The following is a 121,896-nucleotide window of genomic DNA, read 5'->3' as shown; positions in this document are numbered from 1 at the left end:
CTTGTGATATTTGTCATCAGATGTTTGGCTGCGTGTGCGTTCTCCTTGTGTGCTGTCCCAGCTCTGCGCAGATAGCTGGCACAGCAGATCTTGAGTGAGCTGCCCAATGATCACAAAATCCGTTAAGGTGCGAAGGCGTTTGGTCAGGTATATTGTCAGCAAAGCACGGTCCTAGCTCCCCGGATCTGTGTCTACAGTTACACAAGCACATGTATGCCCGTGACAGTCAGGGGCGGGACTTTCCACTGCCCTCTCGGCTGGACAAGGACGCTTCCTCTGAGATACATCTTTACACACCAATACAAACAAGTTACGTATCGCCCTCTGACGTATCAGGGTGCCACCCACTGCCTTGTACCTGAAGGTTCAATCAAAACATCTCTATTCATCATGCTGTCATCCCGACCTTATCCTTAAGATGGGTCAGCGTGTTCTTGTTATCATGGGGGAATGTGTTTAGCGGGGTGTTCTGGTACCACCCTTCTGCACTATGCTTGTGCCTCGCACCTCTTAGGGGTATGTGTTTTTGCAATATCAGCCCTGTGCTCTGTGCCAAATTCTGTGAGCAGGGCCTGCCTCTTGCTCACAACCTGACTTTGCTTTATATCAGCAAAGTTTCGACCACTTTAGTTCAGGCCTCTGCTACAAGGGCTTATGTGTCAGGCGCTCTTCCTACTACAACAGTTATGCCAGGCTCAGGCGTTGGACGGGGGTGGTGGTGTCTGGCGGGATTTCCGAGCGCTTGGGACGACTATAGTGGAGCGTGGTGATGGATTCACGGGAGGGCCAGCGGTGGGATCCCAGCAGACGTCCCTGTGGATGCAAGGGGAGGGTCCCGTTGCCCCTGCTGACCCCTGTGGTTTAAACTGGCTGGGCCTCTGTGACAGGGAGGTATCCTCCTTCTCCCACAATCGCCGGCCCCACCCTGGTCGGGCCCCGCCACAGCCCTGCCAGGGGAGCAGAGCGCAGCCGCAGCACGAACTACATCTCCCAGCAACCTCCGGGGCGGGGGGCCGGAAGTCTGCTGGCGCGCGCGCGCGGGCGCGCCGGTTGCTGTGCCGGGAGCCGAGCGCGGGTGATTTGGGGCCGGCTGCGGGCGGCTCGGGAGCGGGCCCTGCCTGTGGCGGGTACCATGGCGCTGGCCGAGCCGCGCTGGCCGGAGAACCTCTCCCTGCTGAAAGTAAGTGGGAGGGAGGCTCCCCGGGGCTTCAGTCCCGGCGCTGCGCTGGGGGAGCTCGCTGGAGCCGCGGATCCCAGCTGTGTGGGCTGGGACCGAGCCCCTGCACTCCCCCCTCCTCTTCCCCCCCCCCCCGACATGGGGGTAGAGGGACAGTGAGAGCTGGGGGGCGGGGCCTGCCCAGTGAGAGCTGGGGGGCGGGGCCTGGGGGAAAGGCACTCAGGGGGGCGCCCGTTGATGCTTATTGGGGGTGGTAATAGACTTATGGTCCAAAGAGCCTTATAAGTCAGAGTGGAGTCCTTAAAATCCTGAGGGAAGAGAGTGGTTCTCCAGAGCTGGCCAAGCGTCAGGGCTGGCATTTTGATTCATGGGGGGCTCCCAAGAGTGACGTTGGGGATCTCTGAAGTATAGAGGATTGTAGCTGGCCTTAGAGTGGAATTTACCGTTCCCACCCCCCAAAAACTTTTAGGTGGCAGAGCAGGCCCTTTGCTTTCAACAAGACCCATGTCCCTATTTTTCCGAGGGAGGGAGCTGGATGGGAAGAGTTTGTCAGGAGGAATATCCGATAATATTGAATTACTAGTAAAGCTCCCATTTGGGAAGGGTCTTCTGCAAGAACTGCCTTTCCCTTCCCCCTTTTCACTCTTGAGCTCTAGCAGGAGTGCCAAAGATTAAATATACACACTGGAACTGATTTTGGAAGCTGTTCTATGTTCAGTTTGTTTATTGAATTTGTGTTCAGCAAGCCGAATAGCTATGTGACCGTTTGCATTTGTGTTTACATTTAGTGTAACAGCTCTTGATGTAAAGCAACTGTTAAACGCATCCCCAAGAGACGTGAGGGATTTTTGGTTTTCATCTATGGGGTTTAGGAAACTGCTGGACAAGAATTTCTGAGATTGAAAGCGTGTAGATATTTCTTATATCATACATATAGTCAGACGAAGAGCTCTTGAAGGGTGTCTTCAAATGACATTAACTTTATTTTTCCCATTTCAGGCAGTGGATGATTTGTTGCGTTGTGGGATATGCTTTGATTACTTCGATATTGCAATGATCATACCACAGTGTTCACATACCTGTAAGTACAGGAGTATTTTTATGGGTCTGTGTATATATCCCTTACTAGTGTCTGACTCTCATTCCATCCAGTCATCTCTTCTATTAGATCTTAGGGTAAGCCCAGGCTCGAGCCTAACCCCCTCTTGCATCCACACACGAATTATGTTAACCTAGGGCTTGAACCTACAGTCTCAGGACCCTGCAGGGCTGGAGGGTCCAGGCCCGTGTTAAGCTGACACCTACATAATGGCATAGAGAGTACACTTATAAAGTTTTTGGCTGATAGCAAGCTTTGAAGGGGTTGCAAGAGCTTTGGAGGGTAGGATTAAAATTCAAAATGATCTGGACAAGCTGGAGAAATGGTCTGAAGAAAATAGGATGAAATTCAATAAGGACAAATGCAAAGTTCTCCACTTAGGAAGGAACTATCAATTGGACACATACAAAATGGGAAATGACTGCCTAGGAAGGAGTATTGTGGAAAGGGATTTGGGGGTCATAGTGGATCGCAAGCTAAATATGAGTCAACAGAGTAATACTGTTGCAAAAAAAAGCAAACATCGTTTTGGGATGTATTAGCAGGAGGGTTGTAAGCAAGACACAAGTAGTAATTCTTCCGCTCTACTTCGTGCTGATTAGGCCTCAACTGTGTATTGTGTCCAGTTCTGGGCACCACATTTTAGGAAAGATGTGTACAAATTGGAGAAAGTCCAGAGATGAGCAACAAAAATGATAAACAGTCTGGAAAAAAAGAATTGCATTAGTTTAGTCTGGAGAGGAGAAATGGTGGGGTGATATAACAGTTTTCAAGTACTTAATAGGTTGTTAAAAGGAGGAGGGAGGTAAATTGTTGTCTTTAACCTTTGATGGTAGGACAAGAAACAATGGGCTTAAATTGCAGCAAGGGCAGTTTAGGTTGGACATTAGGAAAAACTTCCTAACTGTCAGGGTGGTTAAGCACGGGAATAAATTGCCTATAGAGGTTGTAGAATCTCTGTCATTGGAGATTTTTAAGGGTCAGTTAGACAAACACCTGTCAGGAATGATCTAGAAGATAATACGTAGTCCTGCTTTGAGTGTAGGGGGCTGGACTAGAAGACCTCTTGAAGTCCCTTCCAGTCCTATGATTCTAGGATCTGAGCCTTGTCACTTTCCTGTTTGCATGTGGCCCCGGTTTGACTTGGGTCCCAGAAGTCCTCTGGATGTATCCCAGAGTTCATTGGGGCAACTTCCTTAGTTTTCTCTATGCGGACAGTCTGTGATGCAGTCTATTGGACTGTATTGCAAATGGAAGCCACGCTTCCCTTTGCAAAGGGCAGCAAGCTTTAACTTGTTGTTTCTTGAACACTGGTCTGCAAGCACACTATATCAGAGAGCCTGCAGGGTTTTTAGGGGAGACTGATCAGAAGAAGCTTTTCACAGAGGGAGCTGGTCAGCCAGATTTTAGTGCACGCTGCCCAGGTGCCCCTGCACACGCAGCCTCAGGGAGGGCAGGAGAGGCCAGAGAGCAGAGTGTGGACCAAGTGGCTGCCCTGCAGGAAGAGGGAGCATCAGAGCTCCTGGCTCAGCTAGGCTGGGGGAAGGGATGACCCCACAACACCGTGGCCACACCTCCTTCTTGCAGGGCAGCTGCTTGGTCCCCGCTCTACTCTCTGATCCACTCCTGCCCTCCCTGGGGCTGTGTGGGCAGGGGCATCTGGGCAGCGCACACTGTCAGGGCGGCAAGTGGTAGAACGCTGTAAATCTGCTTTATATTCATCGTTGCAGATATCCGTGGACCATGTTTGTGGATCTGATGCGGATAAAGATTTTCTATCTGCGCAGGGCTCTAGCGAGGGGAGCCAGCCCCAAAACCACCTCGTAGCCTCCTGTGGCAGTGACTCTGGCTACTCCTCAGAGCTTGCCCAGAGCAGAGAGCAAAGCTGACAGGTGGGAGGTGGCTCCCAGCTGCCAGGATGTTGGGGGTTATCTCTCCCCTGGCTGTACTGATCCAGGACCTCTGCAACTCTGCCTCCATTCAGGGCAGCCTCTTTGTCCCACTCTGCCCTTTGTCCCTTGCTTCTGGGGCTCCCCTGCCCTTCCTGGGACTGCGTGTGCAGAGATGCCTGGGCAGCATGCACTGTGAGGGCAGTGAATGGGAGCCAGTCCCAAAACTTCACCACATGCTCCCGGGGACCCCTTATCCCTGCCTCCAGCAGTATAGCAGGGATAACGGATTCCCAGGGTGTGTGAATTGGAGTACGTTGCACCCCAAGACCTGGGGATGCACTTCACAGCTTGCAGCAGCCACGCTGTGTGTGGTGTGTGGTTTTTCTTCTGAAACCTACACTTTGTCAACCTTCAAAACAAACAGACAACAATAAATAAATAACCAACCAAACAAAAACACCTTCATTGAACATCCTATTTTAAAAATTAAGAATCACAAAGTTTCATTTTAATAGTTTCTCAGCCCTGGACAGGGATGTCCTAATTATCCTCAGAACAGGTGCACATGGGGATTTTTCTGCCAGTGTGACTCAGCTTAGAGGTGGAGAGCCCCATTCTCAAACTAGATGGTAGTTCAGTATAAAGCTTTCTCAAACTACCTACCAAAGGAGCTCATTGTGCAGTTTGTGTTACTGAAGGGACTCACGTGCCCATAAGGAGCACCATCAGAGTTAGGAAACTGGGTGGGCAGTAGAGCTTTCTCACTTTGCAACACGTTCGTAGGGCTAGAGCATCAATGCTGGTTTGCGGGGGAGAAGAGGCACTAGGCACTCTGGGACAGGGTTACTTTGACTCAGGTCTGTGCACTGCAGTGTGGACGCCAGAGTTATAGGTTTGAGCACGGGTCAGAAAATCCTTAACCTAGGGTTAAAATGCAGTATAAACATGCAAGCCCAGCATTCTCTGACACAGTTTAGCTGACTTGAGTCCCACTAACCCTGGGCTTACATTGCTGGTTAGACATGCCCTTAGTGTTTGTGTGCATATAGGTGAACCTTTTTACTTCTTTTGCTTTTTACGACAAGCTTATGCCTACTGTCCTGTGACTAACATTCTAGGTTAGTAAAGGTCATATAAAAGACTTAGACTCAGCGATTACAATGAGCAGTTACAGAACTTGATTCTGTAGCCATGCTCTGTACAGGAGTTCTATTCACTTGAATTAACAGGAGTTCTACATGTGGAGTGACTGCAGAATCAGGCCCTATGTGAGTGAACCCCTGTGTGGTACGTCAACAGATGGAGGCTAAAGTTATGCAGATTCCTTTCCTGCCACCCCTCTTTGGCCTTATAGGATTTATTGCCTAGAGCTGTATTAAATTTTCCATGCATCTCTCCACTCTGTCCCAGGGCATACAGGAACAACAGCAGCATAACTTAGGTTGACTTACAGCTTTAGTGTAGACTAGCCCTTAGGAAGGTATATTGCAGAAGCAGTTTGACGTAGGTGTGCTTGTGACTGCTGGAGACAGAGGTACAGGAAATTTAATTGGAATGATAAGAAAATGCATGCTAAAATTATCTTTAATAATTGTTTGTTATTGCTTGATGTGTTCTTCCAGCTGTTATTAGACAGCTGAATGCCCAAAGCAATCTGTGAATAACTTGGGATGCAGAGCGTGATGCTTCTGACAGACTTTTCCTTAAAAATAAAGTTGTTCCAAGAGGAAGTGCAATTATAATATTATTGGAAAGTTTAATCAACTCTACTTAGGTGTAATGAAAGCCATATCCATGAGTTAAAACTAGGACAGAACATTTACTTGAAGTAGACTAGTAGGGAATAAAAACCTATCAGCAGAGAACTTAATCAAATCTATTAATTTACAGAACAGTAACACTCATATGCTTATGGAGCTTTACATTCTCAAAGCACTTAAAAACACCCCTGTGAGGGAGGTCTTATCTCCATTTTACTGAATGGAGAAATTGAGGCAGAGAAGTGAAGTGCCTTGCCCATATCCACTCACTGAGTCATTGTCAGAACTGGGATTGGAATTTAGGAATTCCTAGGCCCTTCTTACTCCGTTAGTCTGGAGAAGCCCTTCTGGAAGGCTCAATTGTGCAAGATGCTGAGCATCCTCAACTCCCACTGAAGTAAGCTTTCAACTTTGGTTGAGGGCACTAAGCACATTGCAGGATCAAGCCCTTACCCCCTTTAATCATTTCTTAGCAGGAGGATAAAAATAATGGTTAATTGAAGGCTCTCTTAAGTTAATGGGAGTTACTGAATTGACTTCAGCTAGCTTTGGACAAGGTCCTAAAAGATAGGAGCATGCAACCTGTGTTAAATCTTCCCCGTGATTTTACTCCATATACTGGATTGGAGTTGAATTTTGTGGTTCTAGGAAGTGTAGTTATTTCAAACTTGAAGGTTAGCGCAGTAAACCTTGCTATTTTAACAATAGTAGTTGATATTGCTTTGGGGTATATTTGCTAAATATTTTTTTTTTAAATGGACACACAGACTGAGATCAAATGCTGAAATATGTTGGTAAACGTTCCATTAAAATAGAATAGTATTCTTTATTGAATGTTTCTCTTTTTATGTATGACTATACTTACTTTAGTTCACATTTTGCTAGGTTTTTTTAAAAAAAATAATATAGTTACTCAACAATGTGTGTTCATCTTAGCTTAGTACACTCTGATTATATGGTATGTAACTTGTTTTTTTCAGATTGTTCCCTTTGTATACGAAAATTTCTGTCTTACAAAACTCAGTGTCCAACATGTTGTGTGGTAAGTGTTTTTGTTTTGTTCTTTTTTTTTATATATTGTTTTGGGCAAATCTTCAGTATTAAGACCTTTTCATCTTTGGGTCTAATCAAATATGTCATTTTAAGATATACAGAACTGCTTCTTATAGTGTTCACCTCTGCTGGTATTTTCAAACGTGAGGTCCTCAAGTTGAGCACATAAAATCCATATCTAGGCAGCTACCATAAATAAGTGTCATGATTTTTTTCAGAGGTGCTGAATATTAATTGAAGTCATTTAAATCTTTGGCACCTAAATAAGTGGTCTAATACAGATTTAGGCACTCGTAGGCACCTTAATTTTCATCAACCTTTGATCATTCCATGGTGCACGTTACTGGTCTTTTAAAGAGACGCTGTCAGGTTGAATTTGATCCAGAATTTAGGATTAGTAAAAATAAGCTTTTATAGAAACTATAGCCAATAGAAATGGCTTTTGATTGATTCTTCCCTCTCCCCCTCCCATATTTTAAATTGAGGAGTACATGTTATTTGGGGGTGGCTGGTGATGGAATGTTTAGATACAAAAATCACTTCTGAGTATACTCAATGAGAGCATTTTCTAACATTTACAGTTCTGATTAAGTAAGTCCTGTCGATGCTGCTGCTCCACTTTGCATAGTGGAGATTAAGTGTACTCCTATGTGTCTATTGTGTAGAATACGTAGTTTAATATATTTGCTACTCATATTGTAAAATGTGTTCCATACAACACATCAGATATGTAGTGCAGCTCTTCTGGGGTGGGAGATGGCAGTAGACTATACAGAAGAGGGGTGATTGATGTTGGCCATGGATAATGGAGTAAATCCCTTCTCTTCTGAAAAACGCTGTGAGGACCAGCAATACCCCTGCAGTACAGGCAAGACTGACTTATTAAGATCTTATCTGAAAGACTTTCACTTAATAAAGTGCATGGAAGACCATTCATCTTTGGCTTTCAGCCAGTTGGGTTTTACTGGATGTTTTTAAATGGTAGGCTGCTTAAACACAACAAACAATGTTTCAAAAGTACTGGCAAAATATAGGTGATTTTCCTTGCATATTCCTAAAGCATAAGTCTGTTCAAGGCCAGAATTCAGAAAGGTCTGTTTGTAATATATTATCAGTTTTTTGATGCTTAAAAAAGTGCAGACTTCTCGGTATATATTTCTGGACTGCACATTTTATATCCATCCTTCTACCTTCTTAAAAATTGATATGAGTAAGAGCAAAGGAAGCTCTGGAATGGTAACACAGGAGAAAAATTAAAATAGAGAGGAAGGTTCTTTTAAAAGAATATGTATGCAGAAAACTACCCAATAATCTGTATCTTTTATTCCACCATTATTCAGACTATGACATTGTCCTTTGTTTACTCCTTCTTGCTTAATGTTTGCATCTCATTCTTAGGAGCCTACTTTTGTCTTCCAAAATAATTGGAGCTAGGGTACAATAAAGCATTGTTGGAAACTAGTGTTAATGGGTTGGTCTTAAAACAAAGTATTGTTTTTTTAATCTATACTTCTGGATATTACCTAACATTTTCAAGACTCACTTATTTCACGGTCTTAGATGGTTTTCAGTAGAAGATATTTGTACTTAATTTTTATGGAACTTTTTTGACATAACAATTTTGAGGGGTAATGGTTTTATGGGTGGTGTCTGAAACACACATCTGAGAAGTAAATTATGTGTGCTTGAACACTGTTTACTTCTGTTCTTTTGTAGGCAGTCACGGAACCTGACCTGAAAAATAACCGGATATTAGATGAGCTGGTAAAAAACTTTAATTCTGCAAGGTACAACAGATTTTTACAAATATTATGCATGTTTCCATGGTTAGAAATATAGATATCACTTGACTCCTTTAGTTCAGATTGCACGCCATAGTGTGTGTGGTTTGAGTTAGAAACCCAGGCCCATGTGTCATAATGCAACCAAAAAGAATAAACTAGTGAAAATTTTCACATCCGTGTCTCATATAGTAGAGGAATTGATTAATGGGTGTATGTGGGCAGATTCATGTTTAATTTGTAACCTAAATGCCACAAGGATGGACTAATTTTAGGAAAAAAGGGCCTGATTGTAAAGTGCATTTTGCATACTTAATTATAGATGAAGTCAATGGAATCTTATATGGGCAGAAGATGTCTCTAATGGTTTATTACAGGTTTTTATAAGGAACCCATCATTGTGATAGCTGTGCACATAATCTGGTTTTAAAAAAAATAAAAGTCGGGAGGAAGGGGTGTTTAGCTCTTCCATTTTTACAAATTATGTAGCTTCATTCTGTTCAGCCAAATAGACCAGCTTTGTCATTCTTACTTGAGGCAGGTGACCATTTTGAGAACTTGTTCGCCGTTTATGAAGAAATACTGGAAAAAATCACACTCCTGGGCTGTGTGATAATCTTTGTGAAAGATACTAGGTGCTGGAATGTGTTTACATTGTAGTGCACCAATACAAATAAATTAATATAAATAGAGATACATTTACTTCTACCTTTTTGTACCTGTATTCTTTGCACTTCTATTGCCTGATCCATTGTCTACTGAAGTCTATGGGAGCCTTTGCATGGATTTCAGTAGGCTTTGGACCTGGCCCTTCGTACTTCGTAGTGGTGCCCTCTATACAAGTAAGTAAGATAGTTGGTAGCAGTGTTACAGCTGCATTATGGTGCTTCAAAGATGTTTGTAATTAATTTTATACTCAAGTTTACTCTGACCTGTGACCTCCCTCCTAGTCAGGTTTGCTTGAAGCCGATAGCAGTACTGTAATTACTGGAAGTCAGAACTGATAATTGTATTCTCCACATATTGCATTGGACAATAACAAATTGAGTGTTGGGTATGCCTGGAATTTCTGTTAAATAGTGAGACCTGCAAACAGACATACTCTGTAGCATGTACTATACTAGAAAAGCGCCTCTGTTTATGTAAATGAATGGTCTTTAGCTGAAAATGACTGGAAGAAAGTCATAACTGCAGTAGAAATACTAAACTAGATATGTTGTGTGCTAGAGTTATAGTATAAAGTTTGTTAGTGTGATTCTAAAATGATAATTATCTGTAAAATTGTAAACATGACACAAGCCTATGAAAATCTGAGAGTGAAGTCCGTTTTCCTATTGGATGCTGTACTAGTCTTTATCTACTAAGGTAAGTTCAGTGGAATAAACAGAATATTATTTCAGATTCGTTTGGAAACGTTAATAAATGAGTTAATCCTTTTCAATTGCATTATAAATCATGAACCTCGGGCTTTTCCTAACAGCTAGTGATCTGCTAAATGAAAGAGGAGAAAGCCAAAGCCATAAATAACCGTGCAATACTGAGATTCCTTACAACCAGCCATTAACAAAGAAAATGTAATAGAGAACCTGGCAGTGAGGCAGAGCAGGTTCTGGAAAATTTCCTATAACTCACTAGTCCTGCTGCTGTTGCCAGCCAGCGTAGTCTGCCACCTTGGAAGGCCTTTAAGCTCCTGTTGCTACTGATTTCCCATAAGACCCTTCAGAGTCATAAACTCATGTTGGGAGCCAGCGTACAGGGACAAAGGGAAAAGCAGTGTCAGAGTGCACAAGGTACTTCCTCTGTGAAAGAGATGTTGCCAAATCCATTTTAGGGTTAGAGTGACTATTGTTTTATTAAAAGGTGCTGATGAAAGTTGGACAACTTCTTTGCTAGTTGTGAGAATGAACTGTGTTAGCATTGATCTGCTTGTCTTCCAATTCCTAAATGTAATTTCTTTAGTGGGTGTTTCATGCTTATTTGCCTGAATGGTTCCACTGAACTTCTGACCTCCCTGTACAGCGTAAACTGTTCTTTTAAATACATTACTAACTCATATATAGGAGGCGTTAAGCCTCTTGTTACTTTTTTTACCTCAACAAAACAGGTTAACTTTATTAATAGGCTAATATACATATGCCCATTTCCTTCTAAGATCAGGGCAATTGCCCTGGGGAAAGGGATTGAATACTGAGATTTGTACAGGGCAGTACTCTGGGTTTTCTCTGTAATAGTAATGCTTTTCTTAAATGTAAGGAGTTAATTTTGGACATGGAGATTTATATCATTGCTATGTTTCTTAAAGAAATGAGGACACAAAGGTGAACCACAGAATGGAGAAATGTTACAGTGATACAGATTCAAAAGGACATGTATTCCAATCTAGAAAATCCTAAAACCTGGAACTAGCTCAGAAAAGTCACTTTCATAGGTGAAAGGCAACTGTAAAAAAAAAAATAAAATAAAAATATTTTGGAGAAGACTTGAGTGATGTTGCTGATATTCTATGGAAGCAGTTGCGTTTCTGAACAGAAAAAGAATCCTTCTGTAGCAGAGATGATATAATGGAAACTACGAGAGGGGTATTTATTAGATGCCTGAGACGATAATGGAAGGAAAGAAAGGTCTAACATGCCAAGAGAAGATGATGTACTGGGAAGACCTAGATTGCCACATCCTATGGGAGCAGCTGCTTTACTTACTTACTGGTCTTAATGAAGTTCCAGCTTGCATTAGTGATGCCTATGAAGGGCACACACAGACCTCACTGAATTTAAATTTTATTTCTTTCACTCATTCTTGTGGGAGAATTTGTGATCCAGAGATGAATTGGAAAGTCCACTCGTAGAGTTAGTGACATTATTCTGGTACGGTGAGGGTAGGAAAAGAGAAAATACACCTTTGCGACAGTATTGTATTACAAATACGCATAATTGAAAGAAGAGTATTTGAACAATACTTTTTAGCCATGGATTTAAAACAAAAACAAACAAAAAAAAACCCCAAAAACTTGTCTGGGTGAAAATTTTTATTTATTTTTAACTGAGCTCACGCTATAATTTTGTAAAAGAAAAAGGGAGTTAAATCATGTAATTTCAATCCGGCTTCAGATTTTTGATTTAAAAGGGCTCATAGAAAAGTACTAGTTTTGTGTGAGAAATTAAAAAAAAAAAAAATCCCCAAATTTCCCATGAAAATTTTTCTTTTTTATGACCCACTGAAAACCTTCCCCCCCCCCCAATCAGAAAATATTTTTGGTTTCAAGGTTTTCATAGGAAACAAAATAGAAAATTTCAACAATAATGAACATTTTCAGCAAAGTTTTCTTTTTGGTTGAAAAAATGTTTTGACAAAAATATTTTGACAGTTCTGATGATTATTTACTCAGAAGATAATTCTCACTTAAACTTAAGGGGCAGAAGAAATGTAAAGTTGTCCAAGGAGCCTAAAATCTGAATTTTTCTAGTTAGTTAATAGGTTTGCAGGAATATTGTGCCTTCACTTGGATGTTGTTGTCTTCCTTATTTCCTGCTTTGCTCTTGGTTCGCCTTAGGGATTTATTTTGTAGCCCTGAATAGTGGGAACAGTGAAAGAAGCACAAGTTGGTATAGAATTTACCACAGTGTCGGTGCATTTGGCTGTGTGAGATTTCTTGTGCTCACAAAAGGGAAATGGAGAGACTGGTAAAAGGAGTAAGATAGTGAGTGATTGTTTTTGTTCTTTGCTCCTCTTTTTAATTATGCTTCATTATGGGAAGCAAACGTGGCTATAGGCCATTGGTTTTTTTTTTTTAAAGCTGACCCTCTGCTTGAAAGTCAATGAGGAGTTTGACTTCATAAATGATGGCAGGATATATTGTTCATTTTGTGTGTCTGTCTTGCGAAAGGTCCATGGATGCAGTTAGGTTTAATTGAATTTTTTAAAAAAGACTTTAAATTAAACAATTCCAATATTTTAGCTTGCACTTTCTCTCTAGTGACAAATGGATTTTTTTAAATTAGGATTTAACTTTTCAGGGAACAAGCAGTGCTGACTTGGATCCATTATTATATTGAATCTTAAACCTTAATTTCTTTTGACTGCTTTGATGAATCAATATAAATCTGACAGTTCACAGTGGTTTAATAGTCTTCCCCCTTGTGACTTGAAATTTCTCAACATAGAGCTGGATCAATAGACCTAAAACAATAGTGTCCTCCACTAACCTGGGAAGCATGTAAAACAGCCTTGAAAAAAATGTTTCACAGAGGGGAAAGGAGTACTTGTAGTGCATCAATACTATTCCTTACTGACCTTTGTGGTTACTGTGAATTCCCAAAATCACTTTCTAATATGAATATTTTTCTGTGATGACTGTCAGGTTGCAGGAAGTGTTTGAGGCATAGAATAGAATATGCGTCATAAAATATTTTAAATTGGAAATTGGTGAAATTGGAAAGGTGACCTCAAATGCATTGCATTAGTGCAATTACTGAATTTTGAGCCAATGTTATATTTGGAAGATTATGTAAGGGCTTGTCTACGTGATGCATTAGTCCATGCCAGAGAGATTCTAGTGTGAAACAGGATTATATCCGTGTGCACTAGAGAACTTTAAGGTGTGCCCGCAGGGTCTATGTAGGCCAATTAGTGTCATATTGGTGCACAGTAGAATTTCCACCCCTCTAGTGCAGATTAATGCACTGTGTAGACAAGTCCTCGGTAATACCTCTGTTTGCAAGTCTCTGCAGTGTAATTGCATCAGATTCATTAAAGGGAAAAGTGTATTGTTTTCCATTTTCCCAATTTTAATGAATAGTTAGTGCTCTGTCTTCTTTCTATTGTGTGTGCACAGAAGGACAGCTATAGTTGACTATTCCTAAGCTCTTTTCTAAAACCCGTTTTGAGACTCTTGTAATTTTCCAATTCACCTTTTTAAGCTAAAGTTTTCCAGCGTTATTTATTTATTTTTATTTTTGAAAGTATGTGCAGAAATATTTAGCTGTTTACTGAGTACAAGAAGTGTGAGGGTGGGGAAATATGCCAGGCCCATTTTGTACTCACTCGTGTGGTGCTAAGGCTTCCTGGGATATATCCCATGATTTGTAGAGCCTCAAGAAGCTGAACTGCTCTATGAACTCTTCCTAGTGAATTATGGGAGAACTTGTCTGTCTTTTCTGGGCACACAGAGTAGAAGGGGGTATCGTAGAAAGGTATTGGAGGACTAGCAGCACTGAGGTGATTGCGTTTATACTACAGAGTGGCCATGTTAGCAGCTGACAAGTTGTGCTCGCTCGAGTTCTAGCCTATGCCCCTGTGTGGGCCAGCCAATTCAAGCGAAAAGCACCACAGTCATGAGTTAAGGGGTTTTGTGTGTGGATGGGGCTGAATTAAAGGTAACACTGGACTTATAACTCAAGTTAACGTGGCAATGAAGACAAGCCCTTACTGTGCTTTGGCTAGACAGTGGCTAAAAGGAGAGTAGCCTTCCTTCATGGAAATACAATTGCTAGAAAGCAGAGGAACATCTGGTCTGAGATACACTGCAATAACTACTGGTAATTGATTTTGGACACCTAATGAGTGTTTGGAGGCAATAGGGAAACAAAGAGGGGTGAGGGTGTTTCCCCAAACACCTCCATGTGTGGGTAGACTGCTGAAGGAGCCTAAGTGCTATGATCAGGCCATAGAAAAGCCTAGCTGGAGAGAGCTTTTTGTGTGAGATGATGATGATGGGCTGTAATGGCTTGGTGAAAGATGCAGTGTTCTTACTGTGCAGAACTGTGATTGTTTCTCTCACCCTCATGTGTAGTAAGCAGAAAGGATGGTTATTCACCCTTGATGTGTGGAAGGGATGTGCATATAGCTGTAAGGGGCTGGGGACTGATTGGCTCTGTCCTGATGTATAAAGAGCAGTGTCATTAAGCTGTGCACATGTTTAGTGCTAACTGTGGACAGGGCAGTTCATCAGAAAGGACAGAAAATGGGAGCCTTGGAGGCCTTCTGAATGAGATATGAGAACCATATGGCAAATTTCAGAGTAGCAACCGTGTTAGTCTGTATCCGCAAAAAGAACAGGAGTACTTATACATATGGCAAAGCAATTGTGGCTCCTCAGGGCAGTGGTGTTCTTAAGCCAAAAATCTGTTTTTTAGCAGGGAGTCTTGCTTAATTATAATGTGGTGTTCTTGTGTATGATACTTGCCAAAAAAAAGCTCTCAGCTGATGTTTGCAAGAACAGAAACCACCTCATTTGCTTCAAGATTACCAGTCTCCTCTATGTTACTCTCAGGCATGCAAGAGAATGAACACATCACTGGGATACAAAGTTTACATTTACATATACATATTTTTGAGACTGGGCTACAATTCTGTAAGTAATCTCTTAATCAGCTGTATGTGATCCTGAAATCACATGCAGGAGCTGGGAGACTGCTTGTGAGGTTACTGCAGTTGCAAAAACAAAAGTATCTGCAGTAGTTAGTCATTTATAGCCTGACATGGCAGTTCCTTTGCAGCCAAAGGTGACTCCAGTAGGAATATTGCCTGCATGTGGACTGTGCGCATCCAGGTCTTACGGCCCCATTTTGTAATACACAGAGCTGGTTTCTGTCCTGCAGTGACTTGTGCAAGATACTCATTCCCTTTTCTACTCCTCCCTCCTGTCCTCTCAGAAAACCTCTCTCAAGTGCCTGACTTTCAAAAGTGCCAAGCACCTGCAGCTTATTGATTTCAGTTAGAGCCCAGGTGCTCAGCATTTTTAGGCCTTAAATAAATAAATATTTTGTGTGCCACAAAATGGCAATATTTCTCTTAAACAAGCCTTTATGAAAGAAAAATGCTAACGTTGCAAGCACATTTTGATCAATGCTGAGTAAAAGCATATGCTCCAAGGTCAAAGTGTGCATGGGCCTGGAAAGGAATAATCAAAATAATTTTAAACAGTCTTAGGCCCTGATCCTGCAAATTATGTTTGTGATTATCTTCAAGCCCATGTGTGTTTGCAGGATGGGGAACCTAATAAGGATGATGTGGTCCTCTGAATGTTTGTGAACTGCCCACTGTGTGTAGTGACTCCTGCCCCACCAGGTGGATGTAGTGGGCTCTGAATTGGTATAGTTCCACAGCACAGGTGTATGGGAAGGATTCTGAGGGCTTGTCTTCATTAGCACACTACATCTGGTGAAGACGCGCTATGTCGATGGGAGAGTGCGCTCCTGTCAACATAATTACTCCATCTCAGCGAGAGGCGGAAGCTATGTCAGCAGGAGAGCGTCTCTGCTGACATAGAGTGGTGTAGACACCACTTTAAGTCAGTGTAACTTACGTCACACAGGGGGGTGGTTTTTCACGCTTCTGAGAGGCATAAGTTACACTGACTTAAGCAGTAGTGTAGACAAGCCCTAAGAAGATGCTTTGGGTGGGGGGTCTTTTTGGGGACTGCATCCCATAGAACTGTGTTCCACATGATCTCCCTGCAACTGACTGGAGGAGAGGGAGTTTTGGGGGGAGGGGCAGGCTACATGCCAATTCACTGGACATTTTTTGGAGCAAGGGAGTGCCCCCCTTTGGGGGCAGTTGCAGCCCTGAGGCTATTGTTGTAGCTGAAAAACAGCCTTTCCCCAGCCGCCTTGGATTTCACCAGCTCACAGCATGGTTATTTGGGTCAGGCTCTAAGGACAACATTTACCACTCTTTGAATGGGGCATGAAAGTGAATTGTGGATCTTGGAGGGTAGAATGGACTGCTGTTGATGCTGCCCATATGTGTTAACAGTGCTGAGCTGCATCACTGGCAGTAAGAACAATGGTTTCCAAACTAATCAGAAATATAAACTTGGGCTGATGTGGTTAAAAAAAGCTCATCTGCCAGAGTTTGTCTTCACTACAACATTTAGCTCAAGTTAGTACTGTAAAGTTACTTCACTTGAGCTCATCTAGGTGTATATGCCAATTTACAGACAAAAGAGAAATTCACTGCCCTAAAGAATTTACAATCTAAATTAGACATAACACAGGAAGATGGCAATAAACAAAGAGTAGGAGGGGTGCAGTTGTGAGGGTTAAAACAATGAAAGGTTGTGAGATGTTGATTATTTACAGATCTTGTTGGCTCCTCTTTATACCTTTAAAACTAAAGAGCATACACATTCTCAAACTAAGGTTTCCCAGTTATGAGGCTGTAACCTTTCAGATAGGATAATATGCTGCTGTGTTAAAATTATAAAATATCTCATAGGTAATTTAGCTGAAGGTATAAGTCATTCTTAATCTATAGTTATATACACTTTGCATTATGTTTGCAGTTCCAAATGTGCAATCTTACTGCATCAAACCAGTACTTACCACTTGAATACATTTCTAGGTGAAATTTACAAATCTGGGTGTGACAGAAAGTGAGTTATATGGTAGCCTTGTCTCTGGCCTTTCTGCCTTCTGGATATGGAGGGACAAACGGAACTGCAGTATAATCCTAGTTGTCAAAACCACTTAGAGCAACAATTTTCAGAACCACTAGGGATAATTTGAAGTTGGGATAACTGGGATTCAATAGATGGGAAGAGAAGGTGGTGGCAGTTAATAATACAGCTTCAAGTAGTGTTGGTTCAGGTAAATGGGGCTATATTGTATTTACAACCAAACATACTAGTGACTTTTCATTAGATTTTGGCATTGTGTTGGGGATGTTTGGTTTATCACACACACAGTATAGCCACTAGATGTCACCACACAGCTAAATGTAGCTGTGGTATGTTGTCAAAAACCATTCGACTCAGAAAATCCCATTGTGTGACTTTTGTCTCCTTTCTCGAATTTAGTAATAGTATTTTGATTCTCCCACAAAATAAAAAGCAGACTGACCTGATCTGTTTGTGTTTTGGTAGACGAGTTAAAATACAGTAGTTACAGTATGGATGTCTGAATTGTGAAGGTGTTAAAGTTCTTTCTATTGTGTGTAGTCCAAAGTTTGGTTACTGATGTCTTCAGAAAGTCTGTTTTCAGTCTTGATTATCTAACTCAACATGAATGAGAATATACTTGATTGTTGTTCACAGTTCAGTTTGGGTAATTGATTTTGAGAGAGAGAATCTTGCAAGTTAATTTTGAAGGATACATTTTTTTTTTTATCCCATATGATTTGTGGAGTGATGTTAGTCAGTAGAGCAAAAGAGTTTGTACAAGCTTCTTTTTCTATCTTCCTTAAGAAAATATGTGGTTCTCTTAGGCAGGTTTTATAGTTAACATAGAACGATTAACCCATTTTATTTATAGAGAAACTAGGTTTTTGTATTTACTTTTTAGAAGCCCCGCCTCAATCGTTGTCCCTGGCATTGATGCCTACTTTATACCAGAACATATTTTTAGTATGAGAATTGGAGTTACAAAAACTGCATACAGGATAGTTGTCTGTACATTAGTATCTCTTTTATTTGTATTTATGTAGGATCATGGAGCTATTGTTCTAGCCACTGTACACTGAGATACAAGATGATTCCTTCCCAGAAGAGTTTATAATGTTACTAAGATGACTACAAGCTGTAGGCAGGTATAATGATCTTTCCCTGGAAAGATATTTTACTCTTTTCCTAATATTTATCAGTCTAAAGTTTGGTGAGTAGGTAAGCTGATCAGAAGAATGAATTTAATTCAGACATCTGTCAACCATGGACTGGTACCTCTCCAAGCTTAAAGAAATATAATTCTGTCCCAATTATTTTTTTAAATAGTAAACCACGTTGTTTTATTGAGGGAATGTGACATCTATAACATGAGCTGAATACATGAGACGATAAGCTGAAAAGATAAGAGAGAGAGATTCAGCTCTGTCATGTAAGAAAACCGAGTTATGGGCCACTAGGTAATCTTTTAGCTATTTCACCAATAAGAACGTATTAGAAGTTTTTTATCATCAGCAATAACATGTGAGAGCTGATGTGTATCAAAGCCAAATGATTATCTTTTCTGATCTGTTTTATGTTATCTGAACTGTGCGTAGTTCAGTTTGCTGCAGGGGAGGGAATGGTACCTGCTTGATTTCTGTATAAAAGAACAATTTGAAAAGACTGTTTGCTGACTGTGAATACCTGATTCTGAAGATATGTGCATTTTATGTGACAGTAAGACAAACACCTTGCCCTGACCACATTCTCTCTCTCTCCCTGTTCTGCTCATCCCCTCCCCCAAAATTATGCCATTGGCAAGACACACTGATGCAACCCTTGTTAGAAGTGAGTTGTGCCTAAATATTTATGAATAATAGGTGTTTAATTTTTTTGTATCTTTGATGTAGGATGCAGCAGTCCACCATGTGACAAATCTTCTAAAATTTCATCATATTAATCTTAATTTGAAGATTACTGTACAGTGATCTGTACTTGTGTCATAAATATAAAGGGAAGGCTAACCACCTTTAAATCCCTCCTGGCCAGAGGCAAAACCCTTTCACCTGTAAAGGGTTAAGAAGCTAAGATAACCTCGCTGGCACCTGACCAAAATGACCAATGAGGAGACAAGATACTTTCAAAGCTGGAGGGTAGGGTGCGGGGGACAAAAGGTCCTCTCTGTCTGTGTGATGCTTTTGCCGGGACCAGAGCAGGAATGCAGGTCAGAACTCCTGTAAAGAGTTAGTAAGCAATCTAGTTAGATATGCGTTAGATTCTGTTTTGTTTAAATGGCTGATAAAATAAGTTGTGCTGAATGGAATGTATATTCCTGTTTTTGTATCTTTTTGTAAGTTAAGGTTTTGCCTAGAGGGATTCTCTCTGTTTTGAATCTGATTACCCTGTAAGGTATTTACCATCCTGATTTTACAGAGATGATTCTTTTACTTTTTCTTCAATTAAAATTCTTCTTTTAAGAACCGGATTGCTTTTTCATTGTTCTTAAGATCCAAGGGTTTGGGTCTGTGTTCACCTATGCAAACTGGTGAGGATTTTTATCAAGCCTTCCCCAGGAAAGGGGGGTAGGGCTTGGGGGGATTTTTGGTGGAAAGACGTTTCCAAGTGGGCTCTTTTCCTGTTCTTTGTTGGTAGCAGCTTTTAACCTAAGCTGGTAAGAATAAGCTTAGGGGGTCTTTCATGCAGGTCCCCACATCTGTACCCTAGAGTTCAGAGTGGGGGAGGAACCGTGACAACTTGTCTTGTCCTGTTCTCCCATATATGAATTATAATGTTCTTTTGTTGATGGTTAAGGCTTTAAACGGATATGCTGTCTCATAGTTTTCTGATCTTTTAGGATGAAATTAACCCCCCCATGTAAGCTTCTAACAGGGAGCATAAGTGAGTCATAAAGACACTCTGCATAAGATGAATTTCACTCTTTATGTTCTGAACCAGCTAGCTCTTATTTTTCCTGAATTTAGTTCTGTGACAGCTAGAGTTTTCTGTAATTGCAGGTCTGTCGTGGAATAACAACCCTATCACCAATAGAAACTTACAGTCCACATCTGTTTGAGAGCAGACATCAAAGCATTTGTTGTTGCTGCCACACTTAATTGCTCTTGACTCTCTCTTGTTTGTGCTGTAGAAGTTCCCTTTGCCATGCTACTATTATAAATGTAAATTTGCAAGTGTAAGGTTGATTTTTGTAATGTAGAAAAATCAGGATAAGAGCTCTGGGTTCTCTGTGTGTGTCTTAAATAGCTGTTGCAATTATGCCAATGGTACATGGGCTAACAGGTTCAGTGTGAGTGGTAATTGTGATCCTTCCATTAATTTAAGAGCCATTAACTAGTAGTATTGCAGATTCACCTAGTGGCAGAAGTCTGGATTAAAAAAAAACCAACCAACCAACCAAAAGATCTTGTGCAGTTGCTGTGTCTGAATGCAACAAATCTGCACCTTAAACCACTAATAAAAATAGTCTCACTAGTTGGCCTAGTATAAGAATGTCTTGAATTGGACATTGTTACTTGTTCTTTTTAATGGGATCTTTCTGTTGAGTAGACAGTAATAATCTTTACCAAGGAGGAGTAATCCTCAGGTAATGCAGAGGATGAATACAGAGAAAAGACTACACTAGTACAAATGGTGTAATGACATTGTTTTTGAGAAGGTCCCTGACAGTTTCTTGAATTACTGATTTGGAATGCCAGTAGTCATAGGCTTATATCTGTAGCTTGAAAATACTAATCCTGACACAGGGAAGAAAGGTAAGCAGCAGGATATGGACCCTGGACTTCAGGAAAGCAGGCTTCGACTCCCTCAGGGAACAGATGGGTAGGATCCCCTGGGGGACTAACATGAAGGGGAAAGGAGTCCAGGAGAGCTGGCTGTATTTCAAGGAATCCCTGTTGAGGTTACAGGGACAAACCATCCCGATGTGTCGAAAGAATAGTAAATATAGCAGGCGACCAGCTTGGCTTAACGGTGAAATCGTAGCGGATCTTAAACATAAAAAAGAAGCTTACAAGAAGTGGAAGTTTGGACATATGACCAGGGAAGAGTATAAAAATATTGCTCGGGCATGTACGAATGAAATCAGGAGGGCCAAATCGCACCTGGAGCTGCAGCTAGCGAGAGATGTCAAGAGTAACAAGAAGGGTTTCTTCAGGTATGTTGGCAACAAGAAGAAAGCCAAGGAAAGTGTAGGCCCCTTAATGAATGAGGGAGGCAACCTAGTGACAGAGGATGTGGAAAAAGCTAATGTACTCAATGCTTTTTTTGCCTCTGTCTTCACGAACAAGGTCAGCTCCCAGACTGCTGCGCTGGGCATCACAGCATGGGGAGGAGGTAACCAGCCCTCTGTGGAGAAAGAGGTGGTTAGGGACTATTTAGAAAAGCTGGACATGCGCAAGTCCATGGGGCCGGACGAGTTGCATCCGAGAGTGCTAAAGGAATTGGCGGCTGTGATTGCAGAGCCATTGGCCATTATCTTTGAAAACTCGTGGCGAACGGGGGAAGTCCCGGATGACTGGAAAAAGGCTAATGTAGTGCCAATCTTTAAAAAAGGGAAGAAGGAGGATCCTGGGAACTACAGGCCAGTCAGCCTCACCTCAGTCTCCGGAAAAATCATGGAGCAGGTCCTCAAAGAATCAATCCTGAAGCACTTAGATGAGAGGAAAGTGATCAGGAACAGTCAGCATGGATTCACCAAGGGAAGGTCATGACTAATCTAATCGCCTTCTATGATGAGATTACTGGTTCTGTGGATGAAGGGAAAGCAGTGGATGTATTGTTTCTTGACTTTAGCAAAGCTTTTGACACGGTCTCCCACAGTATTCTTGTCAGCAAGTTAAAGAAGTATGGGCTAGATGAATGCACTATAAGGTGGGTAGAAAGTTGGCTAAATTGTCGGGCTCAACGGGTAGTGATCAATGGCTCCATGTCTAGTTGGCAGCCAGTGTCAAGTGGAGTGCCCCAGGGGTCGGTCCTGGGGCCGGTTTTGTTCAATATCTTCATAAATGATCTGGAGGATGGTGTGGATTGCACTCTCAGCAAATTTGCGGATGATACTAAACTGGGAGGAGTGGTAGATACGCTGGAGGGGAGGGATAGGATACAGAAGGACCTAGACAAATTGGAGGATTGGGCCAAAAGAAATCTGATGAGGTTCAATAAGGATAAGTGCAGGGTCCTGCACTTAGGACGGAAGAACCCAATGCACAGCTACAGACTAGGGACCGAATGGCTAGGCAGCAGTTCTGCGGAAAAGGACCTAGGGGTGACAGTGGACGAGAAGCTGGATATGAGTCAGCAGTGTGCCCTTGTTGCCAAGAAGGCCAGTGGCATTTTGGGATGTATAAGTAGGGGCATAGCGAGCAGATCGAGAGACGTGATCGTCCCCCTCTATTAGACATTGGTGAGGCCTCATCTGGAGTACTGTGTCCAGTTTTGGGCCCCACACTACAAGAAGGATGTGGATAAATTGGAGAGAGTCCAGCGAAGGGCAACAAAAATGATGAGGGGTCTGGAACACATGACTTATGAGGAGAGGCTGAGGGAACTGGGATTGTTTAGTCTGCAGAAGAGAAGAATGAGGGGGGATTTGATAGCTGCTTTCAACTACCTGAGAGATGGTTCCAGAGAGGATGGTTCTAGACTATTCTCAGTGGTAGACGAGGACTGGACAAGGAGTAATGGTCTCAAGTTGCAGTGGGGGAGGTTTAGGTTGGATATTAGGAAAAACTTTTTCACTAAGAGGGTGGTGAAACACTGGAATGCGTTACCTAGGGAGGTGGTAGAATCTCCTTCCTTAGAAGTTTTTAAGATCAGGCTTGACAAAGCCCTGGCTGGGATGATTTAATTGGGGATTGGTCCTGCTTTGAGCAGGGGGTTGGACTAGATGACCTCCTGAGGTCCCTTCTGACCCTGATTTTCTATGATTCTAATCCTGCAATTTCAAGTAAGGATTAAAAAAATACCTTATACTTCCGTTCCCTTCTGTTTAAAGGATTGGAACAATTGTATGCTGTTTACTTTGATATAACGTAACATATTGCCAGTCAGTTTGATACATTTAAAAATGTAACTTACTTGCTTTCCTCTTGTTGTTGCAAAAAACCCAAACCAAACAATCTTTTTCCTTCCAGACTTACCATTTTCTCTCTTTATTTTTATTAATAGATTATGGTGCATCTGTGTTATCTCTAGTGACATTCTTCTTCTTTTATCCTATTCTTTCTTTCCTACCTTGTATTCTCTACCTATTCCATTATATTTTATTTCTCCTTTTCTATGCCACCCAGAAAATCTGTTGCATTCACACTTTTTTCTAACTTAGCCAGTCACCACATGCCTTGAGCTTGGGAATGTTGCCATTGCCTAAATCTTCTAGCCGTCTACAGTAGATGAAGGATGGAAACCCATTTTTCAGAGACAACATTCCATTGGGAAGCCAACAGTTCCTCTCCCCCACGCAGGTGTTGGAGAAGAGGAGGATTTTGGGATTCTTACCAGGATGTTGCTCCTGGACTCTGCAGTGGGTGGTAGGAGAGGGGTTGTTCCCTCTTATTTTTTCCATCTATGTGCAGAAGGAATTTTGTTATGAACACCAATATGGAGGTGATCTGTGGTGGGGGTCGGGCTGAAGGGTTCGAAGTGTGTGTTTGGGGGGGGGACCTCAGGGCTGGGGCAGAGTGTTAGGGGCTGGGGGATGAGGGCTCTAGCTTGGGGTGCAGGCTGCCCTGGGGCTGCGGTGGGGAGAGAGGACTCCCCCCAGCTCTTTTTCCCCACAGCCCCGGGGCTGGGGCCGGGGAAGAGGTGCTTCGCCCTGCCGCAGCAGCCCTGCATGCCCCAATCTCCCTCATCACCACCCCCCACCTCACCCCACTGTCCCCAAGTACCACCTCATCCCACTGTCCTCTTCCAGGCCCACCTGTGGCCACTTCCCTGAGTGCAGTGTGCACACCTGCGTGGCTCTGCTAATTAAGTGTGCTGCCCTTTGTGGCCTCCTGCGTGGCCACACAGGCACACACCTTACAGGGAACGTAGGTGCGGAGCTTAATGTTTTGCATCGTTCTTCAGCTATGAGGCAGCTGATAAATTAGAAGCACTCCCAAGCCATTCTCCTTCTGGAAAAGAATGATCATTCCATCTCTCTTCACATCCATATTCCCACCTCCTAACTTCTTGGCAACCAAGAAGGTAAGAGGGTGTGGGTGTAGGTGTAGGGCAGAGGTGATCAAACTACGGCCCGCTGGACCGTCCTGCCCGGCCCCTGAGCTCCTGGCCCGGGAGGCTTGCCCCTGGCCCCTCTCCCGTTGTTTCCCCTCCCCCGTAGTTAAGCCGCTGCGAACTCCTGCCGCTCTGAGCGGCATGGTAAAGGGGGGGGCGGTGGCAGCACGCGTGCGGCAGTGGGGAGGTTGGGTAGGAGGTCCAGGGAGCAGTTAGGGGCAGTGGGTCTGGGGAGGCAGTTGGGGCAGGGGGTGGTTGGATGGGGTGGAGGTTCTGGGGCAGTCAGGGGTCGGGGAACAGGGTGGGTTGGACAGGGCATGGGAGTCCTGGGGGGCCTGTCAGGGGCGGGGGTGTGGATAGGTCGGGGCAGTTAGGGGAGTGGGGGGGGTTGGATGGGGGTGGGATCTGGGGGGGTGGTGGTTTTGGGGGGGGTCCCAGGAGGGGCAGTCAGGGGACAAGGAGCAGGTGGGGGGTTCTGAGGGGGGGCATTCAAGGGGCGGGAAGTGGGAGGGGGCAAATAGGGGGGCAGGGGCCAGGCTGTTTTGGGGGCACAGCCTTCCCTACCCGGCCCTCCATACAGTTTCTCATCCCGATGTGGCCCTTGGGCCAAAAAGTTTGCCCACCCCTGGTGTAGGGGGGTAGGTATGTGTCTGCACTGCACCTTGTCTTCCTTCAATTGCAAAATATATACTTGTGTCCACTACTCTGAATTTCTTTAGCCTCAATTGATGAGTCATTGTGTACAAGTAGCACCAGTGCCTGCCTCTGCTACTATTCAAAGCTTTCCCAATCTTGAACAGAATGAAATTGACCTGATTCCTGTTAGTTTCACTGTTGCCTTTAGGGGGTAATTTTTATATTGCCCCTCTCTAAGAAGTGCAGCACAAAAACAAGCAGCTCTGAGATGGCGGTAGGGGCCAGTGAGACCCTTGATATAACGTAAAACAGCCCTGTGGATTACCGCAGCCTGTTCGCAACTTCCTATGCTCAGAGTGCCACCCAGAATTCCAGCAGTGCTGTGTGTTGTAGACACACTCCTAACATGTCCCTCAACCCCCTGTGTTGGGGCTTGAAGTGCGGTGGCCTCATTGGGCAATACAAGCTGCCTTGTGCAGACCTGTGCCAGGAAGAAGTTTCCCAAGGCCAGCTCTGGAGCTGTAATGGACGTTTTAGGTTTCTTCAGCAGCATGAAAGCCCTATACTAGCAAGGAGAGTCTTTCCCAGGGTTCTTTAACAGTTTTCACTTAAGCCTTTTCATTGTGCTTTAGCTGCCACAGGGAGTTCTGAGCTGCCACAGAGGCACTAGCTCTGTCTGTAGATTTAGGAAGGTAGCACTGTGGTTACACTTGATTAATGTTTAGTAAGTTCTCTTTGCTGGAAGAGATAGACACTTCTTATTTGTAATGAATTCTTTGATTCTTCAGAAACCTTGAATGCTTCCTATTTTACGTGAGGAGGTGCATTTCTCAAGCTGTGCCTTGTTAACAGGCAGGTGAATGACAAAGAATTGGAACTAGAGCTTAGGAAGCTTGCCCTGTTCTCTTCACTCCCTGTTTTTTTCCCAAAGAAGGGTAGAGTGAAGCCTATCAGCGGGACACAATATTATGTTTATCTAATTATATGTTTCCCTTTTGGATATTTCTAGGCAGCAACTGTTCGAGTTGGTCTTGGATTCACCACCAGTTTCTCCTTCAACAAACTATACCAAATATTCTGCTGGCAAAGGTCATGCTGCGGGTTCCGTGGTGGGTTCAGTATTAAAACAAGACAAACAACTTATAGACCATTTCTTGATAAAGGAAAACACTCAGACCCCTAAAAGGAGATCTGTAGCTGCTGAGGTGGAATATAAAGGTTGCAACAACGAACAAGAAAGAGATAATAGACGTTGTAGTTCTGCAGAGACTCATGATGTGGTCAGTGAAGGGATGGCAGCCACAAGTCCCGAAGGCATGAGAAATCTTGAGAAACCCTCTACATCTGTAATGAAAGTAATTACAAAAGGTGAGTTGCCTGTGTTGTCTTTCTCATTCCATGCTTCAGTTTGGTGTATTCACCAAAATCTTCTACCCTGTTTGTTGCCAATATCAGATATATGCTGCATGCCTTAATTAATTTTTATTAATTAATTAAAATGCTTAATTAATCTTTCTGTATTACTTTGAGATGAAAGGTACATTTACATTCTGCTATATTTAACTGGATGTGCTTCATCCAGAGGGCTGCATTATGGGGACATCTTTGGGTTTGTTTACATTGCAAGTAAAAACCCATGGCTGGCCCATGCCAGCTGACTCAGGCTTGTAGGACTTGGGCTAAGGGGCTGCTTAATTGCACTGTACACATTCAGGCTTAGACAGGAGTCTGGGCTCTGCAGCCAGAACCCAAACATCTATGCCACAATTAAACATGCTGTTAGTCTGAACCCCATGAGTCCAAGTCAGCTGGCACAGGACAGCTCCGGGTGTATAACTGCAGTGTGAACATACCCTTTGAGGGTACTGAATGGTATTGGCGGCTGCTGCTTAATCAGGATGATGTTGCATTAAAAACATACTTCATGGGGGGACTTGGCCCAGCACCAAATGATTACAATGTAATTCAACTCTGAGAAAGTTATTAGTAAAAACAAAGGCTTTTTTCTCTCGCCAGCATCTACTGAGCCTAAAGTTGTTACAAAGGAGACTATTATTTCTGATGCCGTGTTGGGAGTTGAACCATAAATCTCAGATACAATAATATGCTGTGTAGAATTAGTTTATTGTACTTCTGTCTTGGCTAAGGTATTTTTGATTTGAAATACCGATTCAGGAGCCAGTGGGTACTACCAAAAGTGTGATCACACAACTATCTTTTAGAGTGAGCTTTGTTAGTCTGTATCAGCAAAAAGGAGGAATACTTGTGGCACCTTAGAGACTAACAAATTTATTTGGGCATAAGCTTTTGTGGGTTTTAGCCCACGAAAGCTTATGCCCAAATAAATTTGTTAGTCTCTAAGGTGCCACAACAAATTTATTTGGGCATAAGCTTTCGTGGGCTAAAACCCACAAAAGCTTATGCCCAAATAAATTTGTTAGTCTCTAAGGTGCCACAAGTACTCCTCGTTCTTTTTACAATTATCTTTGAGTTTCACAAGGTTTTTGCAAATGTGTTAGTTGAAGTCTCATACAGCATCAAATTTCTTTACAAGAAACAGTATTACAGGGACATCAAGAATTAATTTTTCTTGTTTAAAACTGACCCTTTTCGTATTAGCACAGTGATGATGATTGAAGAATCTCACTCTCAAATTATGCCTTAAAAATTACTGAGTAGTGGGGTTTTATACAAAGTGATTGACCACATAAGGGCAAGCATATTAAAAGAATAAAAGGATTTAGCAATATCTTTGTGGATCTCACGGTAACTTTTTACAAATATATGCTTGGGGGAACATAAACACATGAGTTCATTTAAGATGACCTCTGCTGTAGGTGGAGGGGGGAGCATGTCTTACTGGCAGAGCAGGAGATTTTGGATCAGTTCTGGGTTATGCTATGGCTAAGTCACATAACCTCTCTCTGCCTCAGTTACCCCTATGAAAAATGAGGTTAATACTTGTCTTCGTCGCAGGGCTCCTGTAAGGCACAGTTAATGAATGAATATGTGAAAGTAGTCCTTTTGAAATCCTTGGATTAAGGAAGTGCTACATGAGTATGAAGTATTAGCATAATTTATTATTAATCAGAATTTAAGAACAATTTCCTTACTGGGAGTTGAAATAATTCAAACTAAGTAAACTCACAGTTATGCACAATTCCAGTGGCATAGAAGCCCAAATATTGTTACTCCTATATTTGCAGCGTTCATTAGCTAGTACCTTATAGCAAACAAACGAAACATATAAGCTCTGCCAGGGTAGAAGATTCTGCTCAAAATATTGAAAAAGGTAGGAATAAATGTTTTAGAAATGGAAGTGATTACTTTTTTAGTATTTGTCTGGGTGGATGTGCCAAATTTCTAAGAAGAAAAACTAGAATTCTGTGTTTGATTCTCACGAAAGCTTATGCTCAAATAAATTGGTTAGTCTCTAAGGTGCTACAAGTCCTCCTTTTCTTTTTTCGTAAATAACAATTGTATTTTTCATATGAAAATATTTGGCTTTGCTGTAAGTAATGAACAAGCTTTTAAAAACACATCAAGTTGCCCTTTATTTTATTTTCAGTAGATTGTCCTGTGTGTGAGGTTGCTATTCCAGAGCAGTATATAAACAGACACTTAGATAGTTGTTTGACAAGAGATGAGAAGAAGGACGGCCTCAGAAGGTAAGAAACTTAAATCTAAGAACTGGTATGTGAATTTGACCAGTTGCTGCTACTTTTGGAGTGAGAAGCTTGCAGTGATATATTATAATAGTGAACTGTCTTCTTGCTTCTCTGTTACGTGCTATGGACATCGAAGTTGCTATGTAAATAACGATGGTGGTGGTTTTCTTCTCTCAACATGATACATTCAGCACCAGTCTTATTTCTTTTCTTGTAATTGAGTCAAACTTTTATACTGGTAGGAAATTTGGTTAAATTTTATAGGTTTTATGTTGAGTTTAGTCTTGTACGTTAGTGTCTCTGTAGTTCTGGTCATTGAAATTCTATCTAGATGGGTTTTCTTTTCATTTTTCAATGGATGAGAAGGGGCCCTTACTTCAAATTTTCCTCTTTAAAGCTCTGTTATTGAGCCAAAAAGCAGGTGTTCCACAAGCTCTCAAGTTAAAAGGTAAAATGTACAATCTCCTGCTTTCAGGGGAGGGGTCTCAACTGGATTGGGCGCAGCTTGCTCTTTAAAGTCCTGATACTGCAAAGACTTGTGTACATGCTTGATTTTATGCATGCATCCCAGGGCCAGTGTTCTGTTACAAGTACCCTCCTAACGATGTCCCACTTTTGCCCTCTTCACATCAGTGATGTGGAGTCTTCTCCCTCATTGTTGTCAATTATCTAAACTGAGCAGGAATATTATCTTCCACTGTTACAGATCATTGAGCCATGCAGAAATTTCTCTGCATGCACCTCTGACATTCCAATTGTATTTCCAGAGTCCTCTGACCCTTCTCCACTTCCTCTTGCTGAGTCCTGTGCTGTGACAGTTTTCCAACCATAGAATGCTATGTATGGTGTTAGGATATAGATATTCAGGCCTGTCTGCAAAGGCCTGTACTTTAAGAATTTAGGTGTATTCTTATCACTTGGCTAGTTAGAGGTATAAAAGAAAGAATCAAAATCACTGTCTGCCAGTGTAAGGTCCTTCTCTTACTGTGATAGTCTGAGGCCCTGTTCTTAGGCTAAGGCCTTTGGCTAAGCAACAGAGGCAGCCATAAGCTGGGAAGCAACCGGTCACATCCTCACATTCCAAACTAGTCACATTGAAAGAAGGTGCTTTTGGGCTGTTAGGAATACACTCTTGTCCTGATAATGCCTGTCACCTCCAGAGAAAGGGAAGAAGGAAACTTAGTTTGATAGCATCCTGACTGGCAAGAACTCACTTATCAAAAGCTGGGATGTGAAATCCTCACTTCTGTATTGTTTTGTCATTATAGTTCCCACTTTGCTATTGTTTGTCTGTATAATCTCTGTCTGGTTCTGTGATTGTTTCTGTCTGCTGTATAATTAATTTTGCTGGTGTAAACTAATTAAGGTGGTGGGATATAATTGGTTACATAATCATGTTACAATATGTTAGGATTGGTTAGTTAAATTTCAGGAAAATGATTGGTTAAGGTATAGCTAAGCAGAACTCAAGTTTTACTATATAGTCTGCAGTCAATCAGGGAGTGGGTGGGTGGGTGAGGAGTGGGGAAATGAACAGGGGTGGGGAAATTGGAATCATGTTTGGCTAAGGGCAGGAATGGGAACAGGGACACAGGTGTAAGGCTCTGTGGTGTCAGAGCTGGGAAGGGGGACACTAAGGAAGGAAACTGGAATCATGCTTGCTGGAAGTTCATCCCAATAAACATCAAATTGCTTGCACCTTTGGACTTCGGGTATTGTTGCTCTCTGTTCATGCGAGAAGGACCAGGGAAGTAAGCGGGTGAAGGAATAAGCTCCTAACATAGCTTATTAGGACATGAGACATGAGCTTATTAGGACATGTCTCCCTCCAGAGACATCTTCAAACAGTGCCTTGTTTTTGCCAGAAGCAAGTTGCTAGAGGACAAGACAAGTGCTTTCTCCCATCCAATTTCTGAGCACTGTTTCTAGACCTTGCTGGCCCAGGATCGAACACTGGATCTCTGACACATGCTGTTGTGCCAGTACTGAAAGTGATTTTATGTCTGCTTTATTCAGTGCAGGTTTAAACTTGTTTTCTGCATTCTCATGCTTTCTATAGCAAAATCTGCAAGCTGAAGTGTTTGCAAGTGAATAATGGCATTAAAACGTTGGAATTGAGTTGAAAGACTTTGTGCTCTATTCTGCTGCTCAGTGAGATTATCGCTGTTTTCTCGTGCCTTCTTTGACAAATGAGAAAATGGGCTAAATTTTCATTTTGTTTGCTAGATCCAAGATTTTAAATACAGAACTCTTGTGGTTTTCAAGAGAACAGCTAATTGTGTGCGTTAGTGTGGCCATTGCTGTCAAGAAGACAATGACAAACAATCGTAACCAGTCCTATTGCCACAGGAGTGTACTGTGCAGCTCCAAACAGGTGCTAACATCTTATTGTTTTGACAGGTTGTTGACCTTTAGCTAATTCTTTATTAGTTGCAGTTGTTAAGTGCTCATGGCAAGTACATGGTTGAAACACACTTTCCCTTTAGAATATAAAGAATTTACACTTTTTTGTATAATTTGGTTTATTTTCATCTAGACTTCTCAGAGTTTAAAAAGGTGTCCAAGAAGGTATTTGTCATGATGGATTAGTTCCTGTGGAATTAAGCATGAATTTTGAAATATTTTTATTTTTTGCCATAACACTTTTTTAGATTTCTGTAGCACTTCGTATGTTTTTAGTTCCTCTCTGAGAAATTTGCTCAGTTTCTGCTTGTCCTTAATTTAAGGGCATATTGAATGCTGTATTAAGAAGTGTCTCATATTTCAGTGAGGCTAGTTATTTAGTTCCAAATTGCACACAGGAGATGAATAATTATAGATAAGTACGACTTTAGAAATTTAGAATTTTTTTTAAACAAAACATCTGTAGAGATCCAACATTCCAGTGGAATAGCTGACATTATCAGGCAGCTGTCTTTGGCCCCATGCAGCCTGTACGTTACAATAGGTGTTAAACTTTTGCAGAGCTTTGAAAAGTTTTAATTCAATAAAAAGTTTGTTCCCCAATAGAAACTTAAACAGCTCTCTTTTCTTGAAAGTAATTGGGAGGAAATGCATCTTTTTGCCAGATGTGCTACAGTGATTACAAGAGATTAAAATAAAGTAGAAAGCTGTTATATTATGTCTAATGTAGAGAGCCATACTTAAATTTCTGCAAGGGGGTTGTATTCTGCTTCAGAAAAGAAAAGTATCTGCAACTGTTGTTTTTTTTTCAGAGTGGTAGCTGTGTTAGTCTGTATCTGCAAAAAAAAACCCGAGGCGTACTTGTGGCACCTTAGAGACTAACAAATTTATTTGGGCATAAGCTTTCGTGGGCTAAAACCCACTTACAGACAGCCCCCCAACCTGAAGCAAATACTCATCAGCAACGACGCAACAAAAACACTAACGCAGGAACCTATCCTTGCAACAAAGCCCGTTGCCAACTCTGTCCACATATCTATTCAAGGGACACCATACAGGACCTAATCACATCAGCCACACTATCAGAGGCTCGTTCACCTGCACATCTACCAATGTGTGATGTGCCAGCAATGCCCCTCTGCCATGTACATTGGCCAAACCGGACAATCTCTCTGAAAAAGAATAAATGGACACAAATCAGACCTCAAGAATTATAACATTGAAAAACCAGTCGGAGAACACTTCAACCTCCCTGGTCACTCAATTTCAGACTGAAAAGTCGCAATTCTCCAACAAAAGAACTTCAAAACAGACTCCGAGAAACTGCAGAATTGGAATTAATTTGCAAACTGGACACCATTAACTTAGGCTTGAATAAAGACTGGAAGTGAAAGGGTCATTACACAAAGTAAAAACTATTTCCCCATGAAGAAAAGGAGTACTTGTGGCACCTTAGACTAACCAATTTATTTGAGCATAAGCTTTCGTGAGCTACAGCTCACTTCATCGGATGCATACTGTGGAAAGTGTAGAAGATCTTATTATATACACACAAAGCATGAAAAAATACCTCCTCCCACCCCACTCTCCTGCTGGTAATAGCTTATCTAAAGTGATCACTCTCCTTACAATGTGTATGATAATCAAGCTGGGCCATTTCCAACACAAATCCAGGTTTTCTCCCCTTCCCCCCCCCCACAAACTCACTCTCCTGCTGGTAATAGCTTATCCAAAGTGACCACTCTCCTTACATTGTGTATGATAATCAAGGTGGGCCATTTCCAGCACAAATCCAGGGTTTAACAAGAACGTCTGGGGGGAGGCGGGGGAAGGAAAAAACAAGGTGAAATAGGCTACCTTGCATAATGACTAAGCCACTCCTAGTCTCTCTTCAAGCCTAAGTTAATTGTATCCAATTTGTAAATGAATTCCAATTCAGCAGTTTCTCGCTGGAGTCTGGATTTGAAGTTTTTTTGTTGTAAAATAGCGACTTTCATGTCTGTAATCACGTGACCAGAGAGAGTGAAGTGTTCTCCAACTGGTTTATGAATGTTATAATTCTTGACATCTGATTTGTGTCCATTTATTCTTTTACGTAGAGACTGTCCAGTTTGACCAATGTACATGGCAGAGGGGCATTGCTGGCACATGATGGCATATATCACATTGGTGGATGTACAGGTGAACGGCCTCTGATAGTGTGGCTGATGTTATTAGGCCCTGTGATGGTGTCCCCTGAATAGATAGGTGGGCACAGTTGGCAACGGGCTTTGTTGCAAGGATAGGTTCCTGGGTTAGTGGTTCTGTTGTGTGGTATGTGGTTGCTGGTGAGTATTTGCTTCAGGTTGGGGGGTTGTCTGTAGGCAAGGACTGGCCTGTCTCCCAAGATTTGTGAGAGTGTTGGGTCATCCTTCAGGATAGGTGGTAGATCCTTAGTAATGCGTTGGAGGGGTTTTAGTTGGGGGCTGAAGGTGACGGCTAGTGGCGTTCTGTTATTTTCTTTGTTAGGCCTGTCCTGTAGTAGGTGACTTCTGGGAACTCTTCTGGCTCTATCAATCTGTTTCTTCACTTCCGCAGGTGGGTATTGTAGTTGTAAGAATGCTTGATAGAGATCTTGTAGGTGTTTGTCTCTGTCTGAGGGGTTGGAGCAAATGTGGTTGTATCGCAGAGCTTGGCTGTAGACGATGGATCGCGTGGTGTGGTCGGGGTGAAAGCTGGAGGCATGTAGGTAGGAATAGCGGTCAGTAGGTTTCCGGTATAGGGTGGTGTTTATGTGACCATTGTTTATTAGCACTGTAGTGTCCAGGAAGTGGATCTCTTTTGTGGACTGGACCAGGCTGAGGTTGATGGTGGGATGGAAATCGTTGAAATCATGGTGGAATTCCTCAAGGACTTCTTTTCCATGGATCCAGATGATGAAGATGTCATCAATATAGCGCAAGTAGAGTAGGGGCGTTAGGGGACGAGAGCTGAGGAAGCGTTGTTCTAAATCAGCCATAAAAATGTTGGCATACTGTGGGGCCATGCGGGTACCCCTAGCTGTGCCGCTGATCTGAAGGTATACATTGTCCCCAAGTGTAAAATAGTTATGGGTAAGGACAAAGTCACAAAATTCAGCCACCAGGTTAGCCGTGACATTATCGGGGATAGTGTTCTTGACGGCTTGTAGTCCATCTTTGTGTGGAATGTTGGTGTAGAGGGCTTCTACATCCATAGTGGCCAGGATGGTGTTATCAGGAAGATCACCGATGGATTGTAGTTTCCTCAGGAAGTCAGTGGTATCTCGAAGGTAGCTGGGAGTGCTGGTAGCATAGGGCCTGAGGAGGGAGTCTACATAGCCAGACAATTCTGCTGTCAGGGTGCCAATGCCTGAGATGATGGGGTGCCCAGGATTTCCAGGTTTATGGATCTTGGGTAGCAGATAGAATATCCCAGGTCGGGGTTCCAGGGGTGTGTCTGTGCGGATTTGATCTTGTGCTTAGGGAGTTTCTTGAGCAAATGCTGTAGTTGCTTTTGGTAACTCTCAGTGGGATCAGAGGGTAATGGCTTGTAGAAAGTGGTGTTGGAGAGCTGCCGAGCAGCCTCTTGTTCATATTCCGACCTATTCATGATGACAACAGCACCTTCTTTGTCAGCCTTTTTGATTATGATGTCAGAGTTGTTTCTGAGGCTGTGGATGGTATTGTGTTCCGCACGGCTGAGGTTATGGGGCAAGTGATGCTGCTTTTCCACAATTTCAGCCCGTGCACGTCGGTGGAAGCACTCTATGTAGAAGTCCAGTCTGCTGTTTCAACCTTCAGGAGGAGTCCACGTAGAATCCTTCTTTTTGTAGTGTTGGTAGGGAGGTCTCTGTGGATTAGTATGTTGTTCAGAGGTATGTTGGAAATATTCCTTGAGTCGGAGATGTCGAAACCTGGATTTGTGTTGGAAATGGCCCAGCTTGATTATCATACACATTGTAAGGAGAGTGATCACTTTAGATAAGCTATTACCAGCAGGAGAGTGGGGTGGGAGGAGGTATTTTTTCATGCTTTGTGTGTATATAATATCTTCTACACTTTCCACAGTATGCATCCGATGAAGTGAGCTGTAGCTCACGAAAGCTTATGCTCAAATAAATTGGTTAGTCTCTACGGTGCCACAAGTCCTCCTTTTCTTTTTGCGAATACAGACTAACACGGCTGTTACTCTGAAACCTATTTCCCCATGCTAATTTTTTCCCCCTGCTGTTACTCACACCTTTCTTGTCAACTGTTTGAAATGGGCCATCCTGATTATCACTACAAAAGTTTTTTTTTCCCCTGCTGATAATAGCCCACCTTAACTGATTGGTCTTGTTACAGTTGGTGTGGCAACACCCATTTTTTTTCATGTTCTCTGTGTATCTATATCTTCCTACTGTATTTTCCACTGCACTGATGAAGTGGGATTTAGCCCATGAAAGCTTTGCCCAAATAAATGTGTTAGTCTCTAAGGTGCCACAAGTCCTCCTCGTCTTTTTTGTTCTTTTCTTGTATCACTAGCACAAGATTATTTAAATTGAAGATTAGCTAGGAATTAGTATGGGTCACTAGCCAAATCTAGTCCGCTCAGATACAAATTTCACCATTAAGGTGACCTGAGCATACATTTGCAGTTTTATGCATTCTCTGTCTCCAAGATTACGAGTAGAGAGAATGTTACGCTCATTCAAAAATGTAAATGTTTCACTGAGCCTTCCAATTTCTACTATTTCCTGTAATTAAGCCATTTCCCCTGTGCTACAGCAGAATGGATGTCTTCACATTCTTATTTCACACTAAGCAATGTCAGGAAGTGGAGTTCTTTGTAGGAGGTAATTAATTGGGATAACACTATTAATTTTCTTAATATAATTTGGCACCTACAAATTTGCTTTCAGGATAGTTATTTGATGGTTTTTTCCTTGGAGTATTTCTTTCAGGAAACTGGAAAGTTTTCTAACACAAATCTATGTTGTGACCTTTTAAAATCTCAGTAACTATGCAATTAAGGCGCAGCTAGCATTTGGATGGAATACCTAGGAGCTGAATTCCCTCTAAGTCCATGCTGAACTTAGGCCTCAGGGTAGCAGCTGATATGAATTTGAAGTCTTCACCCATTATAGCTATTAAAGATTCTGTGGTGCTTGTTACAAGAGATGGAGGTGTTCACCCCAATTTCCTGAGTAAATTTAAACTAGAGTAAGTGCATTCTGTATATTTAAAATCCCCCCTCTGCCCCCCCCCCCAGCTTTAGATGGGTAAGGTGTTCTCACTTCGTAGGGATGTTACTGTCGGTACTGCATTGCACCCTAGAGGTAGCAATATTTCAATAGTGGGTCATATGATTCTTATACGTGTTACATGTAAAGTGCTTTGAGATCCTTCTGGATGAAAAGCACTATAGAACTGTAAGTCATTGCTTGGTTTCCTGCTATACAAGACAGAATTTCTTGGTTTTTCATTGGTTTACTTTTTCTCCTGCAGTTCTGGTCACAAAAGGAAGTGCCTGCCTAAAGTCGTTTACAACTTACTTTCTGACCGTGATCTGAAGAAGAAGCTAAAGGAATATGGGCTGTCTAGCCAAGGAACGAGGCAACAGCTTATTAAAAGACATCAAGAATTTGTGCATATGCATAATGCTCAATGTGATTCTTTAAATCCCAAATCAGGTAGGATGGCAAAGCTATGATGTTTTCACCTAGAGTTCCTAATACATTTTAAGAAATTCTCTCTCTTTCTCTATCCTGTGAGAAACTGAATTAGCTTTCAGAGTAGGAGCAAGACCGTTTGGGTCCTTGTGGAATAACATGGGGATTTGGAGAATTTGCATTAATCATATAAAAAGTGACCTATGAAGCTAACATTGCAAAATTATTTGACACACATACTGGGAGAGCATCCAGCACAAACAATTTGTAACTTAACTTTATTAAAAAAATGCCGCCTCTTTTCCACTGACACTTCCTAGTTTGCGCAATGAATTCCAAAATGTTTTGTGGCACTACTGGTACTGCACATGAATAATGATGTTGGGGTGTCTCCAGATTAACTCTTTGGGTCATCACTAGCAAGCTAGGAAATATCAGAGGGTTTTAAGAATGCCAGTGGGAAAGGATTAATAATTATTTCTGTGTTGAATTTCTCTCATCTTGTTCAGTGGGGCATTCTGTATATATTGTTGGGTTTAATTTCAATTTTAGACTTATAAAGAGGAGATGATGTGGAGTGTGTGAAATTACTGAGTAAGAAAGTGCATTGCTATGGAGAATTTTTCCATCAATATAGATATGTGGCTTTGCTGCAGTATAATTAACTGTAACCATAGATCTCTCTAAACAGTTTCCTTTGCTTTGTTCGGAAATGGAACTCGTTCTAACATCTAATGAAATTACAGGGTAAATTTATTCTTTAAGCAACAAACCACTGTTTGTCTGGTGTGGGTTGCATTCTCCTTAAATAGTGCCATGTGTGGGACATGAATGAAATGCAGCCAAGCCTTCCAATCTCTACAAGGGCGTGTTGGCTCTCTTGGATTTCTTCTCGCTTTATAGGCAGCATGACCCTTGTTGTTTCTGTGTAGTGCATGTGAGTTAGAGGGAAGCAACTGTATCTGTTACATATACAAAACAATTGGCACAATGGTATAGAAAGAATTTAGTGTAGTTCAAGCCCCAAAGGTAACTGTCAAAAATAATATCTTGATATAATTTATAAAAAGTTATGTCTTTTCCAAGACCGACTGTTTGCTGTCACACATTTAATTTCTGTTTTTATTATTATATTTGTGTTCCCTGGGGTTCTTTCAACCCAAAGCTCTTGGTAACTTACTCTGTGCCAGGTTGTGTCAGGAAACAAATCGGGGGAGACACGGCCGTCCGACCGATAGATGGCTAGCATAAACAGGACAACACGAGTGTTTTCACTTAAAGCTAAACTTTACTTAGTCCCAAGCACTTACATATGTCCGCAACAGGTTAGTAAAACACCCCCAATCCTCGATAATTACCAAAGCTGAGTGTGGCTCTCAAGTGGCACAGCGGCAGCCTGTCTGGATTGTCCCAAATCTGTAGTGAGGAAAGGACTGATGGTTAATTTATAATCTGATCTATTAGAAATGTCTGCCTTTTAATCAGCGAATACCTGTATCCCATACCACCTAAATACCTGGAAAAAATGTTGAACTCCAACCTAAGTTCTCGTGCAGAGATATAATGTGCACCAGAATAGAAACTGATGTAAAACTCTTTGCAGCAATATGTTTGTTACATTTGTGAATGAGTATCCAGATTGCATAGTTGGAATATTCTGATGGTGGGACCAGTCAGAAAACCAGAAATAATTCTTATATTTTTTAAAATAAAACAAGTAGGGGTAATACCATTATGCCTTCTTCTGTCTCATTGTGGAAACACAATTATGGGACAAACTATTGAGCATGGGGAAACAAAATATTATACCAAAGAATACAACTTCATTTGTCTGATATGACTGTTTACATATCTCCATAAATGTGCATAGCAATTTCCAGTAGCTAAGTAGCTATAACTAAATGCAAAGAATGATACGTAAGCCTTGAAGGGCTTGCTTGCAGTCTGAAGATAACAATAGATGCAACATAGGGCTTGTCTACACTGTGACGTTGACGAAATTTTGTCTTTCACGGTGTCATAAATATAGAGGGAAGGGTAACCACCTTTCTGCATACAGTGCTATAAAATCCCTCCTGGCCAGAGGCAAAACCCTTTCACCTGTAAAGCGTTAAGAAGCTAAGATAACCTCACTGGCACCTGACCAAAATGACCAATGAGGAGACAAGATACTTTCAAAGCTGCAGGGGGGGAATAAAGGGTTAGTCTGTCTGTGTGATGCTGTTGCCAGGAACAGATCAGGAATGCAGCCTCATAACTCCTTAAATTAGTAAGTAATCTAGCTAGAAATGCGTTGGATTTCATTTTCGTTTTGCTCTTTCCTTGTTCTTTGTTTAACATGCTTGGTGGTGGCAGCATACTGCTCAAAGACAAGACAAAGTTTGTACCTTGGGGAAGTTTTTAACCTAAGTTGGTAAGAATAAGCTTAGGGGGTCTTTCATGTAGGTCCCCACATCTGTACCCTAGAGTTCAGAGTGGGGAAGGGACCTTGACACATGGGTTCTTAAAAGAGCTGACCCCACCCCGCGAAAGACAAAAGTTTTGTGGATGCAAGTGGCAGTGTGAATGTGGCTTTGTCAGCAGGAGCACTCTCCTACTAAGCTAACACCACTTGTGGGCTGGAAGTATTTTGTCAACATAAGCGCTGACAAAATACCTACAGAGAGCGTTTACACATGCTGACTTTTAGCGACAAGGCTGTGTCGACACAGCCTTGTCGCTAAAAGCTGCTTAGTATAGACAAGCCCATAGCAATTTGAATCTATATAGTTGGGGCTACAGTGGTGGTACTGTATGATTCTGTTGGATTTTCAGATGCTTTTAGTAGGACAGGGAAAGTTCACGCACAATAGGGAGACTGTTCTAAGATGAATGGGCTGCTTGGAAGAAGGTGGGCATGGATGGGAACGGATAAATGAGATCGGGAAGTAACTTAGGTGGGTTAGGGAGTAGACAGAGATAAAGAAAAGGGGTTGGAATTAAAGTTTCTGAAAGTGAGGAGAAGCTTTAACATATTGTGGAATTAAAAAGGGAAGCCAGTACAATGATTGGAGACAGTTTGATATAGTTAGAGATGAATGATGTTGGCAGCTGTGTTAATCCCTGTAGTAGCTTAAATGGAAGAGAGGCTACTTTTTTATTGCTGCTTTTTAGAATTGATTTATAATGGTTATCAGTGTAGTTTAAACCAGCTTTAATTTAATGACCAAATTTATTATTGGTGGTAGTGGGTTACAACTCGCTCTGAAGTGGGAACAATACTGAATGTGGCCTAATATCTTGTCTTGCTGACAGTTCAGGGCAACACAACACATAGCAAAACTTCTATTTTCATGCATACTTTTAATTCAGACTGACCCTTACCCTGTATCTGCAAAAAGAACAGGAGTACTTGTGGCACCTTAGAGACAGTCAGCTTTCATTTGAAACAAACACACACAAAAATGGTAAGTGAAAACCCGAAGGAAAAGTCTTTTGCATGATGCTGTGGGGGAACAGATTCTCAGTGTACGGTAATGTGCTTAGGAGAGAGGAGCAGACAATGGCGGTAAAGAGGTAGTCATTCCTTAAAGAAAACACAATTATAAATTGGTTTGTTTACAAAACAACAAATGTGAAGGTGAAAATCCTTTATCTGTCTGCCATAAATCCACAACAGAATTATGGCTCTTTATTTAACTGTGGCATATATATTATTTTTTTGTGTAATGTAATTCCAGTATGCAAAGTTTTTAAAAACGCAGTTTTTTGAATTGCTTTTGAATAATTATTTTAAGGGACTATGAAATGACTTTCTAGGAATATGATATTGCTCGGAAGAAACTGTAATCCCTGTTACTCAAGAGGAAGTTTGTGTATTCCTGAGCTGCATATACCATATTTTACATATTGAGAGACAGCTTTGCCTTCAGTTTAAGGTTACTGTTATGTATACATAACAAAATGCAAACAGTTTTAAAGGGAAAGTAGGTAGAGATATATACACATGTAAAAATTCCTAGTCACTGATATGTACACCTACAAAGTAGCCTATTAAAAAGCATATGCTTTTCCCTCCTGAACAGCTATACTAGATTACTCAGCATGTTTATCAGGAAATCATGAGCCATAGCAGGTTTCTATCTTTTGTATGTAGTCACAAATTTTTTAATCTAGGTCACCTAGTGAAGGTAACTATATATATGTATATGTATATTTAGAAGCCATATGTCGCTGGTAGCAACAAATGAATGGTGTGCTTTAATTCTACAAAACGCTGGCTAGTGATCCTATAGAAGGAATACACACGTTAGATTTGGGAGCAGTAGTTGTTGTTATTATTTAATATTTTATGTTGCCATAATTGCTAGAAGCCCAAAGCAGAATTGGCACACCAGTGTAGTAAGGCATTATATGAACACATACCTGCCCTGAATAGTTTACAAAATGTGTTACTTAAGAACATTTGTACTTGGGTTATCATTCCCCTGTTATATTTTAAAGCACTCTCTTCCCTATGCTATTAATCACAGAGGAAAGTGTTTTGTATGTATAATCTTTTTAGATGTAATGCTTACAATAACTTTAGATTTGGGTAGTGGGTTAGCATTGTGCTTAGCACCCCCATGTAATAAATGTAATTTCAATCTGTAAAATGAAAACAAACAAAAAAAAAACCATCATACCCCAGTAGAACCTCACTGGTGACTGGAAATCCTTTGCAAACTACTGAATTTTTCATATTCAGTGTTTAGTCCTGCAAAGAGATCCACCAACATGGATTCATATGCCTACACAGAGATCTATGGAAGTAAGGGAAGATCCTGCCTATTAAAGTAGATGAGACTCTGTATGGGGACTGGATTAGCATTAGGGTTTTTAGAGAGTAGGTCATGAGCGAAATAGTTCTACAAGTTTCCTTGAAGGGTCGACGGTGAATAGAATGTTGGGAAGAGATATAAGTGCAGAAGGTTATGGCCTTCTCTTAAACTGTGAAGTAAGGCTTTTAAACTTCCCCCTTTATGGATCCTGTTTAGGTTCTGTTGTTTATCATCTTAGAGGGCAGATCTGTGTTGGTTACTAGGGGAGGAAGAACAGGAAAAGCAAAGTATAAGCTCCAGAGAGAGGGGGAGGTAAGCATTTTGGGGAAACCCATGTGCTGGAAATATTTATTTTCTCCTTAAATTTCACACATGTCCACCTGTATTTTCAAACAGGATCATCTTGTGTTTATGCACCACATGGTTTTGTGCATGCGTGTTTTAAAATATTGTATAAAACTTATCCAATATTTTATGGTTTGCAATAATTAATAATTAATTATTATTTGCAATTAAGTTATTTATGGTTTGCAATTATTTTCACACTTCATTTGAAAATTTGTTTAGTAAGTTTAGTCAATTGTAGATTCGTTCCATTAAAGAAATATAGATGCTGTCGTGTAGCTTATTTACTAAAGGAACAAAACTAAACTTAAATTTCTTGGACCTTGATTTTACGTAGTAACTTTTACATTGTAGAAGTTTCCTGGTGAAATGAAGTATGGTTTTTGTTTTCCTATTTGAAGAATGCATGTACTGGGGAATGGCTGAGTCTTTCTATAATCTTTTATCACCGTAGATTTGCTTTAAAACAAGAAAATATTAAAAAACAAAACAAAAAACCACTGCCCTTTGCGAATGCCATGAAATTTTTGTTTTGTAATAGTGTATTAAATAGTTGTGTGTTTTGCATTATTACTGGCCATTTCCTTGTCCCCCAAAATAAATCTACATAAACAGAATTCCAAGCTACGTAGTGTCTTCTGGATAATGTTAACCAGTAATGAATAACACAAGCACTTTCTATAAAAAAAAAAAGCGCCATTTACAGTTGGCTCTGCCAACTGCACTGTACAAATCCTTTTTATTACTTTAACTTTAATTGTCATACTGTACATCAAGAATAAATATTTGTAGGTAATAATTTTTATAAGAAATCTAAACAAATATATATTCAGTTACAATACATAAACTTTCTCTTTCAGAATTTCATGTTTTAGCCTAGACTGCTATATTGCTACAAAACAACTGAGATCTAATAACCAGATGAGTACTGTAAGGTTTGATTGTGTTTTTTGGATGCATCAAATTATTTTCCATTTGCTTTGCAAACCAGCATTGTGGCTTTTTCCCCCACTCTTAGTCTCTAGTTAGTGGTACAACTGATATGGTAAAGTTTGAAAATTACTTTCCATTATAACCTCCATTGTCACAAGCTCATAATTTTCAGAAACTTTCCCCGGGAAGCGGGTGGGTGAGAGAGAGAGAGGTGGTTTTTTTTTTTTTTTTTTTAAATGCTTTGGCCTTTTCTTGATGGTGACTTTTTTTAAAGTTTGAGCAAAATCCCACCAACTGGGGTTTATTTGAGTTATTGGAAACAGATCATTATTTCCTCATTTTAATAAACAAAAATGGTGACCCAGGTTTTCATGAAGGCAGCTACATAAAAATGGATGAAGTCTGAAACACTGTCCTTACTGAAGAGTAGTACTGCTTGGTTTAGTTTCCATGCACCTCATCCACATGAAGTTAAGATTACTCAGGAAGTGAATTTCCCTCTTGAAGATGGCAAAGAGTTAACGTTTTGCATTCAGCATATTAACTTTCAAGTGTCTTAGCATTTGAGTGCTTTCACTTGATCTCCACTCATCACTGTTGTACAGTATGCTTATGTGGTAAGCTGCTAGTGTTATCGTTTGTTTTAAATGTAGGCAAACTAAGGGCTAGTCTACACTGGCAATGTTTAATGTGGCTTGTGTAGTCGCGACAGAATGCTGGGAGAGAACTCTCCCAGCGCTTTAAAAAAACCCACCTCCACGAGGGACGTAGCTCCCAGCGCTGGTGCACTGTCTGCACAGGCGCTTTGCAGCGCTGAAACCTGCTGCGCTGAGAGGGGTGTTTTTCACACCCCTGAATGAGAAGTTTGCAGCGTTGTAGTGTGCCATTGTAGACAAGCCCTTAGGCTTGGTCTACACTACAAAGTTAAGTTGACATAAGCCATCATAAGTCGACCTAATTATGTCAGTCTCTACACTAGAATGCTGCTTCTACCGAAGTAAGTGGCCTGCTACAGTGATATCATAATTCCACCTCTATGAAAAGCCTAGCGCTTATGTTGGTGTAGCTATGGTGATGCAGTGTCCCTGTAGACACTGCCTTACTTACATCGGCTGTTTACTGTCACTTTGTCAGCAACAGGGCTCACAGCTGGAGCTGTGAAATAGACAAGAATGTCTATTTCCCTTAGGTTCCCTGTTGTGAAACTGAGCTTTGTGTGGGGCTCACAGCTGGCCCCACTCACCCCACCCCCATACTCCTGGGTTACAGCCTGAGGTGTGAGCTTGGCACAGGACTCAATTTCTACTCCTGGGAGAATTCTGCATCACTGCACGTGTACAGAATTCACAGATTTCTTTGCTTCCCCACAGAAAAATGACTTTCTGATGCGGATGCAAGGGGAAGCCAAAAAGTGGTCACGTGCCCCTCCCCAGCAGCACAGGCATGTGGTTTTGGGCACCCAGAGTGGCTGGTGGAGAGGTAAATCACTGTGGCGGGGTTGGGGATGCCTGGTCGGTATTGGGCCAGACCCCCCGTCCCCCTATCCACCCAACCCCCGTGCATCTGGACCCCTCAAACCCAGACACTCCCTTTCCCCTCCCGGCTGAGCCTCACACACCGCTACCAGTCCCGATGGGTGGGGGTGGAGGGGGAGTGCACTTCTTCTGCACAGAGCAGCCAGGGCCGGGTAAGACCACCCCAGAAACCTCCCCCAGGTCCTCACTCCCCACCCTGCTTCCTGCCCCTCAGCCATGGGGGAGAGGGGTCACTATATGGGGAGCTGCTCCCCCACCTACCCAAGCCCCATGCATCCGGATGCCCCCAGGGCTCCCCCCCAGAGCCGCACACACTTGAACCCCCACCCTGACAAGTCCTGCCCCCTGTGCACCTGGACCCCTCCCGGTAAGCCCCCCACACCCAGACCCCCTCTGCTGAACTCCATCTCTCCATACAGACCCCCCACCCAGCTGTAGGTCTACCTAAATTAAGTTGATCTAATTTTGTAGTGTAGACAAGTCCTTAGACGCAGACAGGTTAAGTCACTTGTTTAAGATCACACAAAGAGGCAGTGGCAGAAATGAAAATAGAACCCTGAAGCCCTGACTCTTCTTCTGTAACCACTTGACTATACTGTGTTTGAGAATATAATTACCAGTATTCTAATAAACATGGTAATTTTTATTCAGTGTATAGTGTAAAAAAATATACTTTTGTGTCTGAATAATGTCAAACACCAAAAAGTTCTAGGTAGGCTTGGCAGAATTCAATTTTTCTATAATTCTGATGGATAATATCAATATTTTATTAAGTATCTTAAAACATTTTTATCAATATTAAATTTTCACAATTGCACAAAATTATGGGGTTTAAGCATTTTTTTCTATTGATTTGAATGTTTACAGTTGCAGGAAACTATGAGGCGGGTCACAATTATTTAATGACAGAAGATCTTGAAGTTGAAAAGTTTAAGGTTTCATAACCATTTAAAGCACACATGGTCAACATCACATGTCAAAACATACAAAGTAAATATTTCATCAACAAACCAGTCCTATTTTTGCTATTCATTCGCTAGTCCATTTGTAACCAGCCTAATTCAAAATCTAAGTAAAAAATAACTGAATTTTGACTCTGATAAATTCTCAGGCAGAGTTTTTCTTTCTTTGCCTGTCTGTAAAGTTTAATTATCATCTATCGAAATATTTTTTCATTGGTTTGTGTGTATATGGTGAAATTGATATTTTCCGATATTTATCTATTAAAAATGTACTCCTTCCAAGCCTAGTTTTAGGCCAGCATTTTCATAAACAGGAGCCTAAAGTTAGTCATCCAGGTTGGAACTGTGCTTTTCAAAATTAGGTAACTTATTTAGGAGTCTAAGGAATTGGAAGTCTAACTTTAGATTCCTGATTTTGAAAATCTTGGCCTTACTTCCCAGTTCATAAAACACTCTCAGGATTATATAACCTAGTATTTGATGTATGCACCAAAATGTATGAGGTACCTCACAGAAACAAGTACATACAGGGCTCTTTACAGAACAGTAATTGAGAGAACTCAGTTTGACATATCCAGCACTCATGGGGGTTTTTCATTTTGTTCATTATTTTATGAAATTATTGACTAAGAGTAAAATATTTTAAAGCTTGTAAATGATTTAGGAGCCTAAGTCCCACTGACTTGCAGTTGAATATAAGCATATGAATTGCTAAATCCATTTTAAAAATGGGACTTGTAAACTTCATCCTAATTTTAAAACTGAGTTTGATTACAGCAAGCTTCCTTTAATTATGGAGGCTCAGTAGTGACTCCATCTTTAAGGTGTGTGAGATTTGCCCTTAAATTAGGATTAAAACTCCCAATTGACAATTTCATTATTGAATTTTAGTCTCCAGATTTAACAGAACTCCTCAGAGGACAATTGTATTTATTATAATAATTTTTACTAACTTTTTTTAAAGAAATATTAAAAATGATCCCCCTTGAACTGACAGAAAATGGTGGCAGGTGGAAGAAGGATGCAGTATCTAAGGTTAAGACAGAGAATTCAGAGAGGACAAGGAGGAGCACAGGAGTGGAGGGATGGGTTCATGGAAGTGGGGTTTTTACTGGTGTAGGGTTTGTTGTGGCAAAAACAACATAAAAAGAAACCAGTTCTGATCAGGCTTTGGTAGCATGTTTACATAAGACCCACTAAACGTAGGTGCTGCAGTACACACGGTTCTGTATTACAGTTCCAGGGTTCTGGGCAAAAGCTTATGCTCTAATAAATTTGTTAGTCTCTAAGGTGCCACAAGTACTCCTGTTCTTTCTGTTCTAGGGGTGATTTTCACATATAGATTCCCATAGTAGTAACGAATACTTCCACATGTACTTTAAGTAGCAGCCCATAAATGATACAGTGCTACCTTTACCAAGTTTTGACTTAGTGTGCTGCTTATAAAGCTGGAATATTAAATCCCAGGAAGCATTAAATCATCCTCAACTATAGCAATGCTGCTGGGGCATTGTGAAATAAGGAAAGCTGAACTACTGTATGCCAAATTCCTGGATTTTGGCTTAAGCCAGGTTCTTTCCAATTTTTATTCCTATGTAATTTAAGGTTTTTTATTCTCTGACCAAACCCTGAACGCTTAATTGTCTCATAAAAGTATCTGTTTTTATAAATGCACATAGTTTTCTGGTGGCTCTGCAGATATATTTGGGCATAGAGATAAATTAGTAATGCATATGGCACAATAAATTACACAAAGTACTATATAGCTCTAGTTATGTCTACAGTGTTAATGAGCCCAATTGTGCTTAATCATAATCTATAGATGTGCCTTATTTAATTCTTACAGTAATATGTGATCTTTCTTTGGACGATGGGTTTTGCACTGACACCCACAGGTAGTTTTCTTTTGCATTTGGATGTAATCCTTGGAGCTAAAAAGAATATAAACAGCATGTTTCATAATTTAAACTTTCAGTTAAATATGTGCTATAAAATGGAGACTTTCTACAAATATATGTCTAGATAGCATAGAAAATTGAATATGTTGGTACATATTGAGAGAGAGATTGAAAATGAATTTCATACCGGGAGAAAGTGAGAGATTAATGGCCTGGGACTGGCTAGGAGCCATCTGAAAGCAAGCACTGTGTAACCTTCAAGGCAGCTCTGCCAGGGCCCATAGCTCTTGACCTTGTGTGCAGACTACCAATACTACTGAACTATTGCAAATTTTGGTTTTGCAGTGTTAACAAATGTCCACTAGACTACTGGGATAGGCCTATTATATTTTGTTTTCACTTGTGACTCAAGTCTGGATTTCAGACCGAGTGTCCTGAGGTGAAAGATTAATGCATATAGGCCTGAATGTCATTTAGCTCTAGGACAGTTCTTTTCAGTGCTGTTTTATTCTTTATCTTAACAGCCATATTGTGGTTCTGCCATTTATAATGCTTATTGATATTAACAGTTGCAGAAATAGTGAAAGAGCTTGAAAACAATGAGAAAACTCGGACTCAACTTGAATTTAATAAAGCTGGTGAAAATGTAAGTTTATTATCTCTGTACCAAAAGAGTTATGAAGCATTTTTACATATTTCTTCATTAAAAGAATTGCTGGTTCCTTTCAGTGTGCTAAAATATTCAGCTGGAAAACCCTTTATATCTGGGGCTAAATCCGACCCAACTCAATCCTTCTGAGCAGGGAGAGGGAATCATGGTGATGGTGATACTTCTAACAGGAGAGTGCTGTTGTTGGTACATGGCAGGATGGCTTGGGGGAGGGAGAGGCTGAGCAGAATGCATGGTGCCAAGACGCTACGATGCCTTTAAATTTAAATCAACCATTAGTAGCATATTCAAGATATTTGTGTGGGTGTATTTTAAATAACTAGTGTAAAAGAACTTACAATTAAAATGTGATATCACTTATTGTTAAGGGGAATACTAGTTTGTATGGTACTGATGTTTCTGTGGTTGAACCACCTACATTTGAGCATTTTATGATTGCAGTAAAAATACCCAGGGGGTTTTATAAAGTGAGATAAAGATACTGACCTGGCCTTGAACCAATCAGAAGACTGGAGGGAGGTTTTAAGGAAGGTCTGTTTTTGTTCTGTTTAGTCTCCTTGGCAGCTTGGCGTTCTCCTGCTGCTCTTGTGAAAGTAGAGCAAAGGGGGCACTTTATAGACAGCCCAGGTATATGTTAAATGTTAACAGGTAGGGCTGAGCAGAGGTGGTGGGAAAGAGCTGAACAAATGATCTCCTCCCATATAGGGTTGACATAGTCCTTATTAAAGTGTAGTACTGATTGTTTTGGTGTCTAAAGAGTGGGGGTAAAAAGGAATGATATTTCCTCTGTTTCAAAGATAAGTTTCCTGCATGTTCTGACGTTAAAGCTCGTGTTTTTAAAATGTGACTATCTTCATTTTCTTCTTCAAATGAACATTTTGTATCACTTTGCAGAGCATGACATTTACGAAGGACCAGACAGAAAAGGAAATGGATGAGATTCACACTTATTATCGTAAGTAATACAACGTACGCATTTTGCATTTTCAAAACTCCTTTGCTGTAGGCGTACATGCAAATATAAAAATAGCCTCTCTGTGCCTCAGTTCCCCATCTGTTAAAAAACAATGAGGACAGTAATATTTCTCTGTATTTGTAGGGGTGTTGAGGCATTAATATACATTCGATATTGTGAGGCTCTCAGATAGTGTGGGTGGAGGCTATATATCTTAGATAGGCAGAGCATGATCTTCCTCCCTCACCTAAGAAGATAATTAACTAATGCATCCAGTACAGTTTCTGTACCATAGCCAGGCCTAAACCCAAACTGACAGGGCTCAAGAATTCTTGAAATTGAAGTATTCTGTTGCAGTTATCTTAGTACTACATTTCCAATAACCTACTTCAAAAAGGGAAGATTCAGTATGTAGTAATTAGACAGTTTGTCCCCAGCAGCAGTTGGTGTGTTGAGCAAGTTGGTGTGTTGAAAAATCTTTTCTTTGAGACCCTGGCACCTAAATAAAGGGTAAGTAACTATTGGAACAATTTACCAAGGGTCCTGGTGGATTCTCCTTCACTGGCCATTTTTAAATCAAGATTGAATGTTTTTTCTAAAAGAGATGTTCAAGGAATTTTGGGGGGGATGTTCTTATGGCCTTTGTTACACAGGAGGTCACACTAGATTATGACAATAGTCCCTTCTGCCCTGGGAATCTATGAACCTGTCCTTCCAGAAGGGAAATGTTCAATTCCATTAACAAGACCAATGATTGACTAGATTTTCCAAGCAAGAGGATGGGTTTCTTGCTATTTAAAAATGTATTATGTAGTGTGCATTTTATTCCTTGTATGATCTGATCCTGCAAGTTCCTAGCATCTCCTAAGAGGGAATTTGGAGCTCTTGGTACCATTTGGGATTCACCCTTATTGGTTGGGTTGCATCCTTGCATTCAGATAGCTGGACCTGCATCCTGTTTTCCAATAACTTGCTGCAGAAATTGCATTCACTATATTGATTTTCCTGTTACTCTTTGTGTATTTGCTGGGTTATATGTATATAAGTAGAACATTCACAGTCCTTAGCTCTTGAATTTTAACTTTGCTGTTCTTGGATTTTTTCCTCTATCTACCCCAGTCATTTCACTTCATCGGCAGTCTGCTTGGAAACTAAAGCAATCTCAACAGTGAGCCATATCCCACCAATACAATTTTCCACATTTTACAGGAGCATTACATTTTAATGTCTCCCATTTTAAGCATGGAGAAGCTATGCAATGAAGGGACAGTTTGTCCTGGTTAAGGATCCATTTAAAACTGTATATCCATTTAAAACTGGCTATATTTCCTGTTTCAACCTATCTTTCCTCCAATGCCTTAGGGCCAAACTAATCTCTAGTCTAGAATAATACAACTCTGCATTTACTAGATACAATTCTGACGACGTTTGTAAGGTTGCAACCACTTATGCCAACCCTGAATTTGGGCTTAAATCGTAGGCAAACCTTCTTCTCTTTTACTTTTAACAGTTTTATTTCAGGTATATTTATATCACTGCATACACTTTGTTGTTGGTTTTAGATCTTAAGCAGTTTCATTTAAGTCAAAGCAATTCATTAATAATACTTCTGCTTCCATGCAAAAATCTCTACTAATACAATTTAGGGGAACAGAAATGCAGAAATTCTGATTTTTAAGCTTAAAGGCCTTTAAAGGGTATGCTTTCCTAATTCTGACAAGTGTCTAGTAGCTCTTTAAGGGACTGATCCAAAATCCATTTAAGTAATGTATTTGAACAAAGAATCATAGGCTGCTGAGGACAAGTCTCAAAATGTACCCAGACTTAGACTCCAATCCTGCAAAGTTAGAGGACATTTCAGAATTTAAAAGACTTTCATTAGGTATGTTTTGTCTGTAATATGGAGGTGCTTCAGGGTTTTAATATATAGCATGGAACACTTTCGTCCTTTTAATTTAGTACATTTGCCTCCAAAGGTTCCAAATTCATAGCTGAATTCATGTTCATTCTTTGGCTTCCTGCTGGCATGAGTTCCATAACATTCTAAAATATTCCATATGCGGTATTATTTCTTTTGTTGTATTCTTCAGTGTGAAACTTGCGACAACCTTTTTAAAAGGCTCAAAGTAGCCAGAAGCAAGACCCATTTTCTTCTGTTGAGTACAGTTTGCCATACTTTCGGCAAATGGTGAAGTACGCAATTTCCTCTTCAGGTGTATGTGAAGTGTTTTTGAATGACAAATGAATATTTTTTGTCTCAGTAATCTGAATGCGGGTTTGTATGCGTGCTGCTGAAGGCCACTTGAGCTGCTACGAGAATCTGTACCTTTAAAAATAAAAAAAAAATAAAGGTGATTTTTTTGAGTGTGTGTCAGAGTGGATCCCACTGTAAGTGTACCTGCACCTCATGTACACAACCTTAGGGCTTAGCTACAATTGCAGATGTAGCGTGATTTGCACTAAACCAGCCTTCGTACAGCGCAGGAGGGAAAGCACTCCAGTCTGTCCACACTGACAGCTGAAAGCGCACTGGCGTTGCTGCACTTGCAGCTGCGTTGGGAGTGGTGCATTATGGGCAGCTCTCTCAGCATTCAAGTGGTTGCAGTGTGCTTCCCAAATGGGGAGAGGGTGGGGTGGAGTGTGTTGTGTGTATGTGGTGGGAGAGATTGGGCTTTTGGGGTACTGAGAATGTGTCAGCACGCTGTCTTGTAAGTACAGACCCCCCGCCCCTCTCTCACTCACTCAAAGCAAACATTAGCCATTTGTTTTTTTTCTCGGAGCTGGTAAGCAGCCGGCACTCCAAAATAGAGCTTTGAAAGGGCAACTTCCGCATTCCTGCCGGAGTTCACAAGAAAGACAAGAAGGGCCACTTCAGTTAATGGGATTATGGGACGTTTTGGGGAGGCAAGCAGAGCGCTGTAACGTAACTCCTCGTTCACACTGATGCTGTAGCGTCTCACCCAATATGCAGCAAACCTTATCCCTCTCGGGGAGGTGGAGTACCAGCAGAGCTCTAGCCAGGGAGTCAGAGCGCTCTGCGTGCCTTGCCAGTGTGGATGGGGAGTGAGTTAGAGCGCTCTGGGCGGCTTTATTGTGGTATAACGTGCAAGTGTAGCCAAGGCCTTAGAATCTTTTGAATAGCTGTGTCTATCAGGGCGGCAAATTCTCGGCAAACTCCATTTGCCACTCCTCCTTGCACCCCAGAAATTGAGGGACACGAGGCTCCAGCTGCACTTCTTGCCCTGGCATTAGTAGGGGCAAAGCAAGCCCAGAAGATGTTCCAGCTGCCGTCTCCATGCGAAGACTCATCTTTTTCTCTGAGCGAGGCAGTTGCACCAATCCTAACCTTCCTCTGGAATACTTTAGAGCCTTCCAGGAGCTTCACCAGGACAGCAGACACCTTGGAAATTGAGATGAGAGTAATCCAAGAGAACATACACAAGATGTTCAACATCTTGAGCTCCTCAGTGCCCACAAGGATTGCTCTACCAGTTAACGAGGGCAAATTGGAGACTGAAGGATCACTGGCACATGCTGGCCTTACTTCTGATTTTGAAGCAACTACAGAAACATTACCAAGTCCTGCCTGAGGGCTTTGAACAGTTCTCACATCCCACACCAGGATTTCTCGTCCTCTCAGTGATTCAGGGCAGAAAACAAAACCAAAGATCAACTAAAGCAGGGGTTCTCAAACTGGGGGTCGGGACTCCTCAGGGGGTCGTGAGGTTATTATATGGTGGGGGGGGGGGGTTGCGAGCTGTCAGCCTCCATCTGAAACCCTGCTTTGCATCCAGCATTTATAATGGTGTTAAATATATTTTTAAAATGTTCTAAATTTATAAGGGGGGTTGCGCTCAGAGGCTTGCTATGTGAAAGGGGTCACCAGTACAAAAGTTTCAGAACCACTGAACTAAAGGGACCCCAAAGAATAAGGATCTCAAGAGGCTGGATCTTTTTCGGGGGGGAGGGGAGGGAAGGTCGACTCAGCTTCCCTGCAAGTTAGAACCACTCATTACCAAGCTCTGTTTTGCAAAATAGAGCTTCCTGATATCGGAGTGGGTGACCCTCTCTTCCTGTTGAGGCTCCCACAAGACTGCTGGGAAGAACTTATATCCCCATCAAAGAAGGGCAAGTAGTAGCCAGAACATTGCACTTCAGCCTGATTCCCAGAGGCAGCAGGTTTGAAGAGACGGTTGTGAGCCACACTGAAACCAAGATTCTGTAGCCAATCTTCGGAAATTGCCTCATCCTCTTCCGTTGACCAGGGATCACAGCTGACATATGGGTGATAGACGTCGTCACTTATGGCTACCCCATCCAATTCTTCTCTTTACTTCCTACCTGCCCTCTTCATTGTCTCGGGTATCTTCGCACAAGAGCCAGTTGAAAAAAAAAAAAAAAAGTGGCTTCATTGCTCTGTTTAGGAGCCGTAGAAAAAGTTTTGTGAGATTACAGGTGCAGATATTTCTACTCCTGATCTTTCCACATTATGAAGAAGAAAAGGGGAGAGGTCTTTGTCCTGTCCTAGACCTGAGGAGACTGAATACATACATATGCTGCCTCAGCTTCAGAATGGTATCACTTGCCTCCATCATTCCAGCTCTTCAGACGCACGACTGGTTTGTGTCTGTAGACTTGCAGGTATGTACTTCCACATCACCATCCACCCAGCCCACAGGAAGTACCTCAGATTTACAGGGAGACAGAATCATTACCAGTACATTTGGATTCTCTACCTTATCAAGAGACTTCACAAAGTGCCTTGCTGTAGTGGCAGCACCCCAAAGGAGGATAGGCATCCAGGCCTATCTGTATTTAGTTGACTGATTGATCATAGGCAAATCCTGTCACAAAACACTGGCAAATTGACATTTATGAGACCTTGGAAGTGTAAGGTGTTTAAATTACTATATTTAAAGTACCAGATAGGCATGGACTTTTGGGACAATGTGTTAAGTGGGTTTTCTGGGGAATAGCTAATGCAAATTCTGCAACCCTGGTTATTAAAAACCCTCGCCTTTTGAACCTGCACTCTGAGGATACTGGTGATTATTTGTTCCCAGAGACTGGATAGTAAAAGCCCTTGCTGTATAAAGAATCAGCCGAACTTTCTAGTTGGGGTCTGGTACGTGACCTAAAAACTGACATGAGCTTGTAACCAAAGGGAGGAAAAACCCCATTTCTGGGGTCTGAAATACTGGGGTTGGGGTTAAGGGTGACCTCTGGTAAGCTTTTAGTATGCATGTAAATTTTTATTATTTTTGTTTTCTCTGTAATGCTTTTGCATTAAGAATTAAATGCCCATTTGCTTTATGAAGGTTGGTATACACTGCTGTAGCTCCTGGAGAAAGAGTTAATCACAGGTGCTGGACCCTGGTTAGAACTGGTGGAAAGAACAGTGAGGTGTAGCGAGACTGCAAACCTAAATCCAGTCTGAAGGGAGATAGACATGGGTCTCTGCCCCAAGAGAGATGGCAGCTGGGAAGCCTAAAACCTTAAGTGGGTGCCCTCAAGGAAGATGGGGTGTGTGTGTGTGTGTGTGTGTGTGTGTTGGGGGGGGGGAATTCCAAAGGTGCCGTTAACTCTGAAACTGTGGCAGTAGTCTTTCTCTGTTTACCCAACTGGGCCTCCTGGTGAACTATGAGAAATTGTCTTTCTTTCCATTCCCGATGACAGAATTCATAGGAGCCAGGGTAGAGTCCAAAACAGCGAGAGTGTACTTACCTCAGGACAGGTTTGTCTCACTAAGGTAATTAATAAACAGGGTGATAGCATGTCCTATTATGATGTTACGGACCTGCTTAAATTATTAGGCCACGTATCAGTGGGTGCATCTGTGACAGCACTTGATAGACTTCACTTGAGGCCTCTACAACTTTGGCTCAGGTCCATCTGCTCCCCCACCAGGCATAGGCTGAGGAAGAAAGTAATAATTCTGGCTTTTGTCTTCAAGGCACTGACTTGGGGGCTACATCTTAACAGTGTCCAGAAAGGGGAACCACTCAAAATCCCATCCCCTTCCAGAGCATTGGCTATGGATGTGTCTGGAACAGGCTTGGTGTGTGGGGGGGGTTTGGTCGGCCTGGGTATCCTACTGCAGGTAAAAGGGACATGGTCCCTAAGAGACAGGAGATTACATATAAATGTCTTGGAACTGATATCCATCATACTGGTGTGTATGGTGTTCCTCCCAGTCCTATGGCCCTGACAGATACTGTCAGATCAGAAGCCAGTGATGTGCTACATAAACAAGAATGGGGCCAGACCTCCTTCCCTGACCCAGTAAAGAGGTGATTGAACTATGGATTGCTACTGCCTACACAGTATAGCCCCGATAGCCCTTCATCCTCTGGGGTCGAGCAACAACTTGGCAGATTTCCTAAGTAGAGAAACTGCCACCAACCACAAGTGGTCAAGTCCGTCCAGTTGATATTCCACCAATGGGGGAAATCTGGTGATAACCTGTTCACTTCTGGGGGCAGCACCAAATGTCCCAACCTCTGCTCCAGAGGAGACATAAACCTTCCTTCTGCACTAGAATCAGGGAAGTTTTTATGCTTTTCTGCCAATCCTACTGATATCCAAGGTGATTGCCAAACCCAGAGACCAGGCCAAGTGCATCATTATATCTCCCTGTGGGCCAAGACATTCTGGCTGATGGACCTGCTCAGAATGTTCTTGAAACCCCCCGGATCAGGCTATCAAACTGTCAACACCTTCTGTTGAAAGATCATGGTCAAGCGTTCTATCCAGACCCAATGATGCTGTAGTTGCTAATCTGGATGCTGGCTGGCTGAGTACTATGGGAAGAGACTGCTTTTGCACCTTTGTAATATAAGGCAGGAAGCTATTCACAAGAAAAACTTCTTCATCCCATAGGCTTTCGTGGGCTAAAACCCACTTCATCAGAGAGATGCATCTGATGAAGTGGGTTTTAGCCCACGAAAGCCTATACCCAAATAAATTTGTTAGTCTCTAAAGTGCCACAAGGACTCCTCGTTGTTTTTCATGGTGTTAAAGATATTCTTAAGGTGCTTTCTCAGTTCCACGTAAACCAATCTATTGTCTTACCTTGGGGTCTTACCAAAACTGCATTCCATGCATGGGGAGAAGAAGCAACACACTTTGGATGTTTCCAGAGCTCTCCAAAATTACACTGATAGGACTAATTCTTTCAGGCCTGGTCTACACTATGGGGTTAGATCGAATTTAGCCATGTTAGGTCAGTTTAAAAATGACTGCGTCCACACAACCAACCCCGTTCTGTCGACCTAAAGGGCTCTTAAAATCAACTTTGCTACTCCTCCGTGACGAGGGGAGTAGTGCTAAAATCGACCTTGCTGGGTCGAATTTGGGGTAGTGTGGACACAAATCAACGGTATTGGCCTCTGGGAGCTATCCCAGAGTGCTCCATTGTGACCGCTCTGGACAGCACTTTGAACTCCGATGCACTAGCCAGGTACATAGGAAAAGCCTCGGGAAGTTTAGAATTTCATTTCTTGTTTGGTCAGCGTGGTGAACTCAGCAGCACAGGTGACCATGCAGTCCCCCCAGAGTCGTAGAGCATAGAATGTTTCCACACTCCCCCTATCATCTCCGTCCCTGAGGTTATCACAGATTAGAAGGCGATTAAAAAAAAAAAGGCCCTGTCCTTCTGTCATTGAATTCAATGGGAACAGCAGCACGTACCATGTTTCAATATTTCAGTTTCTTTGATTTTGGGATAGTCATAGAGTCATTTAACTCGTATATCTGTTCATGGTTTTTTTTTTTTTTTTAGGTGATTTGTCTGTCTAAAATCTCTGTGGACAGGCTCTTTAGGTATATTTATGTGGAGTCCTGGAGAATGTCGAGATTAATTTTTTGTGTCAGTAAAAACACATCTTCGTTGTTGTATGAAAATTTCAGAAATATATTGGGATTGGGGTTTATTTAATTCAAAACAAAACAATGGAAAACAAACAGCTGCTTCTTCCACCAGGTTAGATAGTCCAAATATTAATTATTCTGAAAGGCCAAAAAAAGAATCATCTATTTTTCAAGACAACTCTAAACTTTGGGACTTTTCAGTGGAAAGAAATTTGTAGCCTAACTCTGCCCTTAGATTGCAATACAATAATCTAAAACTAACTACAGGTACCAATACATTTGCATGGCTTTCCTTACTACTGGTAATTACAGTCAAATAACTAATCTTTGGTAAATGTCATTTTAAAAAAATAAACAGTATGTTCTCACCCTATAGGTAGTGTGTAATCTACATAATCTTCTGTCTGAGCAAACTTCTCATTTTGCCAGCCTTTTAGTAAGAGAATTTTGAGTGTCCAAATAATAAGCACTGCATTGACTGCCAGAAACTGGTCATAAACATACTAAATCATCGAAAATGCAATGAGTACATAACTAAAGGGCAGCATTGAACTGTGCTGAATCATTGAGGTATCATAAGTAAACACACAGATGTGTATTAAAATTTCCTTTATTGAAAAAATTGTCATAATCTTGGAACAGAGAGACTTTTTTCTTCAAACGTGAAATAACAGATGTAGTCGTAAAATTTCGCTCTCTGTAGTAATATTTATTAAAATGTGATGCTATTTGACAAAAAATCTGTTGCCTATAAAATTCATTTGGCAAAGTTGCTCAAAAACCAGAGTGCATGGATTTTGAATTACAATTGGAAGTTACATTAGTGCAGAATGAAGATTACCATTCTACGCATAGCATTTTTAAGATTGCTTTACAGAATGTATGTATAGCCTGTTGACCATGCTTTTCCCTAAAACAATAGGCAGATATGTTTCACTATCCCTTTCCAGAAACATTAAGTTATAGGGAAGGTAAGGAAAATTATGCGAAGTCTGAACTTTCCTTATTAAATCTTTTTGTTTCCATTGAGTCTAGAAGCTGAAATGGAATGCTGGGAGGTTGACAACAGTGGAACCCAGATAAGACAGTGATGGGTAGAGTGTTTTGGTATTGAAAAAATTGAGGATAGCTGGCCTAGAACAATGCTTCCCTAAGCACAATCAATGCTTCCTTTTATATAACACACAGGCTGCGTTTTCAGGGGAGCTGAATTAAGGCTGCATAGGCATTCTAGCATTTCATAACTTTTGAATACTTGACTTTGCAACCTTTTATAGTGTTGGTGTATTTTTTTTTTTAAAAAACTAGATGTCTGCTCTTCGTGACACTTGGCATTTTCTTTGCAAAGCCACTTATGCCTGTCTTTCTGAATTCACATTTTCATTCAGAAAAAGGTAGTAGGCTATTCAAAGCTAGTGCTTTATTTTCCAGAAATATTGATGTAATGTATAGTGGCAGTCCTTATCTGTGTTAGATTGGGGAAGGTGAGGCAAGAAGTGAAATTAGCAAATACAAAATTCTAAGATTAGTGGAGCTTCCTCATTATTTCAGCTACCTGGAAGCCATGATTGTGTGTGTGCAGAAAAGGCAGTTCTGCAAGTTCTGTGGACTTCTGCAGCGAAGAGAGAAAATCAGTGATTTAAGGCCTTAAGTTCTCCTTTAGGTGTTTTTAGCCTTTCCTAGTGGCACAAAATGCCTTAACATTTGTTTTTGATTTCTTTTCTTACAAGAAAAACAGAGTTCCAAATTGTGGTCTGGATCAGCAGTGGCTCACTGAGAGTTGTCTGGCATCTCTCTCTGTTAAGTTTTGAAAGGCCCCCTGTAATATATATGAGTGTTTGAGTTATATTGATTGTCCTGAGGACTGAATCCCTCTGTGCATGGAACAGGGCAGAGCAGCAGCCGTACACATTTTTCCTACACAATGATCTACCTCTTTCCTATGGAAGTAGAGGGCACCACTGCTAGGAGTAAGAGAGGCAGTCCAGTCTCCATGACCATTCTTTTTTCTGTCAGGTAGTGCCAGCCACGGTGGTTGTTTGGAATGGAGATAGCTTTCCACTGTGTAATGGACTGAAATCTCTAGCACCTTCTACATAGGCCTCTGAACAGATCCGTTGTGATGACTTTCATTAACTATTGTCCCACTGTGAATTAAGACAAGTGACAGAGGTGAAAAGCTTGCTGTCCCCTTACTGATCAATTCACTGAGCCATCTGGACCCTAATGAGCAACCGGTACTCCAGCAAATCCCAAGGGAACTAGAATTCTTCAACAACATTATCTAATATTATGGCAAGAGTAACTGAATTATTTAGCAGATTTTTTTTTAAATTGGCAGACAATGGTATCAGGGAAAAACAAACACTATTTAATTCCAATGTGCTTGCACACTTAACCTGGCTTTTGAATGAACAGATGTTTTTATTCTATAGCTCATCTTGCTTTAAAAAAAAGTTTAAAATGAATTTTAGGAAAATGCGAACGGACTAGTAATGTTTCTTTTTGCATGTTCTCTTGTCCTACCTTGCATGTGTGATGCTGTTTTATGGACAACATTTTTGTAAAAGTAAAAAACAAAACAAACAAACAAAAACCCTTCCATTTTCTTAAAGGGGGGGGGAAAATCCTGAGTCTCTTCTTTACATTTTTGACTTTTTAAAAAAAATCTTTTGCATAATTCTATACCTAGTAGTTGGTGATATAAAATAACTGCCTAAAGTAACCAGAATAAATGGTGGAAATCATTTTTTGAATACAAAAAGATATGTGGTTCCAGAGGTTTTAACCAAGTTAATTAAAAAAAAAAAATTAACTAGAGAGATACCAAAATCCTAGCTCCTTTGAAATTAATGGCAAAACTCCCTCTGACTTCAGTGAGCACTTTTCAAAATTGAGCCCTTAAATAGAACACTTAAAATGTTGCAACAGTGAGTCAGTTGGTGATTTTTTGAATTGAGAAATGTTTTCATTATTATGCATTTGTGTTTCTGTTCATGTCCTTTTCACTCTCCCCTTGCACACTCATGATGCTGCCAGTTCTCTGAGCAATTTGTTTTTCATAGAAGAATGTAATTTTGTGTTTCAGGGAATAAACATAAAGGTGAATTTCAGCTTTTAGTGGATCAGGTAAATAACCGATGGAAGAAAACTGGTAAAAGGAGAATCAAGAGCTTACAAGAGAGAGAAGCACCCACTGCTGAAGACCAGGCTATGGACACAGGTGAGTAATGTTTAATACATCTGAAAATAAAAATAATTTTTGCGTTTCCCTAAGAAATGATGCATGCACGCATACCCCAAAGCCACCAATTAAACTACGTCAACTACCCAGTGTTCATGTAGGTCATGATTTAACAAGGTAAATATTTACATGCTTAACCTTAAGTGTATGAGTAGTCCAGTCTCTAGGAACCACATCCAGCATAGATATTCTGTCTTTATTACCTGCAGAGACAAAAAAATACCCATGGGTACTGTTAGTTCTCACACTAGTTTTCAATCTTATTTGTTTTAAGAAATTGCTTGTTGTGGCAATGTGGGTATATCTTTGGTCATGTTTTGGGGATGATCTAGGAGGGTACTTCTAAGTCTAAGCCTTGTGGAATTTAAACATGTGGTTGCAATATCTGTCAGTGGGCAGGTTCTATTTAATGACCTCTGCAAATCGTCCAAATTCCTACCATGTTTTTGATGATGCTTGAATCACTGTTCTCTTACTGCATCTGAGAAAAGATGATCAGGACTATCTCACTTGCTCTTGACGGGCTTTGTGTCTTAAATTTCGAATCTTCATAATATTTTTGTATTCTTTAAATATTGTTTGAATTGGTTTTTGATTACAACCATGTTTAAAAAAAGCTTTAATTTTGGATACGTCTTCCTTTGGGGAATTGTATTCCGACCTAATAGATCTTTCCTATTTCTAATCCATTAATTTCAATGGAGCTATGCTGATTTATTGACAGTCTAGCTCACTGAATTCTGCAGTACATTCACAACTGATATGATGAATCCTCTTGATATTTCATTCTGAGTCGAGGGAAACGGTGCCTAAAACTAAATGCCTTGAAGCCTTTATCCACACTGTAGCTACAAAAGTATTTGGCATTTTGTCAAGATCAGTTCTGCAGTGATAGGCAAAGTCATGGTTGACAGTCGTTCTTGAAATTTTTTCTTCTAAGCAATCATGGTTTACATCTCCAGTATTTGCAGGACACTTGTTATTGCAAATTACCATAGTAGGGACTAATGCTTATCAGGTTTTGAGCATTGTATCTAAGCATGCTTTTAATATGGGAATAACTACATTGGAAAATGAGTGTAGACAAGGTATAAAAACAATTTAGTTTCTTTATAATATTGTCTAGGGAATAACCGATATCTCTGTCCCTCTGGAATGGCAAAGGGAATCACTTGGGGGTAACAACTGATAAAAACATTTGTCAAATATAAAATAATAGAATTGTTTTAGAATAGTATTTCCTAGACATGCTTCCTTAACTTAAAAAAACCCAAAAAGTCAATATATTGACATTTCTGTCTTTCCAGAGGCATTGGCAAAGCATCAGCTTAGTTTTATTTACAGCCACCTTATTACCTTGAGCTGTCAAACTTCCGTGTTCTAAAACTGTGGCGTGTAATGATATAAAGTGAATTCATACTGAGCACCAGGAAACAGAGCTGCCACATTTTTGAGTATTTGCTAATTTTTAAAATATGGTGATTGGAGACAAGTGCACATACACACCCGTGGCAATTTCTCTCACCCTCGCTTAAAATAGATATTGGACAAATGTTGCTGTTATCTCTGGTTCATGGTGAGTGTTTACTATGATGGGGAAAAACTTAGGCACTTTATTGAAACAGTGATTCTGATAGAAATCTTGCACAGGTAGTCAAAGGAGGGGAGGAAATATGTTTGAAATATGATTTAAAAAAAAAAAGTTTGGCTTTTCCAAGCTAGAGAATAACAAACTGAAAAAGACACAAAAGGGAAACTAAACTATCTGCTAGGTATTAATCTCTGTCTTGTATTATTTCTGCCAGGAGAACAGAATATTAAAAAACAATGCACAGACCAGACCTTTGTAATAGACCAGTTACCTAAAGCCGAAATACCTGGTTCTGACGCAAGCAAATCCTATAATTTGGCTGAGGGCTCAGAATCTCTTTCTCCTGCATTCTCAGAGTCATCAGGATCAGCAAGGAGGTTAGTGGCATACCGATTTACGTCAATCTTTTCTTTCTTATGTATCTCATGATAGCCCTGACAACAAAGGTGGGAAGACTTGTGATAGCATCAAAATGCTGCCTTTCCCTGTGTTTTTATTTCAGCTTCTTGGCAATGAGTCCCTTTTTGTATCATTAAGTTGGGGGTCTCAATTAATTACAAGTAATGTAACAAACTTGTGCATTTTCCAATAGTGATATATTTTTGAGAAGAGACTCGGTTGTTTTTTATTGACAATGAATTACTTTGCTAACGTGAAACCAGTTTTGCTGACAAGTCCTTTCCATTGTTCGATGTTTAGTGCTTGTTTAGGATGTTTACTGTCTAACAGTTAATCTGCCATCCATTCCTGTGTCAGAACTGTGTGTCTTTCTGATTAGTTTTTGATGTCTCTATGATCTTCTAGAACTATCTGGGAGTGTGTGTTAAGTAATCATTTATAAACTGCAGTATACTGTCTGGCCAGGTCGTTTTTGTAAGTGAAGACATGCTCTCAAAGGAAATAGTTATATTAGCAATTTAATTGTAACGTATAGCAGACATTTTAAATGTGCCTTTTTATCATACCTTTTATCTGAGTGTCTCAAAGTACCATGCAAACAATAATTTTCCCTCCATGTTAAGTAGGGAAATATCATCTCTCTTTTACAGATAAAGAAACTATAAGGCACAGAGTTTAAGTGACTTGCCCATGGTTGTTCAAGAACTTGTCTGTGGAAACATTGGCAAAAAATTCAGTTGGCATGGCTTTCAAAGGTGCTATGCGTTCTCAAGCCCTGTTGAAGTCAATGGAAGCTGACAATTAGGCCACACAGCTCCTAACCCTCACAAGACCATGCTGCTTTCCCATATTACTGCCATCTAGAAATATCGGTGGGGTTTTAATAACGCAACTGTGTATAGACAATAAAGGTTTTGAAAAAACTAATCCAGTGATATAAAATATCTGGCACAATGGAGAATTAGCAAGTTTATGTGTATTGTGACTAAAAATAAAACAAAAACCCTCAACACAAACATGGAGAATAAAAGCAAGATTGTTGGTCTTACCCTCTTAAGCAATGAGACATTCAGTCACTTAAGGAACAGTGTAGTTAGGGATATGGAGACAGTAGGTCTTCCAAGGGATGACAAGCAATTTAATGATGGAAAAGAAAATTGAAGTCAAACATTTTAATTTATGCAAGGAAAATTACATTCTTTATCTTACTGTGTAAAAAGGAGAATATGGGAGAGATGCTAGCAATAGAACATGTTTCCCAGAAGAAGAGGAAGAAATATCAGGGGAAATAGAGTTTCTGCCATAAAAGGTGATTAAAAAAAATTGTGCTATTTGTTAAATGACTAGTCAAATGGGATCCATATGAAAAGACACTAGGGCAGTGATACTCAGACCTCAGTGAAAAGAAAAGGAGGACTAGTGGCACCTTAGAGACTAACCAATTTATTTGAGCATAAGCTTTCGTGAGCTGTAGCTGTAGCTCACGGAAGCTTATGCTCAAATAAATTGGTTAGTCTCTAAGGTGCCACTAGTCCTCCTTTTCTTTTTGCGAATACAGACTAACACGGCTGCTACTCTGAAACCTGTCAGACCTCAGTGATTCAGGAGCCAAATTAGTGATCAGCGTTACCCTAAAGAGCCACAGTAGTGTGAATTCATTGTTTCATTTATTATTTTTATAGTAAGCTTAAGCTTGTTTCTCTCACCGACAGAAGTTGGTCCAATAAAAGATATTACCTCACTCTCCTTGTGTCTCTCTAATGTCCTGAGGCCAATACACCTGATAGACAGACATGTTCTATAACAATAAGAGAATGAACTGTAAATCCCTGAACAGAGCCTGTGAATTGTGAGTCTCCCTTGTGAGTGAAAGTAATTTAAAAGAACTGCTCATTACCTCTGTTTTGCTGTCTCATTACATCTGTATATAATTGTTTTAATTGCATTTTTTTCATATAAAGTGGCCTTCTCTGAAGCTCACCCTAGATGGTTATGAAGTTCTGACTTTATAAGGAACATTCCTATGAACCTGTAGCTTAATATGGTCTAGGAGCACCTTGAAACTGTTTTAAACATATTTTTCTTGATTACTTTATTGAAACAAACCCATTAAGCATTTTCAGAGCTTTTTTAAAATGAATCATGAATACTGGAGACTTGTATTCACAATTAGTGTACCTGGAGATGCTAGTCAGAGTAAAAGGGTCATTTTCATATCTTGCTAAGTATACTGTTACATGTGGCTTTAATTTTTTATCAGCGATACATATGAGACAATGACCGTAATTATATCTTGCTATGAAATAAATCCAACACCACAATCTCAAAAGTCTTTCAACAATGTAACTATGTCATGGGATCTGCAAGAAAGGTGGATCAATGCTCTTTTGCATTTTGGAAGCATGGTTGCACAGGTAATGAGTTCATCTTTAGTGGGTATATGGAATTCTTGGCCTGCAGCATTGACTTTCCGATTAGCAAAACAATTTATACAATAGTTTAGCTGGATCTGCATTGACATTATGCAAACTCATTGAGGGAATACTTTGTCTTTCCTTCACCACTGGCTGACTAAAGACAACTGAGATGAATTGAAAGGATTCATTTTTGCCTTCAGATGAGCTGTTGCACATTGCCATGTAGCTTTTAAATTAGCTTTTGTACGTGCATGCACAAGATCGGTAGCCTATTTGCAAGTTATGCAGTGATGCATAGCTAAGGGAGGTTCAAGCTCTGACCTTTCTTTTACATTCTCAAGGAAAGCCTTGCTTTGGGTGAATAATGAGCATGACTTTTAATTGTATCATTTGTCTTTTGTTTCTTCTCCTTGTCATCGGAGGTTTTGTTGCCACTGGCACTGGCTGAGGGGTGGTCCCTCCCATTCCATCTGCCAGTAGGAATGTCTTACTTCTGTGACCTACAAATGATCCGGCTCACCTGTTTTTCCTCTCACCAGCTTTTTCTCTTGCCTTTGCTGGACTCTATGCAGCTGGAATCAGCCCTGCTTTATTGGCATTTTTTGTGTGTTGTTTTTTTTGGCGTCATCTGTCTCCTTCTTTCCTGAAGCTTTGTGTTTTAAACCTGCAGCCCAGTATAACCCTGGGGACATGACCGAGCTTTAGTTAACAAAGGGTTTCGGGTAAACATGTTTGGCAGCATGAACCACACAGGTTCAGTTTGTGTACAGTTTGCAAATTGGAAGTCTGTTCACAAGGATTGGTGGTGGTTCAACTCTATGAAGTTCACGTTGAGGGTCAGGTTTTACAAGCACACATCTGAAAGGGGGATCCCCTGCCCTGAACATTACTACTACTATAGCTGCCCCAGGACTTCCTCTTGCTGTTTTAGTTCCACAAAGTAGACAGTAGATAGAAAGGAAATCAGACTAATGAATGGAAAAAATAGTGCCTAATTCTCATCTGTATTACTCATTTTATTTTCTTGATTTCAAGCTAACTGTTTGGCTGTAATATCCTCAGCAAATCTGGAATTTTAATCTTTTTTAAATGAAAAGGCTTTTTTTGAGAGGCAGGAATAGCATGTAGTGGCTCATTAATTTTCTGTATCATAAAATTTCTGTTTTATTGCAAGTTTAGTGTTAAGATATGCCCTAGGCCTTAGGGCCCTCTCCTGCAGCCTTTTATGTCAATGGGGACTTTACTTCATGTAGGAATTTGAGGATCTTGCCTTCAGCAAAGTTACCTTTCTGTTTACGTTTTACGTGTGCTTTCAGACCTTAATTGGAAACATGGCTGCTTTGTTCTCTTTCATTGCTTAAAAGTGCTGAGCATTCAGCAGCAAAAAAAATAAATCTCAGTTCTTCAACTTTATTTAATTAAAGAAAATATTGAAAATAAGGAATTGTAGAATGTGTAGTAGCAAAAACTGTAGAGTTGTTGTGTTTGTCTTTTCTCCATGTGTAGTGGGCTGTTACAGGGGGTCCGTGGTATACATCGGGGTTGTGTTTCTGAAAAGAATGGATACCGGGGAATTTTTCTCCATAAGAAATAATGTCCATCCTGCTTCTTCCTACCCCCCCCACCACCCCCACCTCCAAGCACGCCCCATCTTCGCTCCTCCCACTCCATCCCAGTGTCTCCTGGGCTCCGGGGAAAGCACCCAAAGAAAAGCCATGCGAAAGGGGAAGTGACGGATATGTGGATCGGGACCAACGTGAATCGGAACACTTTCCCCTATTGATGAGCGATGGATACGTGAAACAACGGAGAAGGGGGAGATGTGTACCGGGGACCCTCTATATACAGTATGCTCTTTGGGTGAATTCTGACCATGATATGGTCTAGCTATATCAGGTACCTAAGTCTTTTAAAAAGTGTTGGTCTGCCTGCCAAGCTGAAGTAGTGATTATTATAAGTTCAATTATAAGTCTGTTCTGCCATCTTTCTGCTCTAATTGCATAGGGTCTAGTTTTGTCACCCTTACTCATGCTGAGTAATACCTTACTCCACAAGTAGTCCTTTTCTAGTCATTGCGGCTACCTACAAGATGAAGCACTATTAAAAGTAGCTCATGTTGGTAGACTGGTATGTAGGTAGCCATGCATTGTGAAATATCCAGTAAAATTGCCATCTGTACTTGAAATTTGAATGGAGTAGCTGATCTGACCTGCACACAAATCTGAGCTGGCAAAGTATTGTAGGATTTGTTGGAAGAGGCCTTTACAATTTGATTTGCATATTGGGCAGTATGCCCACTCTGCACCCCCTTGTGTCCCCTGTGACAGTGGCTCTGCCTCTCTTTCTCACTTTGTCCCAACAATAGTTCTGCGACAGACCTGCCTTCTCTCAGGGAGGGCCTGTCAGGTAGCAGTGTCTAGTGAAGTCCAAAAAGCATGAAACAAAAAGATCTTCTGCCCATCCTGGTCTGCTCTGCTTCTCTGAGTGCTGATCCTGCAGGGCTTCTTCTCTGAAGTCCTTTCCCCCCAGTCTGGTCATCTCCAGGCTGTGTTCCTGGGGATTAGTCTTTTCCAGAGCTTGCCATAAGAGCCTCCTTTTGGGCCAATCGCAGAGTTAAGCTCCATCCTGCTGATATCCTCCTCAACTGAGCTGTCCAAGCCCTTTTATGGAAATCACCCAGATCTTCCCTAGATGAGTGTAATGGCTGCATTGATCAGCTTGTAGCAAAGTGGGGTGGTAGCTGATCTGTCACACCTCTTAAAGGGCCAGCCCACCTATGACAGCGTATCTTTCATATTTTGAATTAGTTTAGCATAAACTCTATATGCAGGTGATCTTAGTCTGTAGCCTTTATCCTCACATGCATATATGTAGTCAGCACTTTCATTCAAGCTTTGTTTGTGACCTCCACTTCTTTTGTTGGTTTGATTTTTGGAGACACACAGAAAAAATCATTATAAATACAAATACACGAGAATGTGAAATATGTAGAAGATTTTTTGGGAGGGGTAAGGGGGAGGAATTTGGCTATCTTTAAAAAACGTTTTTTCAGTGTAAATTTGCAGAATAGTTGAGGAACAGATGTTTCTTTCACTATCTTTAGAAGATTGTTAATCCCTAAGAATGATGCTTATGTTAAACTGTTTTTGTCAATAATTTATGTAGGTGTGATTTTTATTGCTGATTAGTAAGATCATTGTAACTCTGAAGTATGAAGTCTTCTCTGGAGAACTGTAAGATAATTCTGCATGCCTACACTTTAAAAACCAAACATGTTTTCTATAAACAGATGGTTGGGAATGAATAGATTGCAATCATTCTTGCCTCTCAAGTGAAATGTGCTGTCTTCTATTCACTCTTAGAACTTCTGTTAACCTATGTTTAGAGAAATAATTTATTCAACTGATCTGCCTTTGTTTGGATAACTGAACATACAGATATTCAGATGTTCTGATCAAGGAAAGTACATTTTATTTTACTTTTTTACTTTTAAAAATCCAAAATGGAATCATACTTTAGCTTATATACCTTGACAGGGTAATGGAAAAATGAAGCTTAATGAAGTTAATGCAGCTTAAGCCAAGAAATTTAGTATTTGCAGATTAATAGAGGAGATATTAATGACATAGACCTATTAAAAACTCAGAATAATGTTGATTACTGTCATTTTTAATCTCATTTAGTTTATCTTATTATTTCCTATTGTCCATTCTGAAAATTATCTTTGGATCTTTTCATGCCTTCTAAGATCATAGAGATGATTTGCAGATAAGTAGCTATTTCAAAATCAAAACCTCTTTGGAGTATATAACATTCCACATATAGTAACAATGGTTGAAGATAAAATAGAGAGAGAAAACTCACCAGTTTAAATGGCTGCCATGAAAGTTTGTTTAACCTCATCTTGTACGTATGTAACGTTTAAAATAGCTTTAGAGTGTAATGTGAACTTTGCATGTGTTTAATTGCATCACTGTACTTGCATGCTCAACAGGATTTTTAATAATGAGACTGCCAAATTACAGACAACTTTTTAAAAAAAATGCATTAGCTACCGTGTGTAAATCCATTTACAGACAGATTTATTAATATTGTCTGTTTACAGAGTGGGTACCTTCTGTTAAAGTCACTGTGTAGTGAAGACAAATTTATCTGCTTTTATTGTGCTATTTTTTATAATAGACAAAATATATTCAAAAATAAAATAAACTATACAAGCATTTCAGCGTAAGTATTTAAACAGGGATCTTGTCTACACTGTTTTGACTTTTCACCCTTTTCAGAAAGTGCTATGCAAAATTACTTTCTCCATTTGTTTCTTTCTTAATTCTCAAATGTTGTAAAGTTTGAACATTTCCCAGGGTTGATAGGAAAAGTGTATTAAATTTAAACTGATAATTGGGCATAGAATGGTTGAGTACCTGATGTCAAGTATCAGAGGGTATCCGTGTTAGTCTGTATTCACAAAAATAACGAGGAGTCTGGTGGCACCATAAAGACTAACAGATTTATTTGGGCATAAGCTTTCGTGGGTAAAAAATCCACTTCGATCTGAAGAAGTTTATGCCCAAATAAATCTGTTGGTGTTTAAGGTGCTACTGGACTCCTCGTTGTTTTTGTGAGTACCTGATATTTCAAGATCTCCTTGTTTTCTCTCCTGCCAAACCATTTTCTGTATTCCTCTTTCTGTCTTAAATTTTAAATAGAGAGAAAGGATGAGTGAGGTAATATTTTGTATTGGACCAACTTCTTCAGCTCTGGGAAATGTATTCTCAACATTAGATTAAATACAAGATGGAACAAATTGTTTAGTATAAATAGTCAACATATTCTAAGGTTAAGTTGCACGTTAACACCCCTGCAATCACAGGACAAAAAAGGGGACATTAGCAGGTTACAGATTGTTGTAATAAGCCATAATTATAGTGTCTTTATTAAGACCTTGATTTTTAGTGTCTAATGAAGTTATAAATTTGCAGCTTCCAGGCTCATCCTTTGAGGTGTTGTGCAGATTTCCTTTGAGGACGAGGACTGAGAGGTCAGATATGGAGTGATCATTTTGTGAAAAGTGTTTGCCCACAGGTGGTATGGTGTTTTTGTACTTTTTTCTGTGTGAGGTCATTCGAAAGCATAATGATTGTCTGGTATCACACACACCATTGTTGTTGGGGCATTTAGTGCACTGGATGAGGTATACCACATTTTGTGATAGGCATGTATAGGACCCTGGATCTTGAAAGGTGTGTTGTGGGGAGTATTTGTCATTGTAGCAGTGGACATATGGTAGCAGGTTTTGCATCTGTTTTTCTGGTGGGGTCTGGTGCCACTTTGAGTTGTTGGGCTCTGGTGTGTGGGGATTTTGCTTCTGATGATGAGCATGAGGTGTGTTGTTTGAAGGCCAGAAGAGGGGGTTCTGAAAAGATTTCTTTTGCGGTATGGTCCCCGTTGAGTATAGGTTGTAGTTGTTTAATGATACCCCAAATGGGTTCTAGCATGGGGTTGTGGGTGACAGCTAGGGTAGTGTGGTCAGAGGGCTTTTTTCTGTATTGAAGCAGGTTTCGTTGGGGTATTCGAGTATCCCATTCCATGATGCGATCTGCTTCGCTGGTGGAGTGTCCTTGTTTGTTTGGTATGTGGTGATTTCTTGTTTGAGATGGTCCCTTCTGGAATATTTGAGGTGTAGCAGATGATTCCTCAGTTTTTCTGAAGTTCTTCTGCAGAGCTGTTTGGCACATTTGAAGTTGTATGTTTTAAGTTTTAAATGTATAAACTTCAGTACTTGCTGTAAGAAAGTCTTGTAAAGGATATTAATGTTGCTGTTACTAATAATCTGAATGTACTTTATAGTCCCAATCTGGCGAGTATCTGGATGCATTATGCCTAGCCAAAGACAGTGTTTTTGTCCCTCCCTTGTATGGGAACAAAATTTACTCTCATGTGCAAAAACACAATGAAAAATATCCATGAATTCTTGAATTGTACCCATAATCTCACAGATGCGAACAGCAGGAGGTATCCATTGCAATTATCTGGACCTTCTTTACAAAAATAAATTTTTCGTAGTTGTCAGTGATTTACTCTTTGATCCAGCTCCATGTTGAGTTGCCTCAGAGAAACTAGAGGCTCCAAAGAACTGTGTTTTTCAGACTCTTTCCTGCTTTGGGGATATTCCTTGTTTGTTTTTTAGTTCAGGTTAGTGTGCGACTTAAAATCATGAACCTTAACAATCAGGTACTGGAGTGGTTCAAAAAGATCTTAAAAAATTTGGCCAGGTTGTATGTTAAAGCAATACACACAAATTCAGTCAATTAGACAGTGTCTGGAGTGCCCTTAGAGTACCACACGTCGTAATTTCTTTGTCTTTTCAGCAAACATGGAGCAAGACTAATGCTAACACAAAAGGTTGAAATGAAGTGCAGAAATGACTGTAGATATGTGCAAGGCAACTGCCCATTGCCAGCTGTGCGTTCCTCTCTCCAAGCTTCATTTTGTTTGAAAAGCTACCAAATATGTTTTTCTGAGAGAGCCACAAAGACTGTACAGACCAGCACTTTCCCTTGCAAGAAAACACACATCATAAATGTTGGTGATTTAAAACAACTCCCTCCCTCCCATCTCCCCTGACCTAGCTCGTAGAGACTGTTAGGAAAAATATAGCAGCCAAAGATGCAAAAAGTAGCCATCTCACTTGGGCTCCCTTCACCCTTGCTCTTTCTCTATCGCTCTAAGAGATAATCTAAAACAAATACTAGTGCTAAACCCAAGCCTGTCTGTTCTTTTTGCCCCTTGAGGAGGATAATGCTGCAGCTGTGTTTACAGCCTTCCCTTGGTTTTAGGCCTGAACTACAGAGTTCTTGCACCTCAGGAGACTGCTTTTTGTGCCAGTCTTTCTTCGGTCAGTGTCTGGAGCAGTTTCTCAGTGTGCTTTGCTGCCTTTTGCTTGCTCTTTACAGTGGTGGACCTTTAAGTAAATGAGGGCTAGTTTGAACATTTAGACTCAAGCCTGATTATGAGTTAGCACCTAGCAGTGTCACCCCAGGAGGAGCATCAGTAAGGAATTGTCACTGTTCCTCTCTTGTGGTTTGTTCTGCCTACCTGCTAGCAATAGGGAGCTTTGGATTACTCTCTTCCCTACATCCAGAACAGCGATCCAGGCAGCCCTCATCCAGCTGTGTGGGGGAAGAGTAAGGATACTCTTCCTGCTCAGTTGCATCTGGGCTAGGGATGATCTAGCCCAGGGATGGGCAAACGTTTTGGCCTGAGGGCTACATCTGGATATGGAAATTGTATGGTGGGCCGTGAATGCACATTAAATTGGGGGTTGGGGAGTGGGAGGGGGTGAGGGTGCGAGCTCTGGGGTGGGGCCAGAAATGAGAAGTTCAAGGTGCGGGAGGGGGCTTGGGGTGCAGGGGCTGGGTGAGGGCTCCAGCTGCGGGTGCAGGCTCTGGGGTGGGGCTGGGATACAGGAAGGTGCTCCAGGCTGGGACCAAGGGGTTTGGAGGGCGGGAGGGGGATCAGGGCTGGAGCAGGGGGTTGGGGCACAGGAGGAGGTATGGGGTGCAGGCTCCGGGCGGTGCTTACCTCCAAGCAGTTCCCAGAAGCAGTGGTATGTCCCCCCTCTGGCTCCTACGCGGAGACGCGGCACCGGCCAGGTGGCTCTGCACGCTGCCCTGTCTGTAGGTGCCGCCCCTGCAGCTCCCATTGGCCTCCGTTCCCAGCCGGTGATAGTTGCAGGGGTGGCGCTTGGGGACGGAAGCAGCGTGTGGAGCCCCCTGGCTGCCCCTATGTGTAGGAGTCAGGGCGGGGGACATGCCACTGCTTCCGGGAGCCATGTGGAGCCACAGCGTGCATGGAATGGGTCAAGCCCCCAACCCTGCTCCCCGGCTGCAGCTCAAGGGCCAGATTAAAACATATGATGGGCCAGACGCAACCCGTGGGCGCTAGTTTGCCCTCCCCTGATCTAGCCCTAAACAAATATTTACATTTGGGCAGCTTCAGTGTTTGTAGTGTTCAAGGTATTTTCTGTAGTAGATATTGGGAAGGAGCACCTCGATTCATTTTAGGGAAAACGGGCATTTTTTTGAATAGTCACCTCTGTATTTACTGTTACATATACTGTAAGCTTAACTGGCTGCCCCAAAGCTTTCTTTTTAAAGTCAAAAAAGGCTATTGACATTGGAAGTCTTATTTACCAGAATACATGCAGTGCATTAGATTCAACATAGTATAGCATTTTCTAATTGATACCTGGAATTTAGATAGGTACGATGTTAGGAAAACTTTGCTCGACCATGATTTGTACCTCTTATTACTGTTCATTTATGCTTCATATGAATTAAACTCTTAATCACATTGGAAGGAAGATGCAGGGCAGATTCTTTATACCCTTCTGTCCTTCTGTGCAAGATGTTGGTAATGCATGGTGGAATGTAATAGTATGGTAATGTAAAAAGAAAAGAAGTACTTGTGGCACCTTAGAGACTAACAAATTTATTTGAGCATAAGCTTTCGTGACCTACAGCTCACTTCATCGGATGTAGCTCACGAAAGCTTATGCTCAAATAAATTTGTTAGTCTGTAAGGTGCCACAAGTACTCCTTTTCTTTTTGCGAATACAGACTAACATGGCTGCTACTCTGAAACCTATGGTAATGTAGTTAGCATGAAATTAAAGTATCTCGTCTGATTCTTGAAACTATTATATAATAGTTCTGGTTATTATATAATCATATAAGAGTAAGTGGAGCAGGGCTTTAAGAAAAAAAGAATAATTTAGCTCTTTGATTTAAATAGCATTAAATATTTTGTGGAAGACCATGATTTTTGTGAGTTTTGCACTTTTTTTGATAACAGGATATCATCTAGCAATAGTCAGTACAGTACATTTAAAAGTCCAAACCTGCATGCTAAATATTTATAGGAGAGTAATATAGAGAAGGATTTTTGAGCAAATGACCCTTAAAGTTTAAAAGAATGTATGGTTTCTGCCTTTTTTTGTAATGAAGCACTGTACTCTACATAATTTAATTACCCCTATATTGTTATGTTCATAAAAACTTGTGTTTAACTAAATGATTAATACTAGTCCTTGAGTTTAACTAGTACTGATCTGCTGATATTATTCTAGATCTGCATACTAATGTTTTTAATTGAGGAAATGAGAGTAAAGGGCACTTGATGATATATGTCTAAAGATTTTTAATAAAGTATGTAACTATGGAGTATGACAGTAATTCAGACGTGTTCAGTCTTTTTTTCGTCAATTGCTAAACCCACCCAAAGAACAAAATATAAGATGCTAAATGAACAACACTACAAAAATGCATGACTTTTAAAGGATAATTTTTCCAACAGGTTTAAATGAAGTCGTGTATATAGCTTTCACGAACTGCTGTGTTCTGTATAAATAGTTGTGGTACAGTAACTCCTTGCTTAATGTTGTAGGTATGTTCCTGAAAAGCGCTACTTTAAGCAAAACGATGTTAAGTGATTCCAATTTCCACATAAGAATTAATGTAAAGCGGGGGAGGGTTAGGTTAGGTTCGGTTCCAGGGAATTTTTTTTCACCTGACAAAAGACTATATTTTTTGAGGTGTTGGAGTTAGACGGTAGGATATTTCCCAGGGAATGCCTTACTGCTAAATGATGAAGTAGCACTCGGCTGAACCCTCCAGGGTTAACACATTGTTGTTAATGTAGCCTCACACTTTACAAGGCAGCAGGAATGGATGGAGGAGGCACGGGATGGCAGAGAGACACAGAGATACACACCGTGTGTGTGTGTGAGAGAGAGAGAGAGACACACACAGACACACCGTGTGTGTGTGTGAGAGAGATGCGCATTGCCCCTTTAAGTAAGCTGACTCCACTCTAAGTACACTGCCTTTTTAAGGTTTCAGAGTAACAGCCGTGTTAGTCTGTATTCGCAAAAATTGGTTAGTCTCTAAGGTGCCAAAAGTACTCCTTTTCTTTTTGCCTTTTTAAGTAGATCAGCAAGTTGAGACAGCAGTTGCTGCCCACAAACTCCCTCCATCCTGAGCTCTGTTGTGTGCCCCCTCCCCCGTGCTTTGTGGAGATCGTTTTCAGGAGCAGGGGGAGGGGGACACCCTGACATTAACACCCTTCTTCTTCCCCCTCCCCTCCGCACAGCAAGCAGGAGGCTTCATTGGAGTCAGTGTAGCCGTGCCAATTTAAAGTTCTGAGCTTCTGATCCCTGGTATTAAGGCCTCATCCAAAGCCCGTTGAAGTCAGCTGGAGTCTTGGCATTAACTTTTTGTGCTTTAAATGAGGCTCCAATGTACAGATTTTGCAAAGCACTTAAGCATGTGCTGAAGTACTTTGCTGAACTGGGGCTTTTGTCTGCCAATTTAAGAAGCAGATATAGGGAGTGTAGGAGGCCCCTTTTCATTTAGAAAATATGAAGTTTACCAGATATAAACAGTTCTTCTAGCCTGTAATCAAAATGTCTGGTTAAAGGGACACTCAGTTTAAAAAAATAATGATATGATCAAGTCTCTTGCTGAATTGGACAAATGAGCTACAGTCACTCATTGTGGATCCTGAGATGAGACCGAAGACCAATTTTGGACCTGCAGCCCTGTCCCCAAGTGCCACAGGTGAACACAAGTTTAGATAAATGTGCACTGCTTTTAGCTTTATGCCTTGCACAGCTCTCCTTGATTGCAGCAATCTATGAGAGCTTGAAGTCTTCCAGTCCAAAGTACAGAGGACTTGTTATGAACTAGGAGCTACCAGGTGTTGAGGTCAACATTGCAAGGTTGACCTTTAGAGTGTCATTATGTTGTCGTCTTGGCCTGCTCTCCACCCCCCACCCCCAAAAGTTCCAGTCTGCAATGCTCCATAGAAGAGAGCCTTTGGTATTTTATTGTTGGACATGCAGACTGCATGACTGCACCATCTCAGCTGTGCTCTCACTATAAAGGTGTCACCACTTATGCTGTTTCAGGACTCAAGGACCTCGGTGTTTGGAATCTTGCTATTTAATACCCATTAACTACCATAGACATTGTATGTGCAATTAGTCCAAGTATTTTATGTGGCATTAATAAATAGTCCATGTATCTCAGCCATAGAAGAGTGTGGTATGACAACAGCACGGTAACATCAATTTTTGTTTGCAGTTCTGATACCGTGTTTGCTTCAAACACTATGGTGAAGTTTTCTGAAGGCATCTCTGGCTGCCCCAACGCATTTCATAATGTTGTCATCAGTCATTGCATTACATGAAACAAAACTGCATAGGTAGCAAAATTTTCCAGTGAGCTTCCATGGTACATCATCGATGGATGCACCTGGAGTAGTTGCAGTACTTCTCGGTTGAAGCTGGCCCATGACTTCTGTCATCTTTGAGTTGATAGTTAATCCAAAACAGTTTGCAGCACATACAAAGCAGTCAGTGAGCAACTGAATAATTGTCTTCATACCTTTCTGTCTTTGCACACAAGAGATGCAGCTTCAAGACACCTCCATCCATACTGTAGAGCATATAAATGCCATACTCAATGTCTCTGAATGCATCTATTAGAACAGCTGCAAACATGATGATAATGAAATTGGGGCAAGAACACAAACTTCTTTTACTCCATTGGTTATGACAACAGGGAGCTGAGAATCAGCCTCAGTCAAGGACATAAATCTGAATTCCAGAATGAAAATATTTGATAATGTTGACCAACTTATTGAGGAACCAAATGTGCTGAGGACTGTCCACAGGCCATCTTGATTTACAGAGTAAGTTTTTAATAAGATTGACAAAAACTACGTATAGGTCTTGATTCTGCTCATGGCATTCCTCCTGAATTTACTGGGGTGCAAGGATCATGTCTGAAGTACCAAGTCCAGAACAGAAGCCACATTGGATTTCAGGCATTATCTCCTCTGCAAATTGAGCAGTTAGCAGTTAGGTTTAACATGACTCGAGTATTTTTTCCTGCAGTGGCAAGGAGCAAGATGTCATGATGGTTATTGCAAGAAATGTGATTTGTTTTTTTTTTTGAGGTGAATAATGTTGGCTTCTTTAAGTTCCTGTGGTACAGCCTCCTGTTCCCAAAATCTTAAGTTGAGGCCAGTGAGCTTCCTGATCGGCTCATGGCCCCCACATCTGAAGATCTCTACAGGAATACCAGGTGGACCTGCTGCTTTGCCGTTGTGACATTTGCATGACAGCTTTTCATGCTTCAGAGGTGTTCGGTGAAATTGAGAGTTGGTCTTGAATTGGACGTTGTTCATGATCATGAAGTGCTGATGCTGACGTAGTGGACGGGCAGTTCAGAACCTAATTAAAGTGTTCAGCCTATCTTTTCTGAGTTTGTCCATGATCGGTGAGGAGTAGTGACTTATCTACATTGCAGATGGGGTGATACCAGATTGCGGGCCATACTTGATCTTCAGCTCGTCAAAAAAAACAACCCACCATTTGGAGCCTTTTTGGTCAGCCACTGATTGAAATTGCTCAGCTTTTATTTTCCACAAGCTGTTGTTCATTTGGTGAAGCTTTAGCTTTGTACATAAATAAGCCATCTTTTTAATAGATGAGTTATTTATCCAAAATGCCGGAAGAAAATGCATGGATGTCAAGAATTGCTTTATCTCTGCGTCATTTTCATCAAACCTGTGCTGATTCTTCCTCTTTACAAAGCTGAGGACTTCTTCTTTAGGCACATCAAACACTGTTTCCATACAGTAAACTGTCTGGTCATCTTTTATCTGACTGAGAGAGTGTGTCAATAACTTAACATTTTTTTAACAAGTATTGTACACGTGAACTCATATTTCAGTGTGTGCGTGTTGAGCTTGGGTATTAGAGATGGATGACATCTACGCTGCTAAGTACCTAATACCCAGAAAGATGGACTGATTAAAGACATTGGCCATTCCCTCTGAAGCTAAGAAAAACGGAGTCCCCCTTTAAAATAAATAAACGTAAGGAGACTAGCTCTTTTTTTTTATTTTAGCTTTTTCTTTTTTCAGGACAGTTGGTTTTCTTTAAATTTTTTTATAGTCAAATCCAAACTCTAGTCAATAAAAGAATGCGTTACTGCTGGCAGAATGCCTATTATTCCATTGTAGTAGCCAGCCATGAATAAACTGAGCCAGACTTGGAAAGTGCTTCAGACTGATGTGATCTGCACTTAACACAACTTGAGAGCAACTCCAACAAATGAGAGTTCAGACCCCTATTGCTGTAGTTCTCAACTTTTCCATTACAAAGCACTTGAGTTTCAGGTCTTTATAGTTCTGCTATTAAAATTCACTCAGTTGAAACTTAATATGCAAAGTCTTAAGAGCAACGGTTTTTAATAAAGACAAAACAGAAAACAGTTGTGCAAAAAAGTTGTCTGTGGTTTTGGAAGCTGAATGAGATCTCAGAAGTTTGGCTCATGATGTTCGGTTAAGTTAGGTGCACATTTAAATCATATTCAAAAGGCTTGCTTGCTGGGGGAAGTAATCTGTACCTGGTATATATGGCTGGTGTAGTTTATTTCCCCACTTAGAGGAAGTGGGGAACCAAGAAGTCACCATCTGATTCTTAATATGCTCCTGGAGCAGCAACTACGCACGGACCTTTGGTCAGAGCTGTGGGAAAGCCACAACTTAACTCATAGTGAAGCGGATGACTATTTTCTTATTTTTTAGGCAAAGGAGAGAATTATGATGTGAAGTAAAAACACTGCTTTCCAGTGAGTGAATTGGCAAAATGGCACTATAAGCTCTTCCGTAAGGACAATAAGTGCTTGAAAAGTTTGGCTAACACAGGGAGTGGACATGAAATTGCCGTGTTCAGTCTCCTGTAACTCTCTGTATTAACAGAAGACCAAGTAATGAATCATGGGCTGGATTCTGATCACAAGGTGATACAGTTAAATCTGATGTCAGTTAACTGAGAACAAAATCATGACTATAATTTTTGTGTTTGCTGTTGGTCTCAGTTTAGTTACGTGAGTAATTATTTTGTGAAATAAAGGCTGCATCTTTGTTAATTGTTAGCACTATACCATACAGTGGAAATTAAAATAATGTGGTGACTGACTGGCTCAGCAGATTGGGAATGAGATAACATAGTTTTTCCTTGTTAGTTGCTAGTTCAAATCCATTACAGGTTTTAGTGATCAAAAGTCATTACTCTCTGATGGCTCTTTTGTGGTATATGTGAAATTAATTATTAGGGCTTGAATCCCTGCTGCCTGGCACCTTGTGTAGTTATTGACACTTGTACAAAGTAAATGCAAAGTGAGCATAAACAGCTATTAATCAGAATAGAAGTGTTTTGACACTCTGTAGAGGTGTAAATGATAACACTAGGTTATCATTTTCACTAAGGCAGTGAAAAGTTGGGCCCAAAATTTCAGCCTGATTGAGTGTGAATGATCAGCATCTATAAAAGGTTATAGGAAAAAGGTATTCTATCTAGCAAACTAAGGCTGATCGACACTGCCGAGTTTTGTCACCAAAAGGCAGCAAAGGATGAAACAGCAGAGGTGTACACACTGCAAAGCCACTTTTTGCAAAGAAACTCCTCAGTTGCAGCGCTGTAATAAAACCACCTTGACGAGAGTGGTAAGGCTTTTTGCGCAAAGGTTTTATCGCCAAAGTGCCAGTGTAGGCTGTGTCTACACTGCCACTTTCAGCGCTAAACCTTTAGTTGTTCAGTGGTGTGAAAACACCCCCTCCACGCCCCCGAGTGACAAAGTGGCAGTATAGACAGGGCTTTATCGATGGGAGCCATGCTCCTGGTGATAAAGCTATCACCCCTTGTTTGGGGTGGTTATTTTTTACACCAGGAGAGCTCTCCCTGGTGATAAAGCGTGACTACACTGCCCACATAACAGCACTACCGTGGCCGCACTGTAATGTGGGCAGTGTAGACATACCCTAATGTAAACACCTTTCTTGCTTTTATTGCTGGTAATTGGCCTCCAGAGGCGTCCCGCAATGCCTGCAGTGACCGCTCTACTTTTTTTTTTTTTTTTTTTTTAACTCAGCAGCCCTCAGCAGCAGGCATGCGCCCTTCCTCTTTCAAAGCCCCTTTCTGACAGCCAGCGTGATGTGCTGCTCTGCTTCGGGAAACAAAGAGCAAATCATTAACATGAAATGTTCCTGCTGTCTCTCACTAGGAACACAGAGGCAGGCAGGGGTGGATGTGTGTGCATATATCCTCAATCTCTCAGTACAACATATTTAACACAGTGTAAGGGTTGATTTGAGTATTGGGTTGAAAAAATCCACAATTTCAATTTTTTTTTCCTCCCTCCAGAGCTCTGGTTACTATTTGGATTGATAGCTTTTTGTGAGTTTCAGTGGCTAATGTTCCCTAGGACAGTAAGTAACTACATAGTGCATTATGTGCTCAGCTTTACTTCAGTCAAAAACTATTTCAAAACCATGTGTAAAATGTGCACAAATATTATGAATTTGTTATTGCTCTTGAGTGTTGCCCAATTTTTTTTCATTTTCTTACTGCTTTGCTTGTGACAGTGGCCGCAGTCTGCCCTAATTGGTAACAAAACCACATCTTTAAAAATCTTTCCTGTAAATAAAGTATATCTTATCCAGGCACTAACCTGCCTCTTGCTCTGTCAGGGGGTGACTTTTAAAATCTGAATCTTTTCCGTACAATCAGATATCACTTAGGACGCAAAGAAGGCCTCGCCATCCCTGTCTATCATGCTGTTTGGATAACTTAATTTTTTTATGAAGATGGGTTGTTGGCCTATTGCTCAACCCCCAGCCTGGAGGTCCAGTAGACTGCTTTTCATCTGGGCCATACCATTTTGACCTGTCCAGCTTGTGTGGCCATACAAGGAGTTAAAACTCACACTGGCATAGCTCTGTCATTGGAACACACAAACCTTCCCATCATGTCAAAGTGCAGTCCGGAGGGAAGGACTTCTTTAAGTATTTTTTTAATGTATTTGGGACAATAGGGTAGGATTTTAAAATAACTACTCATTTCTTAGACCTCCAGCTATCATTCCAGCTAGCCTGCAATAGAGAGGGCCTGTTTCCAATCTCCCACTGCTTTTACTCTGGTGTAATGCCTGACTTCAGTGGAGTTACTCTGGATTTACTCTATTGTGAGATCAAAATCAAGCCAATAGTGTCCGCTATTGTTCTAAAACAGGAGAAAACTAATTTGAAACAACATTTCCAGCATTAGTTTCCATTGCATAGAGTTACAATAAGGATTCCTGCTTTTTGTGTGTGGGTGTTGCAGAATTTTAATGAGACTTATCCTTTAGTTAGCTATATATAGAAAATAGCTGTAGAATTTTAAAAAATCAAATGAAATTAAGATCTGTGAAAAAACCCAATTACAGCAGACTTTCTCACGCCATCCAAACTCACTTTGTTGCTGAGAGCAAACAAAGCAATTGAAAGCAGTACACATGCACAGATTTCTCATAAATTGTCATTCTTTTGTGTGTGTCCATAGTACTGTTAAACTTATCTGTAGTGTTCCATTGCCAATTTCAGGCCAAAACCATAAAACTTCTTGTCTCACCAAAGAGAGATTACGATTGTGCAAATATCTGTGATGAACTTTTGATAAGCCCGTAGGACTAATGACAAAATCCAGTAGGAAAGATAATCAGACAGATTAGTTAATGGCTTTTATCTCTTTTACTGTAAATCACTGACAGTTAGTTTTTGGGTGCTCAACTTCCACATACAGTTCTGTATGGAGACCTCATTGGGAGAGTGGATCCCAGTGAGGTGATGACAGTACAGCTATGTGAAGCCAGTTGTGTATCTGCTCTATAAATCAAGTTTATATCCTTCCCCGGAGGTCAATCGTGTTTCTTTTGTAGAATAATTAACTTTTAACTGACCTGAGGCATAAGCCATTGAGTTCTAAATCTACTCCCAAATGTATTCTAGAAGTTCTTAGTCTTCCAGCTGTCAAAAATGTTTTACTATCCTTGTGTTATAATGAAAGTGCACTAGATTTGTCCTTTTTAAAAAAGAAGGCGTTTGGTTGGCAAAATTTCTGCCATGTGAGTATTTAATATTGGTGCAAAGCTTGTACATCATCTATAATAATAGATAACTAGCACTTGTATAGCTATTCATTATTGGGTAATTTACTTTGCCAATGAAAGAAGGAAAAACAGCAATAATCCCTACTCCATATTTTGGACTCTATTTACCATTTAAAATTGCTCTTAATAATAGTGTTCATTATAGTAGTGCCAATGGGCCAGCCAAGTACAGGGTCCCTTTGTGCTATGTACTGGAAGTAGAGACACTCCTTACGTCAAAGATCTTACTGTCTAAATAGACAAGACAGACTAAAAATAGGGGCACGAGCAATGTATTGATAGCCAATATTTGTTCCACCACCTTATTTCCATTTTCTTTTGTTTAAATCATGGTGCGGTTTTGTTCAGAAGTGATCCGCTAGATGATAACATAGTGGTAATGCGATTAAAAGGCAACGTGGTAGAGATATGAAGAGTATGTTGGAAATACGAAATTTGAAGCCTTCAGTCTCAACGTGTGAAATACACAAGAGGCCAGCCGCCTCTGCTGCTGTTCTGTTTTCCTGGAAATAAACGTTCTATCAGTGAAAAATCTTATTTTGAAATAAGAACTATTTTTCTGTCCTTTATATTGCCTTTTTAATCAGCTATTGATTTTCTATCATAGCATAACCTTTATTTAAAGCGATAATTCACTTCACAACATCAATATATTAGATACCCAGAAACCTGTTGTCTGGCTGTGTGCATCACTGTGCATCCAAAATGTGTGAGCATTCATTATGTCTGTGTACCTCGTTACACTTCTGCTTACCCATATAGGACGTGGGCTGGTTATCACTTAAACCAGTGCAAAACTACAGTAGCACCACTGAAGTCAACAGTGTAGCATTGGTTTAAGATCAGCATGTACATAGCCACAAGATGAACACATAATCTCTGCCGTGCCAGGGTGTGCACTCAGACAGTGGTCCCTTCAGTGACAACAGAATTTGCTCTCATTAGACCACTAGGCAGTCCTGCTACTCCATTCTTAATGAGCTCTGTTGTGCCTGGACATTTACAGCATTTAAGATCCCACATACCCAGAATGATCTGAGATCCTTAAATTACCTATGCACAGTGAAGTGAATATATGACAGGCAACAATTACTTTGTTGTTCATTTTTTTTGTTTAAGTATGCTTATTTGTTATGGGGCTAAAGGACATGGCAAATTAACTTTTTCTTTTTTTTTAGGAGCTCTGATGTATCTTTTTACTTTAGTTAACTTGCTCAGATTAGTTTAATTATTGCACAGTAAGAAACCAATTATTTTCTCCCCAGCCCCTGAGTGTTGAATTCACTATAAAATCATAGGTTTCAGAGTAACAGCCGTATTAGTCTGTATTCGCAAAAAGAAAAGGAGGACTTGTGGCACCTTAGAGACTAACCAATTTATTTGAGCATAAGCTTTCGTGAGCTACAGCTCACTTCATCGGATGCATACTGGGCACAGGCTGTGCCCAGTATGCATCCGATGAAGTGAGCTGTAGCTCACGAAAGCTTATGCTCAAATAAATTGGTTAGTCTCTAAGGTGCCACAAGTCCTCCTTTTCTTTTTATAAAATCATAGTCCATTTGTTTCTGCAGCTCTTAGCTGGTACAATATGCTGGTGCTCTGTGGCAGGGCTGATGTTTCAATACCCGATTCAACAGAGTGTTTAAGCATGAGTAGTCACATTCAGAATTCAGGGATTGCTCGTGCTTACAGTTAAGCATGTGCTTAAGTGCTTTGCTGAATTGGAACTTAGAGTAACACAAGTGAATTCTACATAGGTCACGTTAAATCATTCCTCTCCTCTTAACTTTCCCACTTGTGGGAAGGATGGAATTGGAGGCGGTGTCAGACATTTGTTTGTTTTGGGGAGGGAAGAGTCTTGGTCATTCACGGCTATCAGTTGCGTGGTTTATGTTTATGTAGCCATGTTACTGATTGTATACATTTGAACTCACACAACAGCCTTTGGAGCTTGTTTAGAATGCTGAAGCTTAATCTGGAGACAGGTTTCAGAGTAGTAGCCATGTTAGTCTGTATCAGTAAAAACAACGCGGAGTCCTTGTGGCACCTTAGAGACTAACAAATTTATTTGGGCATAAACTTTCGTGGGCTAGAACCCACTTTGTCAGATGCATGGAGAGTTACTGAGCCCACCAGGCAAGTGTCCATTTGTAAGCCAGATGCAACTCAAGTGGAGATCCCAGGTAGTCATGGAGCAGCTCTTTTCCCATTCTGCATCCTGTGGGGGAAACAGAATTCCTTCCCACTGGCCCCAATGGAGCCCTCTTGTGCCGAGCCCTATCACCCAGCATTGGTGCATGAGGGAGAAACTTACCCCATAATCACAATCACTGCTCTTAATTTCAGATAATGGTATGTCTATATGTTTTATATTATTTGTTAATTACAGATTCTTTATTCAGTGGTTCACAAATGATCCAAAGGAACCACTGGAAAAAGTCTAATGCTTCGCAGGAAACTTTGAAAACCCATTCTGCTTTGAAATCATTTTGTCTGTATACCTCCATTGGTTCTGCTTTTTATCTTCCCTTTTTATCATTATGACTGAGCACGTTTGCACAGACACACAAAGTGGGTAAGGTAATATCCCAAGCTTTCTACGATAACACGGCAGGCATATTTGCATAAGAAGTCTCACTGCTCCATAGCACTTAATCTGATTTTGGTAGTTTATTTCTCCTCTGAAATCCTAATCCTTTTAGTGATTTCACAATTATCTCTACAGCAACTAATCGTAATCTTTGCAATCAAGGATTGTACTTTCAGCGGAGGAATAAGCAGCAAGAAGAAAAGAATTGGTAATGGATGAACAGATTCTAATTTTACGTACATGTCTCTTGCCTTTTATTGTAATTTTTAAAAGGGAAGTCAGAAAAGGATATATGTTTGATTCGAGCACTGACTGGGACAGTGTTGCCTAGTATATTAAGCATTGCACTGGGATTTAGGAACTTCTGATACAGATTCCCAGCCACATATACAGGCCGCACACTAGCACAGTCATTCTAATTATTTTTAAAAATATGACACTCTATCTCATTGAGATTCTATCCTGGTGCTGTGTGGAGTGTAAGAGGTTGTAGAAGGCAGGGGAGAACTGGCTTAGATTAGGCGCATTGGGAAACCTGGAGAGGGTTGGAAACGGAGCAAGAGGAGGTGTTGGAGCAGCAGTTGGCAGGCAGGAGAAAATATAAAGTGGATTATTTGTTTGGCCAGAAGGAGCAGATGCAGTGGCAATATGAACGTTGGGAATGAAGGAATCAGCTGGAGATTGGAAAGACGAGGTTCAGATGGGAGTCACTGGGAAATAAAATTTGTGATGCTCCACAAAAGCAGCATGTTTTTGCTTTCACAGTGGCCATGATGTGATTAATTGTACGACACTCTGACATTTATCATCTGTTAGTCTGAACAGGTTTTTTTTCATTTTTTCTCTTATTTGTGCTTTTATATTTTTGATCCAATATATTGAAATTATTTTTTTTAAAAGCTTTTCTCTTTAATGATGTTACATGATTTTGGTGCTTGGAGAGTTTGTTCACTATAACACGAACAGGTTCCCTACCCTTGAAAAAATCCTGTGAAATGATTAAGAGAGCTGGACAAGGAGTGGAGTTAAGCCAAAATGACAGTACATTGGTTTATTGTTTGGAATATGGCAGTTCAGTATGATAGGGTTTTTTACGCTTAATTTGTAGTTCTTCAACAGAGGTGATACATTTTATAAAGAAATTGACATTTTGGTATTCTGCTATCAAAAGTTTGACAGAAAAATTGACAGGAAAATATTTATCTTTGAAAACAAACTAGACACAATCTCTTTATATTAAAATCTGCCTGGTCAAACTGTTCATGCACGATGGTCACTGTAAATAGACAAGGATTACTATGCTCATCTTCAGAGACTCGTTAATCTTGTGGCTGTCATGTTTAACCGCCTCCATGGTAGTGCTCACAGAATACATGTGAGTCTTTATTTCATTGATGCTAACCTAAATGACAACTAAAGGGCCAGTTTCTCTATTCTAATATGTGCCCCTCCCCATTGTACTATGTGATTGGTGCAAGGAAGAGGGAAAGCAGTTGGATCTGGCCAGCTGAGAATTCCACCAATGTGGCTGATTCTTCGTCCCTGCTTGCACACTGATCTCTGGTTCAGGAAGTGGGAAGGGGAAGTGGCCAGAACATACTGCATTCTGGCTATGCTCAGCTGGTGTGTGGTCCTTTAACTTCACTAACCTATGCTGGAGCCTCAGTCAGCTAAGAATCACCCTGAGAATTGGGGATCTATAATAAGTTCCATGAGAATGAATTTATTATTGAAAGTGGAGTGCTGGATAATAGTCAAGGATTGCTTATATAGTGTAAAAGGTTTTTTTATATTATCCTTTCAGCTCCAGTTCGGATATTTTGAGAGATCTGCAAGAAGTTGAGATGGTTTCAGAGTCATCAGATAAGTGAGTACAGTACACGGATGAATGACGTAATTGGTTGAGACTATTCTAGGCCATTTGATGGTTTCCTCTGCATAAATAAAAAGGCTTGGTTTAAATAAACAAGTAACAGAAAACTTTGTAGTTAGGGCTGACACGATGGAGTTAGAAATGTTGGAAGATCTTGCATCACAGATTTTACAAATCAAGCACACTTTATTCCAGGCATTCATTTTGGATTCCTTTTGTGTGGAGGGAGAAGTCTACTCCTCTGCATTTAAAAGCTCACCATTTTTTAGAACAGAAAATAATGTTTTAATTATTATTTGTGTTCTGATAGTGTCTTGTGGTCCCAACTGAGATCAAGCTTAATTGTAGTAGGCATTGTATAAACACATAGTGAGAAATGGACCGTGCCCAGAAGCTTACAGTGTAAATTGATCAGGACACACAAAGGGTGGGAGGGGAAATAGAGGCACAGAATGATAGATGGTTTTGCCCAAGATCACACAACACTGGCAGAGCTAGAACTAGAATCAAGGTGTTCAGAGTCCCAGTCAGGTGCCTTATCCCCAGTAAATTTCTAAAATCCTTGGAAGAGAAAATAGAAATCAAGATCTGGAAGGATTCTGCAACAATACTGCAGTTTGTCATGTGAGATTGTGACCTTTTTTAAAGTCATATGATTGGACTAGTTCGTATTTCTGAAAAGTCCAGTATGCCCAGAGGACTGAACTAATTTTGCATGTAAAGTCCCTCCGCTGGTGCTGGAATCCCTGCTTGAATATCATGCCAGCTGCAGTAGTTGGGCATAAGAGGGTGATATTAGAGGAATCGTATCCGCCTTAATTGTGAATTACATTTTTTAAGGAAGTCCTTAGAATACTTAATTGGGGAATTATCCCAAGAAAATGTGTGTTCAGTAGATTGGTGCAGCTCTTCATAAACCCCATAGTCCATAACTGAAATGAAATTAGGAACTCTTAAAAGTGTGTATATTATTTACTCAATAAAGTATGGTGCTGTACTGGATAATAACAAATTATAATGGAAACACTAACTTGATTATAATGGTGCCAGAAATCAGTGGGAATGTTAATTAGTAGGAAAGCATCAAATCATTAGAAGTTTAGTGTAAAAACAGCCCTTGGTTAGGAGAGAAATGGGTGATGTTTAGAAGAAGAACGTTCATAAGCACAATTTCTGACAGCACAATTTCTGACAGCACCTAAAAGTGATTTACTAAGACCAGCATAAAATATTCAGTTGTACCTATTTTCCAGTGCTGTAGTCTGCATTGTAACATTTTCTTCATGATTTCCTTCTGCTGCTGTTTCCATTGTCTAGAACAGCGTTTATCAAACTGGAGTCCACAGAGGGTACTCCAGGGGATCCGCAGGCCCTGCTGATCAACTCCTCCTATTTCCTCCCAGCGCATCCTGCATGCCAGGGAACAGCTGTTCAGCAGTGTGCAGGAGGCTCTGGAAGGGAGGGGGAGGGGATGGAATCATGCCCAGGGCCACTGACCCTGCTGATTAACCCCTTGCCATCCCTTCCAGTGCCTCCTGCATGCTGGGGAACAGCTGTTCGGCAGCATGCAGGAGGCACTGGGAGGGAGGAGGAGGAGCGCGGATGGGGTGTGCTCGGGGAGGGGGTAGAAAGAGGTAGGGCAGGGGTGGGGCCTTGGGGGAAGGGGTGGAGTAGGGGCAGGGCCTGGGGCTGACAGGTGGGCTTGGGGGTCCATGAACATTGTAAAATCAAAATGGTGGTCCTCGGGTTGCTAAAGTTTGAGAACTGCTGGTCTAGAAAATTAACCCAGAAGGCAAGCAGCTGTAGCTCTCTTTGCAGCAGGCAGGAGTTAGAACTCCTAATAGTTAGGGTATACTCATGCATGAACCACTTGACTCCTTCCTCAAACACCCGCTTTCTGAAAAGACACATGCGAGTATGATTGGTATGCAGGTGTTGGTAACCTAGTAAGAGATGCAAACTCCTTCAAATGAGTTATTACATTTGAACCATAACATATTATCGAGCGTGAAATGATACAGAGTTGGTTACAGCTCCCCTTCGCTTATCTAAAATAATTTTGAATGTGATTTGAACATAAATTTAAGAAAAGGAGTACTTGTGGCACCTTCGAGACTAACAAATTTATTTGAGCATAAGCTTTCGTGAGCTACGGCTCACTTCATCGGATGCATTCAGTGGAAAATATAGTGGGGAGATTTATATACACAGACAACATGAAACAATGGGTGTTACCATACACACTGTAAGGAGAGTGATCACTTAAGATGAGCTAATACCAGCAGGAGAGCGGGGGGGAGAAAACCCTTTGTAGTGATAACCAAGGTGGGCCATTCTGCACCCTCTCCCGCCTTCCCCCCCGCTGGTAATAGCTCACCTTACCTGATCACTTTCCTTGCAGTGTGTCTGGTAACACCCATTGTTTCATGTTCTCTATGTATATAAATCTCCCCACTGTATTTTCCACTGAATGCATCCCATGAAGTGAGCCGTAGCTCACGAAAGCTTATGCTCAAATAAATTTATTAGTCTCTAAGGTGTCACTAGCACTCCTTTTCTTTTTGCGAATACAGACTAACACGGCTGCTACTCGGAAATAAATCTAAGAGATCCTGTTTTTGAAGTTTATTGGGGCAGCAATTTATTTTAGGATTGGGCTTGAAGGTGGTAGGATAGATTGCACCTTTTTATTCTGTCAAGTACAGTGGAAAATGGGATGAAAATAACTCAAGGCTAAAATATGAAATATTTTACGTGTTGTTTTCCTCAAACCCCAGCAGAAATGTGATTTGCGATGATTTTTTTATACCTTCTGTTGGCAAAATATGTATATATATGTATATATCTTGCACCTGTTCTTTAGACAATTGGAATGTCCATAAAGACTTATCTGGGACATTCTGTCATTTCCCTAAAAACGTCACTTTCTTGGTTGAATTCAGGTAACATTGCTGCAAGGTACTGAAGAAGTGTTGCTGGGTTTGTTTCCTGCCAGATACTAATAGCTGGTTTCAAAGGCAACTATTAGGCTAGAAAAGTAACAAATAGAAGTGGCTATGGAACAGATTTATACTGCTAAGAAGCTACAAAAATGAGAATATTTATTTGTTTGCAGTTCTTGTGGTTAAGGAGGGAAGAGAGGTATATAAAATATTCCATCTTGATGGGTTGTTAGGAAGCTACCTATGTCTCTTTTTAGTCTCCCATTTTTGATCAGCATATAAATCAGGGTACATGTTTACATATTTGCCTTTTTTTGAGGAGAAAGGGCAAATGTGGCAAGAACTCCTCCCCCTCCCCCGCATCACAATAACACACCTTTGCAGAACAGATCCATACTCTTGTAAATGTTTCTACAAAATGATACGTCCAGATCAACAAATGGCATTTTGATGCACCATATAAAAGTGATTGCTTATTTACTGAAACTTACTTTGTCAAAAAATGACAGCTCATGGTTTCAGATATGAATTAGGTGAGAGGTTATTGCAGATGACAAACATAATAATCATCTGACCATATCTGATGAAAGAAGGAAATTGAAAAGGTCTTTAGATTTGTCCTAAATGGTTATGTTGAAGGATACCATTTGACCTCCATTGCTCGGAATGTTTCCTATTGGGTTACAATTTCTTAAAATATATCTATGATAATTTCTCTTATGTCCACTGAAAGCATAATACAAATTAGATTAAATTTATAAAAGCAAACCAAAAAAGCATATATATTTGCAGGGCGTATATTTGCATTTCTTATGCTGCAGACTTCACACATTATCCATAATGAACTGGGAGCTTGTTATAAGCTAAATGTATTCAGTTCAAATGTAGTTTCCATATTTTAGAAAATGCATCTCTATCAACTTGCTTAATCCATAATATCCAAGAAACAAAGTCAACTAACAGTTTCTGACACAATGGAACTGGATGTTGCTATCGTTGAAATGAGTGGCAAAATTTCCATTGGCTTGAAATGGGAGCAGGATCAAACAAAAGGGGGGAGCTAGAGGGCTCTGCTGCATCAGCAACTGCAGACTGGTCACTCTGCTTAGAGGAGGAGAAGGAATCCTTCTCCCTTAGATGCCCAGAATCTGCCCAGAGCACAGCTCACTTGCTGAGGGCTGCAAGATGCAGACAGGATTTGGTCCTGTACTGTAGAGAGGTCTCATTATACGCTCCCAAGAAAGATAGACTGGTTTCTTGCTTCTCAGACCACAGCTGGAGTCTTTCACAGTGACCATGTGAAGTAATGTGGCCATATGCATGAATAAAGCAAACTGCAGTAATGCATATATCTTTCATTCCTTTATACAATATTTTTATCTCTTCTCATCAACTAGATGGATATCTTCCTTTTTTCCATTTTTTAGCTCACGACCTAATAGAAGCACCTTATATCACACGATACAGCATATTTATTTTCAATATTTTACTATAAGACTTAATATCATCCCCGTTTTATGTTGAGTAAACTACTAGTATTTGATATATGCTTTCCATGTGAGGATATTTCAGTGTACATTCTGGGGATTTTTTTATTTGTCCATAACTTTCCAAAGTTGCAGCTTATTTATGGATCCTATTGTAACTTTTTTCCATCTGGTGCCACATTTAGAACCCATTGTTTAAATATTTTGGCAGTTGGAAATAATTATTTCTTAGTGAATTATTTTTCTTTCTTACTCCATTCTTGATTATTTAGTATTATCCAGTCTGTCATTGCCATGTATTTTGAGAACGTCATGCCAAGGTTAATGGGGCAGCTAAAATGTCTCTCCCTAGTTGGGAAAATAAGAGTCCCTCCACATCATCATTATCTTCTGGGTCATAGATGGAAGGCCACCATTTTTAAACTACCAGGCAGTGACATGCAGCTAGTTTTCCCAGTGACTACAGAATAAAAATCCTGTGCTCCCTTTTGTGCCACTGAAACTGTGATCCAGAGAATGCCAATGATTGATTTGGTATGAGCAGAAATCCACAGGCTAAGGGAGTGGAACCATTAGCTTCTTTGTGGGTTTGCAGACCATGTTCTGTAGTGGAAGAGAGAGTTGAAACTTGCAGAGTTTCTATTCTCCTATGCAAAATATTTCTGCACAGCAGTGTGGGAAATTAATATTAGCAAGATGACTTGTTCATAGAAAAATCATTTCTTGCCCTTGGTAATTTTCTAAACCAGAGAATCTAGTCATTTGATGGGTTTGTTTAAGACAAGTTGTAATAAGATGTGGACAGGTTGATTTGTGCTCAAGAATCTAGAGCAGAAGGTAAACTACAACTTTGATTATGCTTCATGTTCTTCAGGTTAATTATAGAACATTATTTATACTTCAGCAAGTGGACACTGAGCTGTACAATAGGTAACTGTATCAAACAAGTGCCTTACCCTGAAGAGTTTATTATATAAAATTACAAGCAGGTTGTAACGATGCTGGTTCTGGCAGGATCCAACTGGGAGTGCTAATTCAGGACAAATTGCTTAAAGCAGGGCAGTTACAGCCCAAGACTGGGGTTTTTCCACCTCTTAAGGCAAACCAAACCAGCCAGACAGAGAAGACTTTGGTTTTCCCCACTGGCTAACCACAAGTCACACAAGCAATTCCCTTAGACACTCCAATTTCCCAGTATCACCACCAGTGCCACTCATTATGGGGACAGATGGTTATGAAAACCAATACCCCAGTAAAAGAAAAAAGGTTCTCTCGATCCCAAAGGACCAAGCCCCAGACCCAGGTCAATATACAAATCGGACCTTACGCACAAATCACGCTGTTGCCAATCCTTTAGAATCTAAAATCTAGATTTATTCATAAAAGGAAAAAGATATAGATGAGAGCTAGAATTGGTTAAATGGAATCAGTTACATACAGTGTAATGGCAAAGTTCTTGGTTCAGGCTTGATTTCCTTCTGCAGTGATAGAATAAACTGCAGGTTCAAATCAAGTCTCTGGAGTACATCCACAGCTGGGATGGGTCTTTCAGTCCTTGGTTCAAAGTTTCAGTGTAACAAAGTTCCTCCAGAGTTATGAAGCAGGTTTGAAGACAAGATGGAGGAGCTGCAGCAGCTTTTTATATTCTTTTGCCATGTGGTCTGTCTTTCTTTGTTCCAAAGACAAGCATTCCATCACAGGGCATGGAAAAACCTCAGAGTTCTGTCCATACGCATGTCCCTGCATACCTTGCTGAGTCACAAGGCGTATCTGCCTTCTCTCAGTGGGTCAGTTGTATAGCTGATGGCCCTTAATGGGCCATCAAGCAGGCTAGGCAGAACTGACACAAACTTGTCTGGGGTGTCATCCAGAAGCATAGCATAAGTTTGAAATACAGACAGTATAGAGCCAATACTTATATCTTTAAATACAAAAATGATACACGCAAACAGATAGCATAATCATAACCACCAAACCGTAATCTTGTTTTAGACACCTTATTTGACCCCCTTTATACAAGATTTGATGCCACTACAGGACCTTGGTTGCAACAATGTTCTGTACGGTCCCAGTTCAAGTCAATAATGTCACACAGGTAAATTGTGGAACAGTCAGAATGACGTGTGGAACTGAGTTCATTTAAAATTAGTCAAGCCAGATACAGACCGTTGTTATCGTATACTTTTCTATAAATATTTGCAAGAGGGGGATACTAAGTCAAATGGTAGATAGATAGGCCACAGATTTTGGCTGTATGTTTTATAACTTCACTTAAAATATATATATATATATATATATATATTTATATATATATATATATATATATATATATATATATATATATATATATATATATATATATATGAGTGAAGAAGACATTAGTAACATTCCCCAGGTTAGTCTGGATTGCTGAACTCAATTCTCCAATCTGGGATGTCTATTACACTGCTTCGCTATGAGAGCAACCACTGGCCTTGCTCACACACTTCCTCTAGCGTGTAAATTACTCCCAGCTGAGTTATGTCAGTACTTCCAGCCAACCACTCCTGAATTGTTCTGGGGTGACACTAGCAAATACCCAGTCCCAGACTTGTCCCCAGAAATATACATCTTGTACTTCCCAGCTCTTTCCTTTTGTGCAGTACAAGCTCATAGAAAGTCTGTCATTTCATTAATAGAAAATAATGTTATCTCAAACCTGTTATCTCAAATGGGTGGTTTCCAACCTCTTCAATCCAAACACACAGTGGTTTAGATAAAATAAAACAAGTTTATTAAGTACAGAAAGATAGATTTTAACTGATTACAAGTAATGAGGCATAAGTCAGAATTGGTTACAAAGAAATAAAAGGTAAAATGCCAACTAGCAACAAACTTAACAAGCTAAGTGAATTTAAAGCAAAAGATTTCTCTCCTCATATGCTCACAGCAGTCTGGCTGGATTCCTTCAGCCAGGACCACTTCCCTAGTTAAATGATACTTCCTTTGTCTTTCAGACATTCTTGATGCTGTGAGTAGTGATAAGGGAGAGGGGTGGTTTCTTCTCTTCCTCATTTTTGTATCTTTTTCTTCTCTTTGAGAATCCTCTCCAGCTGGGGTTCAGGCAACTGCCAGTCTGTTTACGTGAGAACCTCCAACTGTTACTGTCAAAATGTACATTTCTCGCTCACATCCTTTTTCTTGCCAAAAAATGGCTACTTATCTAGGTGATCAGCAAACTGAGTTTTCAAATGATACCTCACAAAGCATATTTTGTACAAAATTTGTCAGTCCTGTAAAAGTTTGTGAATATAGGGGTGTGACACTGCACCCCATAGTCTTCATAGTGATATTTTTCTGACATAATTATAATGTATTTTATGCAAGATAAGTCATGTGAGGTGTCATTGGAAAAGTTATGATTAGCTGAATATGATTATTCTATTTGTATGCATTTATCATTTTTGTATCTGAAGTTATTAATATTGACTGTGTATATGTTTTTTCAAATGTAGTTACGTCTGTGTAACGCCCACTAGACAAGATGCTTTCAGTCTAGATAGTGGGTGGGAAAGGGCCTATCCAGGGCAATGGGCCAGTAGGAAAAAACAATAGGCCTTAGGAGAAGCTTATCTCCCTCCTGGCAAGCCTTCCTGTGAACACTCCAAATAGCTTGTGAGTGATGGCTGCTACAAGGACATGTGATGAGACCACATGTCTCCAGACTCTGTCTTGGGATATCAGTATTTTTCCACAGACTGGTCTGGGAACCAAGTTTTGAAACAAAGGGTTTCCGCCATATGCAAAAGCTATATAAGGGAAGGAGTGACATCATCTGGGGTTCTTTGCTCCTCACACAAAAGGACTCCTGGAAACACCTGAGGACCACAGACTGAACTGGGGAAAGTGCTGGACCCAGGCTAAAGGGATTTTTAGCATGCGAGTGAAACACCTCTGGATTCCAAACTGTAAAGCAAGTGCAGTTTGCCCCTTAAGAATCTGCAGCCTGCTTGTATAATCTCTTAAGAGGAGAATCTGCTATTCATAGCCAATCTATTTAGTATGTTAAGTTTAGTTTGCAGTTTTTGTTTATTTGCTAGGTAATCTGCTTTGATCTGTTTGCTGTCACTTTATCTTTTGTAGTTAATAAACTTGTTTTTGCTTTATCTAAACCAGTGAATTGGACTGAGGTATGTGGGAATCATAACTCAGGGGCAGAAGTCTGTTGCATATTCCTCTACACATTGAGGGAGGGGGAAAATATTATGAGCTTATGCTGCACAGTTCTCTGTGCAGTGCAAGACCGTATAATTTTGGGTTTATACTCCAGAGTGGGGACTTACCTGAGGAGCTGGGAGTAGCTTTCCGTGCAGGGGCTGGTCAGAGACCCTGCTTGTAACTGCAGCTGAGTGTGTCCCTGCCTGTACGCATGTTGCTGAAAGTGCAGGCTGGAGGGCTTTGTAGCTTGTCACAGCAGTACAGTGTGAGAGGGAGCACTGCCTGGTAGGTTAAGGGGCTCATTGGTACCCCAGTTCCAGGTGGCACCCTGGGGGGAACCCGTCACAAGGGGTACAGTCTGTCATAGTGGTGAATAGTCTCCTACTTTGGAAGAAGTCAAGCAGTAAAGCTAGAATAGTAAAATGTAGTATAATATCTGCATAGAATGAGATTTCAACTTTATTCTGTGACTTGAGTAATCTGTTCTTGCAAGGATAGTCATATGCTGCTAAGACAAAAATAGATGCAACTGGCAGCTGCACTTTGTAATGTGATACAACGGACACAGCAGATAGTTTTGATCCGTGTTTCTTAGCCATATACTGTACGATAGTTTAGCCTCACTGTAAAACAAATGCCAACATTTGTGAAATATATTGTCATCTTATATCTAGAGTTTACACAACAGAAAAATCTAATAAGTATAGGAAGAAGGCTTTTCAACATATGGTACAAAAATAAAAGTTAATACTGAACGTTTATATAAATTTTGCCTTTTTTTCCAAAGCAGCATAAGGCACTTAGATCAACTTTGAAAGGTAAAGAATGTTCAAAGTGATACCTTCAAGAAAGTGGAAGAGTATCTTTGTATATAGATGGGCTAACCTACTGAGGTGGGCTTTAAACTAGGTTTTATGGTAGGAGACAAAAGCTAACAGGCAAGTCCAAAACAGAGAGACCTGGGTGAAAGGTTGGAATCTGGGCAGAAAACGGGCAGTCACAGCAGGGACAAAGGAAAGACTAGAAGGAATATAGAGGGGAAACCTAATGAACATCTTAGATGTTTGTTTACTAATGCAAGAAATATGGGGAATATACAACTAAAAATACTGGTGATTAATCACAATTATGACATCATTGGCATCACAGAAACTTGGTGGGATTGGAATATTTGTATAGATGTGTACAGCTTGTTCTGGAAGGACAGACAGGGAAAAAGGGAGGTGGTGGTGCCCTGTATATCAAAGATACATACACTTGCACTGAGGATAAAGTAGAAGTGGGAGGCAGACGTGTTGAAAGTCTCTGGATAAAGGGGTAAAAAATACCCAGGGTGATGTCATGGTAAGTGTCTACCATAGACCACCTAACCAAAAAAAAGAGGTGGATGGGGCTTTTTTAAACAACTGACAAAATCATCCAAAACACAGGACTTAGTTGAAATCCCCTATCACCACTACCCAGACATCTTTTGGGAAAATACAGCAGGGCAGTGATCATCTAATAAGCTTTTGAAATGAAGTTTTTGGAATGAAGATGGAGAAAGCAACTAGGGGAGAGGCGATTCTAGATTTGATTCTGACAAACTGGAGGAACTGGTTGAGAATTTGCAGGTGAAAGGCATCTTAGAAAATGATCATGAAATGATAGTTCATGATTCAAAGGAATGGTAAGAGGGAAAACAGCAGAATGAAGACAATGGACTTCAAGAACGCAAACTTTAGCAAACTCCTAGAATTGGTAGGTAAGATCCCATGGGAAGCAAGTCTGAAGGGGGAAAAAGGGTTCCGGAGAGTTTGTGTTTTTTCAAAGAAACTTTATTAAGGGCACAAGAGCAAACTATCCCAGTGCATAGGAAAGATAGGAAGTATGGTAAGAGACCACCCTGGCTTAACCAGGAGATCTTCAACAACCCAAAACTCTAAAAAGAGTCATTAAAAAAGTGCAAACTAAGTCAAATTATGGAGGATTAATATAAATAAAAACCCACAAGCATGTAGGGACAAAATTGAATGGCCAAGGCAAAAAATAAGATTCATCTAGCTAGGGACATAAAGTGTAACAAGAAAACATTTTACAAATCCAAATGAAAAGCCAGAGGAAGACCAAGGACAGGTAGGCCCATTACTCAGTGAAGGAAAGACAATCACAGAAAACACAGCATTGGCCAAAGTGTTAAATGCCTTTTTTGTTTCAATTTTCATGTATAAAGTTAGCAATGATTGGATGACTAACAGTGAACATCAGTGTAAATGGGGTAGGATCTGAGGCTAAAACAAGAAAAGAACAAGTTAAGAATTACTTAGACAAGTTAGATGTCCTCAAGACTGTAGGGCCTGATGAAATGCATCCTAGAATACTTAAGGAGCTAGCTGAAGAGATCTCTGAGCTATTCATAATCATCTTTTAGAACTTGTAAAGGATGGGAGAGATCCAGAGTGTTGGAAAAGTGCAAATATAGTACCTGTCTACAGAAAGGGGAATGAAGACAACCCAAGGTATTATAGGCCAGTCATCTTATCTTTGGTACCTGGAAAGATACTGGACCAAATAACCTAGAAGAAAATAAGGTGATAAGTAACAGTCAACATGGATTTGTCAAGAACAAATCATGTCAGACCAACCTAATATCCTTCTTTGACAGGGTAACAAGCCTTGTGGATAGGGGATAAGCAGTCGGTGTGATATATCTCAACTTTACTAGGGGCACGTCTTCACTGGCAACATTAAAGCACTGCCGCGGCAACGCTTTAACGTGGCTTGTGTAGTCATGGCATAGCGCTGGAAGAGAGCCCTCCCAACGCTCTAAAAACCCCACCTCCATGAGGGGCATCGCTGCCAGCACTGGGAGCACGGCTACTGGCGCTGGTGCACTGTCCACCCTGGCACCTGTGAAGTTAGCAATGTAAAGTGCCAGTGTAGATAAGCCCTAAGGCTTTTGATACTGTCTCACAAGAGCAAACTAGATAAATGTAGCCTGGACAAGCTGACTGTGAGGTGGGTGCACAACTGGGAAAAGCTTACGTAGAGTAGTTTACAGGAGTGGTTCACAGTGAAGGTGGAAAGGCATATTGAGCAGGGATCTGTTCTGGATCCAGTTCTATTTAGTATCTTCATAGAAGATTTGGATAATGGCATAGAGAGGACACTCATAAAGATTGTGGATGATACCAACCTAGGAGGGGTTGCAAACACTTTGGAAGGCAGAACTAGAACTGAAAATGATCAGAACAAACTGAAGAAATGGTCTGAAATAAGTTGGATGAAATTTAAAAAATGCAAAGAACTATACTTAGGAAGAAATAATCAATTGCACAAATACAAAGTGGTAAATGACTACCTAAGTAGGAGTACTACAGGATTGGAGGTTATACTAGAACACAAACTAATGTAATACCATTGCAAAAAAAGTGAACATAATTTTGGGAGTCATTAGCAGGAGTGTTGTAAGCATGTCATGAGATGTAATTCTTCCACTCTGCTCATCACTGATAAGGCCTCAACTGGAGTATTGTGTCCAGTTCTGATCACCAGACCTTGGGAAGGATGTGGATAAATTGGAGAATGTCCAGAGAAGAGCAACAAAAATGATTAAAAGCCTAGAAAACGTTGACCTACAAGGAAAGACTGAAAAAACCGTTTGTTTAGTCTGGAGAAAAGAAGACGGGAGGGGTGGGCGGCACAGTAATGCACGTAAAAGGTTGTTATAAAGAGGAGGGTGATAAAATGTTTTCCTTAATCACTGAGGATAAGAAGTAATTGGTTTAAATTGCAGCAAGGGAGATTTAGGTTGTTACACATTAGGAAAAAACTTCCTAACTGTAAGGGTAGTTAAGCAGTGGAACAAATTACCTAGGGAGGCTGTGGAATCTCCATCACTGGAGATTTTTGAGAACAGGTTAGACAAACACCCACCAGAGGTGGTCTAGATAATACTTAGTCCTGCCTCAGTGCAGGTGACCGCACTGGATGACCTCTCAAGTTCCCTTCCAATCCTACATTTCTATGATCAAAATTCAGGTTTTATGATGGGAGGAAAGATTCTTAAATATGTATCCAAATAGCAATGTTTACCCACTTAGTATTTGCAAATCCAGCATTACAGTATTGTGCTAGAGCATGAGAACCTACAGAGTACAACTGATTAGGAACCTTATCTACCTTGCTTGTTGGTAACGTAGGTACAAGAAATATGTTTTTATCCAAAAAAACACAAAACTTTAACTTGAGAGTCCCCTTTTGAACACCGCCTTTTAAAAATACTTATTACTCTAAAACCACATTTCCTTTCTGTGATGAAGAGGCTAGTAAATATTACTACCTAGGCAATTTTATGTTGTAAGGATCAGCTAACATTGTTCATTGTTATGGTCTTTAAAGCAGGACGATTTTTTTAACTTTAATAGAGAAATGATTATTCCTCAGCTAAATGACCATTCTTTCTGTCAAGTCTGATTCAGAACATTTAACACTCCTCTAACTTTTTACTTAATGTGTTTTTTGTTTTCCACCCTAATGATTTTTATTCTATTGTGAATTAAGGTTTCCCTTGGGTCTGAATGGATTACAATGAAGACATGCTAAAACTTGTGTGGAGAATAGGTCAACTAGCTGCTCTGTGTTGAGTAGCAAAAGGATAGCTCAGTAATTTAATTTGCCTAGGGTGGTGGTGGTGCAGGGGAATGTATTTCTATGAATGGGAAATCAGCTTTGGATACTTCTCCACAGATCACTTTTTGCTACACACTCCTTTCAGTCTCCACTCAGAGTTGGAACAGTCAGCTAAAGGATCCTTTTGTTGAACTCCTGAAGCCAGATGACAGAGTGCTTTCAATGGGGAGTCCTTGACTTCGGCATGATATACCACAGCACAGTATGTCAGCCTTTAGGGTATGATGCCGATGCCTTGTAACTTTTCTTTTTCTTTTCAGGGTTAGTGGCTACAAGAGAATTTGAGGGTATCTGAGGGTAAAAGGTGGAGAGTGGCAGTGGCAGAAAAGCGTCTTTCTTTTGATCATTTGATGGCGACAGTTTTGTTTTTAGTGTTTGACAGTACACCTAGTATGAGGGTGACAGGTATGTTACAAATTTCAAAACAAATAGGGTCCTCTGAAAGAAAATCAGAAACCAGATAGCAATCTATAAACTTCTGTTAACAGGTATCTAATCTGGTTATTCCTTGCCTGAGGCAGATCAAGAAAGAGCATAATTGAGACTGTAGTTTTTGGATTTTAATTGAATTCTAGACCTTTTATTTTCCAGTAGCTTAAAGTTGGTCTGATCTTACCAACTTCTCCAGTGCATTACCTTTGTTCAGACACAACAGTTTGAAAATGAAAGCTGTATTGACGGTTTTATTGATTGCAACAGGATGATGTTTTGTACATATTAATTTAAGTGGTAGAGCTAATAAAGGATAATTTAGTATTCATATGATGTAGTTAATAAATTGCCTACTCTCATAAAGCTTTTAATGAGCACCATAGAGATGTTACATTTAATCTTCTGGAATCCCCTTTTATTTGCACTAATCAGTCTACATTGACACACGCCAGTTAAAAGTTAATATTGAAGCAGTAAATCCAAATATTAGTTTTTATTTATTGCACTTAATAGTTATTAATGAAAAGTGTGGAAATGGGCAGCTTAGTAACATCTTACTCCTTTTTACTGGCCTTTTGGCCACTTTTTTTACCTAAATCTTGGGCTCATTCCTGAAATGTATTTAAGCACAATCTTTGCTTTCAGAAAGTTTTTTTTGTTTTTTATTGCTTCCCTCATCCTCTGGAGAAGTAACAAATCAAGCTGCTATCACTCCATTTTGTGGAGAAAATGCTCTGATTCTGAAAGCTACAGTATTTCGCTCTGGGGTCCACTTGTGTAGGAGTTGCTGTATTGAGACTTCGAAGTTCAATTTTTAGTATGCATTATTCCTTGATAGGGCCCCTCTTTTCACCCAATGGCCAAATATTCTCTTTGTTGCTTGTCATCTTGGCTAGAAGGATAGGGGAGATGCAAGATCTCAAGGAGGATCTGCTATACATGTTTTTTCACAAGGACACAGTCACCCATAGATCTAATGCCAAATATCAGCCTATGTTGGTATCCAAATTTCATATCAATCAATGCACTCACAATCCAGATTTCTTTCTGAAACATCATTCGTCCCCAGGTGAAGAGAGACTTCATATGCTCGATGATGTCTGGGCTTTATTTATTTTTATTTATTTATATTTTTTCTTTGGACAGAACCAAACTACATGCATGCTCAGTCTTTGTGGCATTTGCTGAGAGGGTTAGGGGTCAATCAGTATCATCACAGAGACAATCCAGGTGGATCTCAGACTGTGTTACTCTAGCCAATAAAGACCCACCAGTGCAGTTAGGGATCACTCTACCTGTGCTTCTACAGCCTGCTTTGCAGATGTCCCCATTTCTGAAATATACAGAGCGGCAACATGGAGTTCTGTCCACACATTTATTTTCCGTTATTCCTTGGTGCAAGCCTTGAGGTAGGATATAGATTTCAGGGGGCGCTCCTATGATCACTCTTCAAGTAGACCTTCACTCACTTGCCTCCTGGCTTTCAGAGGGCTACTTGCTGATCACAAAATACAATCTGTGTGGACAATCAGTCAAAGAAGGAAATACAGTTACTTATCCAACACTAATAGTAGTTCTTCAAGATGTGTTGTCCACACAGATTCCACGTCCTGTCCTCCGTCCATGCTCATCAGAATCTTATACCTGGGATTTTTATTGGCAAAGGAACTGAGCATGGGTGGAGGATGCCCTATCCCTTATATCCCCCACTACAGGCAAAGAGAATGTGTGAGAGGCACAGAGAATGTGTGAATAGCCCCAATGGACACTGCTTTTGAAAATAATTTGATCTTGTATGTGTGGGGCACATGGGCACCAAGAGTGGTATCTGTGTGGACAATACATCTCAAAGAACTGCAGGGTAAGGGTAGGATAGGGTAAGTAACTGTATCTTCTAAAGCTGGCAGTGATTGAACAATTTGATGTACTTAGAATAACTATTAAAAGCCTTAAAAAGAAAAGGAGGACTTGTGGCACCTTAGAGACTAACAGATGTATCTGAGCATAAGCTTTCGTGAGCTACAGCTCACTTCATCGGTTGTACTGCTTTTCTTTCTGCGGATACAGACTAACACAGCTGTTACTCTGAAACCTGTCATTATTAAAAGCCTTGGCATGCATATCACCAATGGAAAGCCTAGTGCAATGAAAATGGATGCTTAGAATGAACAACTTCTACAAACTTGCTCAGCACCCTTATGGTTCACTTTCACACAGCGACTGTTTCTTTAAATAAAAAAATGTAGCTGTGGTTTGTGGAATGCTTTGTACAAAGTGCTAATAATAAAACACCTCCGATGAATAGTTGTAAAATTAATAACAACCTTACGTTTATTTCTATATCTTTATGGTCAGACCTTTGTTTTGACTAATGTAACAAGATATTTTTAAATAAAGCCATGCAGATCCATTGCAAGCGGTCTTTATGAGCTAAGTCAATCAGTGATGGGCTTATTAGAGGTGAAGATATCACTAGTTTTATATTTTATTATAACAATTCCATTATTATAATAAAGTACCATTATCAAATCAATGCCAGCTTGACAAAAAAAGGATCTGTTATCTGTGTTTAAATCTGTTTTTACTCTGTGATCTTGAATATGATTTAACTTTTTTTAAAGGATAAAATTTAGTATTCGTGAAAGTGGGGGACAGGTATATATCAACATTTTACCTTGTAAACTCTTTTTTAATCAGTGTACTCCATTACTGATTTAGGCTCTGATCCTACAAATACTTACGCATGTGTGTAACTTTACATACTGTGAATATCTTCATTGATTTTTAATGGGACTACTCACAGTACGTAAAGCTAGGATATGCTTAAGTCTTTGCAGGAGCAGGACTTTACATCACTCCTAAGTTTGGCCTTGCACCAGGAAAGCACTGAAGGATGTGCTTAGCTCCCATTGACTTCAAATGCACATGTGTGTGTCAGTCCTGTCCTGAATAGGGATGCTGTTCTGAATTGGGGCCTGTAATCTCACAAAAACTGTCATTTGTGTGCTGGTCTCTGAGTATAATTGTGCCCTGAGCCCTTCCAAACTTGTTGAAATTGTTCCTATATCTAACCCTCTGTCACCGTAGGTTCAAAGAGTTTAGAGGCTTGTGCATTAACCTACTGTGCCACCTACAGTAACCCCTCGGATAAGAATTTAGCATGAATTATTAAGTTAATTGAATTTTGCAGACGTTGTACCTTGTCAAACTGATATTGACATTCAGAATTAAAATAATTTGATTTTAAGAGATTTATTAGATGCTGAAACTTTGTCTCCGAATGCTGTCTGATAACAGTGAAATGCTACAAGAGCTCAGTCTGTGTTTCTCCTACTTTTTTTGTTCAAAGTGAATATAAATGGATTTCTTCACAAGCACAGTTTAAAGACATCTGCTGTTTCCATCTTATCCATTTAACAGGCGGTAAAGAGTTTGGAAATCTAGTAGCACTTCTAATATAGGAACAATATAGAAAAATACTTTTTTATAAAAAGCCATCACATGATGAGATTTTGGGGTTTCTGCAACATGTACTTTCACTTTAAAGACAGCATGAACATTACTATGTACCGTGTAATAGATACGGTAAACAGTTTATATTGAGTTTTCTATTTCTCAGACGTTGTAAAGCTCATCAATCTAGTGTTTCACATTTTGTGGCATGCATACTATAAATGTTCTGACCTAATGAATTCTATATTACTGGCAGATTATCCAATTTCAGCTCTAGCAATGAAGCAGTGTGATGATTTGGGTGATCTATCTATACAATTTATAAATTCGGGTTGATACTATAAAGTTGTGACCGAGAAGATGGTTCTGTCATTGAATGTCTCTGTGTAAATGTGGTATCCGCCATGGGCTGGCAGGGGGCTGTATCATGTCTCTGCCAGACCAGTGACAATGTTCATTAGAATTTAATGACTGGACAATAGGTATGCTGAAGAGGTTGCCTGAGTGGAGAAACTATTTTTTTCCAACTTCCTTCAACAAGTGCTGGGGGCTTTGAGAGTGGAAAGTTACCAGCAGTGGAATAAAGGCATCAAGGTAGTGATGCTAGCCTTTAAAATGAATTCACAGGGTTGAGAGAGATGGGAGGTTCTTGGCAGGAGAGGGAGGAAGGGCACATTCCAGCCAAGGTCCGTGATAGCTGAGGGAGAAGGTTCCATGTTTCAGAACACAGGCCATGTACTGCAGAATGGATGGCTTGGATGGCTCCAGGTGACTCTGACCCCAACCCAAAGAGCGCTCTGGAATGATGAGGAAACTGAGAAAGGGAAATAAATACATGTAAAGTTTTTTTGTATTGATCTGTGTATTTCTTAAAGACAGAGAATTCTGTGCAGTGTCTGTGCATTTCATATGTTACAGCTACCATGTGCCCCCTTCGAGAGAGAAATCAGAAGGCTCATACTTTGTGCTCAAGTTCTGGGAGAGGGTGTGTTTAAGCTATGTGGGAAGTCTGGCTGAGTCAGCACTAGTTCTAGGGGCTGGACAGAGAGCCTTGTGTATGGAACTCTTAGGCAGTGCCAGGTGGAACTGCACCCTGAGAGCATGTGCAGAGCCCCTAAGACAGCAACAGTGCCCAGTTCAGAGTCTTAAAACTCACAGGATCCAATGGCTGGATTCCCTCAGTGGTCTGGTGAGTGGTCAAGAGGGGGATTTTCAACAGGAGTTGCGCCAGGCAGGACATCTGGATTAGTGACCTTTTATTTTCAGTGTATTTGCATTGTTTACAAATCAGTGAGATATTTGTCACCTTGAACTGGGTATTTGGTATTGTGGGATCACAAAACCTCAAATAGTGGTTTCAAAGTCTAGTTTCCAAGTCTAGTTTCCTGACTGACTTAAAACATTACTCCTGAATACTTGGTTCTTAAGTAATTTGATTTTTGAAAGGTTTCATGAATATAATGAATGTTTAATGATGATGTATCGATGTTTTGCAGAGACTGAACTTAAGTGTTCAGCATGTGAGTGGTGTTGCAGATTCCAAGGCAGCTATGCGTATACATCTCAGTAACTGACTTGTAACAGTCTCAACAGTTCTAGTACAGCATCTTTCCATGGGATGGTGTTTTTTTGATATGAACAAAAATCCACTAGGGATCTGATCGATGCCACTGTCTTTGTGTGATTGTAATCTAACTACAAGCCTGTTTCTAAATAAGCTTCTGTGACACAAGAGCCCCACATTTTGGTCCTGATCCTGCAAATCCTAACTCAAGTGAACAGCCCCAGTAAAGACAAAGACCATGTGAATGAAGGTTTGCCGAGAGGGCCCTTGCGTTGTTTTTAATCTCTATTGGATGAAAAAAAAGGTTTGTGTAACACACATCTGTTCTGTTCAGTAATAATTATAAAGTTTCAGTGTTACTTATTCAGAAAGTCACCTGCCTGTGCATGTTAAGTGTGGGCTTGGCTTACTTCTGTGAAAGCTGATCATATGTGTAAAGTTAAACATATGCTTAAGTGCACTTCCTGCATCGAGGCCTCATGCTGTTGCTTTCTTTTTATATACTGAAGTAAGTACTTTGGTTTGGACTTTAAGTGTTTACATCAGCTTTTCATTACTGTGCCAATTGATTGCCTGTCATGTGTAATGATCGCCACATAGTTTGCAGAATAAAGGTTCATTTTAAAAGTACAGTACAGTTAAAACTTTAAAATGTAAACCTCCTTAACTATGTGATTAATAACACTTCAAAAACGAAGAAAAAAGTAAATGAACAGCACAACCAGGCTTAATTTTTTTAGGTCTTTAAATTTTAATAATCTAACTTTTCACTATTTTTGCTGTTTTCTTTAACCTTTCTTTAAACAAAGAAAATAAACTTAGTGGGTTTAATTTTTGTTTCTAGGGAATTTCACTGATTCTCATGCATAAATTAAATTCTGCTATATTTGGGTTGTAAATATTGTAAGGGATGTTTGCTTTTAAAATGAAATTACAGTTTCAATAAACGAGGCTTGTATGGGGCTCTGGTTTTGTAAACTTTTTTTTAAATAATATTTTTCTTTTATAAACTCTACATTTTGAACAAAACTTGATCTGATAGTGAACCTTTATATTGTGGCTTAATATTTTACGAACATTTTGTCAAAATACTCTTAGGGTATTTCTGCAAAGTAAATATAAATTAATTGTATACTGCTTCTGAGAACAAAAGCAATATTAAGTCAATTTTTAAGTGTGGGATTTTTTAATGAACAATTTATTTTTAAGTAGTATAGCAATACTTTTTGGATGACTTTAGAAAAATCTTTTTTAAATTTGCTTAAATATACGGGGATAGAGGGAGGGTTATATGAAATATTCATTCCTATAGAAATAAAATTGGTATTTCTAAAACTTCTTGAAACCCAAGTAAACATAAATTGTTTTCCAATGTATTTTTTGGAAGAGATAAAAAAATAGCAGAGAGGGATTAGGGTTTTACTTTATGCACTAAGATGAAGGGATATTTGGTGGGGAATAATTTATAATAGCCTTCAGATTTAAATAGATAATTAAGCTCAAGTTTTTATTAAACAGAACAAAATGAAGCTGGTATGAGAGCAGAGAGTTGTATGTTTTGAATTTATGTAATCCTCAGGTAGCCAGTGTCTCCAGATTTGTGGAATGCAAATTCATTACAGATTGATGCACTTGGCCTATAATTGTCCTCGGGCTGTTTCTGCTTCTTGCTGACATACTGTGCTCCCTTAAACCAATGACTCTGCTTCCTGCCCAGTCTAGTGCTTATCCCATATCCCTAAAAACAGCTATATTTGCACTTTTCATGGCGTATCCCCTTCCTCCTAACTGTTTATACATTTCAGCAAATGGATGACTATATGCGTGGCTGCTGCGTCATGGAATGGCTTCTGTTACAGTTTTGAGGGCCATATTTTGGAACACTGAGTTCTTTCTTGGGCAACAGTGTATAAGGAGTCCTAGAGAGCGGAAAATAACAAAGTTAGCTTCTTCTTAGAAAATGAAAACTAATAATACTGTGTATGCATTTCAGATTAAGTGGGAGGAAGCTCGAAACAAGTAAAATTGAAAGAGACTTGGGTGTGATAGTGAAGAGCATATTAGACAAGAGTATATATACTGAACAGCAAAATTACTTTGGCCACCTGTGCTGCCATACTGCTTGGCAGAGACGTGTAATGGATTAGGGAGGCAATAATCAGTGTCTAATCGGTTCTGGTATGATCTGGAATATTAAATTGATTTCTGGAGTCCTCATTACTAGAGAGATGTTAAGAAATCAGAGGATTATCAGAAGGGAATAACAAAAATTATCAATGGACTAGAGGAAGTATTAAGTTAATTTGCCACGATAATTGCCTGGCTAAGCAGTGACTAACTGAAGACCAAATAATGGTCTACAAAAACATCAAAGGTATAAATTTTATGGATGGAGAGAGATTACTTTGGGTAGTACAAGAGCAGGGTTTTGATAGAAATAGTGAGGTAAATATCAGAAAATACTTCACACCGGTGTGATCCATCTGCTTGAGCTTAGGAAATGACACTTCAATCTGGACCCAGCAAAGTACTAATAAATGTACTTCAGGAAACAATCCTGCATTGGAAGGACAATTGTTCCCTAACTTTTCTATGGTGCAGATCACCTCCGAATAGAAAGTGTTTCCTGGAAAATCTCCTCTATCCATCATGTCTGCATAAATCACTACCTCTCGTTTACAATCAAATAACATCCTGTGGCAACTATGGCAATTGTTTATAGGAAAAGTAACATTAAGAAAGTATTTAATGTATGTAATATAATTTAGTATCTGGAAAAAAGGTCGTGAAACCAGCACCGTTTGAGCACCAGCAAGTGCTCTGAATACCATCCAGGGTCCATGTAATTAGAGGTTGACTAATGCTCTAAAGCATGAAGGTTTATATCCCTTTCCGTTGCATGCATGTCACGTGCCCAGAGAACTTTGACTGAAACAGGTTAATTTGCAAGAATCCGGTAAATAGATACCAAAGGAAACCACTCCAGCCTGTTTTGTGTTATGAATACTTTGAAAATAGCTCTGTTGCTGATGTTTGAAAAATGACGTTTTGGTATTTGGCAAACTTATAAAAAAGCTGCAGCAACCTAGATCTGTTATGAATGTTTCTGAGATTGTCCAATGGCTAAAGGCTGGACTCTGTAGGGGAATGCTTCAAGGGAACTCAGAGATTGGGATGCACACACCAGCTTGTTTAGGTCAGCTGAGGATCAGGTCCAGTTACATACATTTGCCTGTGGGCATTCAGGAGCTCTTAGGATCACACAAACCACCAAAGGAGCATTCTAGTGTTGACCCTGATGTTCAGGGACACAGTCAGTGACTTTGCAGGGGCTTCATGCAGGTGCTGGGGCCCTTCCGCTCTCATTTCAATGCAGGACTGGGGTCTGAAATACGAGTTGCTCCAGTTGTTGGAGGCAGTAATTTTGGCACTTCAGATTTTTCCATTTTTACTTTCAGTTGCAAATTCCCAGTTTAGCCAGATGATTTTTCCTGGACAAATTTTGGCAAATGGTAAAAAACAGAATGTATTTTTGTGGAGAATTCTGGTACTGTAATAGCTATGGACTGGTGAACATTATGTCACTCATGTCATCACTACATGGGATTCCAAGCTGCTAGTCTGAGATATGCAATTTAGCTGCCTAATTTAAGTGTACCTACTACTGCAACACTCTGCTCAGTTTTAATTAACTCTGCGAATAAGGAAAACCCCCCTATTTCTTTGAGTTGGTGATGGAAAATTCATTGGTACTAAGTGTGAAGATCCTCTGGCAAATGGGGACTGTCTCAAGAAAACTCCCCACAAGTTCCTTTTTTAATAGGGAGCTATGGCAAATATCACTTGTAACTTCTCTCAAGCTCTTTATTGCCAGGAAGAGTTCCATTTTAAGTAGACTTCTTTCAATAACTTACTTATACTGCTTTGTCAACGTTAGCCGTGATACTGGAGGGTTATCTTTGAAAATAAAAATGAAGAGAATTTTATTCTTTTCGTTCAGAAACACCGAAGGGAGCAACTGTATTACTCTTCCAATACTTCGTAACACCAAGAAAGTGCCTGATGGTTGTGTTTTCAATAAGCAATAAACATTTAATTTCAGCTGCAGCAGAGCCTTGTGAGGCAAGAATGTCAGCTAACTGACCTAGAAAACAGAGTTCAGTTTATAGTTTTAAATAACTTTTCTAAAACATATCTCCATAGCTGACATCCTGCTTCAGTGAAATTTTCCTTTTGTAAACTCTTCATAAATATCTTGTTCTATCGTTAACAAAATTCTTTGTACTGCAGGTTAAAGATGAATATCATGCTTTAGTCTCTGTTCTATAATCTTTTTCTTTATTTGTGAGCCATAGGAAATTTTTACTGATGCTAACAGGCTAGAGATCTTTTTCAGGGGTGGGAAGTTAACTGGGAGTTAAAATAAGGGAATTTAACATTTACTGTGGTTAGAGCCCCAAAATGATGCAGCTACCATCAAAACATGGCACATGAGAAGTTATTTATTGTAAAATCAAATCCATGTATTTTTGTAAAAAAATAATAAAAGGCAGAATATAAAATATTCCCCTTGCTGTGCACCCATTCTTTTATCAAGACGGGATATTTTGGGGGGATGGGAGGGAGGGTGAAAGAGAGGTGGTCAGGTGGTGGAGAAACTGTCTAGTCACCCCCAAAAGTGTGGAGGACACTTTCTCACGACAGCAGCCACTCACTTTCTCTCTGTGTAGCCTTCTCCCTCTAGCATACCCAGGGCAACAACCACATTTTTGTTGGTTTAACTGACTATACCACCAGTGAGAAAATGAACCAGGAATAGGATTAGAGGGAGGAAAATGAACATCAACAGGAAGCAACAAGATTTAGTATAGGTGTTCCAACTTCATGACTCTGCCGGAATACACACTGGTGGGTGTGGATGCTTGGGAGGAACTGAGTAGATTGGCCTTTCGTTACCAGTTTAAACACACATGCACACACGGTCGTTTTATCAGCTAGGAAGTTTACAGTATTGGAATAAGAATAATGGAGCCCCTTTTTCACAGAGAAAAGATTTCTTTTGCCTGTCAAACAAACCTCCAAAGCTTAAGTTTTTTTTTCCCCCTGCAAAGTGTAATTCAAGTAAGGACAACAGCATTTAGGGCTTATCTACACAAGGAAAAAGTCTGCAAGTGCTGGTGTGCACCAGCTACTCCCCACTAACTCCCTGTGTGGACACTCTTAATACACACTGAGTGCCTTTGTGCGTATTAGCTTAATGCACTTCGGAAATGTACTAGGCTAAACCACTCAAGGACACCCCTAAAGTGCAATAGGAGTGTTTACATGGGGAGTTAGTGCGAAGTAGCTAGTGTGTTTTTAATTCACACTTTAGCTTACTGCACACTAATTTCCCCATGTAAACAAGGTACTATGGAGATACGAGCCTTAGAAATACCTAAAATAGAACTGATCAATCTTTGCAACATTCCTATGAAGTAAATATTCTCATTTTACTGATAGGAAAACTGAGGTAAAAAAGCTAAGTGATTCACAAATTTAAAGTCTTGCTTCTGCAAGGTACTGAATCCAATCCAATAAGGCATTTAAATAAGTGCTTAACTTTAAGCAGTTATATGTTACCATTGGGCCAGATCTTCAGCTGCTGAAAATTGGCTATGCCCATTTGCACTAGTTTAGGAACTGGCCCACTGACTTCAGTGGGGTTCTTATATACTTCAGTACCTTTTTTTGAGTCAGAGCCCTAGTGAGCTATGTGATTACCATTTTCCTAAAAAGTAGCAATTTTATTTTGAAAGTGTTGGGCCCTCATAGGAAATGTTATAATAAAGTCACATTCAAATTCTCTCAGACTTCAGACTCATGGGTTTACCACATTTGGTGGCTGTGATTCCAAAGTTTTTATGTCTATTTTAATGAAAGTTATGAGCAGTAAAGAAAGAACCATGTGCTACTAGTTAGAGAACAATTTTAGAGACCCAGGAAAGTATTATTTGAAGGATTAAACAGCTTAGTCTTTTTATTAATTCTGTATGATCAGGCCTGTCACTTTTATGGTGAGTGTCTGTGTACCTAAGAGAATTGATACTTTGCTTGAAACATGATGATGGCATCCTGAAGAGTGGCTTACTGCACTGAAGTCTGAAGAAGTCAATTCACTGAAATGTTTTTTGAAGAGCAACCACTCCACATTTTAACAGTGTATGGTGTTCTCCTTACTCCATGACAATAAATGTTCATAATCTCTGGCTAGTTGGGATTTGCCCCCTTAGGTGCGGAAGAGACATTCTGTGCTGACAACTGTTCTTTTGGGTTGATATTATTTGTAGAGAGGAACCTGATACCAAGAGCTCCATTTTCCACCTTATTTTCACGAACTGATGGCTGTGAAGCAGACCAAATAAGTTAAAGCAATATTGTGTTTTATCCTCCCAAAGAATATAGAGGAAGGGTGTGCACCGGGTGCTTATAATTCTTAGTAGAAATATTCAGTTTTTAATTACATTTAGAACAGATTACAAAACACATTTTCTTTTCTGTTTTTTTTTTTCACAGCAGCTTTCCAGATGTGAAAGTTAGCAAACGGAAATCATGTCGCCCCAAAACACCGGAAAGTGGTCAAGTACTTCCCAGGAGTAAGCGGCGGAAAAACTAGCAATACGGTCACCTTACCTCTAAGCCTATGCAGTCAACTGGATGCTGTACGACATTTCCATACAGACTCCTTATTTGTTCCCAGCAGATTTGGAGCACTTAAGAATTTAAAGCACTGAAATTCTGTGTATTCATATCATTTAAACGGCCTTGAAATAATGGATTTACTTTGTGCTTTGCATTAGATGTGTTTGCTTACAATACCAGAGGCCATTTCACTTTAAGAGTGGACATACAGTATCAGTATCTTTCTATAAACATTTAACTCTTCTGCCCATATTTTTAGCATGGCAGATGTAGTGTATTGTGGGAAAAATGGTTTTTATCATTTAGGACCCAATTTTGACAGCTTTTTTCACACTGAAGAGCAGTTTACTCCACTAATAGCCCTCTTGAGATCAGTGTGACTAGTTGTGGAGTAAGCTGTTGCTTAATGGACAAGACTGGCACCTTACAAAGGACAGCGTGTTGTTACACTGCGTCAAGAGTAGAGCGCAGACCAAATTGTAATGCAGTCCCAGTTGAATCCCTACTTTCCCCTTTCTGAAAGTGGGGAAGCAGGCTTTGCTCGTTCATTTTCTTGCACTGCTTACTTCCACTGTGCTGGCTCAGTTGGCTGGCTGGTGCACTGTGGGAGGCAGAGACAAAAGATTGACTCCCTATCTACTGGTGTAGGAGAGAGGATGTAGCTGCCTGATGGTGACTCCTCTGTATGGGGTGGTAGGGGATACATAGGCCAGCTCACAGTTGGGACCAGTGTGAATAAAGGAATCAGAATCTGTCCCTTAACCATTGCATAAATAGATAAACAGAAGCCTGCATTTAAAATGTCTACATTTCTTAGGAATTACTGTACAATGTTCAACATGCCACCAGGAAACAAACCATACTGAAGAATAATATAAATCCAGTGACCTTTTGTATTGTCAGCATTTTATCTTAAATGTATATGGCACTTGGGCTCTATTTGCATTGGCATTAACCAAAATCCTTGCCTTTTTGAAATCATAAGGCAGATGATACAGCAGGGGGATTAGTATATTTGGTCGCTTTGAAATAATTTGATTTTGCAGGTGGTATAAATATTTCATATTTCAAACCATTTCAGTCCCCAAGCAATATGCTGTGTGAGAATGTATATTTGTAAGGTTATTCTTATTCCTTAGTAATCTTTCATTATTTCAACTTAACCGTTAAGTTAAAATTGGAGATTCTATGGTTCTCAGACTTTAATTATTCTAGCTGTGAAATTAATATTAAAATGTATATACTCTTATTTTTAATAAAGTTAGGAGTTTTCCTAGTTTAAAGAAATACAAGAAAATTAAAGGGCCTTATTCCTTTAAATAGGATGAACACAGAGAAAACACATCCTCTGTGAACTTAAAAATAATCAAATTTAGTCTTAGAAAGCAAAGTCTGCACTGGTCATGACTTGTCTTTGTGTTTTGTGTGACACACAAAATCCAAAAACTAGTTAAGGTGGAGGGTTCTGTGAATTTATATTTTAAAATACAGTTTTGAGGTCTGAGATTACACATGCTTCTACTGGGCATATTGCTTACTATCGGGTATTCCCATTCAACCCATGGTATTAAACAATAAACCTGGTCCAATGGGCATATTTGCAGTTAGTGCAATCTGTCGTAGCACATATAAGAGATTGGATGTTACATTTTTCAATTAAAGCAATCACTTTGGAGAAGGTAGCTACTAACTCCACTTATTAGGTCATTGCATTGTGGTTCATGTCAATTTACAGAAGCAGGATGTAAAATCCACACAATTATATAGAGAAAGATAAAACTTGTATGTAGGTCAACATCTCTTGACTTAAATGGAGCTATGACAGTTTACACCAGCTGAGGATGTCCTCAGTGGGTTTGCAGACATGATCCTTGGGGTTTTTTTATAGCCCCATTTTTACAACATGTTGGGGTTAATAAGGTACTTTTTAAAAAAAAGTCAATATGATTTTACTCACTGCTAGGCATGGACAACTGCATCAAGGAAAGTGTAACCAACACTAGCACATACATGGAATTTAACCACAGAGACAAGTGTGAATAAAATTTGAGGAGTAACAACATCTGGGCCTTTGCATTGCTTGTTAATCTGCCACTAGTTGTGCTAACAGGAGGCTCTGAATCTGATGAAATGTCAGAGTATTATAGCTCTTTTAAAGTAGTGAATATCTTTAGTTTGTTAATGTTGGTACAAAAGGCAATTGTTTAAGATTATAAATTGTCAACTTGTTTTTAAAGTTATGCATTTGCAAAGTTGAACACATGAGGATGTAAACCAAAAAACTTCCTTTATAAAAACCACTGTATCTTGGTGGAATTGGATCTGTTAGATTTCCTGTTCATGGTGTGTGCTCCGGATATCACTAGTACACGAGGTTATTTCTGTATACTCTGCAGCCAGTTTTGGAAGCAGTCGCCCTGAAACAGTGAAATGTTTAAGACATAATATTTTGTGAAAGTTAAATACATGGCAAAGTTCAGGATATTCTAGGAAAATCATGTGAATGATTGAAGGTTCTGTTCCAGAGATCTATTCTCTCAGTACACTGTGTTCCCTGAGCATCAAAATGGCCCTATGTCTTTCCATACATGATGGAAAATTAGAAATCATTAAACTAGAGTGATGTCATTGCAAGCAATATAGTAAGATAGATAGACATGAAATAATTAAAAGAAGAAATCTGCTGGTTAGTGTTTTTATATGTTTTTGAATTTGTTTTCATTGCTGATTGTTTTAATTTTTTTTTATTTTGTGATACTGTCTGCTAATGTCTCTTTCTAATAAAACTACAAATGCTTCTGCTGTGAGACCCATTTATTTCTTCTTTCCCCATTGTAAGACTTTATGGGTACTTCATTTCCCTTCCTTGCCTACATCTGTCACGTCTCTAGTCATTTAACATTTTGGTTATACCCTTTTTATATGTTTGCACCAATTTTGGTGACCACCACTAATTTAATTATTATTGACTTTTTACTGGAGAAAACACTGGCAAAGACAGACATGAAGTAGCCACATGGGGCATTGAGAGGTGGTTCTTAAATTCTTTTAGGAAATCATGAAAGAATTAGACTGAGCAGTAAATAAAGGCAAGAATCTGTAGTCACGGAACAAAGTTTAGCTCCTTGGCCTCAGCTTATTTGCTGCCATGCCCTAATAGATCATTTTTGTTATAGACCTGACCAAAGTAGCAATGTTGTTTGCAGTAGCTTTGTAGCCATGTTGGTTCCAGGGTATTAGAAAGACAAGGTAGGTGATGTAATATCTTTTATTGGACCATCCAAGACCTGAGGAAGAGCTCTGTGTTGCTTGAAAGCTTTTATCTTTCACTAACAGAAGTTGCTCCAAAATTTTTCCTCGCCCATCTTGTCTCCCCAAAGCAGCAACAGAATAGAGGGTATCCATTATTACTGAATCCTATTTCCAAAATAAGATCACATTCCAGTCCTAATTGAAACTGAAGTATATGTAGACGCTATGATTTAGGGAACAAAAATGATAAAGTCCGTGTTTACCAACCTTCCACACAAACTTCCTCATGGCTGGACTTTACAAAAACTAGACAAGCCATTTACAACACATACTTTGCTTCTCTACAAAAGAAAAAGGACACTAAACTATCTAAATTACTACATGCCACAAGGGCCACAACAGTTGTTTCCTTAACCCACCCAGCAATATTGTTAATCTATCCAACTATACTCTTCACCCAGCAGAAGAATCTGTCCTGTCTCGGAGCCTCTCCTTCTGCCCCTCCAACCCCACGAACATGATACAGTTCTGTGGTGACCTAGAATCCGATTTTCAACGTCTCCGACTCAAGGAATATTTCCAACATACCTCTGAACAACATACTAACCCACAGACACGTTCCTACCAAGACTACAAAAAGAAGGATTCTGGGTGGACTCCTGAAGGTTGAAACAACAGACTGGACTTCTACATAGAGTGCTTCCACCGAGGTGCACGGGCTGAAATTGTGGAAAAGCAGCATCACTTGCCCCATAACCTCAGCTGTGCAGAACACAATGCCATCCACAGCCTCAGAAACAACTCTGACATCGTAATCAAAAAGGCTGACAAAGGAGGTGCTGTCGTCATCGTGAATAGGTCGGAATATGAACAAGAGGCTGCTAGGCAGCTCTCCAACACCACTTTCTACAAGCCGTTACCCTCTGATCCCACTGAGGGTTACCAAAAGAAACTACACCATCTGCTCAAGAAACTCCTTGAAAAAGCACAAGAACAAATCTGCACAGACACACCCGTAGAACTCCGACCAAGGGAATTCTATCTGCTACCCAAGATCCATAAACCTGAAAATCCTGGATGCCCATCATCTCAGGCATTGGCACCCTCACAGCAGGATTGTCTGGCTATGTAGACTCCCTCCTCAGGCTCTAAGCCACCAGCACTCCCAGCTATCTTCGAGACACCACTGACTTTCTGAGGAAACTACAATCCATCGGGGATCTTCCTGAAAACACCATCCTAGCCACTATGGATGTAGAAGCCCTCTACACCAACATTCCACGCGAAGATGGACTACAAGCAGTCAGGAATAGTCCCTGATAATGTCACGACAAACCTGGTGGCTGAACTTTGTGACTTTGTCCTCACCCATAACTATTTCATATTTGGGGACAATGTATACCTTTAAATCAGCGGCACTGCTATGGGTATCTGCATGGCCCCACAGTATGCCAACATTTTTATGGCTGACTTAGAACAACGCTTCCTCAGTTCTCATCCCCTAATGCCCTACTCTACTTGCGCTACATTGATGACATCTTCATCATCTGGACCCATGGAAAAGAAGCCCTTGAGGAATTCCACCATGATTTCAACAGTTTCCATCCCACCATCAACCTCAGCCTGGACCAGTCCACACGAGATCCACTTCCTGGACACTACGGTGCGAATAAGCGATGGTCACATAAACACCACCCTATACCGGAAACCTACTGACCGCTATATCTACTTACATGCCTCCAGCTTTCATCCAGACCACACCACACGATCCATTGTCTACAGCCAAGCTCTACGATACAACCGCATTTGCTCCAATCCCTCAGACAAACACCTACAAGATCTCTATCAAGCATTCTTACAGCTACAATACCCACCTGCTGAAGTGAAGAAACAGATTAACAGAGCCAGAAGAGTACCCAGAAGTTACCTACTACAGGCCCAACAAAGAAAATAACAGAACGCCACTAGCAATCACCTTCAACCCCCAACTAAAACCTCTCCAACGCACTATCAAGGATCTACAACCTATCCTGGAGGGTGACCCATCGCTCTCACAGATCTTGGGAGAAAGGCCAGTCCTTGTTTACAGACAGCCCCCCAACCTGAAGCAAATATTCACCAGCAACCACATAACAAAACCACTAATCCAGGAACCTATCCTTGCAACAAAGCCCATTGCCAACTGTGTCCACATATCTATTCAGGGGACACCATCATAGGGCCTAATCACATCACTCACACTATCAGAGGCTCGTTCACCTGCACATCTACCAATGTGATATATGCCATCATGTGCCAGCAAGGCCCCTCTGCCATGTACATTGGTCAAACTGGACAGTCTTTACGTAAAAGAATAAATGGACACAAATCAGACGTCAAGAATTATAACATTCAAAAACTAGTCGGAGAACACTTCAATCTCTTTGGTCCCTCGATTACAGACCGAAAAGTTTCAATTCTTTAACAAAAAAACTTCAAAAACAGACTCCAACGAGAGACTGCTGAATTGGAATCAATTTGCAAACTGGATACAATTAACTTAAGCTTGAATAGAGACTGGGAGTGGATGGGTCATTATACAAACTAAAACTATTTCCCCATGTTTATTTCCCCCCATACTGTTCCTCACACGTTCTTGTCAACTGCTGGAAGTGGCCCACCTCACTTACCACTATAAAAGGTTCCCCCCCCCCTGCTCTCCTGCTGGTATTAGCTCACCTTACCTGATCACTCTTGTTACAGTGTGTATGGTAACATCCATTGTTTCATGTTCTCTGTGTATATAAATCTCCCCACTGTATTTTCCACTGCATGCATCCGATGAGGTGGGCTGTAGCTCACGAAAGCTTATGCTCAAATAAATTTGTTAGTCTCTAAGGTGCCACAAGTACTCCTTTTCTTTTTGCGGATACAGACTAACATGGCTGCTAATCTGAAACCTCTCTTTAGTTTGTTTTCATTCTGGGGGCCAGTTATTACTTTGATTAACTGTCACTGGTATTGTATAACATTTGTAGCAATGCTACTTGCATCCTTGCCTACTGGTAAGTGCAGCATTCTCTTGTCTACATTGTATATCTTTCAGAATGCTTTAACGTTGGGTGGGACAGATCCATATGTTCCCCTGTTGTGCAAAAGAACACAGAGGGAACAAGCTAGTGTAAAACAATGTGTGAAGGAGTTAGCACATTCTCTCCATGCCCCTTTCCATCAACTCAGAATATGCACTGGCCTTTTTTTTTTTTTTAAAGCAGTCTGATACGATAATGGCCCCATAGATTGTGTGGGATTTTTAAAAGCCCTGCGCATTGGCCTAATGCTGCTGCCAGGAAAGTCAATTGGAGTTTTAATATTGTCTTTAGTGGCAGCTGCATTAGGCCTGTGTTCTGTGCTTTTGAAAATCCAACCCTACATCTTCCAATGGAGTGTTTGTGGTGATTATTGTAATTCGCTATAATTGTTCAAAAATGGGAGCAGGAAGATCCTTGAGTATCAGGTGGGTCCCAACCTCTACTGGTCCCTGGGTAGGACAGGCCAGAGAGCAGTAAGATTTAATAAATTTTCTGGAACACATTAATCTTACTTTTTGCCTGCAATAAAGGGCAAATCAACTGTAATTTCAATTAATTCAAATTTCTGTGGTCCTTCCATTCATTTTAAAAGCTGCCTCAACACCCTCTGTTGTCTAGAGAACATCCAGTGAGGCCTACTGTAACTATACCAATCTAAGTAGATCCTTCATTAAAATATCCAATAGCAAGTGGAAGAAAATTAAGCAAAATACTTATACCCATTGTATAATATTACAGTAATGTTGCCATTATATTGTCTTGGTGCAGTATAAAAATAGTTTGAAGAAAATGCTAAAATAATTGGTAAACCATTGTGATGCCAGAGCCACTTTCCAAAGTTTGGCCTTTTTTTACTGCTGTGATAGAATGTGCCAAAAACGTCCACTGGCATGGTGCGAAACTCATTTGTTGGTACATTTACTGGTGAATCCATGTGTTGGGAGATGTTGGTATGTAGTGTTCTGTTCCCAGAAAGCCTCTATTGTCAAACTAGGATTTGAAAAAAAACACTGCCTAAGCTGCGTGATTTAAAATGCTTAGAACCACATTCTACTACACATCTTAGGGTGTGTCTACACTGCAATTAAAACTCTGTGGCTGGCCTGTGCCAGCTGACTGGGGCTCATGGGTTTTGGGCTAAGGGGCTGTTTAATTGCAGTGTAGACTTTTGGGCTCGGGCTGGAGCCTGGGTTCTAGGACCCTATGAAGTGGGAGGGTCCCAGAGCCCGAGCCCAAACATCTACACTGCAATTAAACAGCCCCATAGTGCAAGCCGAAGTCCACTGGCATGGACCAGCTGTGGGTGTCTAATTGCAGTGTAGACGTAGCCTTACTGATTAAAAGGTGATCCTTTCATTCATCTATTAGAAAAAAATCCCAGTAGCTTTTTCACTGGAATTCCTTGTAACAATTTTTCATCATTACTAAAATGAGTACAGCTCAGAAATAAGAAACCCTGAAGCCCTGCCTCCCTCACGCCAATTTGAAAGGTATTTTGGAAGAAGATACTATACAGTGTGTTAGAAAGAAGATCCTTCTTCAAAAATATTCTGAAAGCATGACCTGTCTGAACAAACGCTGGTGGTTTTTGGTGACTAAATACTGCAGCCTTCAAAGAAAATATTGCAGAGAACAGCGGGAGAACATCTGTTATGAGTGTTGTACACAATAGTGAGTACTGCTTAAACGAAATGAATAATTAAATACTCTGTACAATGGAGAGATTTTTCCTAAGGTCATGTCTAGACTAGGAAAATAGCTAATGTTTAAGAACATGATAGCTAACAGGTTTCCACTAATATGTATTAGCTAGTGTTTTTGAAAACTAGTATAGTTAGTTGGGTCTCTTTAAAACATATTAGCTGCTTTTAGTCAGCACTGGGAGACAGCCTACAGCTTTAATGCCACTGTTGGGTGACCATAAGTAGTTGTTAATGCTTAGTAATTGGTGTAGAGGGATAAAGCTACTGAAACCAGTCGGAGAACACTTCAATCTCTTCGGTCACTCGATTACAGACCTAAAAGTGGCAATTCTTCAACAAAAAAAACTTCAAAAACAGACTGCAACGAGAGACTGCTGAATTGGAATTAGTTTGCAAACTGGATACAATTAACTTAGGCTTGAAAAAAGACTGGGAGTGGATGTGTCATTACACAAAGTAAAACTATTTCTCCTTGTTTGTTTCCTCTCCTACTGTTCTTGTAAAGTGCTGAAAATGGCCCACCTTGATTATCACTACAAAAGATTCTCTCCCCCCCCCGCCCCTCCCCACTCTCCTGCTGGTAATAGCTCACCTTTCCTGGTCACTCTTGTTAGGGTCTGTATGGTAACACCCATTGTTTCATGTTCTCTGTGTACATAAAATCTCCCCACTATATTTTCCACTGAATGCATCCAGTGAAGTGAGCTGTAGCTCACAAAAGCTTATGCTCTAATAAATGTGTTAGTCTCTAAGGTGCCACAAGTACTCCTTTTCTTTTTGCGGATACAGACTAGCACAGCTGCTACTCTCAAACCTGTATATTGTTTGAATATGTTAACTTCTTTCCATTGAAGCTGCCTTTGCGTGTTGTGTTGGAATGCTGGCAATACCATCTATTTATGAGGGATTTGTGGTAAGTATGGAAAAGGCTTTATTCCTGATGTCCTGAAAACAATGATCTCCTCATGCTATGTGGGAAAGTTCTTCCACTCAGATATTGGCAGCTTGTCTGGAGCTGTGCGTACAATGTATTTCCAACCACCAGCATGACAAATATGACATTAAGAGCATTGTCTCAGTTGTATGTATATCTGTTGATGCTGTCTAAACCTATTCCTCGTGCTTTGGAGGTATTTCAAATGCTGCACTTGTAAAATAAATGCACGGGTAGAAATGCTGTGGTGCGTTTTGGTAATAGACTAATTACTTGCAGATTTGAGGATGGAGATGCTACTTAGTTAATGTATTGTATCGGTTGTCGCTGTATTGTCATCAGTCTTTACAAACACAAGTTATATTACTCTGAAACGGAGACAGTTATACAAGACTGTTTTAATGGAACTGAAACAATACTGTCTTTTAGGGAGAGAATATTAAAGAATCAGAGTTGTGATCTATGTGTATCTTAAAGGGAAGTTACATAATACTCTCACATTTTATTTAATAATGGCTAAGACTAGGGGTAGCATGATAGCTTACCATTGGCTGTTGCGTAGAGGCTGCTAAATTCCTAGATTCCTGTCATTAGGAACAGCAATCTTTGAAATTATATATTTTTGACCAATAGGTGGATTTTTGGACTCCTCATCTTTGCTGCCAAAAGTGTTTTCAGTCTTCATATCTCTATATCTCTCCCATCAAACATACATTATGAAAAGCACACTTTAGGCAGGAGAAAATAACTTCCAAAACTCTGCTCACTTTTGGCATAACAAAATGATTTTCCAATGTGTATTTAGAAGCTTTTGGGAACTTCTTTACTCATTGATAAGAAAGTTTTTCAGCTCACTGCCATGAACCATGCAAAGTTTCCACTTGCAAACAGGTATTTCTCATTAGGTCTTTGTCTAATCTATTTAAAATAGACAATATTATATTCTTTGTGTGATTGCTCATGTGTATTCCACAACAGGTGTCCGTGCTTGCCATGTGCACTGGTGCCGGAAGTTTTTCCCCGAGCAGTACCCATAAGGGGAAGCACCCCCCGCGACCCCTGGAGTGGCGCCTGCCTGGCGCGGTATAAGGGGAGCTGTGCTCCCCTCACCCTCAGTTCCTTCTTGCCGCTAGTGAAGGTGCGTTGGAACTGCTCTACTCCAGCTTTCCTGCAGCTTGTCCCCAGAACTGTTTGTTAGTTCAGCGTTAGTACCTGTAGTTAGTTAGCTGTTTAGTTAGTCAGTGAGCCCGGACTAGGGCATGCCCCGTGCCCTGGGGTTTAAGTTGTGCGGCTCTTGTAGGCGTTCTGTGCCAAGAAGTGACCCGCATACAGGCTGTTTGCGCTGCTTGGGAGAAACCCATATCAATGAAAGGTGCAAGATTTGCAAGTCGTTTAAGCCTCGGACCAAAAGAGAAAGGAACATTAGGCTCCAGGCCATCCTGATGGAGTCGGCGCTGACCCTGACCCCGGCATGCTTCTCTGAACCGGTGCCTGGCACCGCGGTGTCAGTACGTGGTGACCCTCCGGTGCCATAGAGCAGTCGGCACCGCTCCCCATCCATGGGGCACACCAAGAGTGCCAGGAAGACTCCCTCTTCACAGTGGCATGAAGGGAAGTCTGGGACAGAGGCTAGGCCCATGTCAGGCAGTCCTCGATCCCCA

At 40.5% G+C, this 121,896-nt stretch overlaps 1 protein-coding gene across 4 annotated transcripts; it reads left to right on the top strand.

The window, feature by feature from the left end:
* The first annotated feature begins 1,042 nt into the window (after positions 1-1,042).
* RAD18 (RAD18 E3 ubiquitin protein ligase) lies at positions 1,043-114,025 on the top strand. Of its 4 annotated transcripts, none has more exons than XM_084634427.1 (13): positions 1,043-1,180; positions 2,177-2,258; positions 6,909-6,970; positions 8,698-8,768; positions 25,997-26,355; positions 28,559-28,655; positions 36,545-36,729; positions 47,750-47,826; positions 48,745-48,805; positions 59,763-59,897; positions 61,724-61,886; positions 85,780-85,842; positions 111,150-114,025. In XM_084634427.1, the coding sequence occupies exons 1-13, from the start codon at positions 1,133-1,135 to the stop codon at positions 111,247-111,249; spliced, it is 1,503 nt and encodes a 500-aa protein (XP_084490553.1). In that variant the 5' UTR covers positions 1,043-1,132; the 3' UTR covers positions 111,250-114,025. The 4 variants fall into 4 exon arrangements, with proteins under 4 accessions (XP_084490553.1, XP_084490554.1, XP_084490552.1 ...); XM_084634428.1 differs by having other exon boundaries at positions 28,556-28,655; positions 111,153-114,025; XM_084634426.1 differs by having other exon boundaries at positions 28,556-28,655; positions 111,150-114,024.
* Positions 114,026-121,896: the final 7,871 nt, after the last annotated feature.

The sequence above is a fragment of the Lepidochelys olivacea genome (genome assembly GCF_965140295.1).
Source record: "Lepidochelys olivacea isolate rLepOli2 genome assembly, chromosome: 7".
NCBI lineage: Eukaryota > Metazoa > Chordata > Testudines > Cheloniidae > Lepidochelys > Lepidochelys olivacea.
This window is presented reverse-complemented; position numbering and strand designations above follow the sequence as displayed.

Excerpts from the sequence above, each read along its gene's own strand:
- RAD18 (XM_084634426.1), top strand. The coding sequence starts at position 1,133 with ATGGCGCTGGCCGAGCCGCGCTGGCCGGAGAACCTCTCCCTGCTGAAA. Across the intron at positions 1,181-2,176 it reads AGAACCTCTCCCTGCTGAAA|GCAGTGGATGATTTGTTGCG; the intron begins GTAAGTGGGAGG and ends TTCCCATTTCAG. Across the intron at positions 85,843-111,149 it reads GTTTCAGAGTCATCAGATAA|CAGCTTTCCAGATGTGAAAG; the intron begins GTGAGTACAGTA and ends TTTTTTTCACAG.